The sequence below is a fragment of the Panthera leo genome, chromosome C2, assembly GCF_018350215.1.
Source record: "Panthera leo isolate Ple1 chromosome C2, P.leo_Ple1_pat1.1, whole genome shotgun sequence".
Taxonomy (NCBI): Eukaryota; Metazoa; Chordata; class Mammalia; order Carnivora; family Felidae; genus Panthera; species Panthera leo.
In genome coordinates, this window is record NC_056687.1 from 12,655,017 (window position 1) to 12,795,713 (window position 140,697).

General features: G+C 48.4%; 3 protein-coding genes and 1 pseudogene across 8 annotated transcripts; 2 read left to right on the forward strand and 2 right to left on the reverse strand.

Moving 5' to 3' along the window:
* Nucleotides 1-4,122: 4,122 nt before the first annotated feature.
* On the reverse strand, nt 4,123-11,218 carry LOC122229204 (annotated as a pseudogene).
* On the forward strand, nt 11,153-95,270 carry URB1 (URB1 ribosome biogenesis homolog). Of its 5 annotated transcripts, XR_006207060.1 has the most exons (41): nt 11,153-11,358; nt 14,590-14,729; nt 15,575-15,726; nt 16,695-16,827; nt 21,928-22,024; nt 24,261-24,346; nt 25,723-25,848; nt 30,127-30,251; nt 34,348-34,543; nt 35,818-35,955; nt 37,969-38,142; nt 38,764-38,893; nt 39,460-39,576; nt 40,672-40,784; nt 42,653-42,772; nt 44,226-44,342; nt 44,814-44,952; nt 45,734-45,904; nt 46,924-47,117; nt 48,931-49,149; nt 49,916-50,095; nt 51,970-52,825; nt 53,637-53,838; nt 54,517-54,703; nt 57,275-57,333; nt 59,389-59,582; nt 60,589-60,699; nt 61,114-61,177; nt 64,639-64,810; nt 65,309-65,411; nt 75,013-75,173; nt 75,724-75,835; nt 76,762-76,868; nt 77,372-77,515; nt 78,618-78,727; nt 79,116-79,313; nt 80,484-80,725; nt 81,148-81,744; nt 82,773-82,995; nt 86,098-86,231; nt 95,073-95,270. XR_006207060.1 is itself a non-coding variant. In XM_042954834.1 (40 exons), exons 1-39 carry the CDS (start codon nt 11,217-11,219, stop codon nt 82,952-82,954), a joined length of 6,810 nt encoding a protein of 2,269 aa, XP_042810768.1. In that variant the 5' UTR covers nt 11,153-11,216; the 3' UTR covers nt 82,955-82,995; nt 83,073-83,561. The 5 variants fall into 5 exon arrangements, 4 of the variants coding, with proteins under 4 accessions (XP_042810768.1, XP_042810767.1, XP_042810769.1 ...); XM_042954834.1 differs by lacking the exons at nt 86,098-86,231; nt 95,073-95,270 and adding an exon at nt 83,073-83,561; XM_042954833.1 differs by lacking the exons at nt 86,098-86,231; nt 95,073-95,270 and having other exon boundaries at nt 82,773-83,561.
* On the reverse strand, nt 84,927-107,588 carry LOC122229576 (melanocortin 2 receptor accessory protein). The gene is made up of 3 exons (XM_042954839.1): nt 107,342-107,588; nt 87,475-87,574; nt 84,927-85,136 (listed from the first exon to the last, which is right to left on the reverse strand). Exons 1-3 carry the CDS (start codon nt 107,445-107,447, stop codon nt 85,007-85,009), a joined length of 336 nt encoding a protein of 111 aa, XP_042810773.1. The 5' UTR covers nt 107,448-107,588; the 3' UTR covers nt 84,927-85,006.
* Nucleotides 107,589-125,817: 18,229 nt separating this feature from the next.
* On the forward strand, nt 125,818-137,250 carry MIS18A (MIS18 kinetochore protein A). 2 transcript variants are annotated; one of them, XM_042954837.1, is made up of 5 exons: nt 125,818-126,182; nt 128,929-128,995; nt 133,067-133,252; nt 135,990-136,086; nt 136,857-137,250. In XM_042954837.1, the coding sequence occupies exons 1-5, from the start codon at nt 125,840-125,842 to the stop codon at nt 136,935-136,937; spliced, it is 774 nt and encodes a 257-aa protein (XP_042810771.1). In that variant the 5' UTR covers nt 125,818-125,839; the 3' UTR covers nt 136,938-137,250. The 2 variants fall into 2 exon arrangements, with proteins under 2 accessions (XP_042810771.1, XP_042810772.1); XM_042954838.1 differs by having other exon boundaries at nt 133,130-133,252.
* The last annotated feature ends 3,447 nt before the right edge of the window (nt 137,251-140,697 follow it).

The following is a 140,697-nucleotide window of genomic DNA, read 5'->3' on the forward strand; positions in this document are numbered from 1 at the left end:
TTCAAAATAAATAAATAAACATTAAAAGAAACCTACAAAGACACAGGAAGCAGGTGGATGCTGGTATGGAGTAACAGTGTTCCTTTCTATGCCATGGCACCATTGGAGAGTCTTGACCCTCCTTGCACGCATGTGAGAACTGCCTCTGCACCTGCCACGTTTATTCTGGGTGAAAGGCACCTGTGCAGGACATTGTAAGTTCCGTGCCTTTTTTCTTCTTCTTCTTTTGAAGCAATCCTGCCCCTTCTTTCCAGCTCTAAGGAACATTCCTATTTTCCTTCCTTTGGAGACCCTGGCTACTTCCCTCTCCACGGAGGCAAGCCTATTTTGGAGGCTGTTTGCGTGCTGTGTGCTCAGACTCCAGTCCTGAGCCTGACCTCTCTCCTCCACCATCAAGGTAAGGCTTTGGGCTTTCAACAAAGACAGGCTGTAGCCGTCCTCAGAAGACATAAGCCACCATTTGTCAGCCTCAAAGAAACCAACCTTTCAGCTCAGCAGAGTGAGGCCGAATGTTGTCCAGAGCTAAAAAGGCTTATTTTTAGAAAGCAACAAATGGTGGTTTGTTTATAGAGCTGGCACCAAAGAGCCACATCAATAGCAAAGAGCCTGCTCACTAAAACTGAAAGCTGGGGGGTGCACTAGGAAGGTTGTGTGGGGAATGTTTGGGCCCAGAAGCCTGTGGAAGGAGGCCTTTAAGAATATGTGCGCAGAACTGATGTCTGTATGACAGTCCATTCAAAGTCAAAGGCATCAAGGGCAATAATGTCTACATTGCCATGCCTGGAGGCATTTAACCTCCCTGCCTTCATTGTTTGACATCTGCAAAATGAAAAGCTTGGACCATAAAGTCCATTGTGGCTCTAAAAGCCCATAGCCTATTTAAATTAGATGTGGAATTTCAGAAAATTGGGCTAAGTCTATACTGATTCCTTGACATTCCTTGATGTTTTCTCAAATACATATTTTCATTCATTTTTTTTTGTATATGCTGTTTGTTTCTATGTGAATCATATTTTTTCTCTTTCTTAAAGAAGAAAAGCAGCACAAGCAAACTTCTGGGGGTTCTTGGAGCATTGTGGATGATTGATTGGAATCTGATCCGTGGGAGTTTTCAGGGTGAAAATTCCCAAACATGCAAAGCAGTAAACTCAGTTCCTGAAGGGGAGCAGACCCTTCCCCCGCAAGATGTGAAGGTGCTGGGTTCCCATGGAAGCTCTAAGGCTTTCCTGCTGCCTTCTAGCAAGCGCTACAGGAAGCCAGATCTGCCTGAGAGAGACCCTAGTCTGCTCCAGGGACCCCTAACCGCCTCTCCACCCTCTTGTCTCCTCCTCCCTTCCCTGTTGGGGACCAGGCACCCTCCCTCCCTAGCTCTCTGCCATCAGAAAGGAAAGTGTGCTGATAGAAGGAAACTGTAGTATGCTGGAAAGAAGCACATAAACTAAGCTTGCCCTGCAGGCTGGCACAACCTAAAGCAATGGTGAATTGTATGGGTTTTGTGCTCGGAGTTTGCGCACACAGGTTCGAATCCTAGCTCTGCCAGTATGGACTCTAGCGGAAGGTGGTGCCGTTTAGAGCTAATGTAGCTGAAAGACTAATCAGAGTAGAGGTCTCATAGGTGGTAGCCATGGTAATAAGTGTAACCATTTAATGGACTTAGTGTATTATTATTTATTGAGCAGAAGACAGTGTTTGATTCCCATTTGAACCCCTGGGAATGTCTTCGTGATCAAATACACTTTTCCTTCTTAGACTATAATTAAAATGTTTTCCAACTTGTTCCTTTCAATAACAGTGCCCCTGGTCCCCTGGTGGGACCCTGGAATGGGTTTAATTAGCAGAATTTAGTTTTCCTTTTCCTGTGAACTGACTAGGACACTCTCCCCAATTCTGGTTTTTGACTATTCCCCTCTTCCCCCCACCTCTGATCCACTCTGTCAGTCTCCTCAGGCTTGGCTCACCTCCTCACCCTCTTCCTCTGCCTGGAAGTGTCCCTGTTCCCAACCCTCTGTGATGATACACCCGAGTTCTTGGGACCGGGCTTTCCTTCAAAATGGCAGCCAAATCTGACACCAGCTCTTCAAAGCTTCAAAGGTCTGGCACCGTAGATATAGATATAAATATACTTAGATAGATATTACTTTTGTGGTGATAAAACGCACATGACATAAAATTTAACGTCTTAACCATTTTGTAAGTGCAAAGTTCAGTGACATCAAGTACGTTCACATAGTTGTGAAACCGTCTCTCCCTCCATCTCCAGAACTCTCCATCTTGAAACCCTGAAACTCCATTCCCATTAAATACTAACTCCCCCCCCCCCCCCCCCAACGGCCTGACAACCACTATTCTACTTTCTGTCTTTAGGAGTTTGACTAATTCAGATGCTCATATAAGCAGAATCATACAGCATTTGTCCCTTTTGTGACTGGTCCATTTCACGTAGCAGTATGTCCTCAAGATTCATCCGTGCCTTAGCATGTGTCAGCATTTCCTTCTTTCTCATGGCTGAGGAACATTCCATCGTATGTATGTACCCCATTACCACCTCTAGTGACATCGTCTCTCCCCTAAAGAAGAAAAGGGGATGGTCGGTTTCTCCCTTGGTCAACAGCAGTAAAAACCCTTCAGCAAAAGTCTCAGGGAGGTGAGGGATTGGCCGGGGGGGCCCAGGACTGTTGCACAGGCTCCGGGAAAGGAGAAAGCTGGAGCTTCAGGAGGTTCAATTACTGCTTGCCAGACAAAGAAATGCCGCCAGGAACTGTCAATGGCGCCCTCTGTAGGCTAGAATCTTAATTTTTTTCTTAGTAATGGTGACAGGAGCCCATGAACTCCAAAAATAAATTTTTTTATTGTGGCAAAGTACACATCACACAACATTTACATTTTAGCCATTTTTAAAGGTATAGTTTAGTGGTATTAAGCACTATCACTTCTATCCACCTCCAGAACTTTTTCATTCTCCAAAACCGTGAGATACTATGCACGTTAAACACGAACTCCCCATTTTCCCTCTCCTCAGTCCTTGGCAATTCCCATTTTACTTTCTGTGCCTAATGCTTTGACGACTCTAGGTAGCCCATATGAGTGGAATCATACAATATTTGCCCTTTTGTGACTCGCTTATTTCACTTAGTATAGCGTCTTCAACGTTCATCCATGTTGTAGCAAATGTCGGAATTTCTCTTCTTTTTGATGTGGGCTAATATTCCATTGTATGGACATACCACATTTTGTTTATCCAGTCATCTATCCATGGAACTTAGGTGGCTTACACCACATTGGTTACTGTGAATAATGAACATGGGTATTAAAAAAAATGGTTTTAATTTAAATTATCATTCCCAAGAAAAAGGGTAAAGCTACCAAAAGGAAAACAAACACAAGTCCATTGACAGGAATTCAGAATCAACAGAAGTGATTTCCAATTAAGGGTATAGAGCAGAGATTCCAGAACTTTTTCAGTTCATGGTGTCCTGAGTGTTTCAGTGATTTTGCGTAGAGCCTCTAGGTCAAAACAAACAAAAATCTGAACTGCTCTGTTTGTTAAGTAGCTAGATCCAAACTTAATAAGTATTTATGTTCCAACAATTAAGTAGTTTGAAAAAAACACACATTTATTGAAAGAAAATGTTTTGTTTTTGTTTTCGAGAGAGAGTGAGCAGGGGAGAGGGGCAGAGGGAGAGAGGGAGAATTTTAAGCAGGCTCCACGCTCAGCACAGAGTTCGACGTGGGGCTTGATCCCACGATTGTGAGATCATGACCTGAGCTGAAATCAAGAGTCTTCCACTTAACCGACTGAGCCACCCAGGTGCCCTCCCCCCAAAAAATCCATTTTTATTTTGTTCTTATCTAACCACCAATATTTACTAGTGAGGTATGTGCACCTGTTGGGCATGTCACTAACTCTCCAACCTTGAAATCAGATTGGACACTGCCATCTTTATTTTCTGCCCTATGTTGTTTTTTCTCGGTACTTGCTTTTTATCAAAATTGGGCGCTTCACTGACTGAGCCACGCAGGTACCCCTAGCACCAAATTTAAATGGCTAAGTGGGACAAACAGTTCTGAGACTGTTCTCCCGTCACTGATTAATTTAGGGGTGGTACGTATTCAGGTTTGTATTCATTTAGCCTTCTGAATGTTCTGGGCAGACTTGGTGACCTTGCCAGTTCCGGCAGCCTTCTTGGCCACTGCTTTGATGGCACCCACATCACCGTCTCTCTCATGTCAGGAACAGCAAAATAACGCAAAGGAGGGTAGTCAGAGAAGCTCTCAACACACATGCATTTGTCAGCAATCATATCAACAATGGCTGCATCAACTGATTTCAAGACTTTGGAGCCATCTTCCAGCTTTTTCCCTGAACAGCCATCAATCACCTTCAGCTCAGCACATTCACAAAGTAGTGGGAGCTACGCGACCATCCAGCACAGGTGTGTAGCCAGCACTGATTTGGCCTCGATGGTTCAGGATAGTCACCTGGGTCACACCACCAGCTGCTTAGATTGGTGGGTCATTTTTGCTGTCATCAGCGAGGTTGCCATGATGAACATTTTTGACAGACACGTCCTTGGCATTGAAGTCCCTGTTGTCCCCGGGAAGAGCTCCTGGCAGAGCTTCATGGCACATTTCAACGCACTTGACTTCAGTTGTAATGTTGACTGGAGCAAAGGTGACCGACCACCATCTCAGGTTCGAGAACACCAGACTCCACTAGGTCCACGGGGACAGTACCAGCACCTCCAATTTTGTGGACATCCTGGAGGGGCAGACAAAAGAGCTTGCCAGTTGGATGAGTTGTGGCAGACGCAATACAGAATTTCCGGCAGCGTGGTTCCACGGGCATTGCCATCTTTGGGGGTGACTTTCCACCCCTCGAACCAAGGCATGTTAGCACTTGCCTCCGGCACATTGTCACCATTCCAACCAGAAATTGGCACCGAGGCTACCGTGTCAGGGTTATAGCCAACTTTTTAAATGTAGGTGCTGACTTCCTTAGCGATTTCCACATGCCTCTTCTGGCTGAAGAAATTCACCTTGTTAACACGGACAATTAGTTGCATCACACCCAGTGTGTAAGCCTGAGGGCACGCTCTCAGATCTGCCCATTCTTGGAGATACTGCTTCAAATTCACCGACACAGCAACAATCCCACAGTCAGCTCGAGATGTGCCACGATCACGTTTTTGATAAAGTCTCTGTGTCCTGGGACATCAACGCTGGTCACGTAATACTTGTCTCCAGTTTCTGTGGAGAGCTATCAGTGGTGATACCAACTCAGGTTCAGCTTTCAGTTTATCCAAGACCCAGGCACCTTGAAGGGCCTCTTTCCCATCTCAGCAACCTCCTTTTCAATTCTTCAACGATTCTTTGGTTGATCCCACCACATGTGTAGATCAGATGGCCAGTAGTGGTGGACTTGCCTGAATCTATACGTCCAATGATGACCCTACTGATAGGAATCTTTCCCTTCCCACTTGGCTGAGATTCAGCGGTGGTTTTCACCACACCTCTGTTCTGGTGGCCAACCCGTGACAAAAAAGGGGTGTCATCGTCACCATGCACCAAGTTGCTATATATGCATAGGCATAGGTCTTTGTTTTGGATAAACTTTCTATGTTGGAATATTCTCGATTTACAGAAAAGTTGAAAAGAGAAGGATTCTGTATACTCTCACCCAGTTCCCTCTAATATCTGTATTTGTCACACTTCTACGATACGTTCGATAAAACTAAGAACCCACATGCGTACACTGGTATTAACTAAACTCCCGACTTTATTTGTAGTTCACCAGCTTTTCTCTCAGGGTCTTTTCTCTGTTCCAGATCCAGCCCAGGGTATCACAGTTCCTTTCGTTATCGTATCTCCTGAATCTCATCCGATCTGTGACAATTTCCAAATCTTTCCTTGTTTTGCATGGCTTTGACAGTTTGAAAGAGCACAGGTGATGTATTTTTTAGACTGTCCTTCAATTTAGATTTATTTGACATCTTTCATGTGACAGGGCTGGGTTATGGGTTTGGGGAAAGAGACTGCGAAGGTGATGTCCTTCTCATCATATCACAGCAAGGGGACAAGATAGCAACAGAACTTATCACTGGTGATGTTAGCCTTGATCACGCAGTTAAGGTAGTGTTTACCGTGTTTCTCCACAATAAAGCACCAATTTCCCTCTTTCCTAATCTAATCTTTGGAAGTTACTCAGTACGTCTACACTGGTGGAGGTGGAGGGAGAGTGTGAATTAAGCTCCATTTCTTGGAACAGGGAGTATCTACGTATATTATTTGGATTACTTGTATAAGAAAGATTTGTAAGGAAACTTGGTTTGTAAGGAAGATTTTCTCCCCAATTAATTTATTTTTGCAATCATTTTTATATCATTTTATATTATATCATTTTATATCATTTTATATTATATAGACTTATGTATACTTATTTTATACCTTAGGTGATAATCGAATACTATATTCATTATTTAGTCACTCATATTATTTTATTGGGAATTATTTCCGATTGGTTCCTGTGTCCCTCTGACATATTCCCTCTCCCTTGCTATTTTTTTTTTTCTCCAGCATTTTGTACTTTATGGTACTACAAGATGCTCTAGGCTTATTTTATGTGCGTTCTGTCCCAACCTTAGAATCAGCCACTTCTCCAAGGAGTCATGGTTCCTTTTATTTGATAATGGTATTAAACCCCAAGTTCCGGGCACTGGGTATGCTAATTACTACCGGCCCCTTCAGTGAACAGAACTAAAAAATATATGCGTATGTACCAACCCAGGTAGAATGCACCCATATACTTATTTCAGTATCTATCCATCTCTGTTTACATTAAGCTAAACATGAGATCATACTGATGTCTCTAACTCTAATCCAGTCCTACAGGGTTCATTCTAGCCCAACTTTCTCGATTATAGGTAACTTTCCTTTCCAGTAGTGGGAAGTGTGGCCCACATCTTCTCCCATCCATTTACTGATTTCCTCAACCCCAGGATACATGAAAAGCAGTTTCAGAGTTGTTAACCCATATCGCCATAACATGGGTCTGTTTTTGAGTCTATATTCTGTTCCACTGGGCTATTTGTCTAGTCTTTTACCATTCCCCGTAGAATTTGATTATTAAAACTTTGACACATGTCTTCATACATCATAAGGAAGATCTCCTTATTCTTTTTGGCTTAGCCATTCACAGACCTTTATCTTCCCGTACAAAGTAATCATGATTTTTTGAGTTTCCTAATTTTGATTGAAATGGCAATGGCTTTATAGTTTGATTTAGGAAGAGTTAACAAATTTGCAACATGAAGACTTTCTTCTACAAACACAGCATGTCTCTTTATTTAGTCAAATCTTTTACAATGTTCTCCTTAAACATGCTGTGCACTCTTTTTTAGTTTAATTCTGAGATAATTTACTGGTTTCCCCCACTCCCCTTCGTGAATGGTGTCTTGTTTTCTATTACATTTTTAAATTAGCTACTGCTAAAGTAGAGGTGACGATACTGAATTGGTAATTTAACCTCGTATCTGACAACCTTGTGAAACTCTAGTTACTATTTCTGTTGAATATTCTAACTAGATGACAGTTTTATCTCTTTTCATTCTTTCATCTTTTTTGTCTTACGTCATCTCATCACCCAAGATCTTTAGTAATAGACAGTAGCATAAACAGTGGGTATCCCTATCTTTCCTATTGTCCCCCATCACAATTCAAGTGCGTCTACAGTTTTTCCATTACGCCTGATGATTGCTGCAGGCTTTGGGACATAGAGCCTTTATCAAGTTTTTTCTATTCCTAGTTTTATGTGAATTTAATAAATCATAGATTTTTTCAAAAAATAGATTTCAAAAAACCTTTTTTTTTCAAAACAATATGCCTTTTCCCATCTATTGAGATAATAACTTGTTTTTCTGCTTTAATCCATTGATGTGGTTAATGACAGACATGATATTAAACCATCCTTGTATTTCTTTTTTTTTTTTTCAATTAAAAAAAATGTTTATTCATTTTTGAGAGACAGAGAGACAGTGTGATCAGGGGAGGGGCAGAGAGAGAGAGGGAGACACAGAATCTGAAGCAGACTCCAGGCTCTGAGCTGTCAGCATGGAGCCTGAAGCAGGGCTCGAACCCACAAACCGTGAGATCATGACCTGAGCAGAAGGCAGATGCTTAACTGACTGAGCCACCCAGGTGTCCCTTGTTTTTTTAAGTACAGTGTTGGTTCAGGTTGGCTAATATGTTATTTACACATATGTATGTCCACAAGTGAGATTAGCCCATCATTTTCTCACTTTGTGTTACCCTTAGCTAGTTTTGTATTTAAGTTCTATTAGCCTCAAAAAAGACACTGGGATACTTTCCTTCTCTCTTGTTTTATGGAGCAAACTGAATAAGATAAAGATTATCTGTTTCCTAAAAGATTGGCAGAATTTACCTAAAAATTATCTGTACCTTGAGAAAGGCTTGATTATCATGTCATTTTATTTAATGATTGTTGGTCTATTCAAATTTTCTGGTCCCTTTTGTGCCAGTTTTGGTACGTTTGCTTTTTCTAGAAATGTATCCATTTCTTTCAGTTTTGAAAGTTTTGGGGATAGGTGTTTCTAAGATTCTTTATTATTTCAAATCCTGCCAGTTTTGCTTACTTAATCTAAAAAACAAAAACAAATAGCTTTTGGTTTCTGGATATTCTTTAGTTTAGTGTTTGTTTTTTTTTAAATTCTCTTTGTAATTGATTTCTCTCTTCATCTTTGCTTCTTTTCCCTTCTTCTATCTTTGGGTTGTTTCTGTTGTACTTTTTCCAATTCTTCATTTGAACATGTATTATTAGCTCATTTGTTTTCAATTTTTCTTGACTTCTGACAAAAATATTTTAAGCTATAAATTTTCCTCTAAGAACTGTGTCCCGCAGATTTTGCTGTATAAAGTGTTCCTTTTGTTGCATTCCAAATCTTTCATGATTTTCCAGATGGTTTCCAAGGATTACTTAGATTTTTTCTCCCTCCCAGCCTTATGGGATTAAAAAAAAAAAACAAAACACTATCTTCTTATTATCAAGGTTAAATTATTGCTTGGTGGCTAGAGAACATGGTCTGTAAATGTTGATTTTTTAAAAAATTTGTGGGGGCCTCTTTTGTGGCCTAGAACATGGTCAATTTTATGTCTTTCAATGTTATTTCAAAAGAACATATATTCTCTATTCATGGGTATAAAGTTCTATTACTATCAACATGAATATATTGTTGTTACTCAAATTTTCTATATTTTCTAAAATTTCTGTGTAATGAGAAGACGGTAGGTAGACCAGTCTCCATAATACCCTTGAAATTATCATTTGATATTTTATTCTCTAAGTTGGGTGTGGATTTTGCTACATTTTGCTGTTCAAAGAATAGGGCCGTCAATTCAATAACCTTGTATTTTGAGTGGTCTAGTCTAAGATTCTGGTCATTGACATAACACATGTTTATTGAGAACATGGCTCTTGTACCAGGATCAGTGCAGACTTCCTGAGTGGATTTGGAAGTATATTTTTAAAAATTGAGGGGCACCTGAATGTCTCAGTTGGTTAAGTGTCTGACTCTTGATCTTGACTCAGGTCATGATCTCACCGGTCATGAGATCGACTCCTGCACTGGGCTCTGTGCTGACAGTGCAGAGCTTGCTTGAGATTATCTCTCTCCGTTCTCTCTGCCCCTCCTCCCATTGGCGCCCACTCTCTCTCCAAATAAATAAATAAATAAATAAACTTTTAAAAAAAGGCAATAAAGGAAAATAGAGGAGGGTGAGAAGAAGGGGAGTGAAAGATGGATAGGAAGAGCCCACATGAAAGGAAAGTATGAGTCATGTGAGGTCTGGGCAGAGTTTCAGAAGAAACAATAAGTGCAATAGCCCCATAAAGGATACCAGCTTAGAATGTCATGGGGGCAGTGGTGTTTATCTTTAACAGAGCAGAGTGTTCTTCGGGACAAATAAAGCCCTTTCTCTCCATGAAGTCCTTTAATATAGAAAGCCATGTCCCTACTTGGAAGTTTACTACTTGAAAGTTTGGTAAGCCTGATACATGAACGAGTGGGGTTAGGGATCTGGCATCAGTGACTCATGGCACTAGGCTGACTGAGTCTGAAGCACCCATCCACACATTTCTCAGCCACTTTAAGTTTTTACTTACTCATTTAAACCTCCACTTTACTGCAAAGCATTTAATTCGGCTCTCAAGTCATTGACATCTTACAAGAACGCAGAACTTTTTGTCCCCCGTCAAAGCAGTTTTTCATACACAATGTATCACTTTCTCAGCTCAGGACAGCCCCAAAGATTAGGTAGGGCTGGCTCTGCTGGCTCCATTTCAAGGACGGGAACTTGGATGTGGAAGCCGCTGCACTGTTCACGAAGGGTTTTCACAGAAGTTACGTCTCTCCTCGCACCTGCTTGGCCAGAAGGGCTCACGTCCTCCCATTAGTTTGGGGAAGCCTGGGATGGAAGCCAGTATGGGGCGACATCCCACCAGACAAGTCTGGTTCGGGCTGTGAGACAAGGTGCGGTCAGAGTTAAGGGCACCTGCACGACCCTCGGCCCAGGTGCCAGAGGAAGACCTCCCGCTCAAGCCCGCCTGGCATTTAGCCAGGGGCGTCCACCCTCCCGGCCAACCCGAAGGCCGTTAAATAGGGAAAGCATCGAAGCCCGTTGTTTGACAAGAGAGTTCTTCTACCGGCAGGGTCAGGGCGCCCCAGGTCGAGAACTGATCGGACTGTGCGGCCTCTTAGCACCGGAGCTCGTGCCCCCAGGGAATGGAGAACCCTGGGGCTCCACCCGCCAAGACCCTCGAGAGAGCCGCTGGGGGCAGGAGGGCTCCTCCTCATTGTGGCAGGGCGGCGTCGGTTCGTCCTAAGTAGCGAGCGAGCCAGCGTGAACAACAGAAACTGGAGAAACCTCGCGGTTCGGCGCCTGCAGCACCTCCCCGAACCGGGTCTAGCTTCCCGGCCGCCCGCCCTGGTTCAGGCCCCGCCCCGCCACAGGCCACGCCCCTTCCGCCGGCCCCGTCGCGCAGGCCCGCCCCGACCTCCCATTGAGGCCCCGCCCCTTCCGCCGGTCCCGCCCCTTCCTGCGCACGTGTGGGCACCTGGCACGCCGAGGTGGTGCTCCGCTGTCCGCGCGTCCTCTTGCCGGGTTTCCTGGTGTGTAGATCCCGGCGCGCCCCTCCCCTCTCGGCCATGGGGGTCCCCAAGAGGAAGGCCGCGGGCGGCCAGGACAGCACGGCTCTCCGCGCGGGCGCAGCCAAGCGGGCCCGCTCCGAAGAGCTCACGGGCGTGCGCTTCAAGGCTGAGCTGCGAGGTCCGCAGGGCGCGGAGCCGGGTGAGTGCGGGGCTGGCCGGGGCGGGGAGCACGTGCGGGCGAGGCGGGTCGCGTTCGCGTGCCAGGCTCAGCACTCCTCTGTGCACCGTTCGGTCCCGGAGTCTCAGAGCCGGGCCTTCCGGTTTGCAGACGGGAAGCCGTGGCCCCGGTGCTCGGGCGTCCAGGGTCCCGGGCGGCCCGGGCCGCTGTAGGGCCGCGCGCTGCACTGTCTTGCCCTGGGCTGTCAGCTGGTGGAATCCGCCTTGCTCGGTCGTGACAGTTCTACGCGACTGCACGCCTCCTTTGGCCGGGCGGCATTCCTTAGCAACCTCTAAAACCTCTATTGCAATTGTCAGAGAAGCATATATGTATACTTGCCGAGTCCCAACTGTGAGTCAGCTCGGGGCCATTCATTGAGACAGTTTGCTGGTTCTGTGGCCGTCAGCGCTATTTTCAAGAGCTTTGAGCCCCCAACACTCACGCTGATCCGATGACATGTAATAAACTACCGCATGAAGCGTCCCAGGGACTGGTCAGTTGACCAATATGGAACTGGTCTAGTCACTGGACTAGTGACCAATACGGGACAGATTCTGTAATTTCACTTTCTGAAAAGTGTGATCACGCTTCACAACCTCTTGTAATCCATTGGAAAAGTATGTAGGTTAAGAGGAAAAAAATGCAATTGAATTTTTTAAAGAAATTTAAGGTGTTTATTTATTTTTGAGGGACAGAGAAACAGTGTGAGCAGGGGAGAGGCAGAAAGAGAGGAAGGCACAGAATCTGAAACAGGCTCCAGGCTCCGAGCTGTCAGCACAGAGCCCATCTTGGAGCTCAAACCCACTAACTGTGAGATCATGACCTGAGCCGGAGTCGGCTGCTTAAGTGACTGAGCCACTCCTGAGCCACCCAGGAGCCCCAACAATTGAATATGCTAGTATGTGAGAGCACTGGTAGTGTGTCAAAATAGAAGTGACAGCATTTCTCCCTGGTTAAAGAGATTATTAAGTTGATGGCCAGGATAGCCCCACTTAACAATTTGTCCTCCCATAAATTGTGTTTTTAAACATTTGATGCCTGCAACTGCCAGCCAGTGCTTTGAAGATGATACCTGCTTTAGCTCAGAGTGCTACATTTCAGTCATTCGTTCATTTCTGCGTTATTTACTAGGGGCTGTGATGTGCTAGAGATACAATGGTGAGTAAAAAATCAGACCTGGGCCTTGCCATTCTGGAGCACATGAATAGTGAGGTGGAGAAGGCAGGTGTCAATCAATATAATTACATATGAAGAGTTCCAAGTACCGGTCCTCCAAAGGAGGGGTACATAGGGCCTTCAGTCCTCAGACCTAATCTGGGGGCTCAAAGAGGTCTCCCCAGAGGGAGTGGCTTTTCAGCGGAGTTGTAGGTTGGGGTAGGAACAGGGACAGGAACCATTCTGGCAGAAGAAAGAGCATGCTTAGTTATCTGAAAGATTGTATTCATGTACGTGTTCACGGTTTTGCTCAGGCAGCTCCATGGCATTCAGGTGCTGCATTTGAACAGGTCTCAGAAGGAAACTTGGGTTAGGGGCGCCTGGGTGGCTCAGGTGGTTAAGTGGCTGACTTCAGCTCAGGTCACGATCTCGCGGTCCATGAGTTCGAGCCCCGCGTCGGGCTCTGGGCTGATGGCTCAGAGCCTGGAGCCTGCTTCCGATTCTGTGTCTCCCTCTCTCTCTGCCCCTCCCCTGTTCATGCTCTGTCTCTGTCTCAAAAATAAATAAAACGTTAAAAAAAAAAATTTAAAAGAAAAGAAACTCAGGTTGACGGGCAGTGGGTACAGATGAGGTAGTTGGAAGATGCGGCAAAGCTGAAGTCAGTGGGTGAAAGTGTGAATCCGTTGTATGAGATTGTGTTGAATTTGTGTTTGAATCTGGTCTCTCTCTTGGATTCTGTCTCCCTTTTGATGCGTTCTCATAGCTTCCTGTGACACGATCTCCTGACAGATCAGAGAAGTAGAATTGATAGATGTTGGGGGTTTTGATTTCATCCAGGCATTAGGAAAGGTTTTTTTGTTGTTATTTTTGGGTTGTCTTTTTACGTAGCTTTATTGACACACGATTGACATAACTGATGTAAGTTTAAGATGTACGATGACAGGTGCCTGGGTGGCTCAGTCAGTTAAACATCCCACTCGTGGTTTTGGCTCAAGTCATGACCTCACGGTTCGTGAAATTGAGCCCTGTGTCGGGCTCTGCGCTGACAGCGTGGAGCCTGCTTGGGATTCTCTCTCCCCCTCTTTATCTGCTCCTCTATCGCACATGCTCTCTCCTCTCTCAAAATAGAAAAACTTAAAAAGATGTACAGTGAGATGATGACACACATATACTGTGAAATGATTACCACAGTAAGCTTCAAGTATATACTACAGTACTGTTAATTACAGTCACCATGCTGTACATTAGATCCCCAGAACTTACTCATCTTACTCATTATTTTTTTTCTTTTAAGTAAACTCTGGCCGCAATGTGGGGCTCAGACTCTCCACCCCCAGATCAAGGGTTGCATGCGCTACCTCCTGAGCCAGCCGGGTGCCCCAGAATGTACTCATCTTTATAGCTGAAAGTTTGTACCCTTTGACTGACATCTCCCCATTTCTCCAACCCTCCCCCCCCCCCCCCAATCCCTGCCCACCATTCTGCTCTCTGTTTGTATGAGTTTGGCTCTTTTAGGTTCCACCTATAAGTAGAACATACAGCGTTTGTCTTTCTCTGACTCACTTCACTCTGTGCCCTCAAAGGTCCATACGTGTTGCAAAAGGCAGAGTTCCTTCTCTCTTCTGGCTGAATAATAGTTCCTTGTATATACACTTAGCTACAGATTAGCTGCGCCACATTTTCTTTATCCGTTCTCTGATTTTACCCCCTTCATGGAGGTGAGTGTACAGCTTCAGGGTTAGATTGGTCTAGACCCAGAGGGTGCCCAGGAGTGGATCGATGTCAGCGGTGGGGAGGATCCCTGCCCCTAGAAGGCTTGGCTCTAAAGCTCTTCCTTTGAAAGTTGTTCCCCTTTACCTCGGTGGAGATAGAGAAAAGGCCATGTCAGAACTCTGGATGGCCCCGTCTCCGCATTGCTGCCGTGTTCTCCCTCCGGGTGAGCGGCACCTCCAGCCGCCTGGATGCTTATGCTGGAAATCTGCCTCTGTTGCAGCGGCGGCTGTGATTGTTGCTAAGGAGACCGTCCCTGTTAACGTTTGAACATTACTCTTATTTCAGCCTTGGAAGCATTTGTCGCTGCTGCCAAGAAGCTACCGAGGGAAGACGTGTATGATGTTGTGGAAGGGTACATAAAGATTTCGGTTGAATGTGCAGAGATTTTCCAGCTCCTGAGCGGGGAGAAGCGGCCGGAAAGTGAAGTATGTCATTCCTCACCTGGCTTGCTGAAGAGAAGACAAAGTTCACGCCACTATGGTGTTGAGCTTGATGGAGAGAAATGTGGTAGAAATTTCCAGAACATTATCACCTTTCTATAGAAGACTATGTTTTGTTCCTGTGTCATAGGAATACATCCAATTTTGCATCATGACTTTTTAAAGCATGTTAATGGAAAGTGCTAACTTCATGTTAGTGAGTGATACCAGAGGGAAGGACCATAGATCCTTAATCGCAATGCACTTGGTTTTGCCATGGTTTGTTTTTAAGCAATCTCTGCACCCAACCTGGGGCTCAGACTTGTAACCCCAAGATCAAGAGTCGCGTGCTCCACCAACTGAGCCAGCCAGGCGCCCCCTTGACATGGTTGGTTTGTTTTGACAAAAGGGAAATAGGTAGAAGCCGCATGTCATAATTGCACACACATATTGAGTCGAGACTTCTGGTTCCAGAGAGGTTCAGAATTCGGGATATTTATGAACCTGTTGAAATCTCAGGGTTATTGCTGTAAGACTGTCGACCTGAATATCCCCAGAGCAGGGAGGTCCAGTCATGAGTAGAGATCGCTCTTTTCATTTCATTTTGTGTAATTATAAGCCGGGAAGAGTTCTCCACTTAGCTGGACCGTGGGAGCAGGACTAATTCCAGAGCTGAGGGTCTGCCGAGCAGCCTGTGAAGCTGTCACCTTCCTGCCTTTGGCTCAGGACCCTGAGCAGGCCCGTCCTGCACGTTGAAGGTTTTAAATGACTGGCTAGGACAGGAGGAGCGTATGTATAGAGGAAAACCAGAAATGAGCTGATTCATAAGCATTTTAATTCTGTCTTTGCAGATGCTATTAATATTTCAAGTTTTTGAGGCCATACTGTTGCGGACAGCGAGCGACCTTTCCCATTTTCACGTTGTGGGAACCAACATCGTGAAAAAGCTGCTGAACAGCCACATGAAGCTCATCTGTGAGTCCCTGTATGCCTCGGGCTACAGGTAAGTTGCCCACTGTTATGTGGCAAGACCAGCCGTGGGCTCGGTCTGCGTTCAGCTCTCTGGGAGTGCTCTTGACCTTTCCTTCCCTCAGAAAGCCATGGCTCTGCCTCTGCTTCCCCTGGGGCCAGCCCCTCACGCCGTAGACTCCTACCACGCGTCCTTGTCACGCCGGTGCTGCTGTTCTTTTTGCTGTTATGGGAACACTCTGGACATTCTTTACGTTTCCTGCCCTTCTGCCCTAGCGGCTCTTTGTGGTCACCGCAGTCTCCCTCCCTCTCTCCAGGACCCTGTGGTCCAGAAGTGTCATCTCAGGGAGGCCTTGCTCCACTGTCCTCCATTTGCTGTCACTTTCTGTCCTTTTAGCTGGCAGGCAGAAGTATCCATTTGCAGGTCTATTCGTGCAGCCAGACATTTGACGTAACGTTCTAGGTCCGTTTGTTGACTGTCCACTTCCCTTTGCTGGAATGCAAGGTGCGTGCAGGCGGGGGCCTTGAGTGTCGTATGAGATGCTGTCTTCCAGCACCTCGAACGGGGCCTGGGGTGTGGTAGGCACGCAGTCAACCACGGGTTTTGGGGGGCAGGGGAACCGAAAGGCAGCTGAGAGCTTGGTTTTGGAGACGCCCGCTCCGAAGACGTCTTCTGTGCCCTCAGTGGTGGGGACGAGCCGCGGGTCTCCCAGTTACGTGATGAGTTAGTGGGGAGAGACCTTGCCATCTTCTTTGTGTCTCACATTTTGTATTCTTGGATCCTCTTCAGACTCTGTTTTTAAGCTTTATTTGGAGATTGTGTGAAGTTTTGGTTTTGGGTTTTTTTGTTTTTGTTTTTGTTTTTTTAAGCATGCCTACCTATCTGTTTCCTTCCTTTTTCTGATTTGGGGACAGCAGACCGCACAGCCCGGAGTGCACTTGGCTTTGCAGTGACGTGGCTTTGTGCTTCTGCTCTTCCTCACGTGCCTGATGTTCCCACAGGATGGCTCGAGCCTGTCTCAACCTGATGGCCGCCATGGTGACCCAGGGTCCTGAGGCCGCCAGGGACGTCTGCAGCCATTTTGATTTGAATAAAAAGACCTTGTACACCCTGGCGACCAAGAGGGATTCAAAGGTGAGGAGCTCCCAGCGTCTTGTACCTCCCGTGTGTTTCCTTGCTCTCTGGAGGGCCGTAGCAGTTTGTTTCTTGTCCTTTCTTCGACCTTGGTCTTCATGTGGGCGGAGTAGAAGGCCTGTATGTGCGGCAGAGCCTGGATGACAGGGACATCTGAGGACGGCTTCTCTGGGGGCTCAGCATCGCCGTGCCCTCCTGGCTCGTGAGGATGACCTAGCTCGTGAGCGTCTTCACAGAGTAGACGGAATAACCTCCCACGTACCTCGTGGGGTGTCCCGGTCCTGATCCTATTCTGTCCATTTTGGAGAAAACCCTTGGAAGTTTCAACTAGGAAGTGGCATCATCAAGGAAGATACTTACGGCTTTTTAATGTTTCTTGTGCCTCCTGTTTGTACGTCTTATAAGGAGTAGGTGCTGGACTGTGCCAAAGAGAATGGAAGGGTGAATGGTTTTCAGGAGAGTTGTTTTTGTTTTTGTTTTTTTTTTTAAATGTTTATTTAGTTTTGAGAGAGAGGGAGACAGGAACTGAAGTGGGCTCTGTGCTGACAGCAGTGGGCCCAACGTGGGGCTCGAACTCACAATCCATGAGGTCATGGCCTGAGCCGAAGTCGGACATGCCCCTCAGGAGAGCTGTGTTTTTAAAAAAAAAAAAAGTTCCCAGGCACCTGGGTGGCTCAGTCGGTTAACCGTCTGACTTCAGCTCAGGTTGCGATCTCACAGTTTGTGAGTTCGAGTCCCACGTCGGGCTCTGTGCTGACAGCTCGGAGCCTGGTACCTGCCTCGGATTCTGTGTCTCCCTCTCTCTCTGCCCCTCCCCCGCTCACATTCTGTCTGTCTGTCTCTCTCATAAACATGAAAAAAAAATAAGAATTCCCTGGTGGCCCTAGAAGTTTCACTTGGGTTGAGAGAGGTTCTTGAGGAGAAAGCACAAGTTTGAGGACTCAGAAGCTGGAAAGAGTTGTGTGAGCCCTCCCTGCTGGCACGGCTGTGCCATCGACAGCTGGGGCTCCGTTCTCCACACCCCTATCCCGAGCACAGACGGCAGACCGACGGTCAGCAACCTGTCTGCCCAGGTGGAGGGCCACGTGAGCGTGATTTACTTCCGCACCTCATTCTCTAACTCTTCAGGGATTCGGAGTTTCCGCACCTCCAGGTAATAGACTGAAGGTTAATCATAGTAACACCAAGTAACTTGTATGGCTTGGTGAGGTTGGGCCCCGTGTTGAGGGTTTTCCTGGAATTACAAACAAGGTGTTCCCTGAGGGGAAAAAAAAAAATCCCAGGTCTTAGTGTCTCGCGGATTCTCTTTTTTTAGTACCGTGAATTATTCACATACTCTGTGTCAACAAATTCCGTTCATTGAGTGATGGCTCCTGACATTTAAATGCATCTCTAAAAAGAATCTGCGTGCCGTTTGCACATTAGGGCAGATGTCATGCTTCTTTGGTCTTACCTGGCAGTCAGCCTGTCAGTAATTACCCATCAGATTCCCTCCCTGCTTCCACTCCCTCTCTCTTGACCTCAACCAGCTCAGCCTCCTAAGTAAAATATGTCAGTGCCCAGACCACCCACCAAGACACGACTGGGGCGTCCCTGCCTGAACCCCGGCTGTAGGCCGCGCCCACTTCACCTCGGGGTCTCGGCAACTTATTTTACGTTTCCTCGGTCTGTAAAATGAGAATTATCGTTAAGATGGGAGTGTTTTTACTTTGTGGCATACCTTAAATGTTTTGTTTTAGGAAATGGTTTTAGACATTAATTTTTTTTTCCCCCATATAGGGATGTCACGGACATTAAAAAAGAGAGCAGCACAGAGAATCCCCACCTACCTGTCCTCCAGCTGCAGGCGCTGCCCCCTCTCCCACATGTTTGGTTGTTTCGGGACGGTCTAGTGCCGCAAATCCCACCCGGGAACCGCATTTCCCTGTAAAAATTTCAGCGTGTACCTTTAACAAAAAATGAGCTTTTAAAAAAAAAAAACACACTACCATCACCACACCTAATACTGCTCACAATTCTTGGTATCAGTGAATGCCCAGTTCGGTCTCCGTTTTTCCCACTGTCTCAGAAATGTCTTTACGCTTTGTGATTCAGATCAGGATCCAGACAAGGGCCACCCATTGTGTTTGGTGGGTATGTTTCTTAAATTTCTTCCCTGGCTTTGAGTTTTCTCAAAGCCCCGCCTCCCAACCTTTTTCTCATGCCCTTCGGTTATTGAAGAAGCTGATAGATCTACAGATCTATTTTTTCTTAATGGGTGTGTTTTAGCATCTTGGAGGGAATTCTTAAAGCTTTGTGAAAAGAGTTATTTTTCATCCAGCCAAAGAAAGCACTGTTCAAATCCTTTGCCAGAGAGCAGTTTTACCAAATATGTTTTGGTCTATTTTAGACAGCGTTTTGCGGAACGAGCCGTAAAGAGCCCAGGATGCTTTCTTCCTAGGATAATAACGCTGTGAAGTCAGAGAGTAGGAATGGGGCATGTGGCCCTCTTGCCTCCGATGGAGCTTGCTGGGACGGAGGGCACAGGCCCAGGGGATGGTGAGGGGCTGTCTGGTCGGGGGCGTGAGCGGGAGGCAGGGCAGTGGCTGCTTGGAGGGGGTGTGCGCTGTGTCTAGGGTGATCTTGGTGTGTTCACAGTCAGGGGTCTGAAATTGGGGGTTGGCTGGGATATGCGAGATGGAGGCCAGGAGGTGAGGACCCACTTCCATATCAGTTCGAAATTCATTGCTGGGGGGACCCTTGAGGGGATCTAGTTCAGCTGCTGTGTACAAGCAGGATGGAAGGACCCAGAGTGGCACATAACTGCAACCGACCTTCCGGGGCCCTGACTCCCAGTACTTAAGTGGGCATCCCCCCTCACTCCCCCCCCCCCCCCAAACTTGTAGAACCTTTCCAGCCAGCCAGCTAGCAGCACCTAGCTGCTAAAACTTACCAGGCAAGTTTTGGCATCTCACCGGCATTCTTGCGGAACACGAGACACACGTGGGTCGAGATAACAAGTTAACTGTGCTTGAGTTAGTTGATGTGTTTCTTTCAACGAGGCATCTAGATAATTCGGGAGCGGTGGCTCCTTTAAGCTTCCTGAGGACAGGGACGGTATCTTAGTCGTCTTTGAGTGGTCTCTCAGCCCGAGATTATGGCCTCTTGAATATAACTGCTGTTTGCACACCACTGAATTGTTGTGTTTTGAAGGCACTAAAGCATTGCAGGTACGCTGAGGAAAAGCAGCTCACTTTCAAGACCTTAGTGACCGTGGTACCCAAACTCTGTCTTGTGAGGAGGCCCACAGAGTCGTCCCCGGAATGGGGAGCATAATTTTCAGCGCTTAGTGTGTTTGGAATAAACCAGGATCGGCCTGAGAGGGTCTTGCTGAAATGCCGTGGGGTATGGATGGAAGTGGAGACCCAGTGAGGACAGCGAATGTGCAAGGCCTCCATCTGGATGTTGCAGGGTAGGGGTCTGATGGCCTTTCTTTTCTCCCCGAGAAACAGACACCCGACACAACAAGACAGAATTAATTCAGTTCTCATGTAGAGGCCTAGGTGGTTCCAAGTGCGATCCTTGCAGATTGAGAAAAAGCAAGATGAAAATGCCGTGGCAGCTCGGAGGAGAAAGCACTTGTCCAGTCAGACGTAAAGTCGAGCACGAGGCAGTATGTTTGTACAATTATTTCCTGTTTTCCAGTTCCAGTACGTACTCACTTAGTAGCTGCATGTCCTTGAGTGAGTTTTTAAAGCCTGTTTCCTCATCTGTAAAATGGGTGTAGAAGGCGTCTCCACCTCAAGTTGTTCAGGGGAGTAAATGAAGTAACAGATGTGCAGCCTTTGACTTAGTGTCCGGTGTAGTGAGTGCTCAGTAAATGACATTGGCCTCTTCCTCCTCCTCCTCCTCCTCCTCCTCCTCCTCCTCCTCCTCCTCCCCACCACCACCACCCTGCCACTACTGAATGGAACCATCTGGAAGGCGGACTTCTTAATCTTTGCGGGCATTCAGGGAACTAATTCTCCGTGCATTAACTTATTTCCTGGCAACCAATTAGGGTACCTTTGGGATAACTCAAGTAGGGAGGAGGTGACAGTTGAAGCAGTGGAGGATCCCAGCGTATGAGCTGCTGCTGGTACAGCCGGTGAGCGATCCGCATGACTACTGGCGTGTGAACCCGATGAGGAGACACGCGTGTGTCTTAAAATTACCGGGAGGGAAAGCTGATCAGATGGCCCCCGCGACTTCCCCTGAAGTGTTGGCTACTGGTCATGGCCTATGGGCCTCCTCGGGGACGCCCTCTGTCTTGGGTTGCGGCAGAATAGTGCAGATGTCAGTCCCAGGAAGGCCACGCAGGGTTGGTAACAGGGCAGCGTCTGGGCCGCGGTGTCTGGTGTGAATTTATAATACCTGATAAAACCCAGACAGCACCTCATTGGTGTCAGCAGAAGCAGAACCAGTCTTTCCATTGGCTCTGGATTTTCAAAAATGCGTATATTATTTCATTGGCAAGTGAAGTAGATGGTGTCTGGACAGGCTGGGAATCTCCTGCTCCATACCAAAGTGGTCCAGTTACCCAAAATGTTTACGTTATGACCGGGAAGGGGACTCAGCCAAACTTTACCCATGCTTCTCTTTTTTTTTTTTTTTTGATTTTTTTATTAAAAAAGATTTTTTTTTTTGATCTTTATTTTTTGAGAGAGAGACAGCGTGTGAGCTGGGGAGGAGCAGAGAGAGATGGGAGACGCAGAATTCGAAGCAGGCTCCAGGCTCTAAGCTGTCAGCACAGAGCCTGACGTGGGGCTCGAACTCACAACCTGTGAGATCACGACCTGAGCTGAAATCAGACGCTTAACCGACTGAGCCACCCAGGTGCCCCTACTCATTCTTTTCTATTTAAAAACAGCTTGAAAGACAAGGAAAAGTAGAGCAGAAGATTGAGGGAGAAGAGCAGAGAAAAGGTTCCATGTTCCCATAGAGACATGACCATTGTTTTAGACTTTGAGCCTTCTGACGGCACAAGCCCCAAGGCCTCTGTGCCATTGGGACGGGAGGGGCGTGCGTGCCGCCAAGTCCCTGCTTCCTGCACATGACACGTGGTCTCCTTTGCCCCCCCAGGGTGTGCACGACGTCCGGCTGGCCTACATTCAGTTCGCCCTCTCCTTTCTGATCGCCGGCGATGACAGCACGATAGCACAGGTGCTGGAGTTGAAAGGTAGGTGCACCTCTTTGTCTCGTAGCAAAGCCTGGTGGCGATTGTGTTTTGGAAAATCTGCCGCAAAACATTTTTCCAGGTTGAGCAGTCTGCAGCCTTTACGGCCGCTGCACACACTAGAATGTTGGACGCGTGTGCGGCAAAGCCGCGGTCGGTGCGGTTTTGATGTCGCTCGTGAGCACCGACAGAGGCATTCCTGTCAGGCTACCTGGAATGCTGGGCGACGTGCTGACAAAGGAGAGATGCAAACTTGAGACTCGCGTACGAACAAAGGAGGCTCTGTGGCTCCAGAACATGCACAGATACGTAGCCCTGGCTGCCCAGCCCTCCTTGGTAATTGACTTCGGAAAACTAAAGTTTAGTTACTTCGGTGGCCTTGCTGAGTGTTACCAGAATATCGGTAATGGAACTTCAGAGAAGTCTAGCTGGACCACCTTCTGGTGGCTGTGGCCCGAGAGCCTGTTCGGGCCGCTTGCTCCTCATCGAGAGATTCAGTAAGACGGAGAACGATGGCACTAGAAGGAAGGCACTTCGCACGTAGCAGGTGTTCGGTGTGATACCAGGCTCTGTGCGCAGGTTCCGCGTCCTTGCCAGAGCTCTGGGAGTCGGAGGAACAGCACGGTGCCTGTGGCCCGGGGTGGCCGGGTCTCCAGTCCTTCTCTCACCTCCCCCAGGGTGGGAGCCTTAGAGCTGTCTCCGGACGACTGCCAGCGACCGTTTAAGAACAGGGTGGTGGGTGCCGGTCACTCCATACGGTGTCAGCCCTGGTCCACGCAGGTAGCCCCATTGACGGGGGAGGCGGTGCCACGGAGGAGACCCCTTCGTTGCACGGTGCAGCAGACAGGCCTTAACCTCTTGTGGCCGCTCCTGTGTGAGGTCTGCTGCTGCTGCTCCCAGGGCTAGGGTTCTTCCAAATTCCCGTGGTCGTCTGCGCCGTCCGGCCTTTATTAAAGGACGGCGGTTTGGGGTTACTTATGTGCGCTGCTGATGGGGCAGGGTTGTACTTCAGTTAATGTTTTTGCAGGGCACTTTGCAAAACTTGAAAAACGCGTCGAAACTTTAAAAATGTGTGATCCAGCAGCCATTCCACGTCTAGCCATTTATCCTAAGGGTAGAATTAAGGATGTGAGTAGAGGTTTTCTTAGTGGATAATTTTTTCACGTTCGCTGAAAGTTGGACTCCTCCTAACTGTTGACCGTCAAGGGATTGATTGCACAAACAGGACTAATCGTAAGGTGGAACGCAGCTGTTAGAAATGACGTAGAAATGTGCTTCCCGATGTCAGCCTTTTAAACAACATATGATGGGGTGTAGACTCAGTTATAAAACTCGAGTACCCCATTTTACTGAAAGATACATTTAACGGGATATGGATATATCAGAAGGTTAGCGGTTAACTAGTTACCTCTGGGTAGTGGAATTATGTTTGCTTTCAAATTTCATCCTTTTGGTTTGTTTGGTATTTTCTGATTTTTCTTCTTTTGAGAATGAATTTCCTTTGTAGAAAATATGTGTGTGCCCTTTGAGCACCTCTGGAGCAAGCAAAATTCTAATCGCTTTGATGTTTCTGCCCAGTGTCACCATTACGTTAGTCATGATACGGCATCGAGCTGTGGTAGCTGATTCCTTGGAGATCAAACGCATGAAAAGAAAGCAGACAAACACATCATCCCGAATTCTACCACAGTCAATAAAATGATTTAAAATATAAATCTGGGGGCGCCTGGGTGGCTCAGTCGGTTGAGTGTCCAACTCTTGATTTCGTCTCCGTTGAATACGGATCGAGTTCTACATCTGGCTCCGTGCTGAGCATGGGGTCTGCTTAAGATTCTCTTCCCCTCATTCCCTCTGCCCCTCTCCCTGCTAGCCCTCTCACCAAAAAAACATATATAGATAAAGATATAGGTATCAGCAAATCTAAGCAAAGAGAGAAATTCAGCAAAATTGTACGTACATTCTCTGTCAAATAGTCAATATGAAGAACAGTAAAACAGAACTACTGAACCTCTTTAACGGCTCTGTCATTGTTTTACCTTTAGATATTGATTTCCCATGTCATGAAGTGGTTTATTCCTACTGTGAACATGTATAATTGAAAAGGACAAAACCTTCAGAAAATAAAAAAGGGAGCGAATGGCATTGTTTGCTGTGCCACTTTATGAAGTAATTTGTTCTCTCATCTGCTCTCGTGTTCAAAATATTTTTGAGTTTAATGCTTTGAACCTTTTCCTTTCAGAATTTATTCCTTGCATTTTTAGCTCGGGCATAAAGGAAGACAGGATTTCCACCGTCAATATTTTGTTGTCCACGCTGAAAACAAAGGTACGTGTTTGGTACTCAGTGTTGTTCTGCGGTTTGTCTTCCCCAGGGTGTGACAGGACCCTAGAGCCACAATGTCTTAGGGCACACAGGCTGGGGGATGGCAAACTTTTCCTTCGGGCTGCAGTTTTGTCACCCCAGGAGACATGCTATTGCTTGCCCTTTCACGGGAAGCCACAGGGATAATTGGGAGCTGTAAGTTATGGCTGTTTTCATTTACACACCCGGCAAAATGTGACTATGTATCGCCTTATATATTCTGCCTTTTACAAGCATCTTGTAGAAACTTTAAAACTGGCTGAACGAATCACTGACTTTAATACAGAAGCAACTTAAATGCTCAGTTAGAAAAACTCTACGACTCTGCCAACACAAAAAGTCGTTAAAAGCCATGAACTGGCAATCCATATAAAAATGGCTGATTAGCATAGTATTTAAAACTGTGGTTCTCAGCTGGGGGTGGTTTTGCCCCCTCCACTGTAGACATTTGGCAGTGTTGGAAACGTTTCTGGTTGTCATAACCGGGGAAGTAACAACTGGCACCCAGTGGGTAGAGACCAGGCCCAGCGTCCTGCCCGCACAGGTCCGTCCCCTGCAGCAGTTATTTGGGCCAGAATGTCAGGGTGCTGAGAAGCCCTGATTTAAAGTAACACAGGTCATGAGGTACAGGTTTTTTTCGCCAACCAAATTAGCCCTGACCTTTTAAAACAATGCCGTTCAGTGCTGGCAAAAGTACCTTTGAGTCGGGTGCTTTTGTGGAGGCAGTGTTCTAGCAGGTCTGGCGGTGTGCGTTAGAGGTCTTCAACATGTTCCCAGACTTGGGAACCTCAGAACCACCCAGGACACCCTGGGAGGCACCGGGAGTGGGTTTGAGGGGAGCTGAGGCCTTGTGCCACAATTCCGAGTGTATAATCAGGGACGCAGGCAGGACTCGGCGCAAGGAAGCAGACGATAGAGTGCAAACAACCTCACTTTGCACCCCCTGGGGGACGGTGACATAAATTATGGTCGCTAGAATGATAGCCTTCCAAAATGGTGTTCTAAAGGAGTTTTTAATAATGTGGGAAAAGTTCATACTATTTAAAAGTAGGCAGAAAACTATATATAATCTCACAGAGACAAAAACAAAACACAACACAACAGTGATACACATACATCTTCTGTGTTGCGGGATGGAGGGATGAAAGGAAGTATACCAGATGCTAACTGTATCCTAGGACGGTTCAGATACCGATGAATTTTGTTTTTCTCTTTATGTTTTTCCTTTTTCTGGTCAAATATTTTGCCGTGGGCCCGCAGGATTTTGGTAATGATGAAAAACAATACACACTGTTGTGAAAATCGAGCTCCTTGAAATTCGTGTGTTTTATTGTTTTCAGGTAGTTCACAATAAAAATATCACAAAAACCCAGAAGGTGCGTTTCTTTACGGGGCAGTTGTTGAACCATATAGCAGCTCTCTACAGCTGGAATGGGATTGTTGACGTGAACCTGGAACATGGCAAGGTACAGTCCTGGTGGGTTTGAGTTGACCTCACTGTCAGTGTGTGAGCCTCACAGCTGGAGACTGGGGAGCGTACCCCCTAAAGTCCCTCCATTTGATCTGTTTCTCTTGGCTCGTGGTTATATTGATTCTCCGCTTAGATGAAATATGATCTTTTTAAAGTTTTGGTTTTTTCGTTGTTTTTTTTTTATAAGATTGTTTCTATTCTCTGAGGTATTTTGATATTAGACTTTTTTTTTTCTCCCTTGAAGGGAAAACCGTTGCTCCTTTTAGCTGAGTGACATGCTGGTTTTCCCTGCTGGGCTTGCCCAGTAGACGCATAGTATTGACCCAGGCTCTCTCCTCCTCTCATTTACCTCTTCTTTTCCTTCTTTCCATCCTGTTCACACCAGCTCTTAGAGTTTCAAGGCCCGTTGCTTTTACTTCCAAGTGTCTAGGAAAACCCCAATTTCCTCACCTACTGACATGTGTAATTTATTTTGTAATAGTTCCTCAAACGTTGAATTAGAACAGTTGCTTTCCAGTTGACCCAAGGCCAGTGTACATTTTAATCCTCATTTTGATTTTCTTCAGGGTGTTTCAGAACATGGACTTGGCCAGAGTAGTGAAGGCTCAGACTTCCTGTGAACTTTATAGTAATTTACCTCTCAAGAGCCCTGTGTTTTACGTCCTTTTATCTTTGTGACTGGCCTATGTCCTCTTGTTTTGAACATGTTTTGTATGCCCTATTATCAGGAAGCCTTGGGGGCTTAATAAAAACACTCCCAAATGTGGAATTTTATTCAAAAGACCAAGAGAAATTAAGTCATTCTTAAGCTTGTTTAAAACTACAGGTTTAAACTTGCCCCTCTTAAGAGTATTTTTTAATCTTTTTTTTTTAATGTGTCTGCTTTATAGGTGAGGACATTCGAATTCAGGGAGGTCAGTAATGCTCTCACTACTGGTTACATTCTGTGTCCAGCCAGAAGCTGTCCAGGAGCCCATTAAGAGTTGCCTCATTAGAATAAAAAATATTCCTACCAAGTAGAACATTCCAGGAGATTTTGGAGCCCTGTGTGAGAATTGGTGTTACCCCCATCACACAAGAAATGACTGGGGTTCTAGGGGCTCTCTGCCAGGAGCTGGGGTTGAAGACCAAATACAGTTGACCCCTGAACTATGCAGGGGCTGGGAGGGCCGACCCCCCTGCAGTCAAAATCCGTGTATAACTTTTAACTCCCCAGCATCTTAACTACTGGGGCACCTGGGTGGCTCAGTAGTTAAGCACCCAACTCTTGATTTCAGCTTGGTTATGATCTGGTGTTCATGAGTTCGAGCCCTGCTTCGGACTCTGTGCTGATAGTGCAGAGGCTGCTTGGGATATTCAGTCTCCCCCTCTCTCTGTCTCTCTCTCTCTCAAAAAATAAATAAATAAACATTAAAAAAGAAAAAAACACTTGGGGTGCCTGGGTGACTCAGTCAGTTAAGCATCCGACTTCAGCTCAGGTCATGATCTCACAGTTGGTGGGTTTGAGCCCCGTGTCGGGCTCTGTGCTGATAGTTCAGAAACCTGGAGCCTGCTTTGGAGCCTGTGTCTCCCTCTCTCTCTCTCTGCCACTCCCCTGCTCGCTATCTGTCTTTCTGTCTCTCAAAATAAATAAACATTAAGAAAAAAAAATTTTTTTTAACTCTACTAATAGCCTACTGTTGACTGGAAGACTTATGCGTAGCAAAAACAGTCAATTAACACATATTTTGTATGTCATATGTATTGTAAACTGTATCCTTACAATAACGTAAGCTGGAGAAAAGTAAATGTTATTAAGGAAATCGTAAGAGAATACATTTATAGTACTGTACTGCATTCATGGGAAAAACAAGTACACATAAGCAGATCTGTGCAGTTCAAACCTGTGTTGTTCAAAGGTCAGCTGTATTTCTTTCTTTCTTTTTTTTTTAATATATGAAATTTATTGTCAAATTGGTTTCCATACAACACCCAGTGCTCATCCCAAAAGATGCCCTCTTCAATGCCCATCAACCTACCCTCCCCTCCCTCCCACCCCCCATCAACCCTTAGTTTGTTCTCAGTTTTTAAGAGTCTCTTATGCTTTGGCTCTCTCCCACTCTAACCTCTATTTTTTTTTCCTTCCCCTCCCCCATGGGTTTCTGTTAAGTTTCTCAGGATCCACATAAGAGTGAAAACATATGGTATCTGTCTTTCTCTGTATGGCTTATTTCACTTAGCATCACACTCTCCCGTTCCATCCACGTTGCTATAAAGGGCCATATTTTGTTCTTTCTCATTGCCACGTAGTACTCCATTGTGTGTATAAACCACAATTTCTTTATCCATTCATCAGTTGATGGACATTTAGGCTCTTTCCATAATTTGGCTATTGTTGAAAGGGCTGCTATAAACATTGGGGTACAAGTGCCCCTATGCATCAGTACTCCTGTATCCCTTGGGTAAATTCCTAGCAGTGCTACTGCTGGGTCATAGGGTAAGTCTATTTTTAATTTTTTTGAGGAACCTCCACACTGTTTTCCAGAGTGGCTGCACCAGTTTGAATTCCCACCAATGGTGCAAGAGGGTTCCCGTTTCTCCACATCCTCTCCAGCATCTATAGTCTCCTGATTTGTTCATTTTAGCCACTCTGACTGGCGTGAGGTGGTATCTCAGTGTGGCTTTGATTTGTATTTCCCTGATGAGGAGCGACGTTGAGCATCTTTTCATGTGTCTGTTGGCCATCCGGATGTCTTCTTTAGAGAAGTGTCTATTCATGTTTTCTGCCCATTTCTTCACTGGATTATTTGTTTTTTGGGTGTGGAGTTTGGTGAGCTCTGTATAGATTTTGGATACTAGTCCTTTGTCCGATACGTCATTTGCAAATATCTTTTCCCATTCCGTTGGTTGCCTTTTAGTTTTGTTGAGTGTTTCCTTTGTTGTGCAGAAGCTTTTTATCTTCACGAGATTCCAATAGTTCATTTTTGCTTTTAATTCCCTTGCCTTTGGAGATGTGTCAAGTAAGAAATTGCTGCGGCTGAGGTCAGAGAGGTCTTTTCCTGCTTTCTCCTCTAGTGTTTTGATGGTTTCCTGTCTCACATTCAGGTCCTTTATCCATTTTGAGTTTATTTTTGTGAATGGTGTAAGAAAGTGGTCTAGTTTCATTCTTCTGCATGTTGCTGTCCAGTTCTCCCAGCACCATTTGTTAAAGAGACTGTCTTTTTTCCGTTGGATATTCTTTCCTGCTTTGTCAAAGATGATTTGGCCATACTTTTGTGGGTCTAGTTCTGGGGTTTCTATTCTATTCCATTGGTCTATGTGTCCATTTTTGTGCCATGTATTTATTTCTTATATCACAATATCAATCACAACGCAAAAGCAAATAGAAGCTTAGGAAAATGATTTTCTAATTGAAGTGTATGCTGTAAAGAGAGACTATTTTTTTTTTTTTTTTTAATTTATTTCTGAGAGACAGAGAGCACGTGCACTTGCTTGTGTAAGTGGAGGAAGGGGCAGAGAGAGAGGGAGACAGAGAATCCAAAGCAGGCTCCAGGCTCTGAGCTGTCAGCACAGAGCCCGATGTGGGGCTCACACCCACAAACCGTGAGATCTTGACCTGAGCCAAAGTCAGATGCTTACCCGACTGAACCACCCAGGTGCCCCAAGAGAGATTCTTTAATGATGGGGGTACGGATACTGATCTGCTCCGTATTTGCTAACGCAGTGGGGAGTTCCACTATGTGATCCATGGTTTGCCCTTACATAAAATGGTGTAATCATCTCTACCCTGCCAGACTCAGGCCTGCCATAAAAATTAAATGAGAACCCTTACTGTGGAGTGCTTGGAAACAATGAGACATGACTTAAAGTGTCCCCTTATCTGTTGTTTCTTGTTCCAGCAACTCCCTGTTTGTTCAGTGTTAAAAATAAATATTTTCTTTTTAAATTCAGCTTATTTAAACTAAAACAAAAACAGTTCACCCATTTTTTTTCACTCCCCCCCAACCTCTACGTCTGGCAACCACCAGTCTCTTCTCTGTATCTATGAGCTTTTTTTTTTTTTTTTTTAAATTTATTACTCAGTTTATTCTTTTTATATTCCACATATGAGAGTATTTTTGTCTTGTCTTGATTGGTGTTTCTGTTCTTTGGGGTTTTTTTTGAATGATACCAAGCATGTAAGATATTTTCTAAGTCATCATCAGGCACGTGGTATCGCCCAGTTTTTACTCTGTAGATGTTACCGAGGCTCATGAACTTGAGATTTTCATTGAATTTTAAAAAAATCTTGTAGACTTCTTCTGAGGACGCAGGGAAGATCCTGGTGAGGGAGCTTGTTCACACCTTCCTGATGGATCTTTGCTGTTCGCTCAAGCATGGGATTAATTTTTACGACGCATCTTTCGGTACCATCGGCAGGTAAAGTGGCACATTTGAGAAGCGCGGGCCTGTGTTCCGTCACGTACATGACTTCCAGCGGAAGTCTGTAGAATAACGGAATTGTGGTGGTTTACAACTAGAATTTTAGACATGACCTCACTCGTTACAGGGACGAATATTTGGAAGCCCAGAGACTCCCTGCTCATCACGTGCCCTTAGGGCACAGGGCTCAGGGTAGCCGCTGACTTAGGCACCCAGTAGGAGGTGTCTCACCCAGGGGGGTGCTGCGGGTTTCACTAGAGACTGTGGCGTCGGCTGGGTCCGAGGAAAGTCTTACGGCCACCTTGCCAGAGAGGGTAGGCCCCTTCGCAGGCCTCCACACAGGCTGGAGGCGGGAGCCACCGCTCTCCCAGTTTTGCAGGTGAGGGAAATGGGCACAGAGAAGTTGGGTCACTCAGCGTGTGTCAGAGTTCTGCTTTACACCCAGGGAATCTGGGGGCCCCTGGCTGACTGACACTTGATTTCAGCTCAGTCATGATCTCACAGGGGACCGAGCCCCATGTTGTGCACTGAGCTAACAGTGCTGACCCTGCTTGGGATTCCCTCCCTCCCTCCCTCCCTCCCTCCCTCCCTCTCTCTCTCTCTCTCTCTCTCTCTCTCTGCCTTCCTCCTCCTCCTCCTTCTCCTTCTCCTTCTCCTTCTCCTTCTCCTTCTCCTTCTCCTTCTCCTTCTCCTTCTCCTTCTCCACCACCTTCTTCTTCTCTCTCTCTCTCTTTCTTTCTCTCCCAAAATAAACTTTAAACCCAGGGAATTTGGTTCCAAGTCTATCCTCGTAACAGCTAAATAGTCCTTCCTCTCCTCAAAGCTGCTGATGCGCTGGGTTTTCAAAATTTTGTTTCATGTTGCACACTTATGGCAATGTTTCATCAGTAAGGAAACATAAAGTCCCTACCTGATGGTTTAGATGATATTCTTTTAGGTTTTCTCTTTTAGTCTAACGGTAAACACATATCCATGTTACTATTTTTAATAACCAAAATACTCTAATGTTAGATTTATCAACCTGCTTTTCTTCCCCCCTGACGGCAAAAATATTAGGTATATTTTCTGTTCATTGTGAATACCCTCATTTTTAAAAATTTTTTTATTTTACCACTGTGGCACTTTTATCATAAGGATCTGGATGGTTTGGTTTAGTTTCTACCAGTTAGGAAATGACTGATTCCTTCAGAATGGGATAACACTGGAAATTTTTCTCCCTGCTTGTGACTTGTTTTGATTCTGAGATTATTATGACTTAATTTGCCACATTATTTCTTTTTCTTTCAACTTTGTTTCAGCGATAGTGTAACTTTGCTCTCATCAGGGAAAACAAGCTCACCTTCCTGGTAACATGTAACAGCAGACTTTTATCGTCTAGTATGATGTAACACCATGCTTAAAACACATTTTTTTCCCCCTAAGTAAGTAAGACCCATAAAATAGGTCATTTGATGAGTGTATTTGAATCAGCTTGTGGGTGTGGGTCTGTTCGAATAAGCTGTGGTTTATGTCAGTTTTTGAAGCCAGGGACAAAAGACAAATGTTTGCGCTTAGGGGAGAGGAAGGGAATTTTGTTTGTGGGGGCCTTAATGGAAAATTTTGAGAAAATCGACGTGTGCGGTTCCCCAGCGGAGGTGAAGCTTGCTCCCTCCCTCCCTCCCTCCCTCCCTCCCTCCATTCATTCAGGTAGGTGTCTGTGCACATGTCACCATATCCAGGAGGCCTTCCCCAGCAGCCCTTTTCTGAAATAGCCCTTCCACTGTCCCTGTCCTTTTGCCTTGCTCTTGACTATGACTTACCGCCACCTTGCACATTTATCTATTTGCTTGTTCATTATGTGATAGATGAGAACCAATGTGAACAGAGGCTGGTCTGTTTGGGATCCCCAGTGTCTAGGACAGTGCCGGGCACCCAGTGGGTGTGTGAAAGCCAGGCATTACAGTTGGTAAACTTCTTCTCTAAGGGAAGAAGTAAGTATTGGAGGCGTGGTGTGCGGTCTGTATTGTGACCTCTCAGCTCTGACATTGTAGTGCCGGAGCAGACATGGACATAAACAAATGGGTGTAACTGTGTTCCGATAAAGCTTTATTTACAAAGATAGATAGTGGGCTGCAGTTTGCCAACCCCTGGTGTGGAGGTTGAGAGAACAAATTCTGGGGTCAGCTCTGAGACCTTGACAAGTGCTACTGCTCTCTGCCTCTGTTGCCTCATCTGTAAAATGGAAATAAAGTTGGCATCCACTTCAGGGGGAAGTAGAGCATGGGAACTGCCTAGAGCAGTGCCCGGCCCACATTGTACGCTGTGGAAATACGTTACTTTATTGCATTGTCCGTTAAAATAACGTGGATGTTTATAGTATTTTTAGTGCACTTTGTAGTATTCAACGTGTTTGTTTGACAGCAAAAACTGTTTTGTTCGTGAAATTTTCATATTAGGAATTTTAAACTTTTTTTTTTTTTTAAGTTTATTTATTTTGAATAGAGACAGAGCACGAGCAGAGGAGGGGCAGAGAGAGAGAGACAGACAGACAGACAGACTCCTAAGCAGGCTCCACACCGTCAGTACAGAGCCCAGTCGGGCCTCAAACCCGCGAGACCAGGAGATCATGACCTGAGCTGAAACCGAGTTGATTGCTCAACCGACTGAGTCACCCCAGGCGCCCCAAGAATTTTAAGTTTTTGAAAAGATAGCTTTCTGATCGAAATTCCACTCTAATTCAATTTTTGAAAAATGTTTTATTATAGGTAAAGCTGTCATAATGCATCTTAATTTTAGTCAATTCACAAGGGGACACAGAACAGTGAGGATTCTGGAAGCCGTCAACGTGGCATGCTAGTGATACATTCTGGGATGTTTTGGATTTGGTGACTTCCCAGGAACAGGCAGCTCTGAAAAGTCATCCTCCCTCAGAAGGATCTGGGGGTAACCCTAGAGTACCGTGGGCTTGGCTGTGTAGATCCTGGGCTGGCTCCTTCTTTATGCAAGGTTTAATGTCTACAGGTTTTCCTGATTCTTATTTTTATGGTCTTTTGAAAACTCACTTAGGGACAAGTTTTGAGTATTTTCATACAGTAGATTTTTTTTTTTCTATGTTAGCTTCTTGCAGCAGCTCAGTGAAGGCATAGGAATTTGAAATACGTTAGAAACGGAGGAGGCAGAAAACCTGTGGAAAGACTTGGAGCCATTTTGTCGAGTTTTAGAAATAATTTATGGCACTGTGGACTGTGGGGCAGTTCATTCGCCCTTCTCGTAAAAGTCTTTTCAAAAGTTAAATGCATTCTCTGTTTTTTTATACCTAATGCTTACATGTCTATTTATTTACATACATGCCTTTTCGTGTGCGGTTGGAGGAAAGAGGTCAGGAAAATCCCACGGGGAAATTAGGGGAGTGGATTCCTCCCTGCGGGTTTGGCCCTTTCTTTACATTAGCCTTGACTTCTGGGTAGACTGGTAGGTGGCCAGGGTGGAGACAGAGAGTGGGTTTCTTCCTTCTCTTTAAAAGTCAAATGGAGGAGTGCCTGGGTGGCTCAGTCTGTTGAGTGTCAGACCCTTGATTGATTTCAGCTCAGGTCATGATCTCAGGGTCGTGGGATCAAGCCCTGTGTTAGCCCCGTGCTCAGCATAGAGCCTGCTTGGGTGCCTCTCTCTCTCTCTCTCTCTCTCTCTCTCTCCCCCTTCTGCCCCTACCCCCCGCTCCCCAAATAAATAAAATAAAAGTCAGATGGAACTCAAGGGAGGGAAGGAGAGGTTGGAGACAGGAAAGGAGAGACTTTTTCAGCTACTCAGAAATAGAGGAGAGAGATTCAAGCCCTTTCTTGGGGAGCTGGAACCCCGCAGGCCATGAAAACACCCCACTTAGTGTCACGAGGGAAACTCAAAGGTGAAATGTGCCGGTTGCCGTGTTTCAACTGTGTTTCCTGAGGGCGATTTCGAGGAGCTGCCGTTCTGACCCTGAGCTCTCAGTTTAAGTTTATTTATTTTGAATAGAGGCTTGTTTTTATTCTGAGATTATTATGAATGAATCGTGAATTATGAATTATCTTAGTGTGCTGTGGAAATTCCCTGCCGACCCTTGTCTCTCTCTCTCTGGCAGAGGCGGGAACCTGACCCTCCTGCACTTACTGTTGGGTTTGAAAACTGCAGCAGACGACGAGCTGGTGGCCGAGCTGGTGGTGAACATCCTCAAAGTGTGCCCGGACTTGCTGAACAAGTACTTCAAGGAAGTAACATTTTCCTTTCTGCCAAGAGCGAAGTCCACTTGGTCAAATAACATCAAACTACTGAACAAGGTGAAACCCCCGGGGCTCTGGCCTGTGTCAGGGGCCGGGAGAGGGAGAGGGAGAGGGGGAGTGACGAGCCGACGGACCGCAGGAAGGACGGAGAACTCGTCCAGCCATTCTGCAGGGGCGACGTCAGCTCACGTGGGGCTGGCGTCCCGGTCCTCTGAGGACATCCTGCTCTTCGCTGAGCAGAACTTCGAGCTGGACGCCTTTTGCATCTGTTAAGACAAATGCGTCTCCTTCGTCCAGATTTTGCTTAGAGGGAGATCTCGGTGAATTTTGGCACATTGAGGCTGACGTGAGCGAAAGGTGTGAAATGGAGAACCGCGTTTAAAGACCGCCGTCTTAAGTACTTAGAACGACGTAGGACACGCTGTGAAACGATGCTGTGTCTGTCTGGGTGCCGGCGTGCGAATGTCCTGATCAGAGTCCGCCCTCCTTCGCCCGCCGCCGCGGACGTGCCTGCTGCACGTTCTTTCGCAGCGCTGCCTGGCTCGGGGCGCGCCGTCCGACTCGCGGTCTGGTGGTGAAATAGCGAGGGTTGCGGTCTCGTGCCTCCGCTAGGCAGGCGCGGGTTACCTGCCAGACAAGCTCTCGCCCACGCTGGCTTCGTTCTCCTTGAGCGCGTGCGGTCCCCACGTGGATCTTGGGGCGAGAAGGAGGCCGTTCGCCCCTTACGTTGGGGAGGGGCGGCCCGTGGCCACCCCCACCCCCGCTGGGGGCTGCTCTGGTTCCGCCCTCCCCGGGGAGGGGTGGGGGGGCAGGTGCGCGGCCTTTGCCGGCCTGGGTGCGAGCCCTCGCGTCACTGCTTCCTAGCCGGGTGCCCCCGGGAAGTTACGGGATCTTACTGAGATCCAGCTTTGTCATCCACGAACGCTTTTTACTGTTAGTGTCCAAGGTCCCTACCCTAAAGGGTCGTCATGAAGTGTTAAAAAGACGACACAGTGTGTCAGGTGCCACAGCCGGTGAGTAGTGCTTAGATTGGATTGTAGCGCTGGATTGTTACTTCCAGCGGTGACTTCCTCGCCATCAGAGGTTTTAAGAGGCTCCCCAGGCCGCAGGCAGAACTCTGCTTTGAAGGTCACGGCCTTCAGGCCTCGTGACCTGACTTTTCTCTGACAAGTAGAGTTGGGGGTTGACCGTCCGGAGCCTGTTCCTTGGCAGTCCCCGGATGTCCGTCACTAGGACTGCTGCATTGGACTGGCTTCGCTGTGGGGTACCTACAGTTGGCCTGGTTTGCAACGAAACCTGTAGCAGCTCATGCTCTCGTCTCTTTGTCGTAGATCTATGAAGCCCAGCCAGACGTTTCCAGGGCCTTTGAGACCAGAGAGTTCATCCCCTTGCCTCGGCTCCTGGCAATGGTGATGGTGACCACCGTGCCCCTGGTGTGCAATAAGACGATGTTCACCCAGGCGTTAAATGTAAGTGGTCAGCTTTCTTCTAGAACTTTCTGTTCACTGCACTGGCCATGCTGGGGATTGTTCCGAGAACGCCTGCCTGGATTCAGCGGCTGGTATTTTGTCAGTGAGCCTCAGGCTTTCCATGTTTCCACTCACCTGGACAAGGGCCCCTGGAGCCCAAGGCATGTTCCGGCCAGGGGATCTTCCTGCTCCAGCACAGCCAGGACCATGGACCCCTGCATGGCTCTGCGCTCGCCTGAGGGTGGGAGCCTGTTAGACTCAGAGGAAGGGAAGTGTGTTCAGCTACAGCCCAGTGTCACGTATGAAAGTGTTAGCTCAGTGTTTGTGGAAGGGGTAGGACTGAAATTTGCCTGGCAAATCCTGTCTCTTGTGGTTTAAGTGAAGAAGCATTAAGATTTCTGGGGAACATTTACTTTGAGGATGAGCTGTGTCGGGCATTTTGACAGGACATATGCACGGAGAAGTGAAATTCTGTATCATTCGTGATGGCAGTCCCTGAGTCCCTCCAGAAGCCACCTTCTCAGGGACTCCTGTGTCTCCCACCACAGCACCGTGGCCTCAAGCGAACGGCTGTGAGCTGTCGGCACACGTGGGTCCCGTGCCCTGCCAGCCCCTCCTAAACCCAGCTTCCTCAGCACTCAGCTGGGAAGGCCGAGTGTCCCCACGCTTCTAGCAGGCTGGGTTGTGGTGTGGACACAGCGGGACCAGGGTCAGCCAGGGTGGGCCGCACAGGCAGGAGGTGGCCCCGGCAGCGAGGGGGCCGTCAGCACAGAGTGGTGAGGACCCCCTAGGATATGTAGCCGGGCTCAGCATTGTTTTTAAAAATGCTTATTTTGAGAGAGAGAGGGAGAGCGTGTGAGCAGGGGAGGGCAGAGAGAGAGGGAGAGAGAGTCCCAAGCAGGCTCCACACTCAGCATGAAGTCCATTGTGGGGCTCGATCCCATGACCGTGAGGTCAGGACCTGAGCTGAAATCAGAAGTCAGATGCTTAACCGGCTGAGCTACCCAGGTGCCCTGGGGCTCAGCATTTTCGATGCCTGTCCAGGGTTTGTGCTGGCAGTGGGTTGTGGGCGAGGAGTGGGGAGGCCAGAACGAAAGGCCTTTTGTTCTGGTTGCCAAATCATAACAGTCAAAATTGGGACCCTGCTCTCTTGCCCATCTGTCTGGTGGGGGAGACAAAGTGTTTTATCTCAAGGGGCTTTCAGGGAAACAGCTGAAAGGCATGTGTCTAATGCAGTGCTACTTTAGCACACGTACGAAATGAACCCCCAGCTCGCTGGAACGCTGAGGGAATGGGGCGTTGTAGTTGTTAAACTGAAAGCCCATCGGGTAGCCGTTTTGTGTCTCCCTGCCCCTCACTCTGCTGTGGCCCAGCTGGCTCGCCCCAGCCCGTCCTGCCCCTGGGGTGCCCCTGGGCCTGAGTTGGTCGGGGCCGGGCCTGAGACGGCATCTCCCGGGGTACCCTCGTTCTGGTAATTGCCCCGGTTCTTGAATTCTGTTCAACCTCTGCAGCGAGTGAGGATTCGGAAGTCTCCTGGCTGTCCTTATGAAGGTACCTGAGCCCATGTTTGGGGGCTGCACGCTTCCCAAGCCTGGAGGTGGTTTTTCCTACTAAGTGTGTGGTGCCTTTTCTTGTCACCTGTGCGCCTGACAGCGAGTGCTAGTTGGGGCTGGGTGGGTGCTGGTGAGATTGTGGCTGTTCTTGATGTGGATAATCCACATGAGGTCAGTGGCTGTCGGAAAAGACTTACCAAACACAGTGAAACAAAATTGAGAGTAACTCTCAGACTCTAGTAGCCACCTCTTCAGCAGGTGCTGAGGTCAGATCTGTGGCAGGTCAAGGGGGCAGGGTCCCCAGGCCACCTCTTCTCACGGCGTCGAGGGTACCCAACTCACGCAGCCTTCCCTGGGAGTGACCCCCGGAGAGGCCAGAGCCAGCCACACCCGGGGCTTGGGAGATCTGTGTCCATAGTGCAGCCTACAGACGTGTGGATTTAGCTCTTTTTCTTCCCAGTTGGACAGCATATCAGTGAAGCACACAGCCTTGTCCCTTGTTTCCGTCATTTTGAAAAGAGCATTAAAAACGATCGAGCACTGCCTGAATAAAGAGACGTGGCAGGAATCAGGCGTGTACACGGCCACGGCGATAGAAGAGTTCGTGCGCCTCTTCAGAGAAGCCCTGAGCAAGGTAGGCGCGGGAGCTGGGTTTGGCCTTTCCGGGGAAGTTTCCGGGGCTTTCCTTACAGCTGTCACAGGTAAGCACGCCAGGTGGAAGAGGCAGCTCCGGGAGCACAGAGGGCAGGTGTGAAACGAAACGTAGCGTAGGGGTCGGGGTGCTCCTTGCTAGAAGCTGACGTGCTCTCCCACTGCCGCACGCACGAGGGCCAGGGCCAGGGCCAGGGCGAGGGGGTGGCTTGGGAGGCCTGTTCTGGTGAGTGAGGAAGGGCAGTCATCTGCAGACGGGGTACCTGCCCCAGAGGAGCCGAGGTCATGATGGACGCGGCCCCCGGCCCGTCGTCAGACATGTGTCTTCGTTTCTAGTGTTTGGCTCAGGTGAAGGAGGCCTCGGAGCTTTGTTACAATTATCAGCGCTTGTGTTTTCAACCACGTCCTTGTTGTACACAGTTGTGGGGATTACAGCGCAAAGCAGAGCTCACAGAGGGCGCCGGCCTGTTCTCCCTCCACGTCCGTCTCGTACACACTCACACCACGTGTGCTCGTGTCCTCCCTTTGTGTTTAGCTTCTCTTTAGTGGATTCATTTCATCTGCGTCTCTCTCTTGTTTAACATGACTGTCTTTTCCCTTTCAGGTCTTACCAGACCTGAACACCATCGTGTGGGTCTGGCAGTCACTTCGAAAGCAGGAGACAAAACAAGATGATGAGAAAGGAAAGAAAAGGGGCATCCAGACTCCTGCTGCCTGCGTGGCTCCCCAGTGCGGTGAGGGCTGGGTGGGGCCCTGCTCTTTGCAGACAGAGGTGACACAGGCAGCCAGGGACCCCTCCAGCCTACAGGGGCTTTGGAGGCATCTGTTGCAAATGTGCCCAGGCTTTACACAAGCACCGTGACTCTCTAAAGATTTGAGCGATGGGCACCGTGTGCTCTGGCCTTTCCATGGGGGCCTCTCTTTGGCTGTGCAGGTAGAGGTGGGCTTCACGGTCCTCCTCCCCACCCCCCCCACCAGTAACGAGATACATTGATTCAGACCTTGCTGTTGGCCTGCCGGGCAGTGGACTTTGTACCTTCTGTCTATATCCTGTTTAGTCCCCGTTGTTCACACGAAGGCGCTGACACACAGAGAGACAGTCGCTTTAACCTGTCCAAGGTTACAGCCCCAAAATGAGGACTTACACCCAGTCTGTTTGAACAGGCTTGACTGTTCCCACGTAGACTCTGTAGGGATCCGTCCGCAGCCTCTGCCTGTGGCCGTTGACCGCATACCACCTGCTGACTAAGGACAGAGACCGACTGTGTTTCCTGATTTAAGGTGTTTTATGTTGGTTCAGATGATGCGGAAACCATTCTTCTGAAGGCTGTTCTGCTCCAGGTCATATGCCTGTACCAGAAGGTGGTCCCACACGTGGTCCTGCAGTACAACTTCGACTTCAGCAAGCTCCTGAAAGGTGCGTCTCGGGACGGCGGGGGCCCCTCTGCTCTTTCTGCCGGCGGGGATGAAGGAAACGCTCGTGAACCGGAGCTGAGCCCCCGGAGCTGAGGCCCGGGAGGCCGGTGGGCAGTTTGGCTGTGCACACGATCCACCTGACTGGTTATTTTTATTTGCACTAATGTTTTTTAAATCGCCAGTTGTCCTTAAGTAAATATCGGATGAACATTTAGCAGCAGTGGGCACAGCAGGGAGAAGCCAGGCTGCCAGAGGTTTCTGCCTTAGATAAGTGACAAATCAGATTGTGTGCATTAACGCTAAAGCCCCTCTTCAAGGGAGCAGGGGTGCAGAAATGAGAGCCCCTTAGAAGGGATGTCCCGTTCCCGCAGAGGCACTTTGGACGTAGTTACTCATGGTTTACCCAGTGAGTCAGGTTCAAACCACATCTTGTAAAAGTAACGTTACGCTTGTCTGGTCACGTTTCCTTGATGGAAAAGTGTGTCTAATAACTTCATAATTGGGCCCACGGAGGAAAACTTGCAGAAGCGTCATTCCTGGGGTTTATATAAGCTATTGGGACGGTTCCACTGAAAAGCTATAATTAACTTCTTAATCGTTGGAAGGCGAAAGGTTCTTTTTGCTGTGAGAGTACGAAATTTACTAGCACTGTGTCATTCCCAAGCAAAGGGAAATCCAGAAATCAGGCCAGCGGATGAGGACGCGGTCTTGGGCTCGCGTGGCCACAGTCTGTTCACAAAACGTCTGCGGTCTGGGGAGCAAGGCGGCGCCTCTCGCCCGAGACGACGTTAATGAGAGACTGCACCCAGGAGGCAGCGAGAGGTGTGGGCCTCACGCTGTAGGGAGAGGTCACTTCAGGCCAAGGGGCTGTTCTGGGCAAGTGGAGTTAGGGCTTATTGCTGAAGATTTGGATAGACCACAGGAGGGGAGGTTGTGCCAGGTGGGGCGCGTCTGGGCAGAGGAGAGGAGAGAGCCCCCAAGCCCCCTTCTTATTTCTACAGCTGGAGCTCCTCATCTGGCCCCCGGGGCCAGGGGCGGCCTTGCTGGGCGCCCCCCTGCACATGACTTCTGGTCTGTTTCCCTCTTTCTGCCACAGGAGTCATCTCCGAGCAGGGCCTTCGAGAGGAGGTGCCTCCCATTCTGCAGCACCACATCCTGAAGGTGGCTCTGGAGCTGCCCGCCAGCAAGTTCTTGTGGTTAAAGGCACAGGTAGGAAGCGGACAGCTTCTGCGTCTGTTAACTAACTCCCGGGCATGTTTTGGCCTGGAAGTTTCTAACTGGATCAGAACCCGACAGTTGGTTATACAGAAGACATGCACGGTTTCCCTCTTAGACGCATCTAGAGCAGAGGCCAGGTTCCGATTCATGAACCAGGAGGCCTGTGAGTCTGTTTGCTTTTGCAAAATAGGATGTTGAGTGTGTCCTTACTGAAACAATATTGTTGGTGGGTATTGGGAGGGGTTTTGTTTTGTTTTGTTTGTTTTACCTTGATTACTTTATATTTTGTTTGTCATTTTAAAACCTTTTCAGAAATAGATACGTTTTGAAATACAAAATAACTCCTCTTCGTTTGTCCTCATCCTGGAAGAACTTAAGACAGAGATGGAAATAGATACCAAGCCGGGAGAGGACCGAGGCTGGTGCAAAAACCAGTAAAGATTGCTGGAATTTTTTTCTGCCTGTCATAACGTCTTCTAGGACCTTCTGGAGAATATAATGCTGACTCATGAAGGCAACTCAGGCTGCAGCAGACACTTACCTGTGTGTTTAGGGACAGGACGCTCTATCATTTCTATCCAAGGAGGAAAAAATGACCAGGCAAAATTAAGCACTAAGTGTGTTTCTTAGTAGCTCTGATGGTGATTTTTTTCAGCGACTTAGATCTTATTTAAAATTTTATGGAACCACGGTGCCTGGGTGGCTCAGTCAGTTAAGTGTCTGACTTCGGCTCAGGTTATGATCTCACGGTTTGTGGGTTCAAGCCCCACACGGGGCTCTGTGCTGACAGCTCAGAGCCTGGAGCCAGCTTCGGATTCTGTGTCTCCCTCCCTCTCTGCCCTTCCCCCACTCATTCTCTCTCTCTTCTTTTCTCTCTCTCTCTCTCTCTCTCTCTGTCTCTCTCTCTGAAAACTAAATTAAAAAAAGGTTTTTTTTAAATTTTATAGAACCAGTAGCATAGAAAAGTACGTAGGTATTTTTACATGGCATATTTCCAGAAAAGCGTGAGAATGTGGGAGCACTGGCATCTGTGCATGTTCCCCCAGGTCCTCTCCTGAGGTTCACCTGTGTCGTAGTTGAGGGTTGACACGTGTGCCCTGTGCATCCGCGCCTTTACCACCACTTGAAGAGGCAGCCGGGGCACAGAGTAGTACGGACACCCTTGCGGTGTGCCGGCTGTAACTGGAGGGTCCAGGGTTGGCCGTGGGCGTGTTGCCCACAGCCCTGCTCTCAGCCTCTGTACCCACCATGAGGCCATTGCCACAGACCCCAGAGAGATGACCAGCCCGGGGAGCCATTGAGTTTTTTACTGCAGCTGAACAGGGCCAGTGGGATCCTGGTGATTCATTTGGGAAGTGAACAGAGGGAGGCCTCTTAACTTTGAAAGAACTGGTATAAGAAATATTAATTTATATTCTGTGCCCCACCTTCTGCTTATAAGATGAAGTCTGCTGGGCTTTATGAACACCAGCACTTCCCATGTTCAGGGTCACCCTCATTGCCGGGGGCTGCAGGGACGCCAGCCAAACACAGCCTCGGTGGCATTTGGGCGGGGGATCTGGAGCTCCATGAACTCTGAGACGTATGTTCAAAGCTCACAAGCCTTTGTGAGAAGCTAAATTACGTATAAGGGATCGACTCTGTCGGCACCCGCATCTTGCTGACATGCAGCAAATACAATTACCCAGCTGCTGTTGGGGCTTTGGTTGAGCACCTGGCCTCTGAGCCTCCTCGTGTAAAATCCCAGCCGTGTTGCCGAGTTGTAGTTAAAATGAGATAAGAGGCCTGGAGCCATACTGGGCTCCGTGTATATCCGTGACCTGTGTAATGTTTATCATCTGTTACTGTTCAAACTCCAGGAAGGCCCAGAGGCAGAAATTATTGGAGGAGAACGATCTGTGTTTTACTTGCTGATGAAAATGTTCGTGACCAGTAGCCATCTACACCTCAAGTCATCCACCAAACTTCTGATCACAAAGGTGAACGTTCCCTACCCATTCCTAGTTCTGGGAAGCGTTTTCACAGTCTTCGTTACAGAAGGTGCTTAGTAAACAGCTGTCGAATTCAGGAAGCTTCAGGGCTTCTGTAAATTTAAAACTCGGAGGTTTTAAGGCAGTTTTAATTTATCATGTCTAAACTTAGCTACGTTCCCGAGGCAGCACGGTGAAGTGGAGAACATGGGCTCTGAAGTCTTGTTCCTGGATTTGACTCCCAGTCCTACTTCTTCCTGGATGGCATTAGGCAGATGACCCAACCTCTCTGAACGTTGTCTTCCCAGATGAACGGGAAGGATGAAACGGTGGGGTTGCAAAGGAGGGCGCACGTGAGATCAAGCAGTAGATCAGGCCCGGCGCGTGGTAGGCTCAGTAACGTGTCCGGTTTCCGGCCCTCCGGGGAACTGTTGAATGGGCGGTGCCTTTCCGCACCTGTCCAGACTCCGCCTTCTCCAGGGGCTCAGCCTTTCTGACCTCCTTCGTCACCCGCAGCACAGGTATCCTCACAGTCGCTGGAAGGGAACGGGGAGTTGGGCTGTTAGCTTCTCTTTCTCACACGCGATCCTCGCTCTATAGGGCCACTGCCCCCCGGTCTGGACGTCACCGTAGGAAATCTCGTTTCCGCCACCCAGCAAATGTCTTGGGTGCTACAGATGCAACAGACTGCACGTTCATTGTTTGCGGGGTGCAGGGATTTTATCTTTGCAGCGTTGATGTAACCTCCTCACCTGAGCTGCTTGAAGAGCACGAACATCTCAGCCTTGACCTTTACAAGCTGCCGTTTCCCTGTAGGCGTGCACTTGACCCAGGCCTGATTTCATGTTCGCTTAGTGCATGTAGGCGGGCTTGGCACCGTCGGGTCACTCTTCGGTGCGCTGTTGGGGCTCGTGCCGTGGGAGTCTGTGCCACCAGGCCATTTGGGGACATCATTTAATGGTGTTGGCTCAAGGTCCTGCCTCTTCACACATTCCATTCTCTTAGAAACACCGCTGCTTCTTGTCCCGGGTCTGAGACTCGGGGGGCCGCACTGAGGTGACATGACATGACTGGTTTGTTACCTTGGAGAACGTCACGCAAGCTGACGGTTGGGGGCTGTGAGGGGCCGAGTCATGCTCGTTTACCTGGTTGTGGAAATCCAGCTATAAAAATCAGCCTCTGAAGCAGCAGCTGGGTTTTGTTGTTTTTTTTTTAATCTTTTTATTGTTTAGGAGTTGAAGGAAAGGAGTAAGCAGCAAGACCAAGGATTATGTGGTCTTTAATAGAGCTCAGAATGGTCTCTTTTCCTCGTTTCCCTCAAGTCTGGGAGTGCTGTTGTGAAAGAGTGGCTTTTGGAGTAAAACTGCAGATGAGACTTTGACCCCCTCTGTGCTGTGCTGCTTTGTCTCCACGGGGCGCTGGCTCCGTCCTGACGCCCTGCCCCGGGTCTGCTTCCTGACAGATTCTTCGGGACACGGGGGTGTTTGAGCACACCTGGAAGGAGCTGGATCTGTGGCTGGAGCACTTACATGACACCGTGGAAGAGAAGAGAGAAACCGTGATTCAGTTTTTGGAACGCGTAAGCACCTATTTCCAGTGTGAAGGAGCCTGTTAGTAAATGTGCCACGTGGTCTTTAGCGTGACGAAGGCATTTTTGGTGCACCGGTGCCAGTGCCAGAAGCCCTGTGTTTCTGGCTTCCTTCCTAATTCCTGCTGAGATGTCAGAATCTGCTCAGTTTTAGAATCTGTAAAATGGGACTCTATTACTGTGTACCGTGTAATTTCCTTTTGGGGATTTGATTTGCACCAAGAGAATAGTGGTGTGCTTAGAGCAATATTCAAAGCGGTGGTTTAAACCAAAAGGAAATTTTTTTTAATTCTGTAACAAAAAGTTAAAAAGAAACTTGGCAGAAAAATTGTTCTTATTGGGGACTATTAACATTTTAGCTCTTCCCTTTGTATTACTGGTGACTTTTTTTTTGGCTTTTTTTTTTTTCCCATTTCATTTGTGACCACCTAAGTGTTTTCTGCTTGGCTCTTCAACACCCAGGTTTTACTGACGTTGGTGGCGAATCCCTATTCCTACACAGACAAAGCATCTGACTTTGTCCAGGAAGCCAGCACACTGCAGGCCGCGGGGACGAAGCAGGAGGCTGATGATGTCAGCATTCCGGTCTCCCACATCGATGGTAGGCGCCACTGCCTCTTGGCTCCTCGGGCTTCTGAAGCTCCAGCCGCCGTGGCAGATCAGTGATGAAAATGAGAATTGCGTTCATATCTTATGCCAAGTGCAGGTGTTGGTTTCTTTGAGTTAAAGATCAGCCTACTCCAGAAATGAAAATTGCCTTCTTTGCTCGTCAAAGGGGGAGTAGGCACAGAGCCTATTTGCTGGGTTATTTTTGTTTGTGTAGTGTTTACTCTGTGCCAGGTGCTGATCCTAGCTCTTTACAGATCTAACTCCTGGAACCACATAAGCCGCCCTAAGTGGCAGATGTCATCATCCTCATTTTATACAGTGATAATGCAGCCGAGGCCCAGAAAGATTAGGGAATTAACTCAAGCTCACACAGCTAGTACATAGCAGACTCAGGATTTGAAATCCAGACCTGGACTCTGGTCTGTGCTGCAGCCCCTGACCCTATTTTGCTTCACCGATTTTGACTCGTTCACCTGAATATCCAGGTTAAGGTTTTGGGGCTTCTTAGGGTCACTTGAGGAAACTTCAGATTATTATCACATGAGCTAAACATCCTGTGTTTCGTCTGGCAGAGATCTGAAGATTTGATAGATGATGTCCTTGTGTGTTTAGAATCAAACTTCATATTAAATCTTTTCCCCCCAGAGATGTTTGGCTTTTATGCCTCCTTTTTTCCTCAGACATTCCCTTATGTATCCCTTTCTGTGGAGCTCTTTGCAGTGGGGTCCTTCGGTGTCTCTGGCCTTAGTTGGACTGTCCTTTTTCTGTCTCAGATGTTCTTGACATGGTGGACGTCCTGGTGGAGGACAGCGAAGGCTTAGATGAGGAAATTGGATTCTTACTGAACGAAGACATGATCCTGCTCACGTTCCCCTTCAGTGCGGTGGTCCCTGCGGCCCTGGAAGCTAGGAATAAGTTGCTCCTTGGGACGGAAAGTGAAACAGGTACCCGTGTATAGTTGGGATATTCTGGGTGCATCCAGCTGGGTCTTTGTGGGGTAGGAGGTGTGATTCCAGAGGCTCTGGGAGTAATTGCTGAGAACCCAAGGTAGCAAGGTTCAGACCCACTGAGTGATAGCCACCTGGCCTTTAGAGCTAAGCATGTTGGGATAAGAATCTAGAGGCTAGTGGACTTCTGGGAAATTGGCCATTTAAGGGATAAGTCCATAATAATGCATTTTTTGTATGGCTGCACAGACACCTGTTGTAACACTGATGTTTTCTCTTCAAAGTTTATTCTTGCCCTCACCATGCTAGGGTGTGAGTCCTTCATACTTGTTGGAAGTTACTGGAACTTAGAGCCAAGGAAATACTCATAGATCACAACGGTGTAATTAGTCAGGGTTGCTCAGGCTTTGCTGCGGTAACAAGGCCCAACTTACAGTGGTTTAATGGGCAAAGGTCTCTCTTTGGACCTTGTCATAGTTCAGTACAGGTGTGGTTGCTCTCTTGGGTGACTGTCCTCAAGGAGGCAGCTCAGGGATCCAGGTCACTCCCATCTTGTAGCTGCACCATCTCAACATACGGCTTCCAAGGTCACTGTGGAAGAGGAAGACGAGCGCGCAGTTAAGCAGAGGCTGTTCTGGCCAGGCCTGGAAGTGGCTGAATCAGCCACATGGTCCCAGCCTGACCACAGGGGGAAGCCCATGTGCCAAGGACCAAGAGATGGGTTAGTGAGCACCAAGCAAGTCTTGGCCCCAGATGGCTTTTGTGTCACTTCTTCTGTGCCTGGGTCTCCACTCCCAGGCCTTGGGAACTGAAGCCTGACTGTGCGTCACACGTTCAGTGAAACGGAGCCTGGTGTGCTGTGCGGTGATAGCCTCTGCCCTCCAGTGTGTTTGTGTGACCCCTTGTGGAAGTGGCGCGTGTTTTTCTGGATCTTGAATACCTGTGGGAATTGGTGATATCGACGGGTCACGGAAGGGTCCCGGCGGGCCACCCACACAAGTGTCATTTCTTTGCAGGAGAGAGCATCGTGGCTTATATGACGGCGGTGCTGACAGACCTCCTCCACACCCAGAGGGACCCGCTGGCTCTGTGTCTGCTGCTTCAGGCTTATGACAAGTTGGAGCCTCCGGTGCCACCCTGCTGCCACCAGCTCTCTCGGTTCCACACGTACTACAGCCGCTGGATCCCAGAGCCAGTCCGCGAGGCCTTGGTGAGCCATGGCGTGACCGCCCCCGTGGAAACCCGGCCTTTCCCTGGAAAACCCCGCAACAGCTTCCGTGGGCCGCACCTGCTGTGCCCCAACGGCGTAGTCTTACTGCTGTGCAGCCTGCAGGGAGAAACCTGTTAGCCTTGTGCTTTCCCCGGGCGGGAGAGGAAGCCCCGTGGCCTCACTGCTGCTTAGCTGGTGTGACGGGGGCACAGATGGCTCAGTGGTGCAGCAGAATTGCAGTTTCCGCTGGCTGCGGGATTGCCTAGTCACCGTGCCAGCTTTGGGGCGGGAGGGAGGTTGCTTTTTCTGGTCTCCTCACCGAGTGATGGGGCGTGCCTGGGTCCTAGCCTCCTTTAGCGGGCCTCAGCCTGCCCCTGGGCTCCGCGTGCTCCGCTGGGCGAGGGGGCCGCTGGTGGCCCCTGGCAGTCTCCAGTCTGTGAAGACTGGGAAAATGGAAGCAAAGAAAGAATGTTCTTTACGTGGGGGCTACATACCTGTAACGGGGTCCTGCTCATCTGGCTCCAGCACCAGAGTATATACAAATGTTGGGGGCTGGGGGTGGGAGAGGTTAACTTTGTGGTGTGCCTTTTGTGTATTCATTCACAAGTGTTAGCTGTTTGTGAAAAAGCAGGCGGCTGGGGACCTCTTTGTCTTGTGATAACTTGTGGCAGATGCTTCTGTTGAGGGCACATTTCCCGTTCGTCAGGGCCTGGTACCAAGGGTACTACGTGTAATTCAAGGCATTTAATCCTTACGGCACCTCTGGGAGGAGGGTTAGGACCTGCTGTGCTCATTACACATATGGGGAAACTGAGGCATAGGCATTCCACCGCTAGGCAGCAGTGGTGGGGGAGGGGGGGTGGTCAGGATTCGGCTCAGGCAGTCCTGCCCGGCCGCTGCTACCTTCCCCTGCAGGCTCAGCTGTGGTTCAGAATCGGATGTAGCCGTTCAGAGCTTAGCAGGTCAGTGCTGTGTCTCACAGGTACTCGAAGGAAGGTGTCCACTCTCTGGTGGGTAGGTCACAGCAGTGCTTCTCACCCTGGAGGGGACATCGGTCCCCTGGCGGCTTGTTCAGACATGGTCACTGAGCCCCACCCTGAGTGGGTTTGGCTAAGCGTGTCCGCAGCAGGCCTGGAGATTGGCCTTTCTCACCCGGTCTCGGGCGACCCTGCTGATTGGTCCAGGGACCCCACCCGGAGACCTGCTGTGTCTCCAGGCCTTGTGACCTGGTTTTGTTGGCTTTAGAAAGCGGAGTGTTTGTGGAGATACGGTAATAAAAGGCACGTGGGGTCAGTAACGAAGGCAGTTTGGCAGTTATTGTAGAAGGAATTAACAACTTCAGTTTGAGGTGGAGTTCCAGAAATTTCTTTTCATTCTGTCCACTGACTTGTTTTTCTCCCAACAAGATAGTCCGACCAAGGCTCCTGGCAAGGGCCTTTGGAAGGCAAAGAGCTTGCTGAGCTGGCTCCTTTACAGGATTTGCAGTGATTAGTCACAGTGACTCCTCAGAGTCAAGTGAGCGCCCCTCATGGCTCCGGCCCGCGGCGTCTGTTCTCGGTGTGTGAGCGCCTTCCTGATCCAGTGCCTTCGTGTTCACGCACTCTGGGAACGGATGTGTGACTGAAAACATTGGGCTTAACTTCTTCCTTAAATAAAATGCCGGGCAGTCACATATTTTTAAGTTTGAGGACACAATTGTGAAACATCCCCTTGTCATGAACGCCACCCTGTACCTTTTTTAGCAGACTGTGCACCCTGTTCATCTGTGGTGGTTTTTCTTTCCTTCTGCCCGGGCTTTTGCTGCCTTCCCAAGCCCTTTCAGACGCCGGGCAGTCTCGCCCCCCAGGGTCCTCCGGCCTCCTCCTTCTCCGCCCTGTTGCAGACGGCCTACGAGAGCGAGGGCGCGCTCCTGGACGAGCAGGTTCAGGCGCGGCTGGGGGCCACCCTCCCGCACCTCCCGATGCACCAGGTCCTGCGCTCGGCGAAGCACCTGCTGCTCTACATCAGGGGCACCGTGGAGACCTTCGGCCAGGTGAGCGCTGCTCCCCCCCCCGGGCCCACAGCCCCTGCGTGCTCCCACGTCTCTGCCTGCAGGGTGGCCGCCTGTCATTCGAGTCCAGACCCAGTGACCGTGTCGATAGAGTATTGGAGTCTCGCCGTCACCCCATTGCACACAAGGGGACTTAGCGATGTGACACACGCAGGGCCACGGAGGTTCCTCCCCGCCCCCGCCGCTTCCCCACAGCTGGGGGCCTGGGCTGCTGGTTCACCGCCCCTCTGTGCCGGGCTGCTCCCCCTCCCGGAGCAGACGTGCAGAGGCGGCTGCGGCACCCGTTTTCTGCGGGCCTCACTTGCAGATTCTGGACCTTCAGCAGGCGCAGACAGCATGGCCCACCTCTGTTGCTGGGGCAGCTGTCAGTGGGGCCAGGGCCCCTCCCACGGCAGACTGGACCGGTGCGCGGCCAGATGCTGCCTCTCTCAGAAGCGTTAGCTTACTAGTTCGTTGGTGAGCTTTCTGTCTCCAGTGTGGTTTACGGAGTTTTAGTTGGCGTTTTCCTCATCTTGGTCAAAATAAACCCGGTTCCTTCATGAAGGTTGAGGGCGCCCTTCTTCCTGAGAAAGGACCTTGAGGTTGTTGGGGTTTCGTAAGGACCGGCCGCGCCGGCCTGCCTCCCTCCTCAGTCCTTGTTTCTGGGAACACGGCACCTTCTGGTCGCGGAGGGACTCGGTCTCTGTCGCGGCGACTGGGAGCCCTTCCCTGGCCTGAGCTCTCGTGTGTGTGGCTCTCATCCTCACAGCTGGGCCGAAGCGCAGGGCCCCCCGTCCTGCAGTTCCTCCTGGACCTCCTCAGGCGCCTGGTCGTCCACTGTGCGCGGCTGGACGCGCAGAACCGGCAGAAACGCGAGGCCGCCCGGGCCGAATCCGACCTCTTTTTGGACGTGGAGTCCGTGGCCTCGCTGGAGCTGGCCAGCGACAAGGTACCGCTGCCCTCCTTCCGTGGTTCTCCTTCCTGTTAGCCTTCTCCTGTAGAGTCTCGGACCCTGGCTTTCCCTCTGCTTCTGGCCCTAGACAAGTACGCGTTCATCGCAGGTAAACGAGGAAATGCAGCGTAGAGGAGACGCCGCAAGCCATCCGTGACCCCCACACCCACAGATGAGCATGGTGCCAGTGGGCGTTCCTCTTTCCAGTCGGTTCCCTGCTCCCGCTCCCCCTCCTTGCAACTTGTTTCCCCTCTCCTTACACCGGGAGACGTGAACATCTTGAGAAACCCAGGAGGAATGTTTTTCTTTTGAACAGTTGCAGCCTGTGCCGAATAAAGGCTGGGCAGTGGGTGCGGCTCGTCCCAGCAAATACACGCTGGGAACTTGCAGCTCGGAGAAGGGGCCTTTGTCCTGCTGTTAACCTTGTGCGGCCTCCATGGGGCTGGGGCCAGGGTGAACCCTTCTGTCTCAGTCTGCATCTCACCTGCAAACAAGTTCCTCATCTCACAGTCTAACGACGGCCCCCTTCCTTTGATCTCCAGGTTGACTTCCCGGGAGGTGGCTGGGGCGGCAGGACCACCTATGAGCCGTTTGACAGGGGCAGGGTGGTGCTAACATGAAATCACGCTTTTCTGTTTTGTGTGTGTGTGTTTTTTTTTTAATGTTTATTTTATTTTTGAGACAGGGAGAGACAGCATGAATGGGGGAGGGTCAGAGAGAGAGAGAGACACAGAATCTGAAACAGGCTCCAGGCTCTGAGCTGTCAGCACAGAGCCCGACACGGGGCTTGAACTCACAGACTGCGAGATCATGACCTGAGCTGAAGTCGGACACTCAACCGACCGAGCCACCCAGGCGCCCCTATGTTTATTTATTTTTGAGACAGAGAGTAGCAGAGTGTGAGCAGGGGAGGGGCAGAGAAAGAGGGAGACACAGAATACAAAGCAGGCTCCAGGTTCCGAGCGGTCAGCACAGAGCCCGACACGGGGCTTGAACTCACGGACTGCGAGATCATGGCCTGAGCCGAAGTCGGATGCTTAACCGACTGAGCCACCCAGGTGCCCCACGCTTTTCCGTTTTTAACGGGCGCAGCTCTGTTGGAAGGTGTGATGGATTCCTCTTTCCTTCCTTGATGAGTGAAGGAGGAAGGACAGCGTCTTCCCGTCCTCGGGGACTGTTGTTGGGACTTTGTTGGCTAGGAACCCTGTTCCGCGAGGCTGCTTACAAAGATCATTCCCTAACCCGGCCAGGCTGCTCACTGCTTTGTGCTCGGTGGTTTAAACCCAGTGCTGGGTCCGAGCGAGTTCCCCAGGGCTCACTCAAGGCTCAGCCTCCTGGAACGTGACCTTTAGTTCCAGACCGTGGTCTTGCAGCTGTGTCCCCATCTGCTGTTCCAGGCGCGGGGTCTCTCCCAAACCGTGATCACGCCGCTCCGGTTGACGGGAGATCCCCACGTCCCCCCAGTCAGATTGATGCTGGAGGGCAGGGCTGCTGAGCGGAGTCCAGATCACTGGCCTTCATCACATTTCGGCTTTCCTACACAGCCCGTCCCCTGTCCAGAGGGACTGGAGAGCAGTTTCGCTGTGCAGTAGATTCACTCAAGCTGAACTCCTCAGACACGTGCCGGTGTGGGTGGGGCCCCCGCCAAGTCACGGTCGAGCCGTCACAGTCGCCCCGGGGAGGGGGTGTGCTGTAGTCGGGTTACAGCTGTGATGGGCTCAGATTGGGGTGCTGCGGGGCACCCCCGAGAAGGGCATCAGAACTCGGGCCGGGGGATGGGGTGGCTGAGGAATGCTCCTCCCTGCCCTTCATCCTACTCCCCGCTGGCCCTGGGCCGCGAGTGAGGTCTGTGCCTTGTTGCCGTATTTCAGACGCTGGAGGAGGTGCTGGTGGCCATCCTCAGACATCCCACGCTGGAGGGCTGGTACCTGGCCCTGGAGCGACGGGCCCTCCCTCCGCACGCCCTCAGCCCCATCCTTGTGAAGCTCCTGGCGGCCCAGCTCAGTGCGGGGGTCCTGCAGCTGCTGCTGGCGAGCGCCCCGATCCTCCGGAGCATCCGTCAGCTGGGCCTCCTGGCCGGGTACTCGGAGGCCATCACCCGGAGCGTGTTGAACGAGCTGCAGAACAGGAGGGCGGGCCGGGCCACGTCTCGGGCAGAGACCCTCCCGCAGCTGGAGGCCCTGCGGGAGCTGCATCCGTACATGGAGGGCGCCCAGCTCCGTGAGGTCACCCTGGCTTTGCTGAGCCTGCCCGAGGCCCAGCTGGTGGCCCCGGGACCCCTGAAGTCCCCCGGGAAGGAGAGACACCTGAACGCTCTCGGCAAGACCCTGGTCCAGCTGTTGACCCGCAGCCCCCAGGACCAGCTGCAGAGCAGCGAGCTCCTTTGGGCCTCTGAGTTTGTGAAAGGCCTGGGGGCTTTGCTCCCCACGTTGGCCGTGGACGAGCTGGACGCCGTGTTTCTCCACACTCTACGGAGAGAGCCCGTGCTGGTCCCCGTGGTCGGGGTCGACGTGCTGGACTACTGCCTGGCCCGGCGGACGCAGGCGGCCCTGAGCACCGCCGCCCTACTCGTGCGGCTGAGCTCCACCCACCTGCTGCGGTTTGAGCTGTGGTGCGGGCGGCCCGGCTCGGGACTCTGCCTCCAGGAAGGCCTCGACGACTTCCTCCCCCTCGTCCACGTGTACCTCCGCTGCAGGACGTGGGGATGCTTCACACGCCCGGCGGGAGGTACGGGAACCGGTGACGTCGGGCAGCTGGAGGCGTCAAGTCCGAGGATGGGGAGGTGGGAGTGGCAGATCCGTTGCCGCGCCTGGAACGTCCACGTTTAGGCTGTGTTGTAGTTCTGTTGCTCCTTCAGCCGCTGACTGACCTGCCTCTGGACACTGACAAAGCGGGGAGATTCTCGCTCGCCACCCCTCCCCTGTCTGGGCCTGTGGCTTGAGGTGCCACCCCCACGCTCCTGCCCACCCTGAGCTCCCCACGGGAAGGGGGCAGGGGTGGGTCCAGGAGGGAGCCGCACCGGGGCCAGAGGAGGCATTCGGGATGGCCGTCCTTGTCCCACCCCGTTGTCCCCCCCGCCAAAGCGTCCATGAGTTTACCCGGAGTCCGGGCAGCTCGGGCTCAGCCCTTTCGCTCCACCCGTAGTAGAGTTTCAGGCGAGTCAGCGGTTCTTGGTGCACCGCTGCTCACGTGCCTCTCCAGCTCCCGTGTCCTCGAGGCACGAACCCCGAGCGAGTTCAGGGCTTTGGTACTCACGCGCTCGTTACCAGCATCGAGCCAGGCGCTGTGCTTGGGGCCCAGCGTCAGAGCGTTGACTGACCAGGTGACCTGTGTGTTGTGCTGGTCGGCATCTAACCTGCCGGCCCTTGTGTTTGCCGCTTTGCACGGCATCAGCACTCCCGCGCTGGCCGACATCAAGGTGCGAGCGTGACCTCTCCCCGTCACAAGATGCCTCAGGGTTAGCCACGGGCTCCGTGAGCTGCTGCACGCTAACTCCAGCACAGCGTGGTGTGTGACTGTCCTTTTTGTCTCTGCCTAGTGTCCTCTGCTGTCATTCCCGTCTTGAGGAAAGCTCTGTGGAGGCAGCTACAGACCAGGCTTCTCAGTGCGGATGGGCCCCCAGGGTCTGGGCTGCATCACGAGGTCCTGGCCCAGCTGGTCCCGTTTGCAAGAGCCAAGGACCTTGGTATCCTCATGGACCGTTTGCCTAGCCTGCTTCAGACCCCAGGCAGGCATGAGAGGTATGAAGGCTTAGATTGTCTGACGGCCGTTCCTCTCCCCGCTTCACTTTTCCCTGTAGTTTTTACATAAACTAGTGAGAAATGGCTTCCCTGCTCGTTCGGGGACAAGGCACTTCCTACAAGAAGTCTGCCTCCAGCCATCCTGCCTGGAGCGAGCGCGTCTCCATAAGCGGATGGTTGGTTCTGATTCCCTGAGAGCGGCGGTTCTTATCTAGGGCTGATTTTGCCACCTCCAGGGGACCGTTGCCAACATCTGACATTTTTTTATCATCGTGATGTGAGTGAGGGGTAGTTGCTTCCGGCATCTAGAGGGTGGAGGCCAGGGGTACTGCTAAATACCTTACGCGTAGGACGGTCCCGTCTTCTCCCCCGCGAGAAAGAAGAGTCTGGCTCAGGATGTCAGTAGTGCTGACTTTGAGATAGTCTCATTTAGGCGAAGCCAGGACAATGTTACCTTTTTTTCTGGTGCACTGATATTGTTTCCCCTAATTGTAAAAACGCTGGTACCTCTGTGACGCTGGAGCAAGGAGGCGGGGCGGCCTGTGATTCCTGTCTTTGGGTGTCGTAGGGGCAGGGGACTCGGGGCACCAGTCCCAGGTGCCCAGTGTGATGGTGGTAACACTTAAGCTGGAGGGATTGAGGCCATCCCTCTGACTTCGTGCCTTTTGTCTGTTGCAGCTGGAGCGTGGCCGACTCCGTGTCTGCAGTCCTGGACGGGTCGGCAGAAGAGCTGCGTGCCTGGAGGAGGACCCTGTTGGCGTCCTGTGTAAAATGGCTGGTCGTGTCTTTCAGTGGTGACCAGCAAGGCCAGGACGGCACCCAGGATCAGGAGAGGCAGATGCTGCTGAGATTCAGTGAGCTGTTGGTAGGCGTCTTTCCTTTTCTTAGGGACCCTGGCTACATTTTTAAGGGAAGGAGTGAAATAGACCAAGGTGGACAGGTGGACCCCAGGCTAGGTGGCTTGAATGGAAAGTAGAGGGAGACGAGCCGGGCCGGGCCGTGTCTGGGAGGCAGAGCGGCAGGTGACAGGCAGCCCTGAAACGGTGGGCCTCCTTGTACCAGCCACGGATGTTGGATCTTTTCAGGCACTTTTTCGCTTCTACTGAGATGGTCGTGTGGTCTTATTTTTCGTTTACTCTGTTAAGATGACTTTCATCAATTGATTTCAGTCATTAACCCAACTTTACCAGGATATACGTATATGGTTATAACGTATTATGGCTTTTCCATATTACTGGATTTGACATACTAATGTTTTATTAACAATTTTTTCGTGCATGTTGGGTATTTGTAATTTTATCTTCTAGCAGTGTCTTTCTTTGGTTTTAGGAACAGGTAACACAGCTCTCAGAATGAGTTGGGAAGAATTTCAGTGGGCATAAAAATCTAGATTTTATATATTTTTTAGGCTTTTTGAAAGAGTGGCTTTAGTGTTTTCTGGTATGCATAGGTTTTGATAAGAAATCTGTCATTCTTATCTTTGTTCCCTCCCCTTTAGGATTTTTTTTTATTAGGATTTTTTTTTTAAAGCAATTTGATCATGGTGTACCTTAGTGTAGTTTTCTTTAAGATTTTTATGCTTGAGGTTCATGGAGCTTCTTGGCTCTGTGAGCCCAGGGCTATCATAAAATTTGGAAATATTCAGTTCTTATTTTGGGCCATTATTCCCTCCTGTTGAAGTGTACTTTTTAAAAAAAATTATTTTTTGGTACAGAAATAATATCCTGAAGTGAAGGCATTATTTCTCAATGCACGGTGTCAAATTGTGTTAAAACTCCTAGAGTCTGTGACTCGTGTTAAAACCCTGCACCCAAAATTTAAAAAGTAATCCTCAGGAAAATAACCCCAAGTGACAGTTGTGTGATAAATGTTTATAGGTCATAGATCAAGCAGTGTGCTTATGTTGTATTAAGAGATCTTGTAACCTGTGTTTCAGTCTTAATTCATTGTTACAGGTTTATGCATTCGAGGCTCACAGGAGCCCAAACATGTCAATGCAAGGAGGGAGGAAGGGACATCCCTGATATCTACAGAGAGCTGGGCGTAGAGGAGGGTGCTGGGCTCCCCCACCACAGGTGACAGTGGACCCTCCTGTGCGGCCCCATGGTCAGCCCCCCACCCAGCAGGCCGGCTTGATAGCCGATGAAGATTTGTGTTCTTCAGGCATGCCTTCTTCCTCCCCCACCTTTCTTTCTCTCTTCTTTTCCCCTCTTTAATAGATGTAACATTTTTAGAATGGTTTTAGGTTCACAGCAGTGTTAAGCAGCCAGTACAGAGTTCCCCTGTGTTCCCTGCCCCTAGGCACACACAGCTTGCCCCACTGTCAGCACGCCTCACCAGCCCCCCCTTTTAAAAAACAATTTTTTTTTTTTAACGTTTATTTGTTTTTGAGAGTGTGCGAGCTGGGGACGGGCAGAGAGGGAGGGAGACACAGAATCCATAGCAGGCTCCAGTTCCAGGCTGTCAGCACAGAGCCAGATGTGGGGCTCTCATGAACCGTGAGATCATGACCTGAGCCAAAGGTGGGTGCTTAACCGACTGAGCCACCCAGACCAGCCCTTTTTGTTTTTGTTTTTTTTTTAACTGAGGAATAATTTTCATGTTGTGAAATACAGGCTCTTAAGTAGAGTTTAGTTTAATGTTGACAAACGTACCTACGATTGTGCCCACACTCCTGCCGAAGCTTTACATCGTCCCAGAAAGTTCCTTCCCTCGAGAGCATGCACCCCTCTGATTTAACACTGTGCCATATTTGGAGATGTTCTCTACATCAGTGACTGCGGACCTGCATTGGCTCGACTGGTGGTACAAAGGTCTCTGCAGATACGTGCTGTCCTGTGTTTAAGGAGCCGTGTGTGGCTGGACCTGTGTGTGGTGCCGTCATCTAGTACCTTCTGAAATGGAGGACAAAGGAAAAAATAACACGACTGTTAAGAAATTTTTTTCTACCCGTTTCATGATCGTAGACAAGTAGCTCTTGACAGAACTACTAGCAGAAATAATAAAACAATTAAAAAAAATAAAGTCAGAAGCAACCACATGCTTTTGTAGATTGCTTGGGTGTATTCCGTATTTGCCGAATGACTCTAATTTAAGTTCTGTATTCTTTATTTTAAGTTAATTGAAGGGGCGCCTGGGTGGCTCAGTCAGTTAAGCGTCTGACTCTTGTTTCAGCTCATGTCATGATCTCGTCGTGAGTTCAAGCCCTGCGTCGGGCTTGGCACTGACAACACGGAGCCTGCTTGGAATTCTCTCTCTCTCTCTCTCTCTCTCTCTCTCTCTCTCTGCCCCCACCCCCACCCTCGCTTTCATACGTGTGTGCACTTGCACGTGCGTGCTCTCTCTCCCTCTTTCAAAATAAACTTAAAAAATATATATGTAAACAAAAACGAAAGGATAGTCTCCCCTGTATATCTCTTGCTTGTTTTATTCACAGAATTTCCTTAATGAAGTGGATCCTGGAGATTGGCAGAAATTTGTGAAGACCGGACTCAAGTAAGACGATTTCATTTTCTCGGTGCGATCCGGTAAGGGTGTGAGTGCACGCCGCAGGGCCAGCCTGGGAGCTTGTTGGCACCGTGTCTGTGACGGAACAGGCCCTGTTCCGTTGGCAGAGATAACGAGGTGTACTGTGGAGAGGCTGAATGCTTTGCCCGTTGACGTGGAGTCTGCTTCTGTAGATGATGAGAGAAGCGGCCTTGAACAAATGAAATCCTCAGGGCACCTGGGTGGCTCGGCCGGTTAAGCGTCAGACTTTGGCTCAGGTCACGATCTCACGGTCCAGTTCGTGAGTTCGAGCCCCACGTCGGGCTCTGTGCTGACAGCTCAGAGCCCGGAGCCTGCTTCGGATTCTGTGTCATCCTCTCTCTCTCTGCCTCACTCCCGCTCGTGCTTTGTCTTCCTCTCTAAAATAAAGTAAACATTAAAAAAATTTTTTTTTTTTAAATGAAATGTTTTTTTAGAAACCAGAAATGTGCAGAGGATAACACAGCAGCACCCAGATTTAATAAGTACCGACCACTTCCTGTATTTGTCCCGATTTATTCTCTTCCCTCCCCCGAAAGCGTACTTCTGAGGTCAGGCTCTGTCATGGCCGTGACGGTTTTGGTACTTTGGTTGCACGCCGGCAGGTCTCTAAACAGTAATGGTATTACTTAGTTTGCTTAGCGTTCTGTACACGTTCACATTGTGTGTCCTTTGTCTTTTTGGCACCCGAGTGTTTTTGAGTTACCCTTGCTGCTACACAGAGTCCTAAGCCCATTTGCTTATACTGCGGGGTGGGGTACAGAATTCTGTCTTAAGACCACACCACTGTCGATGTAGCCAGTCCCCGGCTGGCGGACGTCTTCCTCCCTCCCTCCCTCCCTCCCTCCCTCCCGTTCCTGCCCCGAAGGATGCCTTTCTTAGCGCCCTGTGCCGGCTTGTCTCAGGGTGGGGCACTCGCTGTCTGTTAGTGTGGGCACAGCTTCAGTTTCACCAGAATTTTAACGTGCTGTCCAAAGTTTCTGAGCCACCCTAGCATGGTGTTTCCTCACATCCTCACTAGCACTTGATATGGTCAGACTCTAGTTTTTAGCAAGCGGATGACCGTGAAACAGTGTTTTGTTGTACCTGTAATTTTCATTTCCCTGGTTATTCATCAACTTGGAGCAGAGGAAAATACAATACCTGAGAGGAGAGAAAGATGTGAAGGTGGGTTACAGGTTAATGACAGCCATGGATTACCATCACAACATGGTGACATTTTGTTCGGTCTTCAGTTAGTTTGTATTTCTAGAATGCCCACTATATGCTAAGTGATTCTCAACATCATTCACATATGACTAAAAAGCTGCCCTTTTTTAGAGCACGATGCTTTCATTCCTTCAGGGGGTTCTGAGGGATTTAAAACAGAGAGGGCCTCTGAGCCACTGGACGGGCATATTGAGTAGCTGGAAGGATGGAAGGAACAGGGGGAGGCTGACCTGGCAAGGTGGGCTGGGCAGCGAGCATCATCTCTATTCAGGGTTGGCTGTTCCTGGGTCTCCTGACTTTTGAACTAAACAGGAAGTTCGTGTGGTGTTTGCGCTATCAGGAAAATAAATGCACCCCAGCCCTGATTCAGAAGTACCCCCTGTGATGGGTGGGTGGCTGGGGGGGGGGGTGATAAAGCAAGTATAATGGAGCGACAGCAGTAGAATCGAGACGGGGATATGGATGTACACCGTAGACTTCCCATCTTTGTGGTGTGTTAGAGATTTTTAAAAAAAAATTTTAACGTTTATTCATTTTTGAGAGACAGAGCAGGAGAAGGGGAGGGGCAGAGAGAGAGGGCGACAGAATGACAAGCAGGCTCCAGGCTCTGAGCTGTCAGCACAGAGCCCGACGTGGGGCTCAAAGCCACAAACTGTGAGATCATGACCTGAGCCGAAGTTGGATGCTTAACCGACTGAGCCACCCAGGCACCCCTAGAGATGTTTCTTAATAAAACATCAAAAGTTTTTTCTTGTCTCTTGTGAAATGAAACTCCCCTTTATGAAGCTCTTTCCCCCTTTGATTCTTGCCTCCTAGATTTCGGTATCAGGACCACATGTTTTTAAAGGCCCTCCATGCTGCCATACAACGCCTGTACCTTCCGGAAAACCCCGTGTGCACGCAGCTCACCCGGCTTCCGGCGATCCACATGATGCTCACGCAGCATTCTCTGTTTTTGCCGACTCTACTCAAGTCTGAAGAAGAGGAAAACCCAGACAGTCAAGTAAAAGGTGACCCCTCACCCCACCCTCTCATCTCACATAGATTTTATTTCCTAATCTCGTGGAGCTCGCTGTGCACCAGAGTTTAGCACCTGTGTGTTTCCGGAGCTGAGGAGCATTACCAATATGGCATTAGGCTATTTTGTTTCTATCAAATCCAAGCTGAAGCAGTGTTCCCTCTGACTTCGGGTCAAGCAGCAAGCACAGACCTTTCTTCAAAGTCTGTTATTACAGAAGTCACGTTTAAGGTCTTACTGCCGTATCGCAGGCCCATAATCTGGGAAGTAGGGGAAGTTAGATGGGTGTCTGCCCTGGGAGGAATTGTTTGCTTGTGTGAGATGCTTTCATGAAAAGATTGAAACTTTCATTGAGGGTGAAGGGTTCGAACGTCCCTGTTAACAGTTCCCTACCAGGAAGGTCTCTGAAAGCCCAGGTTCTGAAGCTTTGCCCCTAGTTCAGTGGCATTTATTTTAGCCCCTGTGACCCTGAGTTTCCTGTAGGCTGTGGGAGAGGTCAGACGAGATGGTGTGAAGGGCTCTGTCCTCTTGAAGCCACGCTCTGCTTAGAGACAACATGCCCAACCAGGAGAAATCACCGTGGGGTCGGTCTGTAATAAAGTGCTAAGCTGACGAAACCATCACCCAGGTTACTGGTGTGGGTAGTAGGAAAAGCAGAAAGGCCCCACCCTTTAGTTAGGCAGGAGTGGGGTGTGTTAGAGATTTCGCTAATGTAACCATGGAGGAAAGTGCTTAGGTTTTAAAATCTTTGGTGGGATGGGGAGTGAAGAGGGTGATGGCGGCTTGTCAAAGACCTGGGAAGAGAGACCATTGTGAAGACGTGTTTTTTTATCTTAAACAAAAGCAAAACACGATCGAGGCACAATCCAAAGACCAGTATTGTTCAGAGAAGGATATTCGAGTCACTTAAATGTTCCCTGAAATGCTTCCTCCTCTGCTTTTCTTCTGTGTGCACGTCCCCCCGCACTGTTGTGCATTTCAGTGTTCTTTTCTTCCAGAAGCGCTGGTGGATCTGATGTCAGTGGTGGTAAAGCTGTGTCCCTCTGTCTGTGAAAGCAGTCACTTTTCAGTGCTCCTTGGGGCCTATGGCGCCACTCTCAGTGTCCTGGGTAAGGGTGTGAGGAGTGGGTGGTATGGCCAGAGAGTGTGTGGGGACCGGGCGATATGATCGTGCGGTGTGTGGGCCCAGGTAGGGAGTGTGTGAGGGGACCAGGCAGGCGATATGACCGGGGAGCGTGTGGGGACTGGGCCATGTGACAAGGAGTGTGAGGTGACCAGGGATTGTGAGGAGACCAGGTGGAATGACCAGGGAGTGAGAGGGGACCAGGCGGTGTGACCAGAGTGTGTGGGGACCAGGCCATGTGACCAGGGAGTGTGAGGGGACAGGACAGGTGGTATAACCAGGGAGAATGAGGGCACCAGGCCATATGAGCAGGGAGTGCATGGGGACCAGGCAGTGTTCTAAAGTGGAAGGAGCATGTGAGGGTTTCAGTTTTCTAAATGGACTTTGATTTGACTTCTAGACCAGAAGATTCTGCTTCTCCTCCGGGCGTATGAACAGAACGACCTCAGCCTTGTGAACTTCAGGTGAGCATTGGGCCTGGGGGTGTGAGCAGCAGGCTTTGAAGGGGCCACCCCAAAACTGGGGCTCGTTGCGCACAGCAGGCTCCCCGGATCTTCTCTCATGTGTTTTGGGTTTTTTTTTCTAATTTTTTTTTTATGTTTATTCATATTTTTTGAAAGACAGAGAGAGACCCAGCACAAGCAGGGGTGGGGCGGAGAGGGAGGGGGACACAGAATCCGAAGCAGGCTCCAGGCTCTGAGCTGTCAGCACAGAGCCCGATGCGGGGCTCGAACCCATGAACCGTGAGCTCATGACCTAAGCCAAAGTCAGACGCTTAACCGACTGAGCCACCCAGGCGCCCCTCATACGTTTTTGATTCTCGGGGGAAGGGTGAGATGGATGGGGCTCCCCTAACACACACCGGTTCTCGTGAAAACTCGGCCTCATGCTCCAAGGTTCGCCTGTTGGCAGGGCTGCGTTGGCGGGGCCACCCTCCTGACTGTCACAGACCTGCCCCCAAACTCACTTCGAGCTGGAGCATCTAGTTTGGCTGATTTTTCTCACGCTTTACTTCAGATGGGAGTGACTTTGACAAGGCGCTGCTGGGGAGAGGAGTGGGGGGCTGACTGGATGTTAATCCACTCTCCCTGTGTCTCTCGGTGCACACGGGTGCTGGTCTGTCTCCGGACTGTCTCTGTCCCTGTGTGTTTGTCTCATTCTGTGTCTGCCTCTCTGTCTGTCCCTCCCGAGTCCCCAGGGGCTGCGTCCTTGGGCGGCACAGCTTTGGCCTGAGGGGCCAAGATTGGTGCCTTCCCCTGAGGGCCATGCCCCCCTCAGGGTCAAGGTTAACAGGGGACTTTTGTCCAATGAGCTGCTCATGGAAAGCATCTTAGATTCTCTGTGCTGCCCTCGCATAGTCTTTTCTCCTTATCATTTAGGGCCCGCTCCCTAACATCTGCTCAGTATGTACATGAAGAAGAGCCTGGTGTGTTAAGGCAGGAAGTGAGTGAACTGGGCCAAGATAAATAGTTCGGGAGGAACTCTGCGGAGGGGAGAAAAAGATAATTTTCATGGTGGAATACTTTTTTTTAAAGTATTCTATGGCATACTTCATATATATATATATTTATTCTCTTTTGAAAGACAGAGGGAGATAGAGGGCGAGCAGGGGAGGGGCAGAGAGAGGGGGAGACACAAAATCCGAAGCAGCCTCCACGCTCTGAGCTGTCAGCACAAAGCCTGACACAGGGCTCGAACCCATGAACCTCAAGATCATGACCTGAGCCAAAGTTAGACTCAACCGACTGAGCCACCCAGGTGCCCTCCCCCGCTGCCCCCCCCCCTTTTTGATTTAAAGATAAAAGCAGTATTAGCTGAGAAGCCACCCAACCCCCACAGGAGGAAAAACAAAAACAAAAAAAAACCGTTTCTATCTCTTAAGAATGCCCAGGTCTTGAATAAACATTCTTTTCCTTCCCCTAATGAACTGGCCTCACCTACTGCTTTGGAATTGGTGCCGCGTCAGCTGTACCCTTTCTGGAATAAATAAATGGTCCTCGTGTACGTAAGGGAGAGGAGAGCAAAGGGAAGAAAGAGCCGTTTTAGTCTCACTTGGGCCTCAGAACACCTTCTGTCTTCGAGAGTGAAGGAAGTTGAATGGGCTGCCCGAGGAGGACGGGTCAGAGCTGGTTATGGGAGCCGCCGGCTCTCAGCCCAGGAGAGGGGAGGTGGTGCTCGCACAACTCTGTGTGGCGAAGTAACAGAAGAGTCTCCTCAGAGCCAACGTGAATGTCACATCCGTCCCTGGAGGAGCAGGCCCGAGCTAGGGAGCCACACAGGAGCCCTGCGGACGTTCGGCGGACGGATCTCATGCTAGTAAATGGTGCCCGTTCGACGTGCGTATCCAGTCTGTTAGCTGCTTGCCTGTTTACTCACCAGGGAACAGCCTCGCAAAGAAGGTTATTTATTTATGTGTTAAATGTTTGTTTATATTTTGAGAGAGAGAGAGAAAGAGCATGAACAGGGGAGAGGCAGAGGGAGAGAGAGAACCCCAAGCAGGCTCCACACTGTCACTGCAGAGCCCGACTTGGGGCTCAAACTCACGAGGGACCATGAGAACAAGACCTGAGCCAAAATAAAGAGTCAAGACACTCAACCAATGAAGTCACCCAGGCGCCCCAGACTATTTTTTGACTTGAATGACTGTCGTTGATCTGCACAGAAATGAGCGTGTATCGAGAATTCAAAGATAGGTTCATTGAGCCCTTGCCAGGGCTGGGTGCTGGGTCAGCGCTGTTGAGAATACCTAGAGGAGTAAGACACAGTCTTGCTGTCTGTTGAGGGGGTCAGATTGTTGTAAGTGTAACTCCTTTTGATTGGCCTTTGGTGGTGAAGGCCGGCGGTTATGGCACGTGAGGGCACCCTGTCCCTAGGGGAACCAGGGAATGCTTCGTGACAGGGTTGGCATTGGAGGGATTTGATGCAGCTGAAGTTGGTGGCGGAGCCTGGGGACACCATGTGGAGGGAACAGTGTCTCAATGGCTGTGAGTCGGGAAAGTCATACATTTCTGGGCACGGTGAGGTCAGCTTCTGTGCATCACAGGATATGTGTAGGGACAAGGTGGTGGGAAAGCTAGACAGGCTGGTTGGTAAGGGTTTTAAATATCAGACTGAAATAATATCATTTCCATCCAGGCAACGAGATAGCTGATAGACATTTTGGGACAGAGACATGGCCCTCCTCTGAGCTGGACTTTCAGGGAGCATCCTCTAGCAGTGGGGAGGTGAGGAGGAGGTAGTGGGGAGGGAGGGAGGAGGAAGGCGAGGTGGTTTCTTGGGGGCAGCTGTAATGGGTGTTGGTGGCATAAAAGGTCGAGGTGTTTATATAAAAGACTCGAGGCAGGGACGACCAGAAGGCTGTTCGTGCAGACCTGCTCTGCTCGCGGCCACCTGTGAACAGGAGAGGGTTTGAATCGGTAAAGCGTCATCAGGCAGCCAGGATTCTGCTGCTGTGATCAAGGAAGGACTCGAGCCAGACCCCCCCCCCCCCCCAGTTCTGCCTTCCAGCTGTGCCACTAACCCGCTGGGCAATTGACTAGCTGAGCCACTTTCTTAACCCTCTTGGTGTCTCTTCCCCCGTTTGCAAAATGGGAGTAGCAACAGTACCTACCTTATGGGGTTGTTACACAGATAAGCGAATTAATGGGTGTGGGGGCTTTAGAGTAAGTGGCACATCATAAGCTCCATACAGGTGTCATTGTCCCCCCCCCCCCCCCCCCCCACACACACACCCTCTTCATTGCTGGCATCTCCACCACCCCTCTTCCCCCTGTGTCATGATGGAAATGAAATGATACATGCTCTGGACAATGCCTGGAGTGTGCTGGCTGCTGGACCAAGCTGCCCATGACGGTCATTGTCATCAGCGTCGATTCTGCTCCCGTGGGGCCCTGTGACCAGTGTGCTCTCCCTTGTCCCGCTCCAGAGTGCTGCTGTGGGGCCCAGTGGCTGTGGAGCATCACAAGACGTGCCGGAGTCTGGGCAAGTCGCTGTGGCAGCAGCCGAGCGTCGGCGACATCCTCCGCCTGCTGGATCGGGACCGGATGATGAAGACCATCCTCCACTTCCCCCAGAACCGGAGGCTGCTGCCCCCTGAGGTGCAGGGGGGCCCCAGGGCAGAGCTGTTGGGGAACGCTCCCGGCAGCCACGGGTGCCGTTGTGCTTGCCTGGCAGCTGTGAGTGCCGTGGTGCTTGCTCCTTTGAGGGTTCTGTTTGCACCCTCTACTTTGGCACACTGTGCATCCTGTGACATGCCGTGCTATTTCTCTTAGGGTTTGTTAACATCAAGTTAAGTAAAATCCCAACTGTACGCAAAGCTACCAAGACAGGACCCCCATTGGCCCGTCACTTAGCTTCGACAGTTATGAGCACTGGCTGTGCGTATTTCATTTGTAACTTCCCCCGTAAGAAAGGCTAACTCGAAGCAGAGCCAACGATATCCATTTCATGCAGAAGCAGTTTTTTTACAGAGCCATTTTACTTTATGCTTTTGAATATTCACAATAATTGGAACTCTAGATACAGTGGGTGAGCATTCACATGTTCCTACGTTTAAGAGGCCAAACCACACATCTTTTTGTTTCGGGCTATTTCAGGATGGACAGGAACTGATCTTCAAAGACAGGAGCACAGTGGATCTAGATGGCCTTTATGACCCCTGCTTTCTCCTGCATCTCTTCAGTGAATTGACCAGGCCAGGTAACTGCAGCCTTCTCTGGTGCGCAGCTGGAGGAGCGGGCTTCTTTTCTAAACAAAAATTTTTTTTAATGTTTATTTATTTTTGAGGGCGAGAGAGCGAGCGAGCATGAGCGGGGGAGGGGCAGAGAGAGCGGGAGACACAGAATCCCAAGCAGGCTCCAGGCTCTGAGCCATCAGCACAGAGCCCGATGCAGGGCTGGAACTCACAAATTGTGAGATCATGGCCTGAGCTGAAGTCGGACACTCAATCTACTGAGCCACCCAGGTGCCCCCGGAGGAGTGGGTCTCTCATGGTAGTCCCCACCGTGATAATTGAGGATTGTAATTAATCCCAGGAGGATCCTTATCTGCCTTCTCACCTTTTCAGGAAAGTAACAGTGAATGTTTTGAATATATTGATTTGAAAAAAAAAATTATAATTTTAAAATTTGGGAGCGTCCCTTCACGCTTGATCTTTTTCTAACTCTGTAGCAAGAGGCTTTTCTGAATTCTCACTAGGTAGTGACCCAGTACCACCAGATTTTATCCTTGAGAATGAGTGAGAGCCTGCCGAGGTTGGTTTTTTCTTGGCTTAAGTATATTTTTGAAATTGTATTTTGTGTCTAGTAGCCTGAGGATGGGAGTCTTCATGAGTGAACGGGAGGGAGGAGGCAGAACGCAGACATACGCACACGTACCCACTAGGGCGGACGGGTCTGATTCCCAGGTCAGGCAGCTCTGTTGGTTTGGGACATTTCGTCAGCGACAAGTGTGTCATATCCCATTGTGGTTTTAATGTGCATTTTCCTAGTGGCTGATGATGTCCAGCGTCTTGTGGTTCATTTGCCATCTGTACGTCCTCTTTGTTGAAATGTCAGGTCATGTCTTTTGCTCATTTTCTTTTTTAAAAAAAAAATTTTTTTTTAATGTTTTTATTTATTTTTGAGACAGAGAGAGAGACAGAGCATGAGCAGGGGAGGGGCAGAGAGAGAGGGAGACACAGAATCTGAAGCAGGCTCCAGGCTCCGAGCTGTCAGCACAGAGCCCGACGCGGGGCTCGAACTCACGGACCGTGAGATCATGACCTGAGCCAAAGTCAGACGCTTAACTGAGTCACGCAGGTGCCCCTCTTTTGCCCATTTTCTAATAGGATTTTTTTTTTTTTTTTTTTTTTTACTGTTGACTTTTGAGGGTTCTTTATATATTCTAGATACTCATCCTTCGTTGCATATGCGGTTTACAAATATTTTCTCCCAATCCGTAGCTTACCTTTTCATCCTCTTCACAAAGTCTTTGACAGAGCCAAAGTTTTTTGTTCTGGCCAAGTCCAATCTAGTGGTTTTCCTATTTATGGATCACACTTGTATTGGTATTCCTGGCTGGAGAGGCTAGAGTGGCCCATGACTGCTCTTCACTGGGCCTCCCCCTGACAAGCCTCTGATGCCCAGTAGGGGGCAGGAGGGGCCTCTGGTTACTGCCTCCCTCCCCCTACTTCCATCTAGGCCTCCTCTGACAGACGCCAATCCGGCAGGGGACTTGGGGCTCTGTGTCACAGCCTGGCAGGCTGAAGGCCGGGCTCCGCACTTGCCTTCACTGACACGGGTGGGCGCCAGCCCCGCGGCTTTCTGTGAGGTGTTTGGCTGAAGCAGAGCAGTTATTTATTACCTGAGTTTTCTGTCTGGCTAGGCTGCTTCTTTTCTAGTCTTTTGTCTAGAGACTAGAAAGAGTAGGCTTTTGTTCAGGTATTGTCTGTGCCTGTTGATTTTCGGAGTTGCTGGCTTCTTCAGCTCGAAGTCTGGGACACCAGAAGCAGAAAGAAAACACAGGGAACTCACCTGAGGTCCCCCAGCCGGTCAGCTTCCTTTCCACCTTTTAGAGTCGTCTTAACATCTGTCCAGTATATTTGAGTTGTACTTACTAGTAAAAGTAGAGAAAATATCGTCAACTCCATCGTCCCAGAATTATACATCTAATTTAAGTAATTTTTACCATTAGATGTCATATTCACAGTTCAAAAGTCAGGTGGTACCAAAGGGTGTGCGGTGAAACTCTCCTTCCCACCCGACCTCTCATCATTGTTTCTTCCTAGCGGGGACACGTTACCTGTTCCTCGCATGCGTTCCTGGGCCCAGCTTGCTTCTTGGAGATCTGTCATGACTCTAGCCAGGCCTGCGCAGACGGCCGCCCAGGGACAGGCGTGGTGTGCGGGTAGAGGCGCACGGTCCCCGTCTCTGCTCTTTGCCGTGGCCATGCCGGCAGGGACCCCAGCCTCCTTCCTGCTGAACTTAACATCCACGTGGATTTAGGTACACTAGGAGACCATGTCTCCTTATTCGTGCCGTTCTGTTCGTTTTTCAGCTTGAAGTTGTCTTTTTATGGGGCACCTGGGTGGCTCAGTTGGTTAAGTGACTTCGGCTCAGGTCGCGATCTCACAGTTCGTGGGTTCAAGCCACGTGTCAGGCTCTGTGCCGACAGCTCAGAGCCTGGAGCCTGCTTCGGCTTCTGTGTCTTCCTCTCTCTCTCTGCCCCTCCCCTGTTTGCGCTCTGTTTTTCTCTCTCTCTCAAAAAATAAACATTAAAAAAAAAAAAAAAAAGATTTAAAGGTGTCTTTTTATTCTCCAGCGTGAACAGATTGGTGCTGCCTTTCCTAACAACAGGATGACAGGGCTGGGTCTCCTCAGGGCTTTCCCACTGGTGGCCCCTGGGGTTGCTGTAGTGCCCTGGCCTCCGGAGGCGTGGTGTACTGTGGCTGAGCTAGATTTCATCTGCTGGAGAGCCAGGCATTTCAGGTCCGCCGCAGATCGCCGTAATGGCAAGCAGGTATCTTAACCGTCCCGGTGACTTCGCAGCAGATTAACCTAGGCACATGGACCAGCGTGCGGCCCGGAAGCTCTCCTTCCCCCACCCCTGCCCTGGCAGCACTGATGAGGTCTGTTTCTCATCAAATGTGAAAATAGATTTTCCACAGTCTGCAAATATGAGGTAACTTGAGTGGATTACAACAAATCATTTAGTCGGTTGCTTGGTCTCTTAATAGAGCTTTTAAGAGACAGAAGGCAGAGGCTTGGACGACACTAATAGAAAAGTACTAAAAATAGGACACAGTGTTTTTCTCGGAATCTTGAAGATTGCCCTTTTTGGGTTGGGAGGACAGTGTCTGGGAGGCCTTTTGTGAAGAGAGCTAATTAGGAAGTGGGCTTTTAAGTTAGGGAAATCTCCAAACACAGCCTATTTTAAGTTCTATTGGCATGATACAGGTAGGAAGATTTGCAAAACATGCCTGCCCTAAAAAGGATTTGTGGTAGCTTAAAATACCAGTTGCACTAAAGTCATTCACAGTAAAGCAGAAAATTTTGAAAAGTATAGAGGTGGATAGAGATACAAAAGTATGAAAATATTAAAAGAAACAAACAAAAATTAGGTCATTAAATTTTGCTCAGGAATACTTATCGTCCAGAACAAAAAGTAGAAACGTAATGTTTTAAATAAATTTTGTCGTCTGATAAAAGGAAGCATACCAGTTTGTAGGGAAATTTCTAGCAGTAAAACGGTAAGTTGAACAGAACAGAAATCTATGAACAGCATATGGCCAATGTAGGCTAGGTTTATTGTTGTTGAATTAAATCATGAATCTATTTTTCATATTCTTTTTAACACGTGTTTTTCTCTTTGCTTTTGCTCTGGTGAAGCAAGCATGAAGAATGTTTTGTTTTGTTTTTTAACTTTTTTTTTAATGTTTATTTATATCTGAGAGAGAGAGCACGCGAGCAGGGGAGGGATGGAGAGAGAGAGAGAAGGAGACACAGAATCCTAGGCAGGCTCCAGGCTTGGAGCTGTCAGCACAGAGCCCGACGTGGGGCTCGAACCCACAAACTGTGAGATCGTGACCTGAGCCAAAATCGGACGCTTAACCGACTGAGCCACCCAGGCGCCCCATCACAAAGAATGTTTTAAATGAACTTTAATTGAAGTGTGATGTAGAGAAACGACCACAAATCCTATGTGTGTGGTGGGAGTTTTGGTGAAATCACCAGCTGGATCAAGGAGCGAACATAGTGGGCAGCTCTCCCTAGTCAGTATCCCTTCCTCCCCAACAGGAGCCAGGGCCCTGTATTTGAACTTTATGCATTATGTGTTCTCTTGTCTCAGCTCCGTTTACCCCACATTATGCTCGTGAGTCCTTCGTACCGTGTGTAGCACAGAAAGCTCTCGACAAAATGTTGTTACTTCCTGCAGTGACACCTGGGTCCAAGTGTTGCTAACGTCTTGCGATCCTAAATTGGGCATGTGATTAGTTTTTAAGCGTGACTGCCAGACTTCAGAGAAACTACAGTCTCACTTCTCCCGTTCAGCCTTTTGCTAAAAAGGGGAACCTGTTTTCTTAACCTTACTGCTTCCCTGCTTTGAGTCCTTGGCTGAGAAACAGGGTCAGCCAGGGCTGTTAGCAATGACAGTGACAGATGCTTTTTCCACAGTGAATTCTTGTCCTCAACAGAACTGGGCTGAGATCTTCAGCTCCTAAATCACGTGTGCCGCCAAACAGGGAGGCTGGTGTGCAGCACTCTGAGCCTCGTCACCAGACCACGGGGACACAGGCCCCGTGGACTCCTCTCTCACCTGCCAGGCCACCCCGGAGGGAAGTGGTGTAGAAGGAGGCGTCAGGAGGAGCCTGGCAGCTCCATAATACCACCACTGAAGCCCACAAAAGAGGGGCTGCTTTTTATTTTAATCCTGGAGAACCATGCTGGTTGAGCCTGGTTGAATCTTTAATCTTCAGGTAGCATCTGAAGATCTGTTACCGCAAGGCCAAATTGCTGTTCGCGAGGGCCCTGAAACAGAGTGGTGGTGTTTATAACCTTTTTTTTTAATAGCCTATTATACTTTCTGCACCCCCATGGCAGCTTTTTTCCTTAAATGTTACAAAGCCAGGACTTCATGAAACAGCAGATGACCACCGACGTGAAATTGACTTTTCCTCATGGACACGTGGAAAGTCCATTTGTCTTAGAGAATGTCGCTGATTACTAAAAATACCCTAGCCAGCTGAGTACTAGCTGTTTTTAGTGAGCGTGATATTAAATGTTTAGACTGTTCTCGGTCTCAAATATATTCCATTTACGTGTGTTGGTTATGGAGGTGTGTAGCTGTATCTTAACCACATCTCGTCTTTCCCGAAACAGTATGCTATCCCACAGTTGGATGTTTTTTTTAAAGCTTTTTCAGTTTTCCCTCCTCATCAAAACTAGTCACTTGTTAGAAATGATAAAATTTAGTCTGTACACTCTTGGAGCCCACGAGGCTTCCCATTATTCTTTTTTCATCCTTTTACTTGTAATCTGCATGTTGGTATTAAAAGTGGTTTCCTGTTGACACATGGATTTGGGCTCTGCCTTTTTGAAATCCAGTCTGACCATCTCTGCCTTTTAGTTGGAATGTGTACACCCTTAACATTTAGTGTGATTATTGGTCCGATTCTGTGTTGTTTTCTTTGTTGGCTTTTAGCTACAGTGCACGTGTCTGTGTGTGTGTGTGTGTGTATGTTAGGGTGTGTAGTACTCTCCTTCAGTTTATTGCAGTTCACTTTCAAGTGGGATTATATACCACTCTGTGGATAGTAGAAGCACCGTACAACAGTATTAATCCATCCCTGCCCCTCCTGGTTTTCCATGCTGTTCTTACCATACATTTTACTCCTGTGTGCTGTGACACCCACGATATGTTGTTGTTTTTGCCTCAGATTGTCGGTTACCTTTTAAAGAGATTTAAATGTCTTATATTTGCCATTTTACAGTTGCCATTTCTGGTTCTCTTCATTCCTCTGTGTAGACTCAGATTCCTATCTCCTTCCTTCTGCCTGAAGTACTTCCTTTAAGAATTCTTGTAGTTTCAGGGGCGCCTGGGTGGCTCAGTCGGTTAAGCGTCCAACTTTGGCTCAGGTCATGATCTCGCAGTCTGTAAATTCAGGCCTCACATTGGGCTCTGTGTTGATACTGGAGACTGCTTCAGATTTTGTGTCTCCCTCACTTTCTGCCCCTCCCCCCTCACAAAAAGTTAAAAAAAAAAAAGAGCTCTTGTAGTTGAGGGGTGCCTGGGTGACTCAGTCAATTGGGTGTCTGACTCTTAATCTCGGCTCAAGTCATGATCTCATGGTTTGTGAAATTAAATCCCTGATAGCACAGAGCCCTCTTGGGATTCTCTCTCCCTCTTTCTGCCCTTCCCCTGCTTATACTCTTTCTCTCTCTCACACAATAAATAAAATTAATAAAAAAGAGGGGCACCTGGATGACTCAGTCAGTTGAGTGTCTGACTCTTTGATTTTTGGCTTAGGTCATGATCCCAACATTGTGGAATCGGGCTCTCTCTACAATGAGCATGGGACCTGTTTAAGATTCTCTCTGTCTCTCCTGCCCCGATTGCGCAGTCTGTCTGTCTGTCTGTCTCTCTCAAAAAAGAATTCTGGTCATTCATGTCTGCTAATCAGTTCTTTCAGGTTTTTCATAGGAAAAAAACCTTAACTTTTAAAAGGTTTTCATGGGGTATAAAATTCTAGACTGACAGGTTTTTTTTCTTACCGTACTTGAAAGATGATGCCACCTGATTTTTGGATTGCATTGTTTCTAACAAGCAACCAACCGTCGTTCCTACTTTTGTTTCTGTATATGTTGTGTGACTGCTTTGAAGATTTTCTTATTGGTTTCAAGCAGTTTAATTATGTGCTTTCGTGTGACTTTCTTTATGTTTCTTGTAGTTGGGGTGTTCAGTGAGCTTGGCTCTGTAGGTTTATAGTTCTTGTCAAATTTGGAAAAACTTTGGCCATTGTTTCTTCAAACTTTTCAGGACTTCAACTACACATATATTAGCTCACTTGAAAATGATCCCACAGCTCACTGATGTTCTGTTCCTGGTGTAAAATTTTTTTTCTCTGTGTGTTTCAATTTGGATCATTTCTGTTGCTGTCTTAGAGTTCATTAATCTCTTTTTCTGTAATGTCTAATCTGTTAATAATCTCCTTCAGGGCATTTTTCATCTCTGACATTTTAATTTTCATCTTTGGAACCTTGGTTTGGGTTTTTATAGCTTCCATGTGTCTAGTTAACATTTTCAGTATTGTCTCTAGCTCCTTGTACACGTAGAATATAGTTGTATTAGTTACACTAGAATTCTAGTTCTGTTACCTTTGTCCTATCTGAGTCATCTTCAAATGGTGGATTTTTCTAATGGGCTATATTCCTTCTTGTTTGAATGTCTGATAATTTTTTACTATAAAGCAGACACTATGAATTTTACCTTATTTGGTGCTGGATATTTTTTATTTTTTTAAGTTTATTGATTTATTTTGAGAATACGCACACACACATGCACGGAAGCTGGGGAGGCACAGAGAGAGAGAGGGAAAGAGGAATTCCAAGTGGGGCTCAAACTCATAAACTGAGATCTTGACCCGAGCTGAAATCAAGAATCAGATGCTTTACCAACTGAGCCGCTCAGGCGCCCTGCTGCTGGATATGTTCGTATTCCTGTGAATGTTCTTGAGCTTTGTTCTAGGACACATTTGAGCTGCTTAGACATGATTTGATCCTTCCAGCCTTGCTTTGAATCTCTGTTAGGTAGGACCAAAGCAGCATTTTAGTCCAGGACAGACAGACTTCACCTCACCACTGAAGAAACACCCTGCTAAGCAGTGTGCCCTCTCCCGGTGAATGTGAGGGTTTCACCCTGGCTGGTGGGACAGGACCCATGTCCAGGCAGGTGTGAGCCTGGGGTTGTCTTTGGTCCTCAGCCTCGGTAGCTTCCTCATACACTCTTGCCGGGGCGGGGCACTCGGCCAAAGAGCCTGGTGCTCTCTCCGTGGAACTCTCTTCTCTGGGACTCTCCCTTGTGACATCTGGCCGCCTTGGCCTCCCAGGCCTCCTGCTCCATCTCTCTCACACAACCCCGAGCTCTCCAGTCTCAGCCTAGAAGCCTCCAGGCTGCGAGCTGGGACTCTCGGAAGGTTCATCCTGTTCATTTTCACTCTTGGAGATTGCTCTCCTTTATCGCCTCATGTCCAGTGTCTTGAAAATCCTTGTTTTATTTGTTCAGTCTGGTTTTTTAGTTGCTTCAGGTGGACAGGGGAATCCGGTTTCTGCCACTTTTGTCTGGAAGTGGAAATCCTGGTTCTCCCTTGAGGCGGCATAAACATTGAGAAAGAGGAAGGGGACCGTGCGGAAGCATCCACGCAGCCATTGGTTGCCCTTCACGGGGCGGTGGGGGGAGGCAGTGCTGGTGGAAGTTACAAGGAGCTGTGCTACTTCTGAGGGACAAGGACACTTTATGGTTTAAAGTGAATTCAGCACCTTTGGGCAACCACTCATTGGGGGACCATCGCGTGCCCATGCGTGTAGCTGTTTGGATTACAGTACAGAGGAGTAGCTGATGGGTAGTTTTTCTCTTACTGTTCATGCTCAACGTGTTTAAATTGCCAAAATTACCCTTTTAAAAGTCTCACTTTGGGAAAAGAAGAAAAAAAAACTTGGCTTTTTAAAAACATCATTAGTGGTGTATCTTTTATCAATAGATAGTATATTCCAAGATTCCACATTTCACGTGGTTTGTGGGTGTTCTTTTCACTTGATTTGTATTTAGTGCCTCATTTAACCACATCACCGGTGCCTCAGCCTAAAGAACATCTGCATGGGTGATGATCATGACCAAACCCTGCGTCATCATTTTTAAACATGGTGACCCATCTCTGTCCCAAGGTTTTTCTTCACAGGTTTTATCTTCTAACTTATGACAGTATTTATGTTGTAAAAGGGCCTGGGTCTTTCTTAAAGAGGGTTTAAAGCGTCCTGAATTTTGTTATTGGTAACCAAGCCCTTTAAGTTGTGGTCCTTGGGGTCCCCTTGTATATCTGACCTTCCCGCTTGGTCACATTTCCTGACGTGATTATGGGTTTTTACAAGGCCTCACATCTAACAGATGGATATCAGCTAGCAAACTCTTTAGACTCTAACTTTTGCTCAGTGTGGTGAGCCTCTCTTCTATGAGATTTTCGTGGTTTGCTTAAAGAAAGGACTAGGGTTGCAGAATGCATATAAGTTAATCCTTCATAGAATTGTTGGGCCGGGTCAGACTGGTTTGCACTGGCTGAATTTCCCAGCTTCCCTGCCTTTGGTATTTTCCTTAGCGGTGTTTGTAGCTAGGAACTCAGATGCTGCAGACTGAACAAGGTGGAAACGGGGAGCTGGTTTTCTCTGCTGGCTCCGCGGTCGTGTCCCCCAGGTCACCAGCATGCTCTGATCTCATGTCTCGGGTCTGAATGGCACCTCCGTTCTTCTCTGGCTTGTTGAATGTTGTGAGAAGTAATGAAATAGTCCTGATTGGGATTTATAAGCATTTTAGAAGTTGAAAGTATAGCTTCTTGTCATAAAAGGGAAGACAGGCTTTTGTCCAACTTCAGCAGAAGCTAAGGGGGGCTGGAGAGACCTGTATTTCTTGTATCTAGCTAGCACTTGTTGCTGATGTCGGCAAAATGCAAAAGGAAATTTAATTGTCCGTGTTGCACAAGCATTGTGATCGTGTGTGTGTGTGTGTGTGTGTGTGTGTGTGTGTATTTAATGCTCTATTTTATTTCCCATAGAATTTGTGGTAGATTGTCGAAAATTTTTGGACTCCAATTCTCTGGGCCTAACCGTCGCGGCTCTCAGCAGCTATGACCCTCAGATGCGAGCTGCGGCCTACTACGTCCTGGCGGCCTACTACTCGCAGCTGGAGGGGGCACGGTTCCGAGAGCAGCCCCAGGTGAGCGCGCTTCAGGGAGCCGGTTCTCCGCCGCATCCGGTAGAAGGCCTTTTGCGTAACACAGAAGCGTGTTGTCGGGAGCCTTCTGATAAGGAACCGAGGTCCGTTCCCCTTCAGGGAGTGATGATGCTGGGGGTTGCCTCTGCTTCTCAACTCCGGGGAGATTGAGAAAGCTCTCCCCTTTCGACAGTCTTCTTGTGCGGAGGTGGGCAGAGCGGTTCGGTTTCTTTGGCCTGGGCTGTGCTGTTACCCAGGACGCACTGAGGCTCAAAAGCGTGTGCCCCAAGGTGGCGGGGAACAGGAGCAGACTGGGTTGTTGGGGTGTGAAGCCAGGGTTCTCTCCACCCGTGTGCACCTGCCTGGCTCCTCAAGGGACAGCAGAAGCACTCTTAAGATGGCAGTGAGCAGGGACGTTGCCTTTATGTGCGTCCCAGGATGTGAGGAGCAGGCCACCCGGCAAAGCTGTGGTTTAAGCTGCACGAGTCGAGGCTGATCACAGCTGTTCTGAAAATTCTTTTTTTTTTTCCCCTTCTTCTTTCCTGGTTTTAAGCTACTTTACCTGTTGGATGTAGTCCGGAATGGGATCCGAACTCAGAACATGAGACTCACCTTTACCTTGACTCTCTTCATTGCCAAAGCAGCCCTGCAGATTTTGAAACCAGGTACTGCTGGTAGGACTAGGTTGGGGTGAGGTTGAAATGTCGAGACTGATCACGTCCACTTGTCGGTGTCAGTCCCGCAGGCGTGGTCCGTCACACGTGTGAGAAGGGACGTGTCCGGGTTATCCAGTGGCACGGTCGTATTCAAATGGGGAAGCAGTCCCCCGCCTGAAGCCCCCATGGTCACATAGCTTGTCCGAGGCCCCACAATTCATCTGTAGTCAATTCAGCTGTTAGAATTCAGATCTAGTGTTCATTTACTCCTGCATATTTTTTCTTCTCCTTAGAAATTACTGGAGGAAAGCAAGTAATTGGTCATTTGTAGACTCTAAAGAAAAAGACTGTTCCGAGAAAATATCTTAGCAGAGGCCATGGTGGTTGGTCTTGGCCTTCTGTCCAGTGCAGCCTCTCAGACCTCATGTCAGGGTCAGAGGCATAAGCAGCAGTGGGCACGGGGTGGCTCCGAGGACCCAGGCGTCTGGACAGGTTGGAGGTGGCGATAGAGGGGGAGGAAGCATCTGTCCCCATCGGCCTCGTTGCGTTCCAGAGCCAAGTGCCCCGGGGGTATCTGAGCGTCCTGTGCTGTGACAGTGACCTTCAGTTGGAGGCCGATGGGGCTGGGTGTCAGCCATCTGTGTAACCAGGTTCCACTCTGTGTACCAGCTGGTTGGAGCTTGCGCAGTGGGCTGCTGGCTGGGGAGGGGCAGCTCGCGGTCTCGGAACCGTGAGCCAAAGTCTGCACGCAGCACAGAACTAAGGTGCCTTATTGCAGCCTGATTCTCGGGAGCTGCTAACCTGGATAAGGATGCAAAAGCTCCCCGGGGGGAAGGGATTGATGTCTGCCCCCCCAGATCCCGTTCCCCAACTCCAGTAGAGCACGAGGGTCCCGCTGGTGCCTGCTGGAAGCCACTGTCTGCCTTTGTCCTCAGAGGAACACATGTACCTGAAGATCAGCAAGTTCCTGCTGTCACACGAGTACTTGAATATGAACAAGGTTCCAGGCTTCTACCAGTTCTTCTTCAGCTCAGACTTTGAGGTAATGCTTCTCGAGTCCCCGGGGGCCCCCAGAAGACTCCTCTTTTGGACTTGCAGCCACTGCTGTCCTTCTGGCATCCTCGCCTTGCTCGGCACGGTTGGTGGCGTGGAGCCGTGTTGGAGCAAGAAGATCACGTGGTCTTGCTCATAGAAATGCTTTTCACTCCACGCGTTAAGTTTTAGGTGGCTTCTCACACCTTAAAAAACTTCTGAGGCCTAAGCTGTGTGGTGTTCTCGTATTTTCTTGGCGAATGGCCGGGTTAAGCATTAAATGTGCTTTTGTAGGACACCTGCTCGAGTGGACATAGTGCGGTGTGTGAACTTGACCCGCTCCTTTCCTTCTGATCTGAAGGAACCGAATCGGGTGTTGAGGGATTCTGATCACATAATCAGAAATAGTTTACTGCCGTGGCTGCTTCCGTTGCCACCACTTGAAAATGGTGGGGTCGGAAGAGCCGTCTTTCACTTGCGTAACAGTAGTTTCCCGTTTCTCCTGGGTCACAGCAAAAGACGGAACAGGAATGGGTGTTCGGGATCCTGCGGCAGGGGATGCGGGACAAACACTGCTACGAGCTCTACGCCCGGCGAGGGGTCTTCCACACCATCCTGGCCTTCTTCAGCAGCCCCCTGTGTGACGACGAGGCACAGGTAGGCGGGCCCCGCGGTCTGTTTGAGAACGAAAGGTCCGTGCTTTTGCTCACGCTTTTATTTGGAAGTCAGACCCGTGTGAATTCTAATCCCAGCCTGGATGTGACCAACCCACTCATGTGACATTAAGCTGACTTCCCACTAGGGGAAAGGCTGGCACTCGCTGCTCCCGTTCCCTGTTGAAATGCTGTTCCTTGTGGCTCCTCTCCCGTGCCCTCGCCTGGTGGTGAGGTCTGTGCAGAGGGCAGAGCCAAAACAGCGATCATGAACCTTTGGAGCTGGCTACGAAGCCTAGCAACAAATTACCCCCATAAATGACTGACGTGCTTTTGCGGAGACCTTCTTGAGCCACCAGTATTTCACTAAATGCACAGAAGCTCGAAACTCAGCTAGGAAACAAGAGTCGGGAGTTGAAGCCGATAGTCTTGCAACCAGGGAGGGAATCCCTTCAACCGAGAGCTTGTGTGTGTATGTGTGTGTGTGTCCGTCCCCTCAATGCCCTGGGTGGTTGGAGGGAGTAAGTAGGGAGAGTTTTCAGTATCTGGATTAACTTCCAGCCCCGTCAGCTTTTGTGTCTGACCGGATATAAAGCCTGTATAAATAGGAGCAAGTCAGAAGCAAGAAACACGCTGGAAGAAACTTGAGTCTGGGTATGATAGTTATTTCTCCCGACGAGGGAGAATGAGAAGATACCCACTTCACAGCTCCAGGGGCGGCCCAATTCTTATGTCCTCCCTTCCAGATGCTAAAACTGAAGGGACAAAATGGGCCGCCAGCTGTTTGGGCTAGAAATGGGTCCACATCCCCTGCCAGGCTCACACTGGGCCATGTGCTTTCCGAGCCATGTCTTTCTGCCTGTGGGTTGGTTCCTTACGATGGGTTAGCAGGGGCGGTCAGCCCCAGTGCCTGGCACTTGCCGTGGATGTCTGTGTCCTCTGGCCGGCCATGGCCACCACTCTTACAGACGTGGCAGAGCCAGCCTCTTGTGCGGCCAGCGCCCGGAAATGGATACGACATACCGTTAACGTTGTTTAAGTTGTTCCTTTCACCAGGTAAGTTCAGTTCCCCTACTGAGAAATAACTCTTCATTTTGGGTTTTCAGATTTGGATTCTGGAAATTCTACAGAACGCTGCCCGGGATGCCCAGTCTGCCTACGAGATCCTACGGGACTATAGCCTTTTAACGTGGGTTTTACACATCCTTGAGAGCAAGTAAGCGCCTCATGTGTGAGCGGTGTGTCAAGTGGGGAGAAGGTGGGGTGGAGACCGTGGTGTTCACTGCTGGCTTTAGTGGTGACTGGAAACGTGCCGAACAGTCCGTCCCGTCTAGCGGTCGCCCACCAAGAAGGAGAATCGGGGCCCCACCCTGGGTTGCAGCATTTGGAGGGCAGGCTCCCCGTTTTCACGTGGATGCTGTGACTTTGGGGGCTGCGGTGGAGGTGAGCAGAAGGAATCGCTGCGAGAAGGAATAGTCTGCCACCCACCACCAGGCGCTGCCACTGTGGGCATAAGTGTGTCCCGAGGTGCCCCCCACCCCTGCTCCAGCCGAGGTCGCTGAGAGGAGAGGATATGGCAGCGAGCGTTCCGTATTTGGTTTCAGGTTTCTGGAGACCCAGCTCCTGTCCAACATAATCTCCTTGCTGCACACACTGTGGGTGACCAACCTGGGGGACAAGGGAGTGGAGTCTGAGGGCCCGCCTCCTCACAAGCCAGGGTCCCAGGAGCCCCCGAAGCTGCTCGCCCTGCACCTGGTCAACGAGTTCCTGTATGTTCTCATTGTGCTCACAAAGCACCTGAGGTAAGCCCCTGCCCGCCAGGCGTGACCGTGTCACCTGTGGACATCACCGCTCAGTGGTCCCCTTGGTCACAGCTTCACAGGGCTGAGCCACACGGCTGCTGTCAGTTGTGGGTGACGTTAGGAAACCTCTTAGCTGTTTCTGCTTTTCTACTTCAACTTTATGAGGCTCCTTTCAAGACACCGAGAACTTAACACTCTAAACACCTAAAACCTGTCATACCAGATGGCTTTTAGCAGACAAACAACTCCCTTGATATTTTGATTCAAGCACTCGTGTATTTTGTAGAAAGAACGTATTTTCCATCACCTTAAAGCGTGTTCCCAGACTTGCTTCTGCCTTCGTTAGCCTGCCCAGATTCACTTATCCCAGAATCTTCTTGAAAATTTCAGTATTTTCATATGACCTCTTAGAAGAATCCCCCTGATTTCCTCAAAGAGCTACACTCTCCTCAGATCCCACCGTCTTAGAGAAAATAGAGTCTGTGCACTCAGAGTTCTGACTTAGGAACAGGGGTGTGCTGACTGGAACCAGAAGATTGATCACAAATGGATTATAATCTCAGAGTGAAAACTTTCTTGATAGAGGACAGGGCATTTGGTCTTAGGTTGTTTTGAATTAAGTTGTTAAGTCAGTGCCGACAGACCTGTTTCTCATTTTGGGGTCGTTGAAAGACAGGTTGGTTTTTGAGAACCGATGGCAATTTGAAATAATTCTAAAATCGTGTGGAGCAGGTGCTATCGTATTTTAAATTCCTTGGGGTTCAGAACGTATTTCTTACCGGTGCCCATCGTCGGGTTGGACCACGGATGGGGCTGAGTCTGAGAGGCCGTGAGGCACAGGGAGCCCACTGTCCCACAGTGTTGTGTCAGGTGGCTGGTGCCCAGACGCTCACACTCTCTCCACCTCACTCTCCCTGGTCAGCCATGGTTTCCCGGAGATTTCTGTTCCTCCGGCATGGAGGTCGGACTCCGGTCTCCACTGTGCCTCCCCTGCCGTGGCTTGCTCTCTCCTGTTCGTTGTGCTGGTTCCATGCTCCTTGTGTGTTGTAAAGGCACACTCCGGCGGCGGGTGGGCCATTTGACCCTCTAGGCGTTGCCCAGCCACCCCCGTCCTGGGCTTTGGGACAAGGAGGCAGCTTGGGCTCAGTCTGCGACGTTGGCTCCCGACAGGCCGACCTTGGCCCCCGCCCAGCTGACCAGCTTCTTCGGGGCGCTCGAGTCCGTGCTGAGGTACCGGGCCGCCGTCGTGCAGGCCTTCAAGGACATGAACCGCTTCACAGTGAACGAGACAGTGCTGTCCACCAAGGATGTCCTCGTCCTCCTGCACAAGTGGAGCCTCATTGAAAGAGATGCCAGGCTCCAGGACGACCTGAGAGCAGCCATTGAGAAATACGAAGTCAAGGAGCTGCTGAGTGAGTGTCGGGACCCGACTGGCGTTCCCCAGACTGTGCCCAGCTCCCCACAGAGCACCCAGCGGTTTGCCTCTCTGAGCAGCATTTCCGAAGCTGTCGGGGCTTAGGAACAGGGCGCACCCGTCCTCGTAGCCCTGCAGAGGTTGCTGGGGAGGCCTGGCTTTGAGCTCTGGCTCTGCCACGGCCGGTGCTCGCCATGAGGGGGAGGGGCGGTGGTGAGGATGAAGCGGGTTCATCATGATGGCAGCGGGGACCGTCACAGGCCCACGTGGAGCACTCGCCGCGCTCCAGGCGTAGGAACGTGTCCTGTTGGGGCCGAGCCCTCGGGGCCTGTAGGCCGCCCTTGTGGCACCCGCCCGCCACCTGGAGCTGCGTGGGGACGGGGGCGTCGGTCTCACTGCCTTCCTTTCCGTGTATAACAGAAATGTGCAAGGATAAGAACAAGCCCGCCGTGCCAGCCCGAGCTAAAGGCCCGCGGGGCCGAAAGAGGAGGCCTGGGGAGGCGGAGGAGACGACCGACCCTGAGCCGCAGGCGTCCACCTTGGAGACGTGCAAGGGCCTCCTGAGGTCCATACTGACCCACTGGGGGCCCGCGTTCCCCGGCCCTGACTGCGCTCGGGGCCCCGTGGACGGGGCTGCCCCTGAGAGCGAGGCCCCGGGCCTCGCGTGCGCCGCCGCCTCCCTGGCGGTCGGCTGGGTGCTGCGGTCGGTGGCCGAGTGCCCGCCCGGCAGGGCAGAGGCTTTGGGACTCCTTGGCTGGCTGAAGAGCCACATCTTGCCACAGCCGGTGGTCGTGGCAGAGCTTCTCGGGGACCGTGCTGTGAGGAGTAGCATCTTCAGGCTGTACAGCCAGTCCTGCAGCGCCGAGCAGCTGACGGGCCCCGCGCAGAGCGTGGCCTGCCTCTTCAACACGGTCATGCTGCAGCTGGCGGCCCAGGGCCCGGCGGGGAGCGCCTTCCGCCCGGCGGTCGAGACCCTCTGCCTCTCGTCTCTGAAGGAGAAGGACGAAGCCACTCGAGGTGAGGCTGGTTCGCTCGTCAGAGGCTGAAGGAATGCACCAACGGGTGCGGGGTCCGGAGCAACTCCCGGTCCTTGGAGCCTGTCGGGGACCCTTGATGAAGTATGGATGGGGCCCAACCTAAACCCAGTTTGCCATGGGGCCGTGAGCGGGCAGGGAGGAAGCCTCTGCTCTCTGGTCAAGTGCCAGTGACGATTGTGTTTGCAGTGGAGAAGCAAGTGCCCCTCAGAACCGCTGCACAGCAGCGGCTTTGCTACATCTCAGCCATTACTCAAGTGAAGATTACGCTTCACAGCAGTGCGGATGGATGCGTGGGTACAGATGCGTGTGTGTGTATTTGCATATATGTGCACAAGCACGAAAATACGCACACAGTTTATGTGCTTGGCACTTGGCAGGTGCTTAGTGAGGGATTAAGTGCAGGAATGAATGAATGAACCAGCAGCAAAGGCTTAAAAGGCTAAGGAGAACAGAGGGAGGCTGACCATGTGCACGTGGCCTCCTCCATCTGAGAGGGTTGTTCCTTTCACGGAGGGATGTAAGGGGACCAGGAAAGAGAGATGGGCCAGCAGCCGAGGCAGGTGAACTCACCCTGGGAGTGACCTCTTCTCTCATCTGGATGCCGTCAGGGAGTTGAGTCTGTGCCTGGGAAACCCTGTCCTCTGGCCCATGCTATTGACGAAATGGTGTGAAGGGATCCTTGGAACCTCTTCTCAAACCACGGTTCTGGTTCTCAGCACGGGTGGTCAGGACCAAGAAGAAAGTTGGCTTGTAGTAACTTTTTTTCACGTTCCACACACATTGATCAAATAGAAAGATGAATTTTTTTAAAAGAAAAAAGATTAACCCCAAATTTAAGCAAAATTAATTTGTTTTGAACACCTGCTCACCTCCTGTTGCCAGAGGCATGTGGCACCGTTTACTTGGGTACCGAGCAAAGCTCCCATGTCCCCAGGCGTGTGGGTGGGGTGACTTGTTTTCCAGCGGAGTAGCTTTGTGTCCTGATGGCCTTGTTGCCCTCTTCTTCAGCCACCGCAGCGTTCCTGGTGTCTCTGTACATTAAGGACGTCTGGCTGGGGGCTCAGCGGCCAGACACCCTCCTAACCCACATCCAGATGATCCGTGACGCCACAGAGGACGCGCCAAAGGGTGAAGAGGAGGCTGTCGTCATGCTCTGCAAGGACATCGCCGCCTTGGTCCCCAACGCTTGACGCCCTGCCCTCCGGCGCCTTCTGGCACCAAGTTCTAGAAGGTTAGTTGAGTCGAGGGTTTCCGTGGAAAGCACGTATAATGACAAGTTCTGTCAACGTTAACTCCGTTTCCTGACAGGCGAAGTTGGCTTTGTTTAACTCAACGGTGAATGATAAGCTCCGGGGACTGTGCACACAAAGCGGTCAAAGCCGAAGCAGGCCTGGGTGCTTCCGGCCCACAGGCCCATTCAGTGTTCACACGGGGAGGACCCTTCCTCTTGGCTTCAGTGCTCTTCAAAGAAAATACCTCAAGTTGAGGTAACGCTTCTGAGCACTGAAGGGATTTGTGGATATTAAAGCTAAAGGGTCCAAGAATAGAAGGCGTCAGATAAAGGAGCATGAGGAGAGGTGCTTCAGCTTTTCTTTCCGGTGAAGTCTTACACAGATGTGTACAACTTCTTAAGTGTTAATTATTTTAGTAAATAAAAGGGTATTATGCTAAATCCTTACAGTATAAAAGCGATTTGATCTCTGTCTTGGGAAGAAAGCCTGTATTTTTTTTTTTTTAATTGTTTCAAAGGGAGGATTTGGGATTCTATAACTTGTTAATAAACGTCTATTTTTGTTACGCTTTTGTGTTTTGCTTATGGATGGTAATAGGCCGTTTCATTTCACAGCAGCCTGCGTCGTAGAGGGTCAGCACCTGACTCTTAACCTTCCTATAGCAATTGGCACAGCGGCTGGCAAACCCAGTGGAGTTGTGGAGCCTGGGCGCTTAGAGCTCGGCGTGTGCCTGCGTCCCTCCCGCACGCCGTGGCCCCCGGTTGTTTTTAACGACCTCACGTTTTAACCAAGATACGAGTGACACCTGTCTGCCTCCAATCCCTTTACCACGTATGGGCTCATTGTCTAGAAAGCAGGGGGTGGACCCTCCCCTCTGCCCACCCCCCCCCCCCCACCCCCTGACACAACACTCGCAACAACGTTTTCTGAGAACATTCCCATGTCAGAATCCTGCTTTTAGGTTCAAGTTAGAAGAGCCCCGTGTTCTTTCTCGCCCCTTTTCTGCGTCTCTGGAGCTCGTGAGCCTCCCCTCCCTCGTCTCCCTTTCTAGCCCACCACCCCCGAGTAAGGCGAGGCTGAGTCTGCCGTCAACTTGGGGAATTAACCGTCAGCCCGCCTCGGCGGCAGTGGGCTGTATGGGCTTTGTACTTGGGCGCCGTCTCCCTGCCAGGGCCAGGCTGTCGGGCGCTGGAGGACTGAGTCCGTCAGAGGGCTCACACCAGAGGTCCCATAAAGTCACCCAGATGGGACCCATCCTCCCAGCCCAAAGACTTTCTGTGGCAGCATTCTGATGCAGACCCCCTCCCCTTGGGCTTTGTCTTTTAAAGGCTTCGGCTGGCGGTGGGGGGGGGGGGGGGGGGGTCGGGAGTGTGACCGCAGTCAGCTGGCCTGGCAGGTGTGCGCCACCCTGTCTGGGAAAGAGTGGGAGTCAGTGGGGGATGGGCAGCTTCCCAGGCCCTCCCTGGGTGTCCTGAAGAAGGTTCCAATCAGCTTAGAACTCAGGGTTGCTAAATACTACGGCAGTTAGTAGTTGAAGCTAAAAAGTGGCCCAGTGAAGATGAGCGAGCAAATTTTTTTTTAATTTATATGTGTTTTATTTTTTTGCCCTTCCCAAAGTGCATAAGGAGTAAGTATGCTGGTGAAATGCACTAAAAATCTGCAACATCTGGGGCTACTTCCTCGTGCTAGCCGGGCTGCTGCAGGCCCTGGATGATGCATGCCAGTGCCCCCTCGTATAGCGTATCTTGACCCAGTCACGCTTCCTGCTACACGTAAGCAGGCTTTTCGAAGGCACTTGTGGGTCCGGGTTGGTTTGAGTTCATCAGGCGTTTGCTGACGTCCGGGCTACAGTTGAGAGGTTCTGTCTCCCGGGAGGGGTCCCCCCTCCTCGTCTCTGTTGTCAGCTGCTGCTGTGGGGGTCCCCATCGAGACCCGGCTCCCAGAAGAGAGCAGGGTGGGTCTGCGGGGCAGGTGGGGCAGGGCGGAGGGGCTGCCGGCCGCAGCCGCCGCTCAGGGCGGGATGCTCTGCTGCCTGGCTCCTTGCCCGAGCCCGGGGGAGCCTGTGGGGTGCCTCCGGACCCAGAGCGGGAGGTTGAGGCCGCGACTCCAGGGGCGTGTTGGGTGGTGCTGGGCGTTGTTCCTGTGGACAGAGCAGATGGGAGGCAGGCATCAAAGCTGGCGAGAGAACTTACTGGATGCTTTCCTGTTACACCCCGCTGCCGGCCCAAAGCCCGTAGAGAAGGCACGCGGGGCAAGGGCACCTCGGCCAGGGGAGCAGACCCTGGGGGCGGGTCAGCCGGTTCACAAAGGTCACCCCTGTGCAGAAATGGAAGATGACAGGCAGTGCTTGACGGTGACCCAGACCCTACGTTGACGACTAGTTCTCTCTGAGGTTACATCTCCCTCATGTGTCCGTTCACGATGGGGAGCGGGCAGGCCGGCCTTCCGTCCGTCCACAGGTTTGAGTGTAGAGCTCAGGTACCTGTGCCTCCAGCCAACTTGTATCTCAGCCAGGAATCTGCTCTCTGGATGCCTCTCCTGAGCGCCAGGGGCAGTGGGCACGGCCGCCTGACGTGAGCCGGCCCGCCCCGTCCCACGTGCCCTCCGTCTCATCAGTGATGGGGGACCGTGATCGCCTCTTAGGTGTCATCAGGGTGACGTGAGGTGATGCGTGGCCGGAGAACTAGTTTCAACTAGTTGCAATCCTGACATGAATGCGGAGGCTCAGAGAGGGGGCCTGAAGGAGCAGAGCCCTCCTTTCACATGATGCCGGCAGACCTGTTTTTTTTTTTTTGAGGCTTGAAAGAGCACCTCCTCAGGGAGCAACCCTGCGTCTGTCTCCCAGATCTTACTGAAGACCCAGGTGGCTCCCCTGAGCCCTCCCTGTCTGTTATAGTGTCTGGAGGGTGCTTTCTCTGGTGCCGGGGAACAGCATCATCCATTTGCCCTGTAAAGTTGCAGCCCTGAAGACACCCGGGACCCCTCAGCCTCGGCCGCCTGTGTGCCCACTGGGCCGGGAAGCTTTCTCTTGCAAACCGTCCCTGGCACAGGGCTGGCCACGAGCCACCTCAGAAAGCTGGTTTCGTTCATTTATCCCCCAGGTACCTCTTGGGGCTATAAATCTGCCCAAATTTCACGTGAGTGGTAAAAACTAGAAGAAAAGGACGGAGGTCTGCATTTGCTCAGAAGCTGGCCCGGCCTCCTCCCGTGACCAGAGGGAACCGGAAGTGACTTGGTGAGTCACCCCTGGCAGGGCAGGGTGGAGGAGGGAGACGGAGCCCCCTTGAAGCTGGTCCGGGCGTGCACAGATGGGCAGGTCCTCCCTGAGCCAGCGGCGGGACGCCCCCAGGTGGCGAGGCTGCCCTCTCGTCTTTCAGGGCCTTCCCGCTGCCTGCCCCCTCCTCTCAGAGCAGCTCTGCTCATCTGCCTGCTGCTCAGCATCCTGTGCCGGCTCCCGGTCTCCACTCCCCAAGACTGCCTGGCCCATGATGGTGTCCGGCCCCAGTCTTCGCCCGGGATCGCTCTGCTACCTGGCCCCACGTTTCAGGGGAGTTTGGGCAGCCCTGGTCCCATCAGCTAAGGCAGAGATAGGCAGTCCCTTGTTATAGGGTCCCTTGTTAGGACAGTCATTTTAGACCGCAGTAGCCGTTGGGGGCAGATTAAGCCAGAAGAGGAAATCGGATGTGGTAAGCCAGTTGTCTAGCACAGGAATTAACATCTAATGAGCTAGGGTCGCCTGGGCGGCTCAGTCCGTTGAGCGTCTGATTTCAGCTCAGGTCATGATGTCACCGTTCGTGAGTTCGAGCCGCACGTTGGGCTCCCTGCTGTCAGCACAGAGCTGGCTTTGGATCCTCTGTCTCCCTCTCTCTGCCCCTCCCCCGCTCACTCCCTTGCTCGCTCTCAAATATAAATAAACATTTTCAAAAAATGTGTAACGAGCTAGGTTAATTACTAGCTAATTCTTGGGGCTCCTAGATCTTACCGAATTTAACCCCTAAGGCACATAGTAGGTATTCAATAGCACATGGTGGTCATAGATGCCTAAGTTTGGGTCCCATTTTCCTGGTGAGTTGTTTGGCAAGACCTGACTGGCGTGTGGGGTCATTTAGGCTCTATTTTCTCTAACAACTTCATTGAGATACATACAGTAAAGTTCACCCGTTTAAAACCTAAAACTCCAGATCTTCAGTATATTCCAGAGTTACACAACCATCAACACAATCTGCTTTAGAATATTCTAGATGTTTCATAGCAATGGAATCAGTCATACAATACAGGCCCTTTTGTGTCTAGCTTCTATCCCTCAGGACAGTGACTCTGAAGTTCATGCATGTTGCAGAAGGAATCGGTGATTTATTCCTTTTTGTGGCCACATAACATTCCGCTGCGTGGACGTGCGGCCGCTCGCTGTTTAGCCACGTGACTTACCTGTACACGTGCCGCCCCCCCCCCCCCCGACTCCCGCCACCCTTACTCACCTCACCTGCGAGGACCCTGACCAGGACATGTAGAGCAAGATGAGGAAGAGAAGCATGACGAAAAATGCCAGGCTCACCCAGAAGGCAATGACAATCAGATCTGCGGGAGGGAGAGTGCATCTCAACGTCACTGTGACACCACCAGAAGCCCACGGCGAGGGGACGTGAGGGCCCCCGAGCAGCGTGGAAATAGGGCCCCAAGTGTTGGCATTCTCTCGTCTTCCGGCCTCTCAGCAGTGACCACCGGGAAGGTTTTTCCACTGACAAGAACCTTGGGAAGGAACAGGCCGGCAGGGAAGCGGCCTTTTCCCAGAGCAACTAGCTTCAAGGTCCGTTAGGGTGACCGTTGAGGGAAAAGCAGTGAATGAAGGTGGGTGGCACCCCGTGGATTTGCTTTTTCAGCTGCTGCTGCTGTTCCCCTCCTTCCCTTTCTCCCTCAGAGGGGGAAGCAGGGGCCGTGGGCCACTCATGTGACAGCCAACCTCCCCTCTGCTGTGAGGGCCGCAGGGGACTGTGGGGACCGCTCCGTTAGAGGCCGCTTCAGAGACCCCTTCGGAGTCTAGATTGTGGTGCTGCAGTGCTCCTGTGGCGGGCAAGGCAGAGTTTTTCCCCCGGGCCTCCCTGGCCCCTTTCTTTCAGGGGAAAGCACCCATTCAAGCCAGGCTCTGCCAGGGGCTGATGAGGATTCAGACGGGACCACGCTAGCACACTGGAAATCGCTGCTGATGTGGGAAACTAAGGCAAAAGAAAAGCTAAATTCCCTTACTGCCTACAGCCCATTGATAAGTCCTTGAGGCAGACAGACTGACCTTCCTCTCAGAACTCAGTTGCCTGGATGATGACCCTTCGCTAAGGGGCAGAAGGTAACCTTAGCTTAACATTATCCTGACCCCCAGGATCCTGTAAGTGTCCTTTCACATAGAAAAATTCCTTTGGAAACTTCTTTTATCTCAACTCCCCCCCCGGCCCCCCCCCCAAGATATATGCTGGCAATCATACTCCAAGCTTATGGCCCCCTGATAATACATCTGAAGGGTCCCAGGACTGAGTTTCTACTAAACACTAATGACCTTTTCCTAACAACAGCTAAGGCCTCAAGGTCCTGAAAACCTTGCTTCCAAAATACCTTAGAGACTTACGTTATCCCTAACGCCCTCCCAACCTGAGGGTATATAATCAGTCACTCGCCACAACCCCACTGCAGCTCTTTCTGCCCCAAAGTCCTGGCCCCTGTGGTCAAATAAAACCACCCTTTTGTGGGGCACGTGGGTGGCCCAGTAGGTTAAGCGTCCGACCCTGGATCTCGGCTCAGGTCATCATCTCACGGTTCAGTTTGTGGCATTGAGACCCGCATTGGGCTCCGAGCTGACAGCACGGAGCCTGCTTGGGATTCTCTCTCTCTGCCCCTTCCCCACTCACACCTTCTCTCTCTCTCTCTCTCTCTCTCTCTCTCTCTCTCTCAAATAAACGTTAGAAAACACCCTTTTTGCACCCAAGACATCTAAAGAATTCTATCCTTGCCGTTGACTCTGAACCCCAACGCTTCAAACCACATCAGCAGCCGCCTCTGTCCTGCACGCCCCTCCCCCAACACGCTCCTCTGAACTCCAGTAGTACTTCCGATGATACACCTGCCTGCTCCATGTTGTATTCTGTTAAACAAAAAGATGTTTATGAATGGGTAAACAAATGAGGAAATGAACAAAATGAATGAACGAATGAACGAATAATGGGGTATTAGAGATTTGTGCATCACCTCCACGAATATGGAAGTAGAGGCCCCAGGGGTAAGTAATGGTACCTTGAGTAAGGGGTGTCCCCTGTCCTCTCCACGGCCCAAGACAGGTAGAAGGAGAAACTGAAGGCCTGTTGATCTTAGACCTTAACAGCATCAAAAAAACAGTCCCAAGGAAAAGATGCCGTACTTGCCAAAGGAATCGAGCTCCCACTGCCTTGTAACAAGGCATCAGTAGCTTGGCCTTCACGCTCCAGAAAGACCAGGACAGCAAAGACCCCCAGGCTCCCACATCCTCTCTCCTGTCTGTCCTTGAGCTGAGAAACTGACGGGGGTGCCCCTGAGCCCCGACCAGGCTAAGGAGGCGTGTGGGCTCCTGGGAACTAGGGAGCGAGGTTGTTACTGTCTGTCCTAAACTGAAGGACTTTTGGGAGGAGCCTCTGAGTTTCTCAGCATTCCGTGACTGCTCACCGCACATTATTCTATAACACCTGCTGCAGCCCCACTGGCCAGTCAACGTTTATTTTATAACTACCGCAAAGTATGACAGTATAAATGCTTTCAGAAGTTTGGGGTTTATTCCGTAAGGGTGTTTTATTTTTTTATTTATTATTATTATTTTTTTTACATTTATTTATTTATTTTTGAGAGACAGAGCACAAACGGGGGATGGGCAGAGAGAGAAGGAGACACAGAATCCGAAGCAGGCTCCGGGCTCTGAGCTGTCAGCACAGAGCCCGACGCGGGGCTCGAACTCGCAAACCGCAAGATCATGACCTGAGCCGAGTCGGATGCTCAACCGACTGAGCCACCCAGCCACCCTAGGGGTGTTTTAGATTTAGGCAGACCCCACTGCTCTTTCTCCTTCATAAAGAGAACATAAGGTTGGAGATCTTCAGCGCCTATATGAGTGCCGTCGGGGCCTCTAAGAAAACAGCTTCAGAAGTTTGGCAGCTGAGACCCACCCCCACCCGCCTCCCCTTCTGGGCTCACACTTGTCTGCTTGGCCCTTGGTCATTATCCCCACATACTGAGCAGAAAATGAAGCGACACCTTTCACAGAACACAGTGTCTTCAGAGAAGTGAAATTGGAATTTTTTTCAGACCAGAAAGGCGATCAGTAGCTACTCACCACTTCCTGTACTAAATTCTCTTTCGTTATGGTCCTGTTGAAAAGGGTGGCCAAAAAAATAAGAGTTCTTGTTCCTCTCCCTGCTGAAGGTTCAGCCTTAGTGCTCGGACAGAACATGTTGTTCCCGGACAAGAGCTGTCATTCCCCAGTGTTGGAATTGTTTAAACATCACTGAGCTTGTTTTTACAACAAGGAGCACCAGGCTGGCTTGACAACAATACTAGTCCAGCCGTGGAAAACTTCCCTTCCCTTTCCTTCCCCTCCCCTTCTCTTTCCCTTCCCTTTTTCTCCCCTCCCCTCATTTACTTCCTTTTTCTCCTCTCCCTGTCCCTTCCTTCCTTCCCTTCTTTCTTTCTTTCTTTCTTTCTTTCTTTCTTTCTTTCTTTCTTTCTTTTTCTTTCTTTTCTTTCTTTCTTTCTTTTTCTTTTCTTTCTTTCTTTTCTTTCTTTCTTTCTTTCTTTCTTTCTCTCTCTCTCTCTTTCTCTTTCTTTCTCTCTCTCTCTCTCCCTCCCTCTCTCCCTTCCTTTCTTCCTTCCACCACACTGGCAGAATGAGGGGACTTAGGCATCCACAATTAACTGACAAGAAGAGGCTCTGATGGCATGGTGGGGCATCACACTGGGGAATTTCTCATCCCACCTTGGAGCTGACAGCTTAACCTGATCCAAGTACTTCCTACTCATAGCAGGCACCTCAGTCTCGTTAGATTTTGTTAACTGCTAAACCTCAGCTTTAACATTCCTTCAAACACTACTAACATTTGGGTCCCAGAGTCCTGGTTAGAGATTAACTCCAAGATCTTTCCCTTCTTTGGAAAAACAATGGGGTTAAGGGCCTGAGCTCTGGAAGTGGGTAGTTTTGAATTCAAAATCTGACTTGGCCATTTTCTAACCATGGGGTCTCAGGCAGTCTGGGATTTTTACATCTCTAAATCTCTCTTCCCATCTGTTAAAGGGGGATGTTAGTGTGTGTTATGTAGACTGTTAGGTGAATTAAATAACATACCATGTGTATGTAATGCACATAGCACAGTTCCTTGTTTAATGGTTTTGAAATGATAGGTAAATAGAACTAAAATTATTATTTCTGTTAAGAGGGTAGTGTGGCAAGTGATATCTTTGTGATTCAAGCTCCACTAAAATCAAGTGGATACCAGTAAAGGTAATTGTGGTATATAGACTGCTGGTTGTCAATCCTAATGTTTGCTCTCAGGTGCTTTCATAGTCATAGAAGCCCTACCTTTCGCTGCCTGGGATAAAGACTACATTTCCCAGATGCCCTTTCAGCTAGATGTGGTCATGTGACAAGGTTCTGGCCAATGAGCTGTGAGTAGGGAGTTACTAGGAGTCCTCCTGCAGAGACTAATAGATTTCTCATGACCTTGTATCCCTTTGCATTTCCTTACTCCATTTTGCTGGCCAGAACATGGATGTGACGATGAGGGACATGTCTGGGGGATGGCAGAGCAATGAGCTGGAAGGAAGGTGCTTTCTGAGGATCTCATGGACCAGACCCACAATGCTGTCCTGCAGACTTTTAGGTGAAAGAGAAATTAACCTCTGTTTTGTCCGGTACTCCGTTAATTGTAACCAGTTTTCCTTATTGAGTCAGTAGAAGGAGCCAGCTTTTTAAACGAGCATATCAAAACTTACAAATCCAAATGAATGCTGACATTCAAAATAATCATCCTCTCTCTATCATAGAGTCATATACATTTTTCTAAAATACATGTCTTGGGACACCTGGGTGGCTCAGTGGGTTGAGCAACCGACTTCAGCTCAGGTCATGATCTCGCAGTTTGTGAGTTCAAGCCCCGCGTCGGGCTCTGTGCTGACAGCTCAGAGCCTGGAGCCTGCTTCTGATTCTGTGTCTCCCCCTCTTTCTACCCCTGCCCTGCTCACGCTCTGTGTCTCTCTGTCTCTCAAGAATAAACATTAAAAAAAAATAAATAAAATACATGTCTTGATTAAACATTTATAAACACTTATCAAACATTCATAAACACTTCTAAATTATTCTTTTGGAATTACTCTCAAGGACACACACACACACACACACACACACACACCAGTTTTGCTACTTTGTAAAATCATATTTCCTTTTCAACACCCAGGTGGTATCAGTCAGCTCGATCCATTCACCTGATGAGTTTATGGGTGATTCCTAACTATTTCCCAAAAGCAAATCCACCCTCGAAAGATATACATAGTTTCACTGTGGACGTTCCATAGAATATACTGTCACTACCAAAGTCAGTTCCAAAAGAAGAGTCCCAGCAGTTTTTGAACAATAATAATATCATTCAAGTGTAGCGCCTTCAGTTGGGGCTACCTTGATGGGAAAATCGTTACGAAAACAATCTCATATCTCTGTTTAAAAATCACTTTTTAAAAAATGTTTAATGTTTATTTTTGAAAGAAAGAGAGAGACACACAGAGTGTGCTCAGGGAAGGGGCAGAGGGAGAGGGAGACACAGAATCTGAAGCAGGCTCCAGGCTCTGAGCTGTCAGCACAGAACCCACTGTGGGGCTTGAACTCACGAACCCTGAGATCGTGACCTGAGCCGAAGTCAGACGCTTAATCAACTAAGCCACCCAGGCACCTCTAAAAATCACTTTCACTGCTTATATCATGCCCATAACTGACCATTTGAAGAAGATTTAGAAGTCTCGGTGAAAGTTGTAACATGAAATTGATTGCTCCGAATGCCAGAAGAGAGTTCTATGTAAGTTGTTTGCTCAGTCTTTTCACTGAGCTCTCTGCCTTGTGTTCACAAGAGATTGGTTGGTGGCCTGTTTCTGTTCTTCCTCTCCCAGCTGACAGGGCAACAGGTGAACAGACTGCCTGATTATCGAAGGTGCCAGAGCTGGTGCATCAGTGGAAGTCCATACGGGCTATGACAAATTTTTTCCTAAGCCATAATTAAAGGAAGAAGACATATTGACCCAAGAAGTAAATAACACAGTGTGAAAGCCAGACCCTACCCAAGGGAAATCAATCCATCTTGCTACTCCGTGCAAGGGAGCATTCGAGCGAGATTCATCGCATTAGAATAATGTGTGTGGTCGTTGTGAGATTGTTATATGGGACTGGTTTTCTCCTAAGCTTAGCCTCTGAAAAGGGGACAGATAGAAAAGCAAACATATAATTAATTCAAGCAGAGGCCCAGGAAACAGATTTGCATGCCCCACCTTTCTGACAGCATTGGAGAGATTCTTAACCTTTCCCCGAAACAGAAGTCACATCTGTAAAGTCACAAGGGTGAAAATCCTTGTGAAGTCCCTGTAACAAAATCATACCAGATTTCAAGCTAACCCTGGGAAAGAGGAACCCAGATTCCTCAAGTCAGCGCTGAATTCGCCATTATATATATACGTATATATACACGTATATATATATACATATATATACGTATATATATATACATATACACGTATATATACATAATATATACGTATATATATACATATACGTGTATGTGTGTATATATATATATATATATACACACATATATACATATATATATATATCTCCCTAGGTATTTCCAATGATCTGTCCATCCATGATGGAATAAACTCCAGTATATGGGCATGAACACAAAAGTCTTAAAATCCCTCCTGCTTATTAGGTATTTTCCCTCCTGTGTCACCTCCTTCCCTACTTGGCACAGGAGTGAAACTCAGCCTTCCAAGGTTCAAGCGGCTGCCCCAGGCGATCTTCCAGAAGCTTTGCCTTTGTCTCACCTTAAAGCATCCCTAGCTCCTGGCTCCAGTCCCAGCATCTTTCTGTCTTTGATGTGAACCTCTGCACAAGTGAAGCTTTCTGATCTGTGTTTGACTGGGTTGGAGATCCAGCCCAGAGGAACTGGCGAGGAGAGAAAGGTGCATTTGTCAGCAAAGAGGCTCGCCTGCTCTCTGCGGTGTGACCTCTGTCCTTCCTCACCCGGACTCACGCTTACCTTGCCCCACCTTCAAAGCCAGGTCAACAGAGCCTCCCTGAGACACCCTGACACCGCCTTCTGCTGACCATTACAGATCACAAGAGTGACATCGTCATAGCAGCAGCACAGCGTGCGGGTGATGGACATTTCTACTTTTGCATTTTGGGGTTTTTTTTTTTTTAAGTGAACTTCTTTGAATTCAAATACCGTGGACACACAACAGGGGAAGAAGGTTTTTTTCTTCCCAAGTCCACTGCTTGTAATAGCAAAATCCTGGAACCACTCTCAGTGTTCAAAACCGCACATTTTTAGAACGTCGTGCATTTATTTACAAAACTTTGTGAGAGAATCTTTCACAACACAGGAAAACAACATATTGTGAAGTCAATAAGGGCAAAGTATAAAAAAGCATACACAGCCAGATCCTACCTGAAATCTACAGGGGAGACGGGATGTTCACAGTGGACTCTGTAGAAAGGCAGTGCTATGGATCGAATGTGTCCCCCCACCTCCCGATGCGGAAGCCCTGATCTCCAGACTGGTGGTAGTCGGAGGTGAGGCCTTTGACAGGTGATTAGGTTTAGAGGAGATCATGGGGGTGGGACACCATGCTGGGATTAGTGTCCTTATAATAAAAGGAAGACTCTCTCTCTCCCTCTTTCTCTCTCTCTTTCCCTCTCTCTCTCCCACTTCCCCCACTCTCACCCCCTCCCACTTCCCCCCTCCCTCCCCCACTCTCTCCTTCCTCTCTCTCTCTCTCTCTCCCATTTCCCCCTCCTCCTCTCCCCCAGCCCCTCTCCATTCACATCCACCAAGGAAAGGCCATGTGAGCCCAACAGCAAGAAAGGACATCCTCACCAGACAGTGACTGTTCTGCCACCTTGACCTTGGACTCCCAGCCTCCAGCACGGTGAGAAATGAATATCTGTTGAAGCTCCGCAGTCTATGATACTTTGTTATAGCTGCCTGAGTAGACTAAAATAGGCATTGACTACTTGAAATCTGGTTTGGGTTTGCTTACCTCCGAGGGATTTCCTTTAGAGACGGTAGATGGTCCCCCACAGCCCTCACTCTGTCTAGGAGGGCAGCCGGTGCCCTGCCCTCCAGTGGAACTGCGAAGAGGCCGCTCAAGGGCACTCTGCATGTGTCCTTTGCAGTTAGTGGGGCACAGTGGACTGGAGTCTGATGATGTGTGCTCGAGAACATCTTAAAAGCAAGAGACTGGGCCATCAGTGTCAGCAGAGTGGAAGGAGCCAGCCTCCGGCCGTTGAGGGGCAAAGCTGTGTCCCCGAGGGCCTCAGGGGAGGGTGCGGGCTGAGTGCCAGCCCAGAGCTGGCCCAAAGGGTCACGTGCATGAGCACAGCCTGAAGGGGAGTCGGGCCTCTCACAGAGCGGGTCCAGGCGGAAGTTGGCCTCAGAGCACAGGGTCCCGAGGATCGTCCTACGAGGCCAGCAAGAGAGAGCACTGCCTGTGGTGGGAGATCTCTTGCAAAGCCGCCGCCAGGAGAGAAGGAGCCAGCTTGCATTAAGGACGCCCCCACCTGGATCAGTGCCAGTCAAGCTGGAGGGCAGGGAGGCCAGTGGGGAGGCCAGTGCAAGAGTTCAGCCAAGAAGTAACGACGGCTACAGAGGAGAATCGCTTCCCCACCCTCAGGTCATGGGGCTGGTGACCGTCATCCCAGGGAATGCACAAAGGACACCCGTCACATGGGCTGGTATAAGGAGGGGCTGCGAAATCGACAGGAGCAGAGTCCCCGAGCCAAGTAGCGGGCCCCCCTTTGTGGACACGGCTGACGTACATCGATGCCCTCCTCACTCACCCTCCAGGGCCGCCTGTGCGGGTGTGTCTGTTGTGCTGACCGGCTGCCGTCCGAATCAGAATCTGAGCCGCCTCACTGGCAAACCCCCTCGCCCTTTCTGCCTCTCACCCCACGCCATCCCAGACGCTCCAGCGAAGATGTGTCGCCAAATAGGATGGGGCAGGTGGCTGGGGAGGAGGAGCTTGCTGAGGAAAGAAGGAGGAAGCGCTCCTGCCCCCAAGCCAGGGAAAGAGGAAGTTCTCGCTTTGAATGAAGTTTGAAGGCGGTTTGGTTTTAAGTATTTTTGAAATTGATTTCATCGGCTTAGATCTTTGTTTGGGTAACTAGACTGGCCGGTAGACATTTTTTGGTTTAAGTTTGTTTATTCATTTTGAGAGAGAGCGAGAATGACAACGAGCCGGGAGGGGCAGAGAGAGGGGGACGGAGGATCTGAAGCAGCCCTACACTGACAGCAGAGAGCCCGATGCTGGGCTGGAACTCACGAACCCTGAGATCCTGGCCTGAGCGGAAGTCAGACGCTCAACCAAGCGAGCCACCCAGGTGCCCTGACAGACACATTTTTTTAAAATTTAAGAGTAAGGGGCACTCAGTCGGTTAAGCGTCCGACTTCCGCTCAGGTCACGATCTCACAGTTCATGGGTTCGAGCCCCACGTCGAGCTCTGTGCTGACAGCTCAGAGCCTGGAGCCTGTTTCGGATTCTGTGTCTCCCTCTCTCTCTCTGCCCCTCCCCCACTCAAGCTCTGTCTCTGTCTCTCTTTCTCAAAAATTAAAAAACAAAACAAAACAGAAAAACAAAAACAACAACAAAAAAGAGTGAGCATGAGACCTACTCCAGGGAAAGAGCCAGCACCACTAAGTAGGTTTGCACGAGCGGTCAGAGAAAGAGGAGAGCAGCATTCTGACTGCGCGCCATGAACTTGCTGTTTCCATGCCGCAGCGTGATGGGTGCGTTTACGCAGATGCGGGAGAAAAAAGACATTGCGACTGGAAGGACGTTGTGACAGGCCAGGCCCAGTCAGGAGGTAGAAATCACACAGCAGGTGAAACGGGAAGTCTAATATGAAAAATTATTCAGAAGGATTAAAGAGTGTAAGATACGAGGAGACTCTACAAGGTATGCTGGGGCTGAGGAGGGAGGGAGGGGGGCCCCAGGTGCGTTTGCTCAGGCTGTGCTATGGTCAGAATGCTTGTGTTCCCTTGTCCTCCTATGTCAAATCTTCATGCCCCAGGGGATGGTATTTGGTGGTGGGGCCTCTGGGAGGTGCTTGAGTCATAAGGGCGGAGCCCCCATGAATGAGGTTAGTGCCTGTATAAAGAAGGCTTCGGACAGATTGCCTCACCCCTTCCATCATGTGGGGACCCGGCAAGAAGATGCCAGCTATGAACCAGGAAGGGGCCCCTCACCCCCATGCGACCATGCTGGTGCCTTCGTGTTGGACTTCCCAGCCTGTGGAACCATGAGAAATAGATGTTTCTGGTTTATAGGCCACCCGGTCTGAGGTGTTTTGTTATATTAGCCTGAACAGACAGACTAGGACAGTGGCTTAAGGAACAGAAACTTATTTTCTCACTTTAAAGGCCCCATCTCCAAATATAGTCACATTCTTTTAAAAAAAATGTTTAATGTTTATTTATGTTTGAGAGAGAGAGAGAGAGAGAGAGAGAGATGAATCATGAGCAGGGGAGGGGCAGAGAGAGGGAGACACAGAATCTGAAGCAGGCTCCAGGCCCTGAGCTGTCAGCACAGAGCCCGACACGGGGTTCAAATCCATGAACCGTGAGATTATGACCTGAGCCGAAGTCGGACACTTAACCAACTGAGCCAGCCAGGTGCCCCTACAGTCACATTCTTAAGTACGGGAGGTTAGGACTTCAACATAGGAATTTGGTGCGGGAGGCGGGGGGACCCAGTCCAGCCCATAACCCCAAGGAAGGACATACTTGAGAGAGGTTCAGACCTCCCTGGGGATGTAGTTTGGTTACCGGATAGCAGAGATGTTGGCTGGTTTAGCCAGGCCTAGCTGGTTTGGAGCTGCTGGATGAACCATAGACAACCCAGATGACCAACAACCGTAGTGGGGTCCCCCCCATCTGGGCTTGCAACTCTTCCCCCGACCCACCGGCCCCAGATTGCCCCGGGGCATTGGTCTTTCCGTCAAGATGGCTGCTGAGAGGTTCTTGCCACCGCGAGGCCCAGTCTCAGCGGGACCACGTCCTGGGCCAGTGACCGGGGCTGTTGGCCCTGCGCGTCCTCACACCCTCACTGCCGACCTCCCAGCCCCAGCACGGCCGTCCTGCTGCGCCCCTGCCAGGGCCCCCTCCTGCGAAAGCTTCACTCCCGGCTCACTCTTAAGGAATTCCATCGTTGATCACGGGATTACAGTAAACTGATAACTGACACAGGTGCGCATCATGAAAATGACCAGTATGTACAAGAGCTGCGTACCTCACAGCAGGTGATCTGTTCATTCTGCGGAGACTTCTCGTGTGCCTGAGATGTGCCAGGCACTGCCTGGGAGCTGCTGGGGGTGGGGAGCAAGACAGGGAAGGGTTCCTGCTCCACTGGAACAGTCTGGTGGGAATCTGCCCACTAATCGTGCCAAGTGTCCTGGGACGAGTCCTAAGGGATCAGAGCCTGGAATTTAAGTCCCAGCTCTGCAAATATTTTACTAGGTGACCTTGAGCAAATCACTTGGCTCCTCTGGGCCCCGGGACCCCCACATAACCTTTATTCCCATGTCTGGGATACCATAGCACGCTCATTTATTTAGGCAGGCCCCTCCTTCCTAGACTGTCACCTCCTAAGGGTGGAGATCTTTCCAATGTTATGCTTCCAGATCTTTCCCAGCATATGGCTGTTTCACCTGCCTATGTATCACCTGCCTCCCACCCAAACCTCAAATTTATATATTCATCAGAGGGATATTTTTAGCCAGCAAATTGGACCTTGTCTCTTCTCTGCTTACAATTTTATTAATTTTTTTAATGTTTATTTATTTTGAGAGAGAGAGAGAGTGAGCGAGCAGGGGAGGGGCAAAGAGAGGGAGAGAGAGGATCCCAAGCAGGGCTCTGCGCTGTCAGCATAGAGCCCTTCGTGGAGCTGAAACTCATGGACCGTGAGATCAACGACCTGAGCAGAAATCAAGAGTCAGCACTTAACCAACTGAGCCACCCAGGCGCCCCTCTGCTTACGGTTTTGAATGACTCCCCACAGCTCCCAGGAATCTTCTGAGACTGACCTGCAAGAACCCGACCCCCGTGTGGTCCGCAGCACATCCTCCATCACTCGCTCTTCCCAAAAGCACCTCTGGCCTAAGCAGGAGCGTAACCGTTCTGCCCCCACCCCCAACCCCGCCCCGCCGGACGGGCCCCTGTGGATCAGACAAGCAAAGTCCCCCTGGGTCTTCTGACTCAGCTCAGCCCACCTTCCCTGTGAAGCCTTCCTTACGTCTTACTTCTCCCCAAGGGTGTCCTTCTCTGTGCTCTGCTGGCCACTTCTGCACATTCTCCAGCACAACACCGTCCATCAGAGAGCAGCGTATTCATGATCAGTAGCGGCCACCTCACTAAACAGTCGAGGATGGAAAGAGCGACCTGCTTGATTCCTCCCTCGAGTCAGTGTCTTCTACAAAAAGTTCTAGACCAAGATAGACCAAAGAGATGTCACCAGATCCACTACATCAACGTGGAACAGACAAAGTAGCTTATAAGCACCTTTTAGGGAAATGTGGGACGATGAAGGTAGACTGTTGGGGGACACTAAGACATAGCTATTGAAATGTCTGGGTATCGTGTTACGTTCTTTCCTGTTACGATTTTCCTAAATCCGGTGCAGGGATGCCCTGATGTCCGTAACCTACTTGGAAATACACCACCATAAAACAGACAATAGTGGCCGCAAAATAAAAGCATTCTCGTAAAATATCAAGGACGGGGACTTGGTCTTTTTGCATTTGTGCCTCCAACTCTCGGCGCAGCGCCTGGCCTGTCACGGACAGTTGCAAAATTTGGTTGTTGAGTGAATCGCGAGCGAAAGCAAGAAGGTGGGTCAGGAGTGGTGTGTTTCTAGTATGGTGTGGAAGTGGGGCTAGCTGAGATGAATGAAACACAGAATGGACAGCACCGAGTTTCAGAGGACTACTAAGACAAAAAGGGGAGCTTAGACTCTGAGAGGGCAGGGGCAGGGAACAGCGCAATGGGCACATGGTTGTGCCTGGAGTCCCTCCTATACAGTAACACCATGGAGAGTTGCACAGGTTGTGCGCTGCTCAAGGAATTCCACCTGGATAGGTGTGATTAACTGTGTTCCCAGAGTAGGAGCCTTTTTCAGATTTCCCTATGATCTGGGGGTAGTGGCAGCGTTGTTCCTGTCTGTGGGACTGGAGGGAGAAGAGGGGAGTTAAGATGACCATCCGATGTGCCTCAGTTCCCCAAGATGCATCCATGGGACAGTCCTGTGCAAACCTAGGGGCTTGGTCACCCTAAGGAGAGTGAAACTAGGGAAAGAAGGAAAGAGGTTGAGACAGATGACAGTGGAGCTAGAGAGACACAGAAACCAGGGGGAGGAAGGAGGCGAGCGAGCAGGGTGACTTTTCCGAAGCAGCTGTTTCGGATGATGGTGGATGCCGGGAACCCGAGAAGGGGAAAGTGCTCACGAGTTTGAGAAGTTTGGCAACCGGAGGTGAGAGAGAGGGACTTTTGGCCGATGGTCCAAGAGGGCAGCGGGGATGCAGATCCGTGTGTGTTTCAGACACGGATGAGGAAGCCGGTGGAAAGAAGCTGGAGGAGGAGAAGTTCCCCCGGGCTCCGCTGAGGGGCTGTGGGGACACGTGACGGCATTTTGACGAAGTAACGAGTGGACACCCCGCGCGGGACTCCCGGGCCGGTTCACCTGCGCACATCCATCACCCCTGTGACCAGGTCTCTGCCACGTCCTGCTGTGGCGACTGTTCTGACTCCACACCACGCACTCCCAGTCCTCATCTGGTGACCCTCTTGGTTTACGCTCCGTGATGGTTAATTTCGTGCATCAGCTTGACTAGGCGAAGGGATGCCCAGATGGCTGGTAAGACACGATTTTTGGATGCGTCCGTGAGAGTGTTTCTAGAAAAGATTAGCATCGATTCGGTAGGCTGAGTAAGGAGAGATCTGCCCTCACCAGTGTGGGTGGGCATCGGCCGAGCCGATGGGGGCTCGGATGGAACAAAAAGGCAAAGGAAGGGCAAATTCTTGCTCTGTCTCCTTGCACTGGGCTATTTTCTCCTGCCTCTGGACACTGGTTCTTGGGCCTTTGGACTCCAGGACTCGAACCATCAGCTCCTGTAGTTGTCAATCACCACCGGCTTTCCTGGGTTCCCAGGCTTCCAGGAGGCAGATGGTGGGACTCGTCAGCCTCCCTAACTGCATGCGCCAGTCCCTATAACCAGGCTCCTCTTATCCGCATCGACGTACCTCCTATTGGTTCTGTTTTTCTGGAGAACGCTGACTGATACGATCGCCATGCCGTGGGAGTTTACACCTCTGGTGTCAGGAGACTATCAACCTCCGGGTTGTTTCTGTAGTCTTAGCTACCTGCCGTACATTTCTTTCTGCCACAGAAAGCTCTGTAAACTGGCCAAGGGGCCTGCCTCCCAAGAGGGTCCTTGTCAGAGTGAAGACTCCATGAAATAAGCCACACGAAAGGGCAAACGGCGTATGATTCCCCTTCGGTGACGTACTGTCTTTGTCCGTTCAGGCTGCTGTAACAAATCATATATACTGGGCGGTTTAAATCACGGGCATTTATTCTCTCACGGTTCTAGGGGCCGGAAGTCCAAGATCAGGGTGTTGGTGGGTTCCGTTCCAGGCGAGAGCTCGCTTCCTGCTTATGTCCTCACGTGAACGAGGGAGAGAGAACAAGCACTCTTGTTTCTTCTCAAAAAGGTACGAATTCCACGGTGGGCCCCCGGCTTGATGACTTGGTCTAACCCTCATCACCTCCCAAAGGCCCCGCCTCCAAATGTTATCCCACTGGGGATTCACGTTTCACGTGAGTTTGGGGGGGTGGGACCCCGGACTCAGTCCGTGGCAGATGGTCAGAACAGTCAGATTCATAGGGACAGAGAGCAGGAAGGTGGTTATCGGAGACGGGGTGGGGGGGGGGGGGAGTGGGCAGAAGGAAAGGGGGAGCTGGTGTGTAACGGGTACTGAGTTCAGTTTGGGGAAGATGGACAAAGTTCCGGAGATGGGTGGTGGCATGATGTGAAGGCACTTACTGCCGCCAAACTGTGCCCTTAAAATGGCCTAAATGGTCACTTTTGTGTTGGGCACGTTTTCCCTCAATTAGTAATAATATAAAAAAGAGGGTCCTTGTCAACATGAGCGAAATGTTTAAAATCCTGCCAAACTGCCCAGAGCGCGGGGTTGTTGTCCCCAGCCTCCCAGCAGGCTCAGGGTCCTCGTCCTTCCCAGCCGCGCTCGTCCATCCACTGGAGAGGGTGGCCCCTTGCCGCCCGCTGGGCTCTGCCTGGTAGTCACAGGCCCCGGGAGGAGAGAGGTCACTCAAGGCAGGTCTCAGTTTCCCCTCAGGACTTATCACAGACGACATGTGTGTATATGTGCGTGCAGGCACATTCTGTGTTTTGAAGACACAGAAAAACCCTAAGGCGGCCAGGCACCAAAATGCTAACGCTGATTTTTTTTTCTGAATGGTAAAGTGCAGTAATTTACTGTCTGAGTCTTTTACGATGAGCATATTAACCTTTACGACTTACATTTTAGAAATTCGAGGGGCACCTGGGTGACTCGGTCAGTTAAGCATCCGATTCTTGATCTCAGCCCAGGTCACGATCTCATGGTCACGGGATGGAGTCCCTCGTCGGGCTCTGCACTGACAGCGCAGAGCCTGCTGGGGATTCTCTCTCTGCCTCTCTCTCTCTCTCTCTCTCTCTCTCTCTCTCTCTCTCTCCCCGCCCCTCCCCCACCCAGGCACGCGTGCCCTCTCTCTTTCTCTCAGGATAGATAAACGTTCTTGAAAAGTTTGAATGATAAAATGTTCCAAATTCATAGAAATACACAGAGCATGTATCCACCAAGTATTTCCTCCAGATCCTTTTTTTAAAAAAGGATATTAAAAGGGGCGCCTGGGTGGCTCAGTCGGTTGAGCGTCCGACTTCGGCTCAGCTCATGATCTCGCGGTCCGTGAGTTCGAGCCCCGCGTCGGGCTCTGTGCTGACCGCTCAGAGCCCGGAGCCTGTTTCGGATTCCGTGTCTCTCTCCCTCTCTGACCCTCCCCCGTTCATGCTCTGTCTCTCTCTGTCTCAAAAATAAATAAACGTTAAAAAAAAAAAAAACGATATTAAAATGTTAAGGTCATCATCCACGTGTGGCAATACAAATTTCTCCACTTCCTACCCCGACACGCTGAGTATCAGTGTTTCCATGTTTGCGCATTGAGTGAGTGTGAAATGGAACCTCGGTGTCCCTCCCAGGGCGCCCCCTGAGTACTTGTGAAGGTGAGCGTTTTCTCACGTTCCTCGGCCCTTTGCGTTTCCTCTTCTGTTAACTGTGCTCTCGTATCATTTGCCCATATTTCTATTGGGTTTTTTTTTCTTGTTGATTGATGGGTTGTTGTTGACTTATGAAATAAGAAAATGGCTTCCGTTTCAAGGGGCAAAAAGGATATTTCCCAGGTAGTTTCCAAAATACAAGGGAATACACCAGATATCCCCCTGCCTCAGAGCCTTTGTCTTCGGAGCTCCTGTGGCCTGGAAGGCTCCTCCCAGAGACGGCTTCAGGGCTTGGTCTCTCACCTGCTCACAGGACATCCTTGGGGGGCCTTTACCAACCGCCCCGATGCCTCTTAGGGCCCCACCTCTCCCTGGCTAGCCTTCCTGTTTTATTTTGCCACCTGCCATACTTTTTCTTGTTTGTGGTGGGTGGAAGGCTGCTTTGAGTTTTCAACACTTTTCTCGCTGCAAGATAGGTTCTAGTTCCCTCCTCTTGAATCTGGCCTGGCCTTAGTAACTTGTTTGTCCCAAGTCACAGAGCTAGAAAGCGGCAGAGCTCAGAGGTGAACTCCTGCCAGGTGGCGCAGGGCTCCACGCGCCCGGCCTCTGATCTGTGTGTCACTGCCTCCCGGCCGGTCCCCAAACACAAGCTAGACATCTACCCATCCGGGACAGAAACACCCTGGGGGAGTATTTTTGTCTAGCCTCAAACTCCTTTTCCAGAGAAGGTGGAGATTAAATTCAGAGAACACATGAAGGCTGAGATACAAACAGAAATCAAGGAAGCCAGAAGGAGTACCTCTCTCCGTGGGTGTCAAAGACTCCTGACATCTAGGCTGTCTGGGGGACCCAGTGACTGGCCTCCCCCCGGGACAGTTTCCTCACTGAGATGGTCTATATTGCATTTGGGAGTTTGGGAAGGCGTTGCTTTTTTTAAAGTTTATTTATTTATTATTTTGAGAGAGAGAGAGAGAGAGAGAGAGGTAGAGAACAAGTGAGGGAGGGGCAGAGAGAGAGAGAGAGGAAGAGAGAGAGTATTCCAGGCAGGCTCTGCACTGTCAGCAAGGAGCCCAATGGGGGGCTCGAATTCACAAATCGTGAGATCATGACCCGAGCCAAAGTCGGACAATCAACTGAGCCACCCAGGCGCCCCAGGAAGGAGTTTCCTCATTTGTATGCCCAGCAGGCTATGAACTTTCTATCTCTAGCTCATGTGTGCAAGAAAAAGTATTTCTTTTAAAACCTCACACACAGCTTAGAGAACATCAATCACTTTCTCCAGAAATGGACGTTGTTTGTGGGTAATTACACAGGGCAGGAGGTTGAGACTGTAGGTTCGAAGACTTTGAATGAGCAAAGAGGGCTCCCACTCAGAGCAGGGGAGAGGGCTTTGGAGCCCAGGTGGTGACCAAGCGGGAAGTCTGGTGTACAAAAGGATGGAGGTGTCTGAAGCTAACAGCATTTTATTTAATTCAGGTTAAAAAAATTTTTTGAGAGAGAGAAAGAGAGCACACGTGTGCGTGCACATCCTAAGGAGTGGGGGAGGAGCAGAGAGGGAGAGAGAGAGAATCCCTCCAGGCTCCAGGCCCAGTGCAGAGTTGAGGGGCTCGATCTCACAAACCACTGAGATCATGACCAGAGCCTAAATCAAGAGTCTGACGCTTAACTGACTGAGCCACCCCGGCGCCCCTAATTCGTGTGAATTTAAAAACAACCTTCCCGAATACAGATTTACATTTTGTCCAGACCAATATGGATCCTGAAGGTCTGAACTTCTGACCATACATATCAGTGGGCTTCTGTTTCATCCCTGCCACTTTCTCCCTGTTACTGTGAGCTGTCTGTGCAAAAATCTGCTTTTTGATTCGTGAGTCTATACCCCGCATCAGGAAACACACACCAAACCTATCGTCCCCCACAAAAGCTTTGCTACCAGGCTGAGGACACAGCCAACATGGATGGGTACCCGGACTCCTGGAAGCTGTAAATGAAAATGGAAACAGGTACACTTCCTAACAAGACATTCTAGACAACTTTCTCCAAGGGCTCTGCTGGGGATCTGCTACCTTTTATTACCGATAACATCCAAATGGATTTCAGTTTTGAGCTGATGCGTGAACAAGTGATCTTGCTTTTCACAGGAAGAGCATCGTGTTCCTTCTAGTGACTGCACTTACTTCTTGACAGATTATGTGATCAAAGGGCAGGAAATAGCCGAGGAGGGGCTAGGCGTCCGACTTCGGCTCGGGTCATGATCTCACAGTCCGTGAGTTCGAGCCCCGCGTCGGGCTCTGTGCTGACAGCTCGGAGCCCGGAGCCTGCTTCCAATTCTATGTCTCCCTCTCTCTCTGCCCCTCCCCTGCTCATGCTCTGTCTCTGTCTCAAGAATAAAAATAAAAATAAAATAAAGAAATAGCCAAGGAGCCCAAGACTTGAGGATGGCAGAGCCCTGAGACTTTTTTTGGTTTGGTTTGCTTTTTCATACTCATTCTCAGCTAACTTGTTATCTTGACCAAGTAGCTGGAATAATCAGAGAAGATTGTTCACAAAGCACCAACTTACCCAAGGGATAGAGACTGGGAGAGAGAGGAGCATAAAAAGCATGTTGGTTTGCTCTGGTGGTCCTTCCTGAGACCATGAAGAGTAAAATCACTTGGTATTTAAAAATTTTTTTAACGTTTATTTATTTTTGAGAGACAGAGAGATAGAGCGCGAGCAGGGGAGGGGCAGAGAGAGAGGGAGACACAGAATCGGAAGCAGGCTCCAGGCTCCGAGCTGTCCGCACAGAGCCCGACACAGGGCTTGAACTGACGAACTGCGAGATCATGACCTGAGCAGAAGTAAGTCGCTTAACTGACTGAGCCACCCGGGCGCCCCAATCAATTGGTGTTTTCATGGAAACCAGTAAGTCATATATCTTAGGGGTGGACACAGTAACCTCCCCCAAATCTGCACAGAGTGAGAGAAAATGTGAAATCTGCAATTTGAAGAAATTTCACCTAGCTTACAGGAACCCAAGCAAATCACACTCTAACAAAAAAAAAGTCTGTCTTAAAAGCATATTCTGGGGTGCCTGGGTGGCTCACTTGGTTAAGCATCAGACTCTTGATTTTGGCTCAGGTCACGATCACACGGTTTGTGAGACTGAGCCCCAAGTCAGGCTCTGAGCTAACATCACAGATGGAGCCTTCTTGGGATTCTCTCTCTCTTTCTCTTTCTCTGCCCCTCCCTGCTTGTGCTCTGTCTCTCTCTCAAAGTAAATAAATAAACTTAAAAAAAAAAAAACATATTCTAGGGGTGCCTGGGTGGCTCAGTTGGGTAAGTATCCAACTTCAGCTCAGGTCGTGATCACAGTTCATGGGTTCGAGCCCCGCATCGGGCTCTGGGCTGACAGCTCAGAGCCTGGAGCCTGCTTGGGCATTCTGTGTCTTCCTCCCTCTCTCTCCTTCTCTCCTGCTCTCTCTCTCTCTCTCTCTGTCAAAAATAAGTAAACATTAAAAATAAAAAATTAAAAACATAAAAGCATATTCTGCTCCCAAATCATCCTAGTTTCTTAGGAGGTTAGTTCCACACCTCTTACAGAAGATGACAGATAAGATTGTGCCCCCGTTTACTTATAGCTCTGAGGGTCAGGGTCAGGGTCGCGTTTGGGCTCATCTGTGACATCTGCTGGGCGGAGGAAGTGGCCAGAGAAAGTCTCTCGGGCCGGCCCCCAGCCTCTGCCTGGCTGGCTCCCCCCGTCGGGGACTCACATTTGTTGGCTCTCAGCTCCCTCTCGTCCACGGGAATGAGGTCCACGTAGTCCAAGTAGTATTCGTAGCTGTCGGACAGGGTGGAGGCGTTGGTCTGCTTGGCCATGTCCGCGGCGCTGGGAGGGGGCGCATCCGGACCTAGTCAGAGCCCTCGGAGAGACCGGCCGACTGATTTCTGTAAAGTCATCCAAGTGTGTCCGTGGGTCTCGGGGCTCAAGGCCTGCCCACTTACTTATCGGAGCCGTTTAGCCGGGAGAAAGGCCAGGGGGCCGTGCTTGACATCTCCGCCCACACGTAGAACTTTCCGCCCTGCTCCTCCTTGACGAAAGTCCAAGACAAACAGAGCCACAGGGCAGGAAACCGGGTTTCCAGCGCGGCTCTGGCTCGCCCCTCTGGGTGAGAACGGGAAAAGGGATACCTGGGCCCCTTGGAAGACAAGATGCCGAACAGCGGCTAGGAAGGCCACTCGCCGTTTGCTTTCCTGCTTAAAAAGTTAATAAAACCCAAATGAAAGGCTGGCGGTGCCCCTGACGTACATTAGGGCGGTTCTTGGTGCTGTTGGGCAATCAGCAAGTCACTGGTTCGGATTTAGTATCTGAGGGCAGGAATTGAGTGATGGCAGCCCTTGAACTCGTAGCCTCTCTCATGCACACAGAGCCAATTAATTGCACCAAAAGAGCCCTCTTGTCCAATTGAGTACACCTTCCAGCTTTTGTTTGCTTGTTTTTTTGTTTTTTGTTTTTTTTTTAAATTTTTTTTTTTTAACGTTTATTCATTTTTGAGACAGAGAGAGACAGAGCATGAACGGGGGAGGGGCAGAGAGAGAGGGAGACACAGAATCGGAAGCAGGCTCCAGGCTCTGAGCCATCAGCCCAGAGCCTGACATGGGGCTCGAACTCACGGACCGCGAGATCGTGACCTGAGCCGAAGTCGGACGCTTAACCGACTGAGCCACCCAGGTGCCCCTGTTTGCTTGTTTTTTAATGTTTATTTGTTTTTGAGAGGGAGGGAGGGAGAGAGAGAGAGAGAGATAGAGAGCGAGCGAGCAGGGTAGGGGCAGAGAGAGGGGGAGACACAGAATCCAAAGCAGGCTCCAGGCTCTGAGCTGTCCGCACAGAGCCTGACGTGGGGCTCGAACTCACAGCCCACAAGATCATGACTTGAGCCAAAGTCAGACGCTCAACTGACTGAGTCACCCAGGCGCCCCCCCCCCCCCCGCCCTTCCGCCTTTTATTGAAGTCCCAAAGAACCAACCAGTCAGCTGCATTTGTTCTGACTGCCTAGGTCGTTTGCCTGGGCCAGAATCAATCCCACACGGATCCAGCTCTTAGGCAATAGGGCCTGAGGGTTCACCCAGCCCTTGGCTAACAAGTGTGAGGGGGTTTCTTCTGGGTTTCTGAAGGGAAGGGCTCTAAGTTACCACTCATTTTTCTAAGAGCCCCGGACACAATCAAGAGGAATACTCCAAATATTTGGAATGAGCAAGACTGAGTGTGACAGGAGCCAGAGAGTGTAGCCTCCAGAGAATCAGTGAGGAAGTCCAAATTCCCAGAATGACGGGGCCTTTCCCTCCAAGATGCCAGCTGTTAGTTGTTTCCGGTCTACATTCCAGAGCCAAGCTGGGCATCGATAGTGTGCAGCTACCCATCTGTGTTTGCTGAGGACTTTACCGTTCCCCCAGCACGCTACCCCGACACGACACTAAAAACTTCTGCAGGGACGATAGGGTTGGTTGTCCGACTTTATTTAAGGGTGTGTCGAAACAGAAAAACAGTTATGCCACCGGCTCTTCCTCAGCTTGGGTTGTACGTGTTTTGATACTTTTTTGAGCAGTTTGGCGTGTATCTGTTCATGTCACTGTCGTTTTTTAATTTTCTCATTCTAGAAGGTCGGAAGGTTGGAGTCAAGAGGGTTGGCAAGATTGGCAGGTGGAGTGGACGCAGAGCGTGAGGGTAGCCGAGTCAGGTGGGAGTGGTTGCCCTTCTCTCTGCCAGTCCCCAAAGCCTGCTACCTCCTGCTTCCTTCAAGTGTAGTTCCCCAGGGCCCCAAACGACCTCTGGACGTGCCGGGCCCCAGTGCCCCTCCCTGCTCTCCACTCCAATCACATGTATTTGTCATTGCCACCACCCTTTAAAAAATTGTTTTAAATTGAGGTATAACTTACAGTAAATTGAATGCATAAATCTTACAGAGCTTGACGAATATCACATACACCCCCCCACACACACACTCACACACACGACCATCACATCAAGATATAGAGCATTCCTGGGGCGCCTGGGTGGCTCAGTCAGTGAAATCTCCAACTCTCGATTTCGGCTCAGGTCATGATCTCACATTCATGAGTTCAAGCCCCATGCTGGGCCCTGTGCTGACAGTGCAGAGCCTCCTTGGGATTCTCTCCCTCTCTCTCTGCCCCTCCCCTGCTTGTGCTCTCCTTCTCTCTCTCTCTCAAAATAAATAAATAAACATTAAAAACCCTCCACTACCCCCCGCCCAGACCAAGGAAACCACTGACTTCGATGGTCAGATAGTTTTGCCCAATTTCGAACCTCAACTAAATCTAATCATACAATAATACAGTATGTATCCTTTTGTGTCTGGTTCTTTTATTCAACAAATGGTTACCTGTGCAGTCATTTGTTATTTCTTTTCCATATGGTATTCCATTGTATGAATTTTCCATAATTTATTTCTCCATTTTTCTATTGATGAACATTTACATTGCTTCCTGGTTTTGGCTATTATGAATAAAAATGGACTGAGAACATTTTTTTCCCATGTATTTGGTGGACATAAGCACTAATTTCTCTTGAGTATGTATCAGAAGTGGAATTGATAGCTTTACTAGGTACAGCTAAATAGTCTTCAAAAGCATCAGTACCGGGGCACCTGGAGGGCTCAGTCGGTTAAGTGTCCGACTTCAGCTCAGGTCATGATCTCACCCTTGGTGAGTTTGAGCCCCGCGTCGGGCTCTGTGCTAACAGCTCGGAGCCTGGAGCCTGCTTCGAATTCTGTGTCTCCCTCTCTCTCTGCCCTTCTCCTGCTCACACTCTGTATGTTTCTCTCTGAAAAATAAATAAACACTAAAAAAAAAAAAGCATCAGTACCAATTTACATCCCCACAAGTAATAAATATATGTCACCTTGCAAGAAGAGCTACAATTCTTTTCCTTGTATACACTGAGACTTTGTATCTCCTCCCATCAAAAACACAAAGCATATTTCTCCATCCTTCAAATGTGGGCTGACCTTGTGACTTGTTTTGGCTTTGACTAATACAACTATTAAGAAATTGTATGAGACGCTCCAGGCCAGGGCCTTCGGAAGCCTTCCGCGTGTCCACTTTCCTGTGCCCCTGCCCAGTTACTGTGTGAATAAGCTCAAGTCAGCATGCTGGGTGATCAGAGACACGTCGCCCAGTCAGTAGCGAATTGACCCTTCAGAGCAGAGCACCCTCTCTGACCAGCAGCTAACTGCGGACCCATGATGGAGCACAGCAAAAACCCAATGACCACCTTGCTGAGCTCATCTTCAGAACTGTGAGATTTTGAGCTAATTGAGGTGTTGTTTCTTTAAGCCACTCATTTTGGAGTGATTTGTTACACAGAAAAACGTAACTGATAAAACACGAGAGTTTCTGTGTTCCACCTCATCACCAACATTAGCATTGTCAATCCTTTTCATGCTTAGCTATTTTAGTAAGGTCTACCACATTGTAAAATTCACTTCTGGACACATCCTAGCTTCTCTAGCTATCTTTTAAAGTTTTTGAAGACAGAGCCCATGCTTTATTCAGTAGCTATGATATCAGTATTTGTTGATAGTCTCAATCATACTAAAAGCTTTCCATGAGATAAACAAAAACTTATTCCTAATAACCAGAAATCTTAAGGCTGCAAAGAATGATGCAGTCAACTAATCCAGGTCCTTGGCATGCAACATTATGAAATTAAAGCCCAGTCAAATGGTTCTCAATAATTGTGGCATGGAATGCATCACACTGGCCCACAGATAGCAGTTACAGAATCTGGAAAGGACATGTCATCCACAATGTTCACTATACCATAAAAAAACCACTGGAATTACAAAGACATGGGAAAGCCGTGACTTCCGGTCTGGAGAAGAGGAAGTCAATTGAAACCAGCTCCAAGGTCATCTAGATACTGGAATTAGCAGACAAGGACCTTAAAGCAGCTGTTATAAATATGTCCGCCAAAGACCTAAATAGAAAATATGACCCAAATTAATGAACAAATGGGGGAATCTGAGCAAAGAAAGGGAACCTAACCACAAGGACAAGAAAACAAATGGAAAATCCAGACCTGAAAAGTATAGATTCTATATAATGAAAAATTTACGGTGCTGAAGGTGGCAGCAGTCGGTATGGTGGGGGAACAGAGGAACAGTAATTAGAACTTCTCCAACCCAAGAAACCAAGGGAAAGATTTAGAAAATGAGTGCTCTTGTGATACATGAGATAGTAGAAAGTTGCCTTATGTATATGTAAATGGTATCCCAAGGGGCAGGAAAGAGAAAACGGGGCAGAAAAAAAATTTGAAGAAAAAATGGCTGGAAATTCCCTAAATTGGTTGAAAAACAAATTTGGGGATTTAAGATGCTTGACAAACCCCAAAGGGAATAAATAGAAAGAAAATCACACCTAAGCATAGCAGACCATGCAGGGATAAGATTTAACTCGAAGAAAACATAACAGTAAAAACATCTTGTGTTCCTAATGAGAGAGTATAACATATATGAAACAAAAACGTATAGAACTAAATGGAGTAAGGAAAATCTACAAAGTTGGGTTTTAAACATCACAATGTCAATCTTCGGTAGAATAACTAGACAAAAATCCCCAAATTCATATAGAACATAAACAGCTCTATTGCTGTGGGTTGAATTGTGTAACCTCTCAATTATATGTTGAGGCCCTAACCCCCTAATACCTCAGAATGTGACTGTATTTGGGGATAGGGTCTTTAAAGAGGAAATTAAAATGAGGCTGTTAGGGGGGCCCTAATCCAATACACTGGTGTCCTTATAAAAAGAGGAGATTACTGAGGCCCCTGGGTGGCTCAGTTGGTTAAGAGTCCAACTTGGGCTCAGGTCATGATCTCATGGTTCATGGGTTCGAGCCCCACATCAGGCTCTGTGCTGACAGCTCCAGAACCTGGAGCCTGCTTCGGATTCTGTGTCTCCCTCTCTCTGCCCTTACCCCATGTGCACTCTCTCTCTGTCTCTCCAAAATAGATAATAAAAAATGTTACATTTTTAAAAAATGTTTAACATCATTAGTCATCAGGGAAATGCGAATAAAATCAGGAGATCCCTCTATACGTAACAGAATGGGTAAAATGAAAAAATACCGACTGCGCTAAACGTTGGCGAATATACAGAACAACTGGAAATCTCAAACACTGCTCATGGAAATGCAAAATGGTACAACAAGTCTGAAGGAAAGAAGTCAGGCACATACAGCCTCGTACAGTACGATTCCATATATGTGTGATTCTGCAAAGGGCAAAACTGCAGAAACCATTTGTTTAATTGGTTGTGTCTGGGGGTGGCAGTCGTGGAGAGACCAGAGGGAACTTTCTGGGCGCGATGGCAGTTTTCTTTTTCAACACAGATGCGAGTTGTTTAAGTATATGCATTTTTCAAAACTCACCGAATTGTACACTTAAGAGTTGTGTTCTTTGCTGTATGTAAATTTACCTGATCTGTAAACAAAGTAAATGCTGTCTTTAAAAGGGCCAATTCCAAAACAAAAGCAAAACAAGTCAAGTCAATTGCCTCTATCTACAGAATTGTATCTGTTAGTGTTGGGAATGTACACTTCGGTTTGAAGGAGTTCTTCTTCACGAGTGCAGTTTGTCAGCAAGGTATGGCGGGTGGGGTTCTGCTTGACCATGTCCCAAGCGCGCCGCGGGGCCTGCCTGCTGGGTGATCCGGAGCCTGGTTTCGTTCCTGGGTCCACCTCCTGGGAAGTGAGGCTGGGACATGGCTTGCGGAAGCTTATAGACTTTCCTAAATGTCGTCAAATTTGTAGAAGTAAATCTATGGGTCGAAGTTAGGAGGTTGGTTGGGGTTTAGGGGAGGGCTTTCTATCTTCATGTAGCCTTTTTTAAATAAAGGAATTGTAGATAACTTTACCCTTTTCTTTTCTTTCTTTCCTTCTGTGTTATTTCCTTCCGTCAGAGTTCTCTAGAGAAACAGAGCCAATAGGAGGATCTATCTATCTATCTATCTATCTATCAATCATCTATCATCTATCTATTTCCTAAGGATACCTGTCTGTCTATCTATCTATCTATCTATCTATCTATCTATCTATCTATCTATCTATCATTTCCTAAGGAGATCTATCTATCTATCTACCTATCCATCCATCCATCCATCTATCTACCTATCAGCTATCTATCTATCTATCTATCTATTTATCTATGTATCTATCTATCTATCTATCTCCTAAGGAGATCTATCTGTTTCCTAAGGAGATCTATCTATCTATCTATCTATCTATCTATCTATCTATCTATCCATCTCTCCGAATAGCTGCCTGTGACTTCCCCTTTGCCTTCCAGTATCCTGTTAGAACCTAACTAACTGCCTCTAGCCCTTGCTTCCTTCCTCTTGCTCCTTTCCTCTTCCTTTCCCTCCTTCCTTCATACATCTTCAAGTTGATCATAATTGAATTCCATTCGTTTGGAATTTTCACTTCTACCTGACAAAATACTGATTATTAAAAGGAGTTTCTTGGTCTGGTAATAGTCGTGACTTTAAAATACCCATGAAAGTGATGCGGTTTGAAGTGTTGGGGTTCAGAGCCGATGGCCAAGAAAGAATTCTTGAAACGTTTTGGTGCAAAAAGGTGGTTTTATTAAAGCACGGGGACTGGACGGGTGGGCAGAAGGAGCTGCACTCGGGTTGTGAGGAGTGACTGACGATACAAGGTTTTCTGTCCAGTGAAGGGGAAGGCGATCTTAGGACTCCAGGAAATTGAGTCTGTAGGTTTCTGGAGATAGACCTTTTCCTTGTAAATCATTAAGACAGCTGCAAACTGATGGAGACTCCTGTTCTGCATGACCGCGATCTCTATCAGTTAACCATTTGTTTTTTCCATGGGAAAACCAGAAAGCGCCTGGGTGGCTCAGTTGGTTAAGCTGTGCTGACAGTGGGGAGCCTACTTGGGATTCTCACTCTCTCCTTCTCTCTGCCCACTTCCCCACTCTCTCTCATTCTCTCTCACAAAATAAATAAACAGAAAAAAATGTTTCCCCCCTTTGACATGTGTAAGAACTAATAGTCCCATCAAGGTCAACTCTCCGAGATAATAGCAACAGAGTTATATCAGCAACTACCTCAAAGACCTTGTCTGTTGGCATTGTTTTTCTTCTCAATTTATAACCCAAAGCTTGGAGGTGAGGTTGTTTTTCCAACGGTGTTTTCTTTTGTAAATGTTTATTTATTTTGAAAAAGAGAGAGAAAGAGTGTGGGCAAGTGGGAGAGTAGCAGAGGGAGAGAGAGAATCCCAAAGAGGCTCCACATTCAGGGAGGAGCTGGGCTTGGGGCTCGATCCCATGACCCTGGTATCATGACTTGAGCCAAAATCAAGTGTCTGATGCTCAACGAACTGAGCCACCCAGGTGCCCCAACAGTGTTTTCTTTTGTAGGAAACGTGCACACTTGTTAGCTGTCATTGTGACTAGAGATTGAGCGAAGGGGAGAAGGTAAGAGGAAGAAACGTTAAGAAGGGAGAACAGACATTTACTGATCGATGACCTGAGCACTTTGTGTGATTCTCACAACTTTCCACCTCAGCTGCTGGGAGCCCCATTTCCCAGGTAGAAAGCTGGGGTGCAGACAGGTGGGACAGCCTTCCTGCCCTGCCCAGTACCTGTGGGACTTGCAAACCGGGGTGTATTCATGCCCTACAGCTGGCACAACCAGTTACCACACGCTTGGTGGCTTCAAACGACACAAATTTATTATCTTATGGTCCTGGGAGTCAGAAAATGAGCCTCGGGGTGCTACGAATCAAGGTGTTGCTAGGGCTGGTTCCTTCCGGTGACCCTGGAGGGGGAGTGGGGGAGAATTTGTTTTCTTGGTTTTTCCAGCTTCTGGAGGCCGCCCTCACTCCTTGGCTTGTGGCCCCTCCTGTGTCACATCGTCTTTTACCACTTGATTCTTTTGTCACATCACCGTCTTCTGTGGCCAAACATCTCTCTTCCTCTTTCTTATAAAGGTATTTAGGATTACATTGGGCCCACGCAGATAGTCCAGGATAATCTCCCCATCTCAAAATCCTTAATTTAGTCACATCTGCAAAATCCCTTTTGCCATATGAAGTAACATTCACAGGGTTCTGGGGTTAGGACATGGGTATCTTGGGGGGCTATTCTTCAACCTAACACATGTGAGCAAACAATGCTATGCTGTGGGCATACAAACCCTTAAAATAAGCACAGCACTTTTCTCCAGAGTGTCCATTTTCCTCAAAGATTTTTAGTAAAGAGTTACATGTAAGCGTAGGAATTGAACAGAGTGATTTTCGGCAAAGAGTTACATTTTAATATGAGGCAAACATGGGGATATAACGGAGTAAATACAAACTTTACATGACTTAAAAAATTTATTTTTGTCATAGGCAATTTCAAACATTTCCAAAAACAGCAAAAACAGAGTAATAAAACTCCATGTAACCATCACTCAGCTTCAACAACGATCAAGATGTGGCTAACTGAGTTTCATCTGTACCCCCATCTACTCCCCCGCCCCCCATTCTGGACTACTGTGAAGCAAATTCTAAATATTTCACTTCATCTGTAAATATTTTGGTATGCAAATATTTTATACATATTTTGACATGCAAATAGTTTGGAGGATTCTTTTTCTTTTTTTTTAAATTCATTTATTTTGAGAGAGAAAGAGAGCGTGTGCACAAGCTGGGAAGGGCAAAGGGAGCGGAGAGGGAGAGAGAAAGAACCCCGAGCTGGCTTTGTGCTATCAGTGCAGAGCCCGACACAGGGCTGGATCCCACCAACCACTAGATCAAGACCCGAGCCCAAATCTAGAGTTGGATGCTTAACCAACTGAGCCACCCAAGCAATCCCAGAGGATTCTTTTTTTTTTTTTAATAAAGCCATAAAACTCTTATCCCACCTATAATTTAATAATAATTATCTAATTGCATCCATAATCCAGTCAATCTTCAAATTTTCCCTGTGTGTCTCATAATTTCTTTTACAGTTAATATGCTCAAATCAGGAATAAATAAATAAGGTGCATATGTTGCTGTTGGTTGCTATGACTCTGAAGTCTAAATTTACAGGTTCTTTCTCCCTCATCCTTCTCTCTCTCTCTTTCTCTCTCTCTCTCTTTTTAAACTTGCAACTTATCTGTTGAGGAAATTGGTTCTATGTCCTGAAGAGCTTGCCAGTTGGGTGCCGTGGTGGAGTTAGTCATGTTCCCCATGCCCCGTATTTGCTGGAAAGTAAAGTTAGAGCTAGAGGCTGGACCAGACTTTGGTTTGATTTTTTTTTTTTTTTTTTTTTTTTTTTGGCAAAAGTACCTCACAGGTGGTGTGGTGTCCTTCCTTTGAGAGGCACGTAATGTCTGGTTGTCTCTTTTTTTGTGATATTACCAATCAGTGATTAACCCTTGATGCAATTCTTTAATGTGTTAAGCGTTGTAAAAATGGTGACCACCTTCGTCTATCCCCTTCTTCATTCATTAGCTACTGTTCTTTAAAAAATAAACAGAAAAGAGAAACCTTCCTTCATGACTGTTCACTTACCTGAGGAACAATTCATATCAGGGTGGGATAGATGTTTGATTTACTTGTTTGTTTAATCGCCAGTTTTCAAAATATTGATTGGGTTTTCCAGCTTCTCCCAGTGAACAGTGAGAGGACATTTTTTAAGTCATTATGAGCTCATGCGATTAAATCTATTTGATGTTCCAATTCATTATAGCTGTTACTATTACTGATGCAGAAATTACCTATGTGGACAGTGAGAGCCTCTTCATGTTGGTTACATTAGTAGTTGGCTTTGCCTTGGGTTTTATAGTTTCCTTCCTTCTGGAATGACAAGATGGTCCAGGCTCAATTTGTCTCTTTCTTACCCTAGACCGTGGATTCAGCTATGTCTCCGAGGACTCCTGGTTTCATTTATAGAAAATGGTGTTTAGCTATCATAATCTGGGTGCTAGAGGTGCTTATTGCTATTGGGTTGATTATGTGTTCAGGTCTATTCAATGTAGGGAGCTAGGATATATTTGTTTTTTAAGATATAAAAACATCATGAGTTCATACCAATACTTACAATCCAGAATCACAACTGTAGAGTTCTACTTAACCCTATCGTACTTAGCTGTACCTCTACTCCAAAACTTAAAATCCTATTCCAAACAATACTAACATAATTATTCAGTATATAATATACACACAAATAGTCTTGGAATAACAATTTCAGTATCAACAATAGGAGCAATATGGTTACTAGAAACCATTTGAGACTTTTTATGAAGGGGGCAATTTTGTTGTTGTTGTTATTTGAGTATCTCCTATAAGATATGTGTAGTCAAATTTATGTTTTAAAGTCACGTGAAACAGTTCTCCCTATGAAGGCTGCCACCCACTAAATATATTCAATATCTCAATATTTAGAGATTGCTTTTTAAAAATTTTGGTTTTACAATTATGTAAAATAGTCACGATTCCAAAGTCAAAGACACAAAATAAGGTATATTCATAGAACTCTAGCTTCTGTTCCTGTCCTCCCTTCCTGTAACTTTCAATCAAGTAAGTACTTTCTAAAAGTTTTCAGTTTATCCTTCGACTTTTAAAAATATAAGTATTCAGTCTTTCTCTTCCCCCATTTTGAAATGTCAAATAGCAAACTTCATTTCTTTAAACCTTGCCTTTTTCACTTACCAACTTATTCTGGAGATCTCTCGTGGCATGCAGAGAGATTTTTTTCTTTTTCACAGATGCATAATGCCGCCATTTTATGGGTACAGTACAACTTATTCTTCCAGTTCCCAGTTGGTGGATGTTTGAGTTGTTTTCGATCTTTGCTGTTGCAAATAATGCTGGAATGCCCGTGTTCGTGTTTTTATCATATTCTTGGAATCGATTCCTGAAAGCAAGAATTCTGTCAAAGGCTACATACTAATGTAATTGTGTTAGATATCACCAAATTCCTTTCCGTAGATGTTATAATTACTTGTGTCTCTATCAGCAATGTATCAAACTACCTGTTTTCCTGGACAATAGCCTGGACAACAAATTATTTTGTCAAGCTTCTAGATTTTATCACACTGATAGGTGAGCTACTGGTTTTCAGCATAGTTTAAAAATAAATGTAGAGAATCTTTTCATATATTAAATATTTGCTTTTCTTTTAGTGAGACCTCACATCTCGCATTTCTTGTTGCAGCACATTTTGGAATAAGAAAGGATGTGGTAAGGATATGTTTTCTAAGTTTAGTTATGTCTGAAAATGTTAACTGTATCTGGTCATGATTTGAGTGGGTATGTAATACTTACCTGAAACTTATTTGCCCTCTGAACTTTGACCTTTCTAGCTGCTGAAGTTGAGTTGCTGATGAGACATCTAATGCCACTCTGATTTTTCTCTTTTTGAAACTTTGTAATCTTCTCTGAAGCATTGGAGCTTTGATTGTTCACAATGCTAAGTCTTAGCGTGAGATGAATTCATTCCTTGGGCTGGGCAGTCGGTATATCCTTTCCATCTGAAATGTTCATACATTTTAGCTCTGAGAATTTATATTGTATTATTTCTTTATTTGTTCTCCTTCATTATGTCTTTCCTGTCCACTTGATCTGGCTTTAGTCAGATGTTGGACCTCCTGGACTGATTGCTTATGGGTTTGATCTTTTTCTCCCCCTTTTATATTTCTTAGTTATTTAATTTTGTTTTCTGTGAATTTTCTTAAACTCGATCTTCCAATTCTTTTACTGTGGATGCAACAACATTGCATCAAATCTGTCTAAAGATCCATAATTTGTGTCTTTGATACTTATGGTCTCTCTAGTACTACTCCAGATCCGGGAGTTAGTCTTCGCTTTTTGATCAGTCTCTGTTGAGTCTGGAGAACTTCCTCTTAGTTAAAAGGGAGATTTATAGGTGTTTGATACGGGCATTAAAGACTCATATTCGCTGAGTCCTTCCTCTGGTTGTCTGTTTAAAACATGGAAAGGACCAGGGGAAACAAAGGAAAGAATGTGAGGGACTGACTTACGAATTTTATACTGGAAATGCATTCTTCTCTTACAGGATATTGTAATTCTCCAGAATTAGCCCCCTTGAAAGACTGTATTTTGAAAACCACAAGGCACTACCAAATATATGGTGTTATATTTCAACAATTTGGTATAGTGCTGTGCCTGCTGTACTTGGGGTCCAGAGACCTAGGTTCTGGACTGAAATCTGTGTATTAGTCAAGGCTCTTGGTAGACAGAAACCCAATTCTGACTAGCTTAAACACCAGCGGGTCTTTTATTTATTTTTATTTTTTTTAATGTTTATTTTTGAGAGAGACAGAGACAGAGCGCGAGTGGGGGAGGGGCAGAGAGAGAGGGAGACACAGAATCCGAAGCAGGCTCCAGGCTCCGAGCTGTCAGCACAGAGCCCGACGCGGGGCTCGAACTCACGGACCGCGAGATCATGACCTGAGCTGAAGTCGGACGCTCAACCGACGGAGCCACCCAGGCGCCCGAACACCAGCGGGTCTTAATGGGAACATGTTGTGAGGGGTGCCCACAAATCTGGAGGGAGACCCTTGGGAATGGGGATTCGGCCGTTACCCTTGATCCGCACCTCGTATCTCGTGTCTCTCTGAGGGTCAGTGTCATGCCAGGATGGTCCACATCGCTGGGGACATGGCTGATGACAGCTCTGGGATCATGATTCCAGAGGAAAGGTGAGCAGAAGACTCTCCCTCCAAACTTTGGCATGAAACGTTCCAGGGACGGACTGAGACTGGCTCTAGTTCTGACAGCTGTTCACCTCGCACCCATCTCTGTGGTCGGGAAAGTCGTGGTCTGGGATGGGACGTGCGTGGAGTGAGACCTTCAGGATGGAAAGCCCACCAGAGCAGCATTGGAGGAGTGAGGAGGGAGGGGGTGGTGTAGTTTTCCCAAGAAGAGGGGAAGCGTGCTGGGCATGTAACAGCCCAGATGTCCGCTGATCTCTGCCGCTAATTAGACCCAGGACTCCTAAGCCACACTGGGCCTCAGCCTTTCTGTTTGTGGAGTGAGACATGGAGACGAAGCGCTTCTCTGATTCGCCCCCAGCTCAAACATATTATGAATTTACTGAAGATCAGATGCTTTTCTCCTTATTCTTTTTCAACTTGCGTGAGGAATTGAATATACCTGCTAAAGACCGGAAAAGCGTGATTCCGCACATTAAACAGGAGAGGGAAGCAGAACTATTTAAAGAACATCCTGCATCAGGATTGTGAAGAAGGTGAAGCGTATTCCTGCGGTTATTGTTTCGCCCCTGCAGCACAGAGAGAAATAGCTAACCAAACTTTTCCCACAGCACATTTTATCCCCCTGGGGAGGGCTCTGATTGTGCCAGAAGGTCCCTGGGGACTGAGCGCCCAGCATGGCATTCTCTTGGTTGCCAGCTGGTCAGGGCAGGCAGCTGTGGACGCCATTTGGCTCCCAGTGTCTCTACCAGTAAGAGTTGGACCAAGAGGTCCTCACATTCAACTGCAGCTAGCTCTCTACTTACTAGTGGGACCGGCTGATGGACCCTGGGACCTGCAAACACTCCTCACTGTCATTCTTGTGTAAGGGTCAGGAAGTGTAGCAGTTACAACCTAGGTCATGATGGTAATCAGCGGCCATTAATTTCTGATTTCCCTCAATTGCCGGTGCGCTTTTAAAAAGGCACAAATTCTTCCAGCAAAATTGCCAAGGTCTCATTTGTTTCTTCTCCCCCTTTTTTTTCCTGTCCCTTCTCTCTCCTAGTTATATTTTCTTGCTTTGTCTCTCTCTCTTTCTACTAGTGCTTGCCACAGATATTTATTAGACTAGAATTTGTTTGTTCAACACGCCATGGCTTTTTAAATTTTTTTTAACGTATATTTATTTTTGAGACAGAGAGGGACAGAGCATGAGCAGGGGAGGGGCAGAGAGAGAGGGAGACACAGCATCCGAAGCAGGCTCCAGGCTCTGAGCTGTCAGCACGGAGCCCGACACGAGGCTCGGACTCACAAACTGTGAGATCATGACCTGAGCTGAAGTCGGGCACTCAGCCGACTGAGCCACCCAGGCGCCCCTTACGTGCATGGTTTTTGATCCCAGCCAGAAATGACAGTTGAATCAGGTAGTCGGAGTAATGGTATGTTGAGCAAGAAGGATGGAAGGATAGAATCAAAATGAACTCTTGCTTTGAATTGTGCTTCCTACTGTGTTCTTAGAACTTACTTGGTAAGGGGAGCCTGTTCTTTGCCCCTGGACGAGGACAAGGGCAGCCTGTGTGCGGGGTTCCCTCCATTGGCCACTCCAGACCCACTCACCAAGCAGACTTGTATGGGCCACATCAATATGCTGTGTGCCCTCTGGATTCTGGTTGCACTTGGGCAATGGAGAGCTCCAGCAGGAAACTGGAGGAAGGGAAGAGAACAAGGTCAGGAATTTAATCTCCTGCCTCTCTCCAGGTCAACTCATCTGGCTGCGTCCCTTGATGGAAGGGTGATCCTCCCTACGCGGTCTGCTTTTCATGGCTCTCTTTCCCTTGAGAAAATGCCCTCCCTGCATCCCTGTGGGTCAAGGCTATGCATACGGGTTCCTGGGCCCTTGAGGATCTCTGCTACATGCTGTCTCTACCTTTCTCATTTGACACTTTGTAAAGAAGCCCTCCCATATTATTGCAGTTTGAGTGTAACTCTCTTAGGGAGTAAATAATTATGCAGCTACTTCAGTTATAAACGGAATCTGTGACAGAAAATGGTAGTGTCCAGTCCAAGATATGGATCTACACTGCAGTCTTTGCTCGAGGGTAAGAGTTATTATCTTCCTCCCCGAGGTGGGATTTGTTGGCGGACACCTGCCCCTAGTGTGGCTGGTTCTGCGTTCTTTCTCACCTTACCTGCTCCCCGCTATTTCCATTCCCAGGCTGAAATGGGGGACAGAGGGGGCAAAACAGTTTTCACTTGAATGGGTTCCATCATAACCTGGTTTTGCCCTCTGGCCTGGCGTGGTTAGAAGCAACTCCCCCCTAGCCCCCCAGAAACTCCCTGCACTCCCACCTGCAGCTGCCCACCCACGACCCAGGAAGGTCTCCCCTCGGGCTGGTCCTCCAGGGGCCCTTTCACGCTGGGATGCTCACTGCTGGAGTCTTCAACCTTACAGGTTATCTTGGGCAGAATTTAAGACTCTAGGTGGCCTTCCCACCAGCAAAGTCCGTATCTGCTTGACAACCTGTCTGGCTCATCTCTGGTGTGCCACCAAAACAGCTCGACAGCCCGACTCTCCCGCCCGCCACCGGATCCCCAAACACCTGGGAGCCCGCGGGCCCAGCGAATGGTTCCTCAGTGTCTCCTCTCAGCCAGATGGAGGCAACGGGGGCAGATACCCTCCACCTTCTCTAGTGGGGAGAAGTGGAGCTCACAGCCCAGCCCGTCTCCAAAGAAATCCTTCTTAGGACGTCATCTCGGTCACTATTTTCTCTAGTCCTTAATCTCGATGAAATGTGGGAAGAGGCGTAAGGGCAGGAGGGAATTAATTTTCCAACATCCACTCTGAAGGATCCTTCCAGGGAGAGAGGCAATTTCTTCTCTCACACCTCTTGGGACGTCATTTTTACTGTATCTTGGAGTCTCAGTCAAAGTCTTCATCTTGACATACTGTGTCAGACTGTGACGTACATTTTGAATTGCTGGATAGAACAAAACAGTTCCAACTGGCTTCTACAATAAGGAGAATTTGTTGGTTCGTGTAACAGAAAGAGTTCGGAGGTTGGGGGCTCAGTTTCTCGTTGATTCTCTCAGTTCCCCCCTTCTCTGTGTTTTCAAGACGACTGCCTGAAGCACTCTGGGTATGTGCTTCTTTGTCCGCATCCAGGCAACAAGGAGGACGTCCCTTCCCTTAACCACTGAACAAGAGTCTTGAGGTTTACTCTGGTCAAAACTTGACAGCTCAGGTTCAGTTGTTAACCTGAGCCAATCCTTATCACCAGGGGCGCCTAATGTGCTGACTGGCTTAAGTCTTGGGTGGGAGCCATCACTGCACCAAGACCGGAAGAGAGGTGGCTTACCCTCATTGGGTTAAACCTCTGGGGATCCATTCCTGGAACTGGGGGTGACAGTAGGGGACGTGAAACTTGGACTCAACACCTTATGCAAATCTCCTGGCTGTATAAGTAAGAGGAAGGTTTGAAATGGTTGTTCAGGAAGCCTCTGCCCCACCCAGTCCAAGGTCATCTTACTCGAGCGTCTGATTTTGTCCCCATGTAAGACATGGTTTTGTGGGAATCTAAATATTGTGTACTCATAATACAGACATACTTGTGACTACAAGAGGGGTTCATTTTGCATTGGGGCTGACTTCTCCATTAGGCACAGGGCCCAAGGCCCATGATATTTTTACCGCCCCACAGAAATGTTTTACTTTCTTTTAAAATCAGAAGAACAAAAGGAACTTTTAGGTTAAAGAAAATGTTTTAATATACAATATTTATATATTCACCTTAGTAGCAATACAGCTGTAAAATGTAATTTGTATTATTATTATTATTATTAGGGGATTGGGCCTAAAAGTGCATTGGTGAGAACCTGCTCAGGCAGCCACGCTGTGCATTCCTTCTTTACTGGGCTCTCCCTCCATAGAATTTAAGTGTTGCCAATAAGAACCGAAAACCTGACGCAAGGGGATCATTCCTTTGAATTCCAAGGTTACTACCCATTTGCTTAAAGAAAAGATGTGGGTTGTATCACTGTTGTATCAGATATATTATTGTGCTTGAAAACAGCAGTCCGAGGAGGTCAGGCTTGCTTGCACAAAAAAAAAAAAAAAAAAAAAAAAAAAAAAAAAAACAGGAGGGAGGGCAATTTTCCTCCCATTGGAGGCTAATTAACATGGCCATGGTACACTAGGGTTAAAGCATTTTCAAGCCTATCATATCACTTGATCCCCGTTAACAATCCCCAGGGGGTACTGACCCATTTAACCCATGAAGAATCAGACTCAGGGAAGGAAAATTGCCTTTCCATAGTTTGCTACATGGTTACTATTTAATGGAGGGTTAGGTCAGCCTGCCATTTCTGACTCCAAAGCTTTTGCTTTTGCTGGTGCCCAGAGGCAACTACATTGGAAGTAAAATTTATGTAAACAGTTTAGCAGACCAAGTGAAGTGGGCAGTGTCTTAGGGTACAGGAGAGTCCCAGGAGCTGATCTAGTCTTTGGTGGGAACCGTTTCTCCTACATGCTGCAAAGTTGTCCATGATGCAGATGTCCCTTCGCCACCAACCTTTCCTGCCCTGACGTGGTCCTTTAAAGTCTGGCTTTTGGTGCATAGCTGAGGAAGTCTGTCCTTACCATCCATAAGGGATGCCCCCTCCATGCAAGGGGCTAATGGCTGGCTCCCGGAACCAGTCAACAATCACTTCCAAACTTTCCATTAACACTGCTGCTGTTCACACTCGCTTCTCCAGCTTTTTCCTTGCATTGCTAGCCTGAGTGATCCAGAGCCCTTTCCAGGGTCTCATTCCAGCAGAAACAATGCACAAAAGAAACCTGATAAGGTGGCTTCCCAATAACCCCTCTTTCTCCACTTCGAGGAAACGAGACAAACTAGAGCAGTGGCAATCAAAGTGGAGCTGGCAATACTGACAGCACTGTCATCGCCTAGGAGCTTGTTACAAAGGCAAATTCTTGGGCCCAACGAACCTTCTGAACTAGATCCGAGAAGACAGGGCCTGGAAAGTTGTGTTTTAATCAGCTCCCAGGTAACTCTTAGGCACGCTAAAATTTAAAAGGCTGTAGCACGGAGGGTGGGGGAATGAGGCTGTACAAAGCAAGAGTGTGTCCCAACTCTCTCTCTCTGGGTGGAGCGTGGGGAGGAGTATTCACTTTAGTAACCACTGTGAAAGTCTCAGTGAAGGGTTGGTAATTTAGTTTGGGACCTGTAAATTTCTCAGAGACCCCGCCCCTCCTATGTAAGGGGCTCAACACCCTTACCCAAGTAGACCAGCCGCCAGATCTCTAGCAGCCTCAATTTCCTAAAAGCTGGAAAAGCAGCCTCAACTTCCTCAAGCTGTTCTGCAGCGAAGAACAGCCGCCTTGGAGCAGTCCGACAAGGAGCAGGCGCACTAGCAGGTTGCCAGCCGCGTCTTCTCCCTTAGGCTCCGCCCCTCAGCCACGGCCCCCTTCCGGTCTCCGCGGCCTGGCCCCGCCCCGCGCAGGCGCTTGGGCGCTTTTCCCGTGGCGCTCCGCGGCGCGGGCGATTTGGAAGAATGGCGGGCAGTTGGTCGCCGGGTTGCAAAGGTTGCTCTTCTACTAGCTGTACGTGTGGCGGCGACAAGGGCAAGTGGGGCGACTCCTCCCTGTTAGGCAGGCGGCTCTCGGAGGACTCGGACCGTCACCAGCTGCTGCAGAAGTGGGCCAGCATTTGGACCTCCTTGAGCGGGGACCCGTCGGTGGCCTGTGCAGAGAGGACGCGGCGCGAGGAGGCTGTGGAGCCGGCCGAGGAGGAGGACAGGCCGCTGGTGTTTCTGTGCTCCGGCTGCCGGCGACCGCTGGGCGACTCCTTGAGCTGGGTGACGAGCCAGGAGGACACCAACTGCATCTTGCTGCGCTGTCAGTGGCCGCGCCGGGCGGGGGGGGGGGGGGGGGGAGGGAGTTGGGCAGTGGGGGGGCGGGGGGCGGGGGGAAGCTTGGGGCCACCTTCTTTCCTAGCGTGCCGCACCTGGACGGCCCGGGAGGAGAAAGAGAGAGGGGTGTTTTGGGGCTGTCTAGGGTTTTTAAAAGCAGAAAGATCTGGGAAGGTGAGCTGTCCCAGGAAAAGGGGAGAAGGAGGGTCACCCCTGCGTCTTGGGCTCGTGAGACCCGTCCTTTACTGGGGTCCCCCAGCCCAGAAGAGCAGCGATTGAACCAGCATCTTGTGGTTTTACATTGCTCAGTAAAAAATGACCAACTAAATGAGGATAATACATACACGCGATAGTTAGGAGGATTAAATGAGTTAATGTGTATCATGAGCTCAAAATGGCTAGTAAGGGCCACTTGAAGTGATTTTTGTAACGGAGATACCGTTAATCCTCCCAATCTGTCATTGCTGATCCGGGTCTGGATTGCTTCCAGAGGTGCCTCCGTTAGAACAGCATGTACTTAGGTTGAGATTTTTGATACAGTAGGAGAACCTTTTTTTTTTTTTTTTTTGGAGGCAAGACATAATATGTATGGTGTTAAATCTTTCATTTTGCTTGTAGTTTCTGTTTTTACGGAAAGTAGAACTATCTTTTTCCAGATGCTTTTTTGTTCTGTTTTATGTATAAAGCGCCTTCTGTTACTTACTTTTTCTATAACAGTTTTTAAATTTTAAAAACTGTCAGCTTTAGACAGTTCAATTTACCCCACCCCCCACCCTGCGCCTTTCCCCATTGCTGCCATGAAAGATAAAGAAATGAACTCTTGGATTAATTTCCATTTCCTTCCGCCTCAGTTTGAGTTAGTTATTTTTATTTTGTCAAGGTTTATGACATCTATGTTCTGTTCTGTAGCCATAGCCTGGTCATTGAAGCTTAATGTAATGTTTGTATGGATTTGTTTCTCAACTCCAGGACTCTTATTAATACAAGAAAGCTTAATAGCTTTCTCATTTCTGAGTTGTTTATTTCATTAATCATCATCAGTAGTCCCTTCCCACCCCCACACCAATCCCCAAGAAAACTTCAAATTTGAGTGGTTGAAAATGCCTTTCTGTTCTCTTTCACATGAACGTCCTCTTGACTGCATGTACGATTCTGGGATCATGCTCTTTGCTTTTTCTAGGCAGGGACCAGCTAGTGCAAAGGCCCTGAGGCTGGTGTGACTGAAGAGCAGAATGAAGAAGGCGGCAATAAAAGAGAGGAAGGAAGGGGTCAGAAAATTCAGGGCCTTCGAGGCTGTTCTTCAGAATTGGAATCTATTCTAGTGAGTGAATAGAATAGAATTCTATTCTAGTGAATATTAGAATATTCTAATCTATTCAGCAAGGGAGTGATATGGCCCAGATTTTTCTCTGGAGGAAGCTCTGAAGGGAAGGTTAAGTGTGGAAGTGGGAGGTCAGTAGGAGCTAGTGCAATAGTCTAGGCAAGAGGACGTAGTGATGGTTTGGGAGCAAGAGTGAGTTTCGTGAGGTGGAATTGCCAGGACTGATCGGTGGAGTGGATATGGGGGTTACGGAGGATGAGATGAATCGAGGGTGACACCTTGCGTTCTGATATGAGCAACTTGCTGGATGGAGGTGGAATTTACCCAGTTCAGGTAGACCGTAGGAGGTGAAACCAATTGCTTTGGACATTTTAAGTGTGAGGTCTTTTTCATTTCCCTCTGTCCCCCATCCCTTCCTTAGTGTATCCTGGACCTAGATCCTCTGGGAATGTTTCCTGCTTCTGGGGTCAGCTGTGACACCATCCAAGTCATGGCCTAAATAAAAGATTTTTGTCCAAGTCCCTGAGAGCTCTGCATTTGAAACCTGGGGGTGTATGCATTGCCTTTTAACATCTTTCTTGGTTTTATTGTATTCATTTTTAGACTAATTTAAAAAAATGTTTATTTTGAGAGAGAGCGCATGCACACGTGCTATCGGGGGCAGAAAGAAAGGGAGAGAGAATCAGTGCTGACAGTGCAGAGCCAATGTGGGGTGTGTGTGTGGCGGGGGGGGTTGGGGTGGGGGGGGCTTGATCCCACGAACCCTGAAATCATGGCCTGAGGTGAAATCAAGAGTTGAACCTTAACTGACTGAACCACCCAGGCGCCCCATCTTTCTTGGGTTTAATCCCAATTTTACTATACCTTGCAGGTATTCTTGGTAATCTGTGACTGAGGTTCTAGGTGTTCTAGTCTTTACTGGTGATTGAATTTTCCCCTCTAGTTTTACTTGTTAATGTCAGTGGTTTTCACGGATGAGAAAGAACTCTCATTCTGCCACCTTTTTTCCAGGAGAGGTACAGAGGTACATTTTGTTTTGAGCCACCTTATATGCCTGTGGGACTTTGGGCTCTTATCTTTCCTGGTTCTCTGAGTTCTAAAAGGAAAATTGAATTAGAAGTTCTCTAGGGGCGCCTGGGTGGCTCAGTGGGTTAAGTGTCTGACGTCGGCTCAGGTCACGATCTCACGGTTGGTAAGTTCAAGCCCCACGTTGGGCTCTGTGCTGACAGATCAGAGCCTGGAGCCTGCTTTGGATTCTGTGTCTCCCTCTCTTTCTGCCCTTCCCCCATTCACGCTCTGTGTCTCTGTGTCTCTCAAAAATGAATAAATGTTTAAAAAAAAAAAGTTCTCTAAATACCTGCATGTGTATTATAGCAAACCACATTAATAAATTATTGTTACTTTGCTCTAGGTGTTTCCTGTAATGTTTCTGTGGATAAGGAACAGATACTGTCCAAACGTAAAAATGAAAATGGTTGGTGAGTAAGGCTATTATTATCTATTGGAATATGTGTATTTGAGAAAATGTTTATTTTTCAGCTAAAAATCTTTAAAAAGATCATTACCAGTAAGATTAGTTGGGATAAAAGTTTCTTTATGGTGGTCAGTATAGAATCAGCCATTTTAATGTATTAACTCTTGCGCATTGGTGATCTTTTTAGATATTGCAATGGAAGAGTTTCTAAATTTCTTTTTTTAATTTTTTTTTTTTAACGTTTATTCATTACTGAGAGATAGAAACTGAGCATGAACAGGGGAGGGGCAGAGAGAGAGGGAGACACAGAATCCGAAGCAGGCTCCAGGCTCTGAGTCATCAGCACAGAGCCCGACACGGGGCTCGAACTCATGGACCATGAGATCATGACCTGAGCTGAAGTCGGATCCCCAACCGACTGAGCCACCCAGGCGCCCCGAGAGAGTTTCTAAATTTTAAAGTCACATTCTGACACTTTCTTTTGGGTGTTTGGGCTTAGTGCTAAAACAAGATGAAAATTAAAAAAAAAAAAAAAAAAAAAAAAGTCTATATCATAAAATCTTAGCCAAAGGATGCCTTAGACCAACGCTACCTACGTTTTTTTAATGTCATGCTACCCATAGAGAATGCTAGTCTCACACTTACACACGTGTACATGTGGCCTGTTGAGGTAAACAGACAAGGCTGCATGAGGCTGCAGGCAGCCAGCACGGGGGCTCCAGCAAGCCCCAGGCCCCGTGCTCCCGCTCCCAGGGCTGAAGGCGTCACTCTCTTGGCATCCCCGTCATCCACTGTGCTACAAGTGGCATCTTCAGTAAACTGAATGGGGGGCTCTGCCTGTATAATTGTTGCCCAGGGTGTGCTTTACCGAAGTAACTGTAGGTGGTACACAAACAGCTCAACAGAAATTAATGATCATGCATGTTTTTTCACGTGTACTTGAAACTTCTGGTTTTTCCTTTTAAAGTCATGCTAGCTAGAGTGTCCACTTCAAATAAAGTGCATTTCAATTAGGAGGTTACTCTTTTTAAGGAGAATTACATTAATGGTAGTACAGGTAGTATGTGTAGGTGGCAGAAATGGTGCTGCTGGCAATGCAGGCGACCTCAGTTTGGAAAAGCCAGACTTAGCTTGTTTTGCAGTTTGTAGATAAAGAAAGGAAGGCCTGGGGAGGTAGGCCACAGGACGGTGCAGTGGTTAGAGCTAGCACGGTGCTGTGTCTCCCCTCCCTTCTTGCAAAGTGTTCTCTCTTCTTGCCGAGTTTACTTTTTTTAAGTTTATTCATTTATTTTGAGAGGAGTGTGCGTGCACGCGTGTTCAAGCACGTGTTGGGGAGGGGCCAGGAGAGGGAGAGAATCCCAAGCAGTCTCCACATGCAATGCAGAGCCCAACACGGGCTCGAACCCACGAGCCGTGAGATCACAACCTGAGCTGAGATCAAGAGTCGGAGGCTTAACTGACTGAGCCATCTAGATGACCCCAATTTTACTTATTTGGATGCCACTTTCACCATTTTTGCCATATTCATATACCAGCTGTCATGTACTTACTATCTTTCATTACATTGACTCAGGATTTTATTTAGATTTATTTAAAAAGGAATCTAATGTATTACTGCCATACATATGTCATTTGCCATTGATTAGATGTTTACTACAATGAAAACAGATGTTATTAAACTCTAGCAGGGATGCTGTCACCTCACTTGTTCTGAGCCCAAAGTCTGTTCTCTCACTGTAGAAAGATTTGCACCTATGAGATTCGTGTTCGAGACTTCCTAGCACCAGACTGAGACTTGCTTCTTCTTATAATCGGGATTGATAGAGAACTAAAGGGGAATTGACTCATCCTCTGTCAGCCAGTGTTATTTAGTCCTGTTTACTTGTATCACCTGTCCCTGTGCCCATCATTCATGCCACATTACACTGTGCTAAATTTCATCAGGGTCTCATATTCCACACTTGGGGAAATACCGTATCGCTTTAGAATGCTCGTATGTTTTTGATAGGCCTGTCCTACTGAATAGCTGCTTGCGTCATTCTGCAGCTGGTCAACAAGAACACTTGTGGGTTTTAGAAATGTGTCGTTAAGGTAGGAGTGTTTCCTGGGTCCGTTCTGTTGCTTGTTAAGTTTCTTACATGCTAACTCATTTCTTGTCGAAAATCACCCTGTGATTTCTGGTACTGCTTTCTCAATATTGTTGTCCAAATTTAAGGGTAGGTTCTGGCCAAATCCTTGCCAGCTGTGAAAACAGAAAGACACTACAAAACTGGGGCGCCTGGGTGGCTCTGCCAGTTCGGCGGCCGACTACAGCTCAGGTCATGATCTCTCAGTCTGTGAGTTTGAGCCCTGCATCGGGCTCTGTGCTGACAGCTCAGAGCCTGGAGCCTGCTTCGGATTCTGTGTCTCCCTCTCTCTCTGCCCCTCCCCTGCTCACACTCCGTCTCTCTCTCTCTCTCAAAAATAATAAACATTAAAAAAAAATTAAAAAAAAAAAAGAAAAACCCTACAATAATTGTAGCTACTATCTCTTCATTGCTTCTCAAGATCACTCTGGAAGTGAATGGGTTTGCATGTATTCTTCAGTGGTGTTTACTTTGATTTTGATAATTTGGGATAAAACAATGTTACCCACTGATCAGTGTGTTTTGTATCTTACCTTTATTTAAGTATCCTTTCTTGGCTGATTACACCTGCATCATATGTTAGTTCACAGTCTTGGTAATTGTATATGGCAGCCTCATAAAGATTATGAGGTTCGATATGTAGTGTGGACATTTTCCTGTTCACCGTTGGTAGCATAGATAGCGTTCCTTCCCGGGCTTTATGGAGAAATATAAAATGAATAGAAATATAAAATATTAAAATATCAGAAAAACATAAAATAGATTTAAAAATATAAAGTAAAAAGTATAAAAGCCTATAGAAGCTTAATATATGATCAATGGCATATTATGTAGCTAATTATATTACCAGTGAGAACTTATAATTTACTGGGCAGTGGTTCATTTTGTTCTTGGCTCCCTATGGAGCTGCAGTAGTTAAAAAAGTCTCTCCGTATCTATAGGTAAACAATAACTAGAATGAAGGAGCAGTTAATTATGTGGAGAACTTGGATCATTAAGTAGAATATTTGTGAGTTGCCTATGTGGAGCATGTCTGGAGTGAGTAGAAGAGAGTTAGGTCGAAGTCTAATTAAAAAAGAGAAAGCTTCTCTAACAGATGCACGATGAGCGCATGTCCAAGATTTATGTCACTCATTTCCTGAGGGAATCGGAACATGGCAAAGCTGGTTTAGAGAAGGACACTCTCTGGAGAACAAATCTAGTTCGTGTCCCCCAGGACAATAAAGCCTCCGCCTTTGAGGTTATCTTTTGTACTAGCAGAGAACATTTGCCTCTCCAGCAGACTAAAATCATTTGTGGTGTTACAGATTGTTAATCTTACTAATCTGCTTTCTGTAAGTCCTCATCGAACTTCAGAGTCTGGGCCCTGATCCGTAGTAAGTGGTAAGCACCCAGTGTTACCTTTCAAGTAGAGCGAAGTGTGGCCCACGGGTCAGGCACTTCTTTTTGTAAATATATTTTTATTGGAACATAGTGCCTATCTGGTTATGTATTGTCCGTGGCTGCTCCTGTGCTACATTAGTAGGGGCGAGTCATTGCAACAGACACCATGTGGCCTACAAACCTAAAATATTTGTTCCCTGGATCATTACAGAAAAAATGTGGCCACCCCTGTCCCAGAGCGTTAATGATTCTCAGTGGGCTTGGTGGACAATATGAGATTAAAAGAGCCTGTGGAATCCTTTCCTTCTTTTCAAGTTTTAGATAATTCTTCTTAATACCAGATTGAGGGATTTACATTCTAGAAAAACTCCACATCAATATCCTCTCGTCACTTTTCTATGTGTCCCCCGTCACTAGGTGCTTAAGTCATTGCGGCCTGGAGGCAACTGTCCACACTTCTAATATATGTTACTACCATTTCTTTCCTTCCTTATTCATATGACTTAGTAAGGTTGAAATAACATATTTTAGCCACTTAGATGTTAAATGTTTCTGGATTTCAACAGTGGGATCTTTGTTATAACGAGTTGTACCCTGTTTGCTGAAGCACCGGCCTTTCGCTGTTGCAGTGTTCTGGAGACGTTGTACTGCTCTGGGTGCTCGCTCAACCTCGGTCACATCTACAGATGCACACCCAAGAGCCTAGATTACAAGAGAGACTTGTTTTGCCTCAGGGTTGAAGCCATTGAAAGGTAAGTTTGATAAATAAATGGTTATCTCCCGATTCCTCAGTTTTCTGCAGAAAAATTAGTATAAAAACAGCAGAACGAAATCAACACTATTTGGTTAAAATACATTTTCAAGTAATAATTTCTGACAAAAAGCCAATGATTTTTTTGTTTTGACCTGATATATTTGGCATGGGAAAATCAGACATACTAAATTATAAGGAGAAAGCACTGCGAGAACATTTTTCAGAGTAAAAATATGTTCAGTTTTTCCTAAAAAGGTTTTTAAGCGATATGTGTTGTCCATTTTATTTTCTCCCCCATTTTTTAGCCTAGAATATCATGAAGAATTAGGAATTTCAAAACTAGTTGGGAAAGAAGTACCTTTGGTGTTCTGGAAAAACAAATACAAAGTCTAACCATTTTCTTGAGTCTAGTGAAGAATCGCCTGCTTTCTCTGAGGATGCAAGGAAGCGCCTTCATTCTTCATGATTTCTAAAAAGTAAACATTTGGAAACAAGGCGAATGGGAGGCTGATGACAGACGTCAGTTAAAGAATTTCAGAGATCTTAATGGCCTTCTAATTAGCCTTTTTTTTTTTTTTAATGTTTTTATTTATTTTTGAGACAGAGAGAGAGCATGAGCGGGGGAGGGGCAGAGAGAGAGGGAGACACAGAATCTGAAGCAGGCTCCAGGCTCTGAGCTGTCAGCACAGAGCCCGATGTGGGGCTCGAACTCATGGACTGTGAGATCATGACCTGAGCTGAAGTCAGATGCTCAACCAACTGAGCCACTCAGGCACCCCATAATTAGCCTTTTTTACTAGGAAACACAAAATTAAATAACTCGTTTGACTCCTGCGTATTTTCACTTATCCTAGAAAAGATGTAATCCTCAAGACTTTAAAGATGCCTAAAAATCTTATATATCAGGAAAGAAGAAAAATTTAAGAAGAAATGAAAGAGCTTATACTTTCATTACTTGAGGTATTTTGTCACTCGTGCTGAATTCCTCAGCTTTTCTCTTCAAAAGATTTAAAACAGTATTCTTTTTATCAGAATTGTGATTTCTCATCAAATTATTCTTTGATAACTTTAGTCTGCCACCTTGTTTGAAACTAGACAGGTTCAGATCAGAATTTTAAACTCTGCAAACTTCTTACAGCCCTCACACAAAAGAAGGATGAACAGGTACTGTTCACTGTTGTGTGGATGGAGGCCTGTCTGGAGAGATAGCAGATCTGTTTTGGTTTTAAGATAGGAATAGAAGACCCAGGCCCAAACAGATGCTCCTTTAATCTCCATGAGAATATTACTAAGATCTGTGAAAATTAAGTGAGGGAGAGGACAAGTGTGAAAGGACATGAAATCTCAGCTTGGTCGGCTTGGTACAAAACTTTCAAAAATGGTACATATCTGTATAAAAGGAAACGTGGAAAACTTTGCCACAGGAGATTATAGTATTGAAGTTGTTTTTTCCTCTTAGGGTGGAATTTTAATGCCAAGGAAACTGCTTGGTTTTAGAAGTGTTTATTTACAGTTTTTTTTGTTGTTTGTTTTTTTGTTTTTTGTTTTTTTTTTTATGATTTTATTTTTGGGGCGCCTGGGTGGCTCAGTTGGTTGGGCGTCTGACTTTAGCTCAGGTCATGATCTTGTACTCTGTGAGTTCGAGCCCCACATCGGGCCCTGTGCTGACAGCTCAGAGCCTGGAGCCTGCTTCGGATTCTGTGTTTCCCTCTCTCTCTGCCCCTCCCCTGCTCATGGTCTGTCTCTCTCACTCTCAAAAATGAATAAATGTTAAAAAAAAAAAAAATTAAAAAAAAAAAAGATTTTATTTTTAACTGATCTCTACACCCAGTGCAGGACTTGAACTCATGACCCTGAGATGGAGAGTCACACGCTTCACCCGCTGAGCCAGCCGGGAGCCCCTATTTACAGTTTTGTAAATTACTTAGTGCCACTTCATCTCCCACCTCCTCTCATTTTTTTGCCTTCTGCAACTTTGTCTCCCATGCCATTTTTCAGAAATACAATCAATGAGGTTTCCACGAGAAGATAGTTCTTATTTGACAAAAGAAGTGACATACTGGAGTTACTACATGTGATAAAAGACTTCAAAAGAAATGTAAATTAATCAAGTTTTCTTTGGAGAAATACTAGCACCTTCTTGTTTGCTGTTTTGATCTCTTGGGTTACCAACACCGGGCCTGTTTTCCTTGTTTCCAGGCCAGTTTTTCTCTTCCTGCGTATTGTCTGCACCACAGCATCCCCTAACCTCAGAGAGCCGGGCACAACAACTTGGACGATTACTGTTGAAGTTGCCACATTGGGGTGACCAGAACTGACTCCATAGATTATTTACTACAAGTCCAATTTGAAATTATACGTGTTCCCCGAAGTTATAGAAAGCAAAAAAGCAGTGGCTTCCTCAGGATCTTTTCAAATTTTTTAATCACAGAATTTTGAACTATGACTGTTAATGTTTTGGCACCCAGCTAACTAAAGAGCAAGTTCGTTCCAGGAATGAAATACTTAGAGTATTGGAAAATATGTAGGAATATCGGGACAAAGCTGTTACGGAGAAAAATACGATTTTCTGTAATACAACTTCCTACATAGGTTGCTAGTAACAAAAATAGTTATTTTGTGTTTACTTGGTACAAACAGATAGTGTCATATACTTAGAGTTTTAATATTAACTAAAATGGATTTAATATTTGCGTCCTTTTCCTATTTTAACCTTGTACTGCACTGTACTTCAGTTATATTTTAGGGTCCTCGGAAAAGCAAATCGTGTCAGAAGATAAAGAACTTTTTAATCTTGAAAGCAGAGTTGAAATAGAAAAGTCTCTAAAGCAGGTAATTCTGTTCTGTACTTCGTATATCTTTGTATGAACCACTTCCCTGTTAGTGAACAAGGGCTCCTCCACAAATACTCCTCACAAAGGCATCTGTTTTGATCTTAGTACTTTCATGGTAAGAGAGTGCTTATTTTATTTCAGTTGTTAGTAAAATTGATTTTGGGGGCGAGCCAAACTACAATTTAAGCTAAAGCTTTATGAAAAAAAATAATAAGTCATTTCATGCCTTAATCAAAACAGTGTATAATCTAAAACTAGTAAACTGTATTTCATTTCATGGTACAAACGACCCGATTTTTAAAAGCTCTTTATGTATTTATTATTTGAGAGAGAGAGTGCGAGAGTGAGCATGAGTGGGGAGGGGGGACAGAGGGAGAGAGAGAGAAAATCCCAATGGGACTTGATCCCACGAACCTTGAGATCATGACTTGATCTGAAATCGAGAGTCAGACCTCAACCAACTGAGCCACCCAGGCGCCCCAACAACCTGATTTTTGAACGTTAACATCTTTTCATGACCAGATAGGCAACATTCTGATGTGTGTATAAGAGAACTCCAGGTTAGAGACTGAGAACTACTGTTAATATAATGATGCCTTATTTATATAAAATTTAGTTTATGCCTCTAAATAATTTCATTAAACACTGAATATGTGTGATGCATATCATAGTCATACATTTTATTAATGATACATATTTTTATCACTTAATGGTGCGATTTTAATCATGATCATATGTGTATCTTAAAGTATTTTTTCAATTCGATAGATGGAAGATGTTTTGAAAGCATTACAAGCGAAGCTGTGGGAGGTTGAATCAAAGTTGTCCTTTACCAGCTGCAAAAGCTGAAATTTCTTCCACGTGCCCCATTCTGGACTCCCTGCAGGTAGATGCTTTCTTTTGTAGCAATTCTAGTCATTCGATTTCGCTCGGAATGGAAAGAATTCTAAATGGCCGTATGAATACAGCGCACCCTCTTGTATTGATCAGATGAGAAGGATTGTAGCATTACTTTTAGGATATATTCTTTCCCAAAGTCAAAATTTAAAGCCGTTTTATGATACTTGCTGAAATTGGAACTTTGGAGCTTTTATTTTGATAAACTGCTATGATTTTCTGTACTGTTTTCTCCTTTGTATCAAATTCATTATTGTTCATTTCCTTTCTTAAGAAAAACTTATTCACCTTGAATACTTTGGGAAATATTTGATATTGAAGGACAAGAAAATCTTGGAGGTTTTTCCACCCACTGTGTGAGTGGATCTTTGAAGACTAATGCATAAAGCTCTGAAGAAACTGGTCAGTTGAGTTATTTCTCAGAACTGTTTGAAAACTTGCACAAGAGCAGACGAGCCTATGTTCCAGTGGTAGCAGAATTCCACTTGATCTGTTTGTTTACTACCATACGCCCCCAAAAATCTGGAATAATCTTCACCAAAGAGATTAGTAGTCATCTCTGAGGGTGGGATTCTAGGGGATTCTCAGTTTTCTATAATGTGGGACTTAGAGTAAACATGGGCTATTTTTAAAATCAGAGAGAGAATAAAGATTAAAACAAAGCATTTTAAAGTTGATTTTTACGAAACTGAGTTGTGGTATTTAACTGAACTCAGAAGTCCTGACGCCATGAGTTGTACATGTTTACCGGACCGGTTGCCCTGGGGAAGGCTGCTCAGGAATATAAGGGTAACCCCAGATTTCTCCAGGCCCCTTTCTGTTTTTGGGTGCAGATGAGGCCACGTGACATTAGTACTCAGAACGTAGGAGTAATTCAACTCGGTTTCTGCTCAGAAGTTCCCTAATTCTTTCCCAGAATACTTAAGGTACCCTAACCAAAGGTCCTAAGTCAGATCAACTGAATCATTTAAAGCTATTGAGTAATTTTTGACCAGTTGGCAATAGCCTCTAATAACTAGAAATCCGTGAGCCCTCTAGGGTAGAATGCGGGGGAGAGAAAGCACACACCCATACCCGCTGGCGACGAGAGAGTCCTCTTGCCTCCGTGAGCTTGATGCAGTCCCGAGTGTCTGTCGCCTTAGGTGCTTCAGGGGCACATTCAGAAGAGAGGGGAGAGGATGTCAGCAGCAGGATTCAGCTGACTTTCTGGTTGCGCAGGTAACAGTACACCAACAGTCTCTTTGGGGGCTATTCCAAAGACAGGTGGTTTGGCTCCCTAATTCCGTAATATCCTGCTCATACCGGGACATGCCAATCCATGCGCCTTGAAAAGTGCTCATTTCACGAGGAAAACTCATTTGTAGTCGCCACAGTGCTGACGCCTCCCTGTTGTGGGTCAGGAGAGAAGCATGGCTCCCGGGCCCTAGGCTGCCTCTAGGGCGGGCCTTTGGTCAGCCGTCCCCGGAGCTGTATGTCCAGGGAGGGCCCTTCACATGAAGTTAGCTCACCGGTCCTGGGTGCAGACGGAAAGCTCACACACATTTTGTCACGTGGTCTTCACTGAAGCATCTGACCGGAAATGCCAGGAAACCGTCGTGTTCTTCATCTTTGGCCTCTGCCTGTGATGTCACTGAAGGGGTGTCCTTGCCACTGCCGTGGGACAGCGATGCCAAGGTTCCCAAACCGCTCACCCCAAGGGGTCCAAGCGGGACTGCTTTGTGTCCCCTGCATGCTGCACTGTGACACTTGCAGAAGGAGGGGGTCTGCCCGACTCCGGGACAGCCTCTCCTTGGGCCACGTGTCTCCCCAAAGCCTGGTAAGCCTGGCTTTTCCGGCTTTGCGTGAGGTCTTGTCAGAATGCTGCTTTGTAAACTTCACCCTGTCTTTCCACCCTAAAACCTACAAGATGTGAGGCAATGGGGTCTTTTTTCTATTCCTTGCAACTGAAAAACACAACGTGCCATTGTTTCTGGTTACCAAGTTCTGGTAAGTGGCTGCTTGTGAGCAGGAACGAGGGCGCTGAAGCAAGAAATGGTTGCTCCCCCCAAATTGCGTAAGACCCGGCAAGGAGCCTTCAGGCAGATCTGCCCTGAAATTGTTCTTCCAGCCATCCCCATAAAGGGTGCTCCCCAGTGCTTCAGGGAGAAGATACGGAAACTGGCACCAGAACCCATTATGTGGCCTTTACAGACTCCTAACTATGTCTGTGTAGAACGTTATATAGAATTTCATCCCAGAATGTGGGTTCTGTCCTCAGCAAATTCTCCCATCGTGTTTATAAATTTCCGAGCTCAAGAGCCCCCTGAGGTCATTGTTCTGTGCAGCATCAATGCCTGGATGGGTGATTCTAGTCAAGCTCTGGACATTTAAATTGGGCAAAATCAGGAGAATGCATCCTTGAAGAATGGGGTCTAGGCATTTAGCGGGAACTTCTTGAACGAAGAAGCCGTGAGTGAAGGTTCCCTCAGCTTATTTTTGAGAGAAGATCTCACGGGTAGCAGAAATTCCAGGTCAGGGTCCCAGTTTAACTGCTTTATGAGCCGTGTGACCCTGAGCAAATTATTTAATCATTTTGAGCCTCTGTTTTCTCATCTGTAAAATGAGGACATAATAGCCTTTCCTTGAATCACAATCAAATTAGATAATGCTTAAGAGCGAGTACTCTGAAAACAGTAAAGCATCACAAAAATAAACAACGATTTAACCTTGTTTAAAATGGGTTGATCTGATTTACTCTTCTAGCCGGTATACCCATGGGAGTCTATGGATGGAAAGGGAAACCTCTGAAACACTGTAATACAGATATAAATATTACCGTTTATTGAATTTCTTTCTCCAGTTACAAACATATGACCATTGTAGAAGATTCAAAAAATAGAAGCATGACACAAAGAAAATAAAACCTACACGTCCTCTCACAACTAAAAGACAATTATTATTCACTTTTTGGGGTATATCTTTGTAGTCATTTTTGTATGCTAATTTGGAATCCTACTGAACATACTGTTTTCACATAAACTACTTCATTGCTATGTTTCTGCAGTTAATAAATATCTTCTATAACCTGATTTCTCGTGACTGTATTTTTAACGAAACACTGATTTTAGAGCCTGTTTAAGTGTAATCATACGGGATGACATTCCTCACATCTTTTCATTTAATAAATGGAAACACTGTATCTTAAGACTTCAGTGATTACAGCCGCACTCACTCTTCACCTCTTCTGGAGAAAAAGTGAAAATGCCTGAAAGCTGATGACTTAAAATTTTGTATCGATAGTCAGTGCTGTAGATCTTTTCTGTTCTTCCTGATTAAGATAAATCAGTGGGGAGCCGCGTGCCTGTGAAGAAACAGAAAGCTCGTTTGCAGTTACTGCGAACTGAGGGAAGATCATCTGATCTAACCCAGACTCGTTTTGGGGACTGGTCATTAATTTTGTTTAGTAAGAGCTGAGTCCCGTCTGTCGGGAGGGGGTTTTATCCAGGCAGGTGATCACGGTGGCCCGCCGTCAGGGTCAATCCGTGTAATTGTAGTCTCTTCAGAATGTTTACACTTGCCTAAATTCTTGCGATGATAACTGGAAGGCAGCGTGAAGTGAGGGGGTCAGAGGAGTGATAGGCTGGACAAGAGTCTTACTGGCCCAAATGTGATTTGAACTAGAATCAGCCTCCTTTCGTTCCAGTCCGCTCCTATTGACTTTTGCTGGCCTGAC

Excerpts from the sequence above, each read along its gene's own strand:
- URB1 (XM_042954833.1), top strand. The coding sequence starts at position 11,217 with ATGGGGGTCCCCAAGAGGAAGGCCGCGGGCGGCCAGGACAGCACGGCT. Across the intron at positions 52,826-53,636 it reads CTTCACACGCCCGGCGGGAG|TGTCCTCTGCTGTCATTCCC; the intron begins GTACGGGAACCG and ends GTCTCTGCCTAG. Across the intron at positions 54,704-57,274 it reads TGAGATTCAGTGAGCTGTTG|AATTTCCTTAATGAAGTGGA; the intron begins GTAGGCGTCTTT and ends TTTTATTCACAG.
- MIS18A (XM_042954837.1), top strand. The coding sequence starts at position 125,840 with ATGGCGGGCAGTTGGTCGCCGGGTTGCAAAGGTTGCTCTTCTACTAGC. Across the intron at positions 133,253-135,989 it reads AGGGTTGAAGCCATTGAAAG|TTATATTTTAGGGTCCTCGG; the intron begins GTAAGTTTGATA and ends ACTGTACTTCAG. Across the intron at positions 136,087-136,856 it reads TAGAAAAGTCTCTAAAGCAG|ATGGAAGATGTTTTGAAAGC; the intron begins GTAATTCTGTTC and ends TCAATTCGATAG.
- LOC122229576 (XM_042954839.1), bottom strand. The coding sequence starts at position 107,447 with ATGGCCAAGCAGACCAACGCCTCCACCCTGTCCGACAGCTACGAATAC. Across the intron at positions 87,575-107,341 it reads GGAGCTGAGAGCCAACAAAT|ATCTGATTGTCATTGCCTTC; the intron begins GTGAGTCCCCGA and ends TCCCTCCCGCAG. Across the intron at positions 85,137-87,474 it reads TCAGGGTCCTCGCAGGTGAG|GAACAACGCCCAGCACCACC; the intron begins GTGAGTAAGGGT and ends CTCTGTCCACAG.